This window comes from Dreissena polymorpha, chromosome 14 (assembly GCF_020536995.1).
Source record: "Dreissena polymorpha isolate Duluth1 chromosome 14, UMN_Dpol_1.0, whole genome shotgun sequence".
NCBI lineage: Eukaryota > Metazoa > Mollusca > Bivalvia > Myida > Dreissenidae > Dreissena > Dreissena polymorpha.
Genome location: NC_068368.1, coordinates 13306116 through 13450294, shown reverse-complemented (window position 1 = coordinate 13450294; position 144179 = coordinate 13306116). Strand labels below are relative to the sequence as shown.

Sequence of the window (144179 nt, the reverse complement as noted above, 5' to 3'; positions counted from 1 at the left end):
ACGACTTATGTGCTCATTTGATTTACACATAGCGAGTGGTCAAGTGTTGGAAGTCCAGATATATCAGTTGCAGCAAAATATGGATGCGAATGTATGTTCTAACAAAATACATGTCTAGGCTAAGTGAGCAAGACATGGAAATAGTTTTACTACCCATATTATTATAGAATGTTCAAATATCTCTTTGCTAAACGTGCAAAAAAAAGAAATTGGTTTCACAGCCCGGTGGCCATTTTGTTATTTAAATTGTGCCATTCACTTATGGTACGTTATATACAAACATAAACCAACTCGTTAACAAGCAAGTAACCTTATTAATTGCAATTTATAATAATACAAGATTCAAACATCTCAAACTTTTGTCCAGAACTTACCGAGTTAGTCACCCATTATCAAAGATCTATGAGAAATTTTAAAATTGTAACGATTATTATGCAAATTCACACAATCTTATAGCTTGCTGTGTAATTGGATTTTGTTTTGTATGTTTTCTTTATTGTTGCTTGTGTTTGTTTAACTTCAAAAAATAATAACTAAATACATTTCCCAGAATCACGAGCATCTCTTTATAAACATGTGTAATTCATCTCTAGTTATGACTTAAGTGTTACATAAATACATAAAATAAATGAAAAAATCCATGAATTTCTAATCCAATACACGCGTTTGCAACAATTTGAAATACACGTGGGTGTCATCTTATTAAGAACAATGGTTGCCATGCACTAAATCCACTGTAAAAGGTTACATTATAGGGCTCTCTATGCAAATGCAGTGCTCAGTAAATCGAGTTACAATAAATTACAATTTATTACAAATAAACATCGCAGTATTCATAATTTTGGTTAAAGTAGTTATTGTACTAACAAAGTTTAGTGAATATGTTTCTGCCCGTTTTTGTTTTCACCTTTTCGCCTACACGTTGTAATTTACCGTTGTTTCCTATAAATGATCTAAATGATGTTACTTGTTTATATGTTACCTAAACTATTTTTGCTAATTATGTTCACATACTGTGAAAATAAGTATTTTGTACAAATACATGTAAACGAAACGAAACACAGAAGCGACACATGTGGACATAATTGCCCCAAGCACGATCAGATTTACTGGTTCCTATCCTAAAACGGTGCGTCGACTGGCACATGCGCAGAACGATCTCCGTGCGACGCCATCTGGCATCTGTCATCCCGTGATGTTACACGATATCCATTCAGCCGTATACTACCGTAAACCGTTCTATATCTCGCGGGAATTTTAATTTGCGTGCGTTTGTCTGAAAGATTTTACAAACTCCAAACATCCAGGTCTCTATTATAATACCGGCATGTTCAAATATATGCTTTTTGTTATTGTGTATTTTATAATATGTAATGTTGTGAAATGTAATGGTGATAATTAACTACCAGTTAGTTTTGTTATTCTGAATCTGGAAATTGGTGTGAGTGCTACCTAAATGAATGCTTGAAAAACATCGCTGTTTCGAAAATATGACTGTGTTGTTGGATGTAGTGTTTGAGAAATTCTGAATTCGTTATTTTATACCAAGGAAGAATACTATCTTTGTGTTTTTTTTAGTGTGTATTGATTTGTAAAACCATACGCGTTTGGTACTTCTTCAAAAACATTAATTATATTGGAAAGTTTCGCGGTTAAAATTTAAACATAAAGATGTGTTCCCTTTAAGTAATATAAATAAATAAAAGTGGCTACAAATACTATTTTAACACACAGCGAAATACACTTTCAACTAATTCCACTAATCCAGTATACTCGAAACAACAACACATATTTACCGAACCAAATACGCATGACAGCAAACTGTTGTTTTAAGCATGTTTATGAACTAAATCCATACCTCATTTGAAATTTTCATTAAAATTATAAGAACTCTTATAACTAAACACGTTTGTACTCATTCTTCTGTCTTTGAAAGTTACGTTAGCAAAATATCTGGAAACCCAAGTGTACGGTATCGTATAGTCACAATCGATCAGAAATGCAGTTTCTCATAGCGAAAAATTGCAATTTGTACTTTATTCTAGACGTTATCATTTTTTTAAACAAATGATATGTTAATGATACTTATTATATTAGAGAAGATTGCAAATATGCTCATCGTAATGACATTTCAAGTTGTGCTATTGTTGTAGGATACATTTCACTCACAGGTATGTATAGGGATCGCAATTAATTCGACAAAATTGTAAATACTTGTTATAACATCACATTCAGTGACAATTGCAGCTTTGCAAATCTTTCTTACTTGCTTCCCCACTTATTGTTTCACTCTTATTCACCCACACCCAATCACTCACCATACTCAATAACTCGACATATGCCACTCAAACTCAATCACTCTACAAAACAATCACTCTCACCCAATCACTCAACATAAGTTACTCAATCACTCAATAACTCAACAAAACTATCACTCTCACCCAATCACTCAACAAAAATTACTCAATCACTCAACAAAACAATCACTCTCACAAAATCACTCAACATAAGTTACTCAATCACTCAACAAAGCAATACCTATCACCCAATCACTCAACAAAAATTACTCAATCACTCAACAAAACAATCACTCTCACCAAATCACTCAACATAAGTTACTCAATCACTCAACAAAGCAATCACTATCACCCAATCATCAGTTACTTAAAGTCAAATACTCAACATAACAGTCAATCACACTAATTCCCTTAAAATAGCAGTCTCTCACGTGCCGAACACTAATTTAACTTCACACTCATTCATGCAATATCGTGCAATCAATCACTCAGTCTAATTTATTTACTCACTAATACAAATTTTTTAATATATATCACTCGCATATTCAACTATTATCTTATGTGTCCGTCTCCTCTCTCCCTGTGTGTCGGCACATTTGCTCGGGGTTGTGTAAGAAATGTGCAATCGCTCAATACGCCATTCATTCACTCATGCAGTGAAATCTATTTTAGCCTCGCTCTGTAATAACCGAGCTAAATGCATGTGCGTTAAGTAGCGTCCCAGATTAGCATGTGCACTCTGCACAGGCTAATCAGGGACATCACTTTCCGCTTAAATTAATGTTTCGTTTTCATCAATTCTCTTCTAAACGAAAATCCGGTCTAGGCGAAAAGCATCGTGAAACTTGAAACTTGCTAATTTGATGAAACGCCTATTTATATAATTATATTCTATAGCGTTGTACAAAACATATAAATATACATACAATTTATAGAAAATACGAGTAATTTATACTATTATACAGCATTAATTAAAGGAATAATAATCTAAAAATGTGTGATATAAATAAAAATGCTGTAAGAAACTTAAGCAATAAAACAATACAGGCTACGATATTAATACACAGGAAAAATAAGATATTATGTAATAAATTAATATAACTAGGGTTAAGACAATAATTATAATGATATTATGAGCAAAGTTTTTGCAACATAAAGACACTTTTTCATGAAATAAAAGGATACGTGAAAGGATATTTCTGCACTCTGGCTGTCGGATCCCACAGCTACCGGTCACCTGTCACCCTTACGGACACTTCTTTTGGGTTTTAACATTATTTGAACTATTGTGACTACAAGTCACAAATAGACTGACCAAGTGTGACTACAAGACACAACTTGAAGGTTAAAATTTCAGTGTGACTATAAGACACAACTAGAGGGGCTAAGCGTGACTAAAAGACCGCTTGATGATGTCATTCAATCATTGAGCAAAGAAGCCCTAATGATTTTTGGTTACCGGTCACTTGTACAAAAAATATCCATTTCGAGCAAAGAAGCCCGCACAATTCTTTAATTTCTTGGTCCTCCGAGTCATGGTTGTTGGACAAATAAGCCCGTACAACTGAGTCTCGATTTGTTTTGAAATCACAGGTATTAAAATTAAAATAGGTTGTAAAAGTCTCTGAAGAGGAAATGTTTTCAAATTCCTGTTGAAAAGGTCTATTGAGACAGAGGTCCGAATGCTTGATGGTAGGTCATTCCACAGTTTCGGGCCAACAACTCCGAAATTCATGTCCATGAATGTTTTTCTCTTTATGCGTTTCACATCATAACATCCGTCATACGAGACGGTAGATCGTAGGTTACGTGCTGGTACTTTTTCTTTTAAAAGTTCTGTGAGGTATTTTGGCGCGTGACCAACAGAACAATTATGCATGAAGGTCAGCAATTTGAATGTTATCCTAGCCTTTACTGGTAGCCAGTGTAGTTCATACAAAGCATCTTTTGAACTGTCATATTCCTGTCGGCCGAGTACCAATTTGGCACACATGTTTTGGATACGTTGCATTTTGTTTATTTCGCATTGAGCGGTTCCATACAAGATGAGATGACAATAATCCAGATGGGATATTGTCAAAGACAAAACGAGTATTTCTGTTGCTTCTTTTGTTAAGTATTTCCTTATGTTTTTGATTTTAATGTAGTTGTGCATGGCTGTACGGCACTTAATTTTGATGTGTTCTTTAACATTTAGTGTTTCGTCTAAATATGCACCCAGATACCGTTTGCATTTTTTCTTCTTTAACAGTGTCACCAGCAATATCTATTTCTTTAGATTGACATTTATTTAATTGGGGTCTACTACCGAACATGATGAACTCCGTTTTTGATGCGTTCATTTTCAGTTTATTCTCGTTCATCCAATTGTTAATAACGAATGCGCAACGTTCAAGTTCTTGAATGGAAGTTATTTCAACAGAAAAAGATGTAGGTTTGAATCGCTTGTTTGCGGTGTGGTCGTCTGCAAAACCGTAGACGGTGATGTAGGGAGGAACGACATCAAACAGTATTCCAGCGTACGTCAGGTAGAGCCATGGACCAAGACAACTACCCTGGGGGACACTACACTCCAAAGAACGTGCCGCCGATAAAGCTGAATTAACACTTATACGACAGCTTCTTGGATGAAGATAAGAGTATATAGAGTGTAGTGCCGTGCCACATGCACCGTATTGTTTTTGCAACACGTTTAGTAGAATGTCATGATCGATGGTATCGAAGGCAGCACTCAGATCAATGGCGATAAGTGCTGTAACCTCTTGTTCCTCCATACCTTCGAGTATATCATTGACTAGTCTAAGTAAAGCAGATTCACAAGAATGGAATTGTCTGTAGGCTGAGTGATTGTTTGGAAGGAGATTGTTTTCATTTACATGTATGTTGAGTATAAACAGAGCAACCTTTTCAATCACTGGTCTATAGTTGGCATAACTCAGGTTTTGTCAAATTTTCTTAAGAAGTGGTCTTACTATTGCCTGTTTAAATTTTGAAGGAAAAACTCCTTGACTCAGAGAGAGAGATTAACCAATTTTGTCACGAACGGTAGTAACTCGTTTAAAAATGATTTTAGTACTCCTGTTGGCAATGCATCTAGTTCGCATGATTTTGTTTGAAGATGATTGATGATCTTTTTCACTTCATCTTGGGTTAGCTCCTCGAACATACCGATACATGGTACTTCCTTGTGATCGGGTGTGAATTGTTCGAAACTTGCAAGGGCATCTCGAATTTTGTTAATTTTATCCAGGAAGTGATTGGCAAAATTTTCAGCTATCTCGGTATCGCTTTCACCTTCCGGCATAGGGTTATCAGTATTCTGTCCTGTTAATTCTGATACAAACTTGTAGAGTTTTTTTAGAATCTCCGTGAAAATCAATTACTTTTTGACTAAGCAATCGTTGCTTTTCTGCATTCAACTCGAAAGTGTATTTATTTCTTGCATTTTTGAAAAGTTCATATTGGTCTGGTTGTTTGTATTTTCTCCACATGCGTTCCAGTTTGCGTGTTTTGCGTTTTAGTTCAAGAATGTTTTCAATAAATCATGGTTTTGGTGCACCATATATGTTGTTTTTCTCAATGTATGGAGCGTGTTTATTAAGAATTCTACAGATTTCATCTTCAAATTGCTCTACAAAAGTATCTACTTTGTCTGCTGTAATTGACATTTTAATGAGGTCGTTAGTAAATGCTGAGTGGTCTATGTTTTTAACATTTCGATATTTTATTGTTTGACTCTTGATATTTTCTTTTTGTACTTTGGTAACGACTTAAACTACACAATGGTCCGAAAAGAAAGGGCCTGGTTCACACGAATTGATTTCAATACCATTTGTAGCCTCAGAGATTACAAGGTCGAGTGTATTTCCCTCTGTGTGTGTGCTGAAATTAACATGTTGTTTCAAACCCATTGCTACAAGAGAATTCTTAAATTCAGTCACAACACTGTTAGTTTTGTTGACATGCAAGTTGAAATCTCCAAGAATCATCAGATTTGAATAGTTGGGAACACTTTCCTCCATGAATTCGAAAAATTCTTTCAAAAATTGATGTTCAGTTCCTAATGATTGTGGTCTGTAAACGCCAATTACATTAATTGTTATGTTTTTGAGAATCAGTTGCCATAAACCATGTTCAAATGTCCGGGTATTACTACTTGACACTTTTCGTATAGTAACCCCAGTCCGACAAGTTAAAGCCACTCCGCCGCCTATTCTATTTGAACGATTTACAGTACTAATTGTGTAACCATTTTGATTTAAGTCTGAGGTATCTATTTGGTGTTGCTTTTCATCTGAGAAACAGGTTTCTGTGAATACGGCAAAGTCGATTTTTTCTTCTCTCAGATATTGACCAATCAAATTATCTTTGTTTCTGACAACAGAATGACAGTTCAATGTAAGGCAAGATATTTGTTCATTTAGACCATTTAGTGTATTGCATTTCTTGCGGTATGAGAGGTTGTTTAAAATTGCATCTGAAATGTTTTGTGTGCTGTGTCTTTTCAAAGATGTTACAGTTGGAATTTGTGATGGTAAACTTTGTAGATTATATAAATTTACTCCACTATTTGTGTCCCATACACGTAACTCTTGATTCCTACCGCCTCGGGCAACTCTATATTTCAAAAGATTGTATTGCTTTAAAATGGTTCACGTTCCTTTGTTTGGTATTGCATGATTTCTCGATACTGCAGATAAATCCAGTAATTGATCTATATTATATCTTATCAGACACATTGTGATTGCAAGTATGTTAATCCGTTTAGAAAGTGATCACCACAGGTAAAATATTAATCCGTTGAGTAAGTGTTCACCACAGGAAAAATATTAATCCGTTGATAAGTTATTCCCAAAGTATTTACACAGATCAAATTGTTTTTACTAATATTATTCTTTTAACATATCTTTTGTTTAAAGATAAATAAAGTATTGCATTCGTCAAACATTAATGAATATCATTGACAAAAATCACTGACTGATTAGTCTGTGCGCACTGCACATGCTAATCTGGGAGGACATTTCACGCACATGCATTTAGCCCAGTTTTCCAAGAACGAGGTTCATTAAATCACTCATTCACTGTTTCAGTTGCCGACGCATTCAGACGGGGTTGCAGAAAGATGGGTTTAGTTTTGGGCATGTTCAAGCCAGAGTTATCGGAGTTTCAGAAGAAAAAACTACTCTACGAATTCTCGACTTTTTTTCGGTAATATGAATTCTTCCTTGTGCATTTGCATTTCATGTATAGCAGAAACAGTTAAATATATCTTGTCCGACTTAAGTGTTGCTAAAGGAAGATGTAGCATAATTTGCCAAGGGGTCCCCCCTAGCCATTTTTTAAATTTGCGGCTTTGATTATGGTGATGACGATGTGATAATGGTGGTGATGTGGGTGGCGATGATGATGATGATGGTGATGGTAATGGTGATGATGATGATGGTGATGATGATGATGATGATGATGATGATGATGATGATGATGATGATGATGATGATGATGATGATGATGATGATGATGATGATGATGATGATGATGATGATGATGATGATGATGATGATAATGGTGATGATTATGATGATGATGACGACGGCGATGATGATGATGGTGGTGATGATGATGATGATGATGATGTGCAGCACACGCGTACTTTTCTTACAATTTGCAATCAAGCCGCGCTTTGGGAAATGTGTCTTAATGCATGTGCGTACAGTGTCCGCCGATACTGGATTTTCGCCTAGAAGAGACTTTCTTAAAACGAAATATACCTTTAAAACGGAAGGTGTCGTCCCTGATTTACCACTTAACGCACATGCATTAAAACCCGTGTTCCATGAGCGAGGTTCAATTTTATGTATTACGTTGCTTTTCAGATTTGAATAAAGACGGTGCATTGGAATTGCACGATTTTGAGATGGCCCGACAGGTATGCGATAGATTTCCATTATTGTTATGATATTATGTTGTACGTGAGCCGCGCTCTGCGAAAACTGGACCTAATAACTATGCATTCACTTTCCGCGGTTATTATATTGTTGGTGTAAAGGAAGTATCCACTAAAGAAAATTCAGGCTTGGCAGAAAGTGTCGTCCCTGATTTCCCCGTGCAGAATGCACAGCCTAATCTGGGACGACACCTAACGCACGTGCATAAAGCCCCATTTTCCGAGAACGAGGCTAATATAATTTTCACAGAAAATCTGCGACATGAGCGGATGGCAGGTCGGCTCGCTCCGTTACCTACATACGCACGAGTTATTCAAAGAAATATGGCGGAAACTACAGGATGACAGAGATGAAAACTTCGACGGCAAAATCTCCAAGGAAGAATGGGTAAATACATGTAATGAAATGGCGGATTCTTGTTTTAAACACTTTCCTGTCATAAACTGCGTATTTTTAATTATATCATTTCCCTATTTGACTTTTAGTTTTTGCACAACGTTTTATACGGTTTATTGGATTATTGGATTACTTTTGGATTCAACTGGAGATGGTGGTGATGTATAGAGCTTATAATTGAGCCGTGCTCTGTGAAAAGGGGGTTTAATGCAAGTGCGTAAAGTGTCGTCGCAGATTAGCCTGTTCAGTCCGCACAGGCTAATCAGGGACGACACTTTACGCCTTAACTAGATTTTTGCTAAGAAGAGACTATCCTTAAACGAAAAATATCATAAAAGAGGAAAGTGTTGTCCATGATTAGTAGTTAACCTAAAAATCTGAGAAATGTGCCTAGAAAAAAGTTGGTTGGCATTTTTTAGGCATTGCTTCTTTTTCTATATACCCTGTGCTGAAAATCTAGAGGGGATGTCATCTTCTCAGGTGCTTTACATCCTTTTAATTAGGTCAAAGGTCAATCGGTACATTTTGATTTATAACCAAAATTGAAACGTTTAAGGCAGTAATATTGTCTGAAAATGAACCTGCTTGGATCTAATTAAAATTATATCTATTCTAATGTTCACTTATATAGGTCAAAAGGTCATTTAGTGCACTTTTATGCAAAAATAAACATGACAACTGGCATTGAAAATCAACCGAATAAAATATTATGTTCAAAAAGTATGTTTTAAGCAATTGAATAGTTTTTGCTGATTACTATTAACTCTATAAACATATTTGTAAAGTAAAATGATAAATTTAAAGGATCCATTATATATATATATAATGAAATACAACGTACGCTTAAAAATAGACTGAAACTCATTTGTGTATAAGAAATAAGTAGGCATGTTGGACAGAAATACACTGCTGACAAGCCATTATACAGCAAAGGCAAAAATAATTATGGGCAAAAAAAGAACGTAACAAGAATGTTATTTTTATGATGGGATGATTTCATGTATACTTCAATTTCCTTCGCGCGATCGGTCAACATATGGAATGTTCAGGATTGGAGGATTGGAGGACGTATTTCTTGAAGCAGGTGTATTTGGACCAAATGCTGTTACTAAGGTTATGGATGGGGAAGGCATATTATCGAGCGGTTAGGGGTCATATGCTTGCATAAGGGGCGATTTGGAGGTTAAAGTAAAGATATTTTAGTCAGTGGTTAGAATCTAAGGAAGAAGAAATCAAAGAACTTGAATATAAAGTAAGAGAGTTAGAGGTTACTTTTGAAATGAAAAGTCGCTTGAACCAAGATGATATTAGTGAAGCAAATGATAATTTTCTTGAAGCAGTCAAGGAGAAAATGATTGGTGAATTACTAGATAAATTCGACAAAGAGAAAAGTGAAGTGAAGAACTTTTCGTTCGGGAATTCCTACCTACATTTTGTTGACATACTTATGAAGTTCATTAAAGCCCAAAGGATAATCTATTGGCTGTTGCATATTGAAGCCTTTTCCGAGATGCTACCGTGGCTAATGGTGTACTACCACACAAACTATGCCCGTTTGGGGTCCTGTATATCTAGCATTAGAATATGCAGCATCTGAAGTGTTCAAAGAGTTTATTGAAGATCACTTTGTAGTCAGGCTGAAGGAAAAAGCATTCACCGGAGTACCTGTCGACCAAGCTACCGAGTGGATAAACAGAATGTGTAAAACGACAGGGGGTATAATTGGAATAACAAGGCAGGACCAGGCAATAGATAGTTTTTGTATTACGTGGTCAGTAAGATCTGAGGTTTCCAATAGTACCATGAAATTGTTCAAGCATTATGATGATGACGAAAATAATGAAATATTCAAGAATAGAGCAGATGGAACTCGTTCGAGAGTTTCTTCAGAGGAAGAGTGCATCAAGAAAATGATGCAGCTCTTTGGTTCATATGATATATTCGGAGTGCATGAAGAGGAGAACAGACTGTTCTCTGTAGCATCTAAGGACGTTGCAACTTATGATATCAGAGATGATTCATTGATCTGTGAAAGTCGAGTTGAAACATTATTCAAGGAATTTGTAGAGAAAAGGCTGAAAGAGCAGAATATTGAATTTTATGCTCCAATTCAAAAGGTACAGTCTAAAACATGTGCATATCTCTATAAGGATATATTCAGTGAAAAGCAGAAAGTGACACAGATTTTAAAGGCTGACAGAAAGCTAATGCAGAGACTTTTCAACGCAGCTAATTCAGGGAGAGCCGTAGAAACAGCATCTGTACTAGAACATGAACATTCTGATGTGCCATTATCATTTGCAAAGACTAGTGGGAAAATGCATGAAACCTAGAAAACAAACTACTCCAAGTGCTTACAAAGCACAATGATATAGTGACGCCTTAAGTTGTTCCGACAACGACTGATTGCAACATGTGCAATAATTGATTGACACGCGCTAATACAGAGTTTATGTAGGCCCAAGGACTGTCAAATATTTGGACAATATGCAACTGTTTTTGTAACATCTGTTTTAAGTCATTTCAGCGCAAACACTACCCAAGTTGATGCGACTTTTGATCGATACTTTGGAAGAAAATCTATCAAAAAAGCAACGAGAGTTAAGAGGAAAAGAAAGCGTCGACCAATTAGGAAGCTATTAACAAGTCCAAACGTTCCTCTTCCGCAAATATGAGAACAGTATATCACACATGATGACAATTAAGCAGACTTGGCTGAATTTCTCTCAAACGAATTGCTAAAACAATCAGAAAATCTTCCATTAGGATCAACTATAGTTGTAGGAGCTGGATTTCCAGGTGATGTTGATTCAAAGTCGAGTACTTTTGATGCGACAAACCTATGTGTAAATCATGGGGAGGCAGATACGCGGATGATATTGCACTCCAGGGACGGTATTGATAGCGGCTACAAGCGTTCTGCTCTTGTTAATATACCACATTGGAGCTGACGCTGAGGTATATATTATATCTGGTACAGGCAAACAACGAATATGTTATCCTGTGCACACAATATTTGAAAAACTAGTCGGCTTTGTCAGAAAAAACATTTTTGGGTTTTACGCATTGACAGGATGCGACACCACGTCTGCTCTAAATGGAATAAGTAAGAAAACCGCCTGAGTGAAGTATATCGCAAAACCTGATACATTGGAGGGTGTTGGTAGAGATGGTGTTGCTCTAGCAGTTTCTTAATTTCTATGTGTGCTGTATGGCTGCTGTCAGGACCACCCACCAAACATTGACACATGTAGGTATCGGTGATTTTGGAAAGCCAGGAAGTATTTGGATTTGTTACCCCCTACAAATGATGCGCTTGAACTTCACATTAAAAGGGCAAATTATCAGGCAAAGATATGGCTAAATGCCACATACCGGTATATGAATTTTCAGCCTGATTATCATCTTGATACTGGCGCATGGAAACTTGCAGAAAATTCACTCAAACCGGTATGAATAAGGAAACCAAAGATCCCTGCAGCATGTGTCCAGTTAGTATCACGTGGCTGTCAACCCAAGTGTAGAACAGCACGATGTAAGTGCTATCGATCTGACCAAGGATGCTTGTTTGAATGCGCATGTGAAGCGAATGGCTGTTTAAACCTTAGATAATTGTTGTAAACGATAAAAGATAAGGAGATACATATACTGCCATAGTAATTCGTGTTTTGGAACAAAACTGTAAATTTATGTAACGTATGTTATGTAACGTATGTAAAATAAATTATCACACAAGACCGACATTATCTTCAGCATGATGATACAGTAGGTCATAATAGTGCACTGAAGTCAGATGAACATTTGTTTTATTTTATAAATGGTACTTCAAGATTTTGAAATATGTTACTAAATAGATCACTGTTTGGGTAAAAAATAATTTCTGTTTTACATTATTCATATTACAATTAATACTAATTTTGTGAAGTAAAAATAACTTATATTGCATAATTATGACATTATAGAACGTACAGTATTAAGAACTTCATTAGAGTATACTATTTGAGCTGAAATCTTTTATTTAAAATAGTATTTAGCATAATATGCATATAAAACAATATATATATTTAGACTGTAACGTAGATCACACATGTTTACTTGTAACTATACTTTCATTGTTTAATGTCTCGTAATTGTATTGATAGGATAATGCAGAAATAGTGTTGGTTCTTATTATAAAAAGTTGTTATATTATAAAACGCAATAAGTATTAAAAGTCTTAAAATGAACATTGTTTTCTTATAATTTAGGTAACTTAATTTACAAAGTTAGGAAAATTCACTTAAGATACAACAGAGACATACTCTTTTCATCACCAAAGTATCCATCTCTCATTGAAAAGTTACTTACAAATATATAATACATGAATCCTTGGTTGGTTTCAACATACACTGCAATTTACGTCCTATAATGGTTATAAAAGTGCACGTGATGACCTTTGACCTACTTATGAAAAGCCAAAATCAGTTAAAAAATGAGAAAACCCTTCAAGTATCAAATTTAAATCAGTTCAGGAGTAAAATCAGTAATAATATCTGATTTTTCACAATTTTGGCAATGTTACCTCAATTTTAAAGCAAAATGCACTCATTGACCTTTTGACCTACTAACAGGGTCGTCAAACATCCCAGAGGGTGACATCCCCTCCAGATTAAAAAAAAAAGTTATTTGCAATCATTATAACATAAAAGGAAGCCATGCCTAAGAAATGCCATCAGATGTCAGATTTCAGGACATTTTAGGCCAATTATAGCCTGTGCGGACTGAACAGGCTAATCTGGGACGACACTTTATGCACATGCATTAAACCCCTTTTCACATATAACGGCCAATTGTTGTTTAGTTCCCATTGCTATTATCACTTGATTGCTTGCATGTTGTATGGTAATTAAAAACTGATACTCGTACCTCCGTTGAGAATCGTCAAATAAACAGCAATGTAATACTGACGCTCAGTTATTTAACAATGAATGCATATATATTTAATGCCTACGTGACATTACAACCGGGAAAATTCTTCTTTATCGATGAAGTCGATCATCCATTGCATATCAAAATGTGGCAGACGTTTCACAAGCAAAATCTCGAACAGTTGAAGAAGCGGAAAGATGACGTCACAACCGAACCATCCCTTCCGGTGTGGCTTGAAAAGTACATCGAGTACAAGTTTAATCTCTTCGACAGAACTGGTAACGCTGTTTCTCTAAAGTCGTGAAAATAGTGTCGCCATCAAGTATTTTGCCTTTTTCAGAGAACTAATCAAAGTAAATGAGCATTTACTGTGATGCCATTATTAAATCGCATTTTAAGTCACTTAAAATAGTCTGTCGACTTAATGTTTAAACAAAGTCAAACTAAAATAGCTTTTATGGTGCATGATTTTTTTATTTCTGCCTCAAAGAGGTCGACAAAAACAATATAGTCATATTGGCACCCCTTTTGTCGTTCTGCGCCCCTTTTGTCGTTCGGCGCCCTTTTTTCGTTCTGGCGGGTACATTTGTCGCTCGTTCGTGTTGGTGTTTTGGTGAAGGTGAACCTTTTCAAACCCGCCTACATGCCAAAACTATAGGCAGATATCAGCCGAATAGACACATTGCGCACATGCATTTAACCCCGTTATCCCAGATCACGGCCCGTTTTTGTCCAAGTTGTAGCAGTATATTATTTAAGGGTCTATCGACCGTATTTAGTCGATGTTTGCGTTATTTACTTGTATTCAAGTAGTTTTTGGAAAATTTCAGGGAATTAAATTTACTGATAATGAAAGTGGAAATGATCACTATGGTAATTTTTATTGTTTTACTCTGGTTTTCGGTCAAATTTACCTAACAAAATCAACAAATCATCGGCGCCTCAACCAAACATGTGATTTTAAAACACGTTGTCTGAAAACGTATTTTTGCGACCATATTAAATTAAACAAAAAATGAAATCGATCGAAAACGGAACAAAAAAAACACCAAATTAGCACTTAATGTCTATTACAAGCTTGCCAATGACCGAATTCCTTTGTTGTGTGTCCTTAGATTTTCAAAGAAAAAACATCTTTTTATTTTCTTTAAAAAGAACTGAAATACCGATGGTGGTAAATTATTGCCAACAGTCAATTTTCATACCTGAACGAACAAATTTGTGAGAAAAAACACACAAACATCAACAAATAAGCAGCGCTCTGTGAAAAAGGGGCATGACGAAAGCGCGTTAGGTGTCGTCCCAGATTAGCCTGTGTAGTTCGCCGACACTTTCCGCCTAAACTGGATTTTCGCTATGAAGATATTTCTTTAAAACAAACAAAACCATAAAAGGTTTAATTGTAGCCCCTTAGTAGCTTGTACCGTCCCTGCCTGTGACGACATTTGAGACACATGCATTAAGCCCCGTTTTCCCAGAGCGGGGGTCAAATATTTTCCTTGTTTTGTATTTGAAGGCAAAGGATTCGTGGATGTTGAGGTATATGAATACGTGATGTCGGAATTCGGAATACCTCTCAAACAAGCGAGGAACGCTTTCACATTGTTCAGTGTGGTAGGTTATCTCCCTTTGAGTGCAGTGAGAATCATAAAATAATTGAATAATTGAATTAATAAATACATGAATTCATTAATTAATTAATGAATCAAAGAATGAATAGTGAATATATGTTTGATTTTACTTATGAATGAATAAGTGAATGAATGAATTAATTATAATGATGGTGATGATGATGATGATGATGATGATGATGATGATGATGATGATGATGATGATGATGATGATGATTATGATGATGATGATAATGATGATGATGATGATCGTCGCCGTCGTCACCATCATCATCATAATCACCACCACCACCACCATAATCATCATTATCATCATCATCATCATCACCATCATCATCCCCACCACCACCACCATCATCATCAATGCAATTATTATTTCATTGCTCCATGTTTTGTTGTTTTCTTACAGAATAATGATAAGAAGGTAGATTATGGAGTATTTCCGTCATCTCTGTACCGAGTACTACCGAAGCGACGACCCGAGCTCACTTGGGAATGTCATCTACGGAAAACTGGACTTTACCGACTGATTAAGAATAACATCCCTTATAGTTTATACACTTTGCTTAGCGGATTAATGATGTTTAATCAAAGTAAAGTTTTTTAAGCGCTAATAATTGATTATGAATAACGCCTGTTTTTATAACTGGCATTTTGTGTTTGGTTAAAGGGGCCTTTTCGCATTTGGGAAAATTGACAAAATTGAAAAAAGTTGTTTCTGATTCGCAAATTTTCGTTTGAGTTATGATATTTGTGAGGAAACACCAATACTTACATTTAACATACTCTAAAATGGCCATTAAATGCATATTTTGACAATTTAAAAACCTGAAAATTATAAAGCGTTGCAACGCAAAACGAATGAATAATTTGGAGAGTTCTGTTGTTGTCGTTATATTTTGTGAAACTACGAGGATAGCTTACACAGAGTAAAAAATAAATCCGTTCTTGTATCAGGAAGAATGGCCGAGTGGTCTAAATGGCAGACTTTTTACTCCAGGACTTTAGGGGTCAGTGGTTCGAGCCCTGCTGAGTGTTACTTTTTTTCTTTCTTTATTGTGTTCTTGATTTTTTACTGAAGTTTTCTAGATCCAATGTTTACATTTATCAATATAAAGAATTTAATGACAAACTTCAAAACATGCCAGAATCTGTGAAAAGGTCCCTTTAATAATTGAATGAACGCATACGCAGTGTTCGACACTGACGGAAGTCCGGTGGTCCCAGACTCCTGCAAATGAGACTCGGACTGTCAAGGAAGTCCGTCGGACTCCTTCAAAATCATCGTTGAGTTATAAAAAAAATCCCTCGTTTCTCATATTCAGAATGTCTGTACAAAAGAATACCATCTTACGCAGAATAGTCATTGTCGAACACTGTCTATACAAACTTTAAGTTGCATTTGTTTATTGTAACATTAAAATTATAATAATTTAATATTCACCCTCTACATACTGCAGAAGGAAGTTTTTAATACAAAGTCATAAACGCACTCTTAAACCACTGCTTGAGAACTGTAAATGTTCTTCTTAACAAGGAAGATTATAGACAGCTGGTCGATTGATAGCGAGAAGTGATCAATCAAAACTAAGTGATGTCGGAAGCATATCCAAAACCCTAACAACACCATCATTTGGACTATGCACTTGAATAAGTATTTTTCTTTTATTCCACGAAAACCCTTGTCTGGTCTACAAGTTTGTTTTCAGAAGATGCATTGTGTATACTTATTATTGTATTATAATGATGAAAATACTTTTGTGAATTGTATAGTGTATGTAAGCAAAAAAAAAATAATTCTTTTACCAGTTTTAGTGAAACGACTTGGAAGGCGAAGTACCCAGTCTGTTAACAAAATCGTTGAATTAAAACCCTGTTCATAGTGCTCTGTCATATCTTACACAGATGTACCTAGCAAGGGTCATTTTTAGATCTAATGAGCACAACTTGCTTACAGTGAGCTTTGTGATTACATTTTGTACATTGTTAATCATCGTTTCTACATGGTCCGTTATCAATTTGTACATTTTATTAAGATTATATTCATTTCCAATATTCACGAAACTTTGTACGAAGATTGGTCTAAATGACAATTGGGTAAATTACAAAATTACGTTCAAAAACTATGTTGCTATGTCAAATTAAATGAAAAGTTTTTTAACATTCCAGAAGTAACATGTTTACCCAGTCCTCATGAAACTTGCTAAGAACGCCTTTTAAATGGTATATCTGCCGATTTTGAAAACGGTTTAGGTGTACTGAAAAATATGAGTGCCATCGGGCTTAGACGTTTTCCTTATGCGGGTGAAACTAGGTGAACAATCTACATGTAGAAGTAAAATGTTTTTTTCAAATCAACATGAAACAATATGAACAATTGTACTCATGATATTTCAACTGATTCAGAATTCGAAACTGATTCTATCCGTTCCAAAAGACGACTTAAGGTGAAAGAAGTTTAGGTAGGGATATTTAGATGTCACTATTGTTGATCGTTCGGTTAGTCCAAAGTTGTAAAATGTTTTTTTTTTAATAATACCCTGGGGTGAAAAGTTGCCCTCTTTGAGGGTTATTTGCTTTATATGTAATTTTATGTATGGGGCAAACACTTAAAAATGTATTCTCTGAAACCGCAAGGCCATGACGTTTGTTTTTTAGCATGTATCATTTTATTGTGGTCCTCTACCAAGTTTTTTTTTAAATATCGTTCCTCTGGTAAATACTGGTCACGCCAAATGATGAAGACATGTTTCAAGACTTACATATTTAAAACAAAATTCTCTCAAAACGTTAGTGCAGGGATTTTTGTTTTGTTTAACATCATATACTGGTCCTGTAACAACTTTGTTAAAATCGTCCGTCTTGGGTTAAAATTGACCCAGCCCTATGGGCTACTTGTTTAATTTTATGTGTTAGTGAAAACTTTGAAAATCTTCTTTTCTGAAGCAGCAGGGCCCAGAGTCTTGTTATTTTGCACGTAACGTATTATAGTAGCCCACTGCTACAGTTGTTCAAATCATTCCCCTCCTTCCCTCCCTTTGGGGTCAAAACATGCTACAGCCCGGGACTCAAATTACTTATAAAGACTCGCATAGTAAACATCTTCTTTGAAACCGCAAGGGTCAGGGGTTTGATATTTGTTGTGTAATTTAAAATAATTTTCCTCTTTTTTTCTTATAAGTTTTTCTCAATTCATGTGTCTGGTGTCAAAACTAACAACAACGGAATCATCTTTGAATGATGAAAAACTCCCGTTTCGCGAGATCAGAATGTCCGCACTTTTTAACATCCTTAAAATAAGCCACTCATAATTCTGCTTAAACACATCGACAAAACAATCTGAAATTATTGTTGTTGGTTCCTTGTCGCAGTGCTTGCGAGAAGTAATCATGGAAACTCTCGAACTCTGAATCAATCCGATCTTGGTCGTATTTTTACTAATATATTTTCGCTTATAAAACTAGCTTTCGTTGAACAGTCTCTAATCACTTTAAAAATCATCACAATACTCGTAATTGTTACAACACAAAGCCCGTTTTACGGTCCCAAGGCACTGAAGATGGAAACGACTGTGAATCAGTTGTGCGTAAATAACCCCATGCCACTATCAATTAATAATTTCAGGGCCTTTGTGGCAGTTTGTTGGCTTTGTTATATTATGTTAAATATTATGGGGAAAATGTATAAAGTAATGGGCAGTTACAGCCAATCCCGAAGCTCAACAAGAAAGCATATATAAATCCATTACAGAAAATGTTATTTTTATAACTTACAATATTTAACTGACATTTGTAAAATAATTTTTCTATCTGCGATAACAATTGACAACACATTTTGAACAACATTCACTTGAACTTCGATCTGAAACCAAACATGAAAGAGGATTTAACAATTTATGGTTAACATGTGTCATAAACCGAAAAATACGGTATATAAAAGTGTCATAATTTTTGGACTACCTGAATTCTGTTCGGACTCCAAAATTTCAGAAAAAGGGAATCAAAGGAACTCCTTACTCAGAATAGTTAGTGTCGAACACTGCATACGTCAACACCCTGTTTTAGTCATGAAAAGTTTGACTGTAATAACTGCTTTCAAATAGCTACCAATATTTCAAATACTTAAATAATTGAGTGAATTGTAAAGTCAATGACCTGTTTAGTCAATAGAAGGACTGTGTATTCCATTAACTCAAAACTGTCCTTCTGGAATCAGAGGTAGTGGAGATTTAGAACAGCTACCATTTAAGAACGGACATTTTGGTTAATATTAATTGAATGGACAGTGAAGCCAATCGGCTGTTATAGTCAATATACAATTTGCTTTAATGACTACTAGTATTAAGAATACCGATCACTATTGAATGAACGGGAATTAAAGTGCACAGTCCACACAGACTGATGGCGCACAAAAACTCTCGACTTACACTGAATTTTCGTTTAGAGCAGACTTCGTTTAAGCAGAAAATTCCATTTGAGTGGAAAGTGTCATTTCTGATTGCACATGCTAATCTGGGAGGTCACTTTACGCACATGCATTAAGCCCGGTTTCCCCAGAAATAGGCTCGTTTGTTCAAGCAATTTAAAGGTGGACTGTAATGACTGATTTAGACTAAAGATCTGAATTTCCTTTTGGTTATCATAAACTGAATAAGAAAAAAAAAACGAAAAATACATGAAATGTATATATTGATTAATATTATTCCTTTAATATTTTAATGAGTCGTTCCGGATTAGCTTGTGTTGACTGCACAGGCTAATCTAGAACGACACTTCACACACAAAACATTACGCCCAGTTTTTACATAACGAGACACGTATTATAAACAGTGACTTAATGTGTTTCATCAACGGGAAGTCAGACTGTGAAGCCCGAATCTAGCATAACGGAATTGCGACTTAGTGAATTCCTTGCGCGGACATTGTTTTATGCGTGCAATTAAAAAAAGTATAATGATAATACATGTCCATAATTATATGGGCTTTCATTACATTGTTATTTTCAAATCAAATACCATAGGAATGGATAGCTTAAAGGTTTGTTATCAATGCATTTTCATTGTTGTGAATCAAGTTGTTTTCTGCATAAAATAGGTTTAATGTTATTTTCTATGTTTGGATTGCCTTAAAGTATGTTTCCATTTTTTGTATTCCTATGCCATGAAGAAATGCATGTTACCAATAAATTGTCTTATTCTAAAAGTTAAAACTTTTATTTAAAAAACAACGGACGAATTGTCAATAATATTTTCATTTATGGATATTTATGGAACTAAATATTGTTCAATATTTGCGATGACAATACAAGTTATATTTTTTTAAATCCCAGCAGAATAGTGCAGGATTCAAATCTTCTATCATTTGGTCAACTGTTTTGATGTTATCAGAGTTGGTGTTTTTTCGTCGATAACATGAACTTGTATAACTGTTTCAGAGTTTGGACGCATTATATAATTGTTGAAATGAAAATAAAGTAGTCTGTTGGCTGGATTTTTCCCCTATCAACACTATTTCAGGCATATCATCGCGGTCAGTTAACCAATTCCCATAATTGTTGTGTTAGCTCGTTTACCAATACTACGTGAACACACGTATTCCATTAACTCACGACTGCCCTTCTTGACTCAGAGGAAATGGAAGAATAGCCGTAGGAAGGATAACATGACCGACCTTCAATTAAAGCCCCTTAAATTAACATGCATACTCAAAATCAACGAACATTTCGTAAAATATTTCGTTACATACAGTTTACCCATACAAAATTCAGTGTTCCTTATAGCAATAGCCAAAATGTCAACGCTAAATGTGGTATAATAACATAAGATTAACGAGATAAAAATGCTCGTTTTTAATGTTGGTGACAATATATTGTCCATGTATTCCATGTAAAATTCACGCCTCGATATCCGAATATTTACGAGCGAACGCGCGGCACTAATAGAAAGCACAGGCAAGTGCGCTCCAAATTAACGATTGAAGATCAATTTACACAGTTATGTATTGTACCGCATACACTTCATTTGTGCAAGCTCTCTATTTTATTTAACAAACTGAGAGGTTTTGATTACCCTTACAGAAATCTAAGGCCTAAGGGGTTCCGCTGTCGATCGCAATTGGCGCCAAATGGCGCTATTTTTTTTTAAGTGGCTCCAATTTTTTTAAAGTGGCGAATTTCAAAAAATCGGTAAAATCCTATCGGAAAATGTACTGCGAGTCGAAAAGCACGCGACCGAGCATAAGCGGCCAGCGTTTGTCGGTTGTAAATATTGATTTACGACGATGTAAGCGACCTACAGTGTAGAGGTTACACATGCCCAATCAATTTCCTTCTTTGTTATATATAGAATTCGCAATCTTTGATCTCAAATTTCACTATGACCGAGCGATAAGCCAATATATAACTATACATGACTGGAAAGGTAGTTTCATAAGCTTATAAAAAAACTGCATTTGAAAAATTATATACGGCGTAACTCAAAATAATTACCTTAGAACATATGAACCGGTTTTGACAGCTACCGGCACTGCCATTTGAAGGCAAAAACCATGCCCTACTATTGAGGCTGGCAACCACTAACATACAAAGAAATGCACAAATCAGGCCTTTTGCCCTTTGACTTACACATGTACCTTTAAACTGATACCTAAACTCTTCATTTCAAATACATTTTTAAAAACTTATGCACCAGGACCTGAATCATATGTACTTAGTAGCAAACTGACTGCATGTAACCCCCCAAATTCCACTTCCGTTTAGGATTATGTAACCTAGAGTGCACTGAAATCACGGAAGCGTGAACGTGTTACAGTCGGTGTTTTTACTGCTATTGTCAAGTTTTATGGGGGTTATTATCGGATTAACGGTTCTTTTATGATAAAGAACACTCAATTATGTAACACTTAGGGCAAACTGGCACAAAGATCAATGATTATAACGATATATAAGGCGGCTACTCTTTAATCAATACCATGGTAAGTGTATTGTTATTTACACATTAGTTAAAGATTGTTCATATGTTTCACAGTTTATGTTGATGGCTTTCGTATATAAAGACACATATATGATTACATATTCACAAGCAATCATGGCTTTTTATGACTTCTTTAATCCTCGAAAGCGTGCTTTAGAAATTGAAACAAATGAAAGCAATGAAAATCCTTCACAATTGCAAAAGCAGAACATCATCAAGACATGCCTGAGAAGTAAGTTGTCAGTTTCGACCCTTGACAATTTAATGAGGATATCTCTAGATAGAAGAGCAGCTCAGGACTCCCCTCTTGACCAGGCATTTAAGAAATGGAATGGGGAAAAAACAGAAGAATTTTAAATCATTGAGTGTTCAAAATCTTTAACCATGTGTGAAAATGTGTGTACAAATAACTGTTAATTTAAATTGAGACGTTTGTCGTTCAGATGTGTATCATTTTTTTCCCTTTCAGTTTATGTGCATCATATTAGCCAAATGACCAAATGTTACTGTAAAACAATTAAATTTAGATGTTTTATTTTCTGAAATGTAACTGTTAAACAATTAAATTGAGAAGCTTTATTTACTGATGTTTGAATTTTTTCCCTTCCAGATGATGTACATTTGTGTGATTGTATGTTTAAATAATTTCTTATAAAAAATGTATGCAGCATACTGTGCCATTGATGTTAACATTATTAGATAAGTTTGGTTATATGTGATTGTTTATCATGTGCAAACCAATGTTTTTATGTATAAATAAAGCTTATTAAGACTTATGAAGTTACTTATTATTATTTATGTATTTACATACTTTTAAAAGTAATAATATAGCCAATGACATTGATGTTGTATGGTTTCTTAGACGATTGTCATAATTAATAAGGTCGGAATAACTGACAGTTTCGCGCCGCGAAAAAGTGGCGACAACTTTTTTGGGCCAGTGGAACCCCTGGCCTCTGGCTACCTATAGCGGCTACCTAGCTGCAACCTAGCGGCTACTCAGCTGCTACCTGTAGCGGCTGAGTAGCGGCTAAGTAGTATTTCGTATGCAAATTAGTTTTCCGGCTACTTAGTAGCGGCTATGTAGCGGCTACCTTTTCTGGCTTCCTTTCGGCTACCTGTTCTGGCTACGTAGCGGCTACCTTTTCTGGCTACCTAGTAGCGGCTATGTAGCGGCTACCTTCCTGCTACCTAGTAGCGGCTACATTTTTTGTCTATAAATAGAACTACCTAGAGTACATGGTAACAATAATAGCAACTGGGGTAATTCAAAATTGTTAAAAGATTTTTCAAATTAAACAAATATTTTATTCCAACTCTAAGGCAAAAATGGTACAACACAGCCTCATCGATAGAAATAAGTGTTCCAGCAAATGCTTAAATTCAAACATCAAAACAAGGGCTTTTGTAAAACATGCATGCCCCCATATGGGCTGTCAGTTGTAGTGGCAGCCATTGTGTGAATACGTTTTAGTTACTGTGACCTTGACCTTTTACCTAGTGACCTGAAAATCAATAAGGGTCATCTGCCACTCATGATCAATGTACCTATGAAGTTTCATGATCCTAGGCCTAATTATTTTTGAGTTATCATCAGGAAACCATTTTACTGTTTCGAGTCACTGTGGCTTTGACCTTTGACCTAGTGACCTAAAAATCAATAGGGATCATCTTCCAGTCATGATCTATGATCCTATGAAGTTTCATGATCCTAGGCGTTAGCATTCTTGAGATATCATCCGGAAACCATTTTACTGTTTAGAGTCACTGTTACCTTGACCTTTGACCTTGTGATCTGAAAGTCAATAAGGGTCATTTGCCAGTCATGATCAATGTAGCTATGAAGTTTCATGATCCTAGGCATAAGCACTCTTGAGTTATCACACGGAAACCATTTTACTATTTCGAGTCACTGAGACCTTGGCCTTTGACCTAGTGACCTGAAAATCAATAGGGGTCATCTGCCAGTCATGATCAATGTACCTATGAAGTTTCATGATCAATACACAATTGATTATTCTGCCACTAGAATGGTTTAAAACTGATTTTAAAGCACTTAAAAGTATGTATTTCTGATGTGTCAAAATCAGAAAAAAATAAAACTGCGATCCTGAATGAAACATCTGAAGTGGTTGAATCCTGGTCTAATGTTTGCTAGCACTATAACAATGTCAACAGCTGTTTCAAGAACACGACCCGCTCCTTTACACCAACTCTCTGCAGACTCGACTTGTCAACGAACCCGTTGGGCGCCATTTGTAACTCTACGTGTTTTCCAAACAACGACGACAGTTCAGGTTTTAACGGGGGTTCTTTTATGTTGAGTTACATTAGTATGACCAACTCCAAAAAACAATCTGTGTGATGGATAGCCTTTATAGGTATCTGAAATAAACAAAATTAATATTCTAATACAAAATCTAAATCACATAAACTCTGAAATAAGAGAATACATATTAAACACATTTACAACACTAAATGCACAATAGTTTCAATTGACATTCTAGGGGCGAACATTTATAATTTACCTAACAAAGCATAACAAAGTAATACAAACATATAAAACAAGGTAAGACATACACAATGGAATTGCATGAACATTGTTCACATACAATACATAAGCTAAAGAAACTTCAGCGTACAGTTAATATTGTATTGACATACCTGTACGCTGACGCCAACCCTGTATCGAAAGTCAACCAGAGTCGTTACATATTTATGTCACGCTATGAATCAAAAAAAGCTCATTTTCTTGGATACATTTCTACATATATTGGTGAATGAATATAAATTACTGCATTGGGGAATATTTTAAGGTTCAAATGTTCCGAATGCATCTTACAATAGATGAAAACTCTCATCAGTCTGAAATTCACAATTTTGACACCATTGTTGCGTTGTCGCGTGAACAGTTTTCATTTTGATACTTTCGAACCGACCTTTACATTTTTTGCTGAAATTGTACACATTACTTCCGTTTTCTGAAATATATTATTTGTGGTTAACAACTTACGTCTGGTAGATTATGAGACTGATTTCAGTGTGAATCAGGTAGTTAAAAATAATATTTACTTCGAGTTTGTATTTACACTACAATTTATTTACAAAGCAAGCCAGAATAATCTAAAATACCGGGATATGTCATTCTGAATTTGAAAACACTTGAGCACATGGTACGTTACTAAAAATAGAAATAATGTCATTTGACCGTGAAATCTCGGGAGATTCGGATTTCAAGAAAGTCTGACACATCGCTGTTTTTCTCGATATGTAAGAGCAGAATTGATAAATTAAAAATGTTTAAGAGGAATTGTGTGAAAGAATATATCAGTTAAATGTGAAAAATGTCAATTTTTCCGATTAAGTGGTTGATTTGGGCCAATAACTGCATTTAAAAGCTGTTTTGGAACGGTCTTTGTTAACTTTCAACTTTTCGGGAACTTCTGGTTTACTTTCCTAATGGGGTTGGTCCATATAAAGTCGCGCCAGTCAAAAGTCATAAAAAGCGACATTTAAAGTTATGGTAGCCAGAACTAATAATACATAATACATTACAGATTTAGGGAATCGAACACCTCTTCCTTCAATCCTCTCACTTACACATCTACATGTGCGGCTGCTGTAAATTAATTACGTGAAACATAAGTTAGTTCCATTTAGTTCAACTGGTTTAAAAATAAAGATAAGAAGTAAGAACCATTGAGCCGCTATTTCTGCAGTCGCGAAAACATGTTATCTAAATTAGAAACGCGTGAAATCATTCCAGAAATACAAAACAATGTGAATGCAGTTCACTACAAACATCAAAAGACAAAGAACGACAATGTATACCTTATAATCAACGCATCTTATTTCAAACCAATGTCATGAAATAACGACAAAACAAAGACTGAAAACGTCTTTAAACATTCAAACTTGTCTTGTAACTGACATGACGCCTTATCTATGATCGCTCCACCATCTAGAATTGATCCACCAATCAGCGATCGATTAATTGGGCGCACTCGTTAGCAACGACCTGTCCGCCATTTTCTAGACAAGCTACATGTTTAGGCTCACTTTTATTCCAACGAGTTTCTTTTGTTTTGCTCTTTAAAAAAACGATAAAAAATGGTTAAACGGTGTCAATGGGGATTATGTAATTCGGACAATCGATATCCTGAAAGATTAGTTGGTGACATTTAATTTATATCGTTTCCAAAGCCGAAAAGAGATCTTGAGAAGTGTAAGAGATGTATAAATACATGCGGTCGTCACCACGAACAACTGAACGTCAACACTGTCAAAGACAATTATAATATATTTTTATCGGATTTACTATCAGATTTAAATAGTTTATGTTATCGATCTGATTATCACTTAATATTTCACTTTTTAAAAATAGTTTTATCAGTTACTATGTCAGAAGCGTGGTTCGTCTGCATTACTTAGAGAGAAATAAAACCCAGCATGAAGCCTAATTCATGCTGTGTTTTATTACTCTGATAGTAATGCACTTAATTGACATCATACATGTTATTTGAAGGTGACATGTGATATATTATCTTATTAACGGTATCTACACATTTGCACTCATGTGGTGTCACCAATAAACGCTTTTAATCCACACTAGGAGCTCGAATGCCTAGATCTCATTTTTTAAACGAGTTTCGTTTATTTTGTTCGGATTAAAAAACGGAAATGAAATATGGCAACAACGGTGTAAAAAGGGTTAATGCAACTCTGACATTTGGTATCCAGAAAGATAAGTTAGATGAATTAAATATATACCATTTCCAACGCGGCAATGCGGTCTTGACAAGAGCGAGTGGAAGCTTCAAGAATTGCCGAGATCCCCTTTATAGAACATTAATTTATTTCACAAACTTGAAATGTCATTTAAGCAATAACTAAGCAATATTAATTATGTATTATGTCACGTGTGCATGTAAAATAATTTAGAATTTTGGTACCCAATTCGTGTAACTTTACGAAATCCCCGTTAAAAATCGCATTTCTGTGTGTGTCAGAAACAAGTGAAAACCATTTTGTTATTATTTTAATAAAGACGTATCGATAAATGCTATTGTAAAAGAGTTATTATTACTGATATTAGTTAACCAATAAATTCGGTAACTTCGGGGAAGTCGGTACCTGCGCGAGCGTCTTATATTGGTAGCCTTATTAATTTATAATAGCCTGACCGTATTCCATTTCGTACAACGCTAATTTTATATCAGACAATGTCCAAACTTACTGTGTTGTTTTTGCGCTTTTAATTAAAGTGATTGATTAATGTCCCATAAGCATTGTTTAATATGATTAATATCACTTTTATACGCAATACCATGTGGGATTGAGGTACCCACCCGGTGTCAGAAAGCGCGTAAAACTTTACCGAATTCCCAGTTATACAGCGTTATTTCGTGTCAAATACACGGGTAGGGGGGAATGTTTCGGTAATCATTTTGTAAATAACACGGGTAAATACCGGTGAAGTGTTAATTTATTGCAAATACCACCATTACACGTAATAACGGGTTCGATTTCGGTAAGCGCGCAAGCGTTTGAGAGCGTGTTTAATGTACCGATTTACCCGTTATAAATAGCTGATGTTCTCTTTAATCGTATATTTTTTGCATTTGCAGAATAACTAAATGGCATGAACCCCATTTACAAGTGTAATATGGTGTTAAACAAGTCCATAAAATCATCCGGAATATCGCGTAAATCTATATGCAGTCTATAGGCAAAGAAGCCATTTTGGTGTTAGCTTTTCTAGGTTTTCTTCCCGCTGAGCCACGTGATTAAGTGGGCGGAGCGATCACTGATAAGGCGTCATGTCAACTGACCACCTGATCAAGTCATGTGACACCATAAAGTAAAATAAAGAACAAGAGAAAGGTTACAACTCACTATTAAAAAACGTAAAATATTGACGGGGCTACATATGTCCCTTGACATATTGCTTTCATATTTTGCATTCTTCTTTACCAATATGACCACAATCTTTAAACAAGAGCAGACAACTGTAACAAGCATTATGTAAGAATTATGGCCCCTTTTCACTTAGAATATGCATATTATTGATAAATCTATGTTAAAGTTTGCGTACCACCTCAAATATTTTCTATGTCCCTAGACATTACTTTATATTTTGCATACTTCTTTACCAATATGACCCCAATCTATACACACGAGCAGACAACTGTAACAAGCATTTTGTAAGAATTATGGCCCTTTTTCCACTTACAATATGCATATTATTGGTAGATCTATGTTAAAGTTTGCGTACCACCTCAAATATTTTCTATGTACCTTGTCATATTGCTGTTATATTTTGCATACGTCTTAACCAACATGACCCCAATCTATAAACAAGAGCAGACAACTGTATCAAGCATTTTTTTAGTATTATGGCCCTTTTTTTCACTTAGAATATGCATATTATTGATAAATCTATGTTAAAATTTGCGTACCACCTCAAATCTTTTCTATGCCCCTTGACATATTGCTTTATATTTTGCATACTTCTTTACCAATATGACCCCAATCTATAAACAAGAACAGACAACTGTAACAAGCATTTGTAAGAATTATGGCCTTTTTTCCACTTACAATATGCATATTATTGGTAGATCTATGTTAAAGTTTGCGTACCACCTCGAATATTTTCTATCAACCTTGTCATATTGCATATATATTTTGCATACTTCTTTAACAACATGACCCAATCTATAAACAAGAGCAGACAACTGTAACAAGCGTTTTGAAAGAATTATGTTGCCTTTTAATACTTAATTAATTGAAAATTTGGTTAAGTTTTGTGTCTAGGTCTACTTTATTCCTAAAGTATCAAAGCTATTGCTTTCATTCTTGCAACACTTAGTAACTATCATAAGGGTACTATGCAGTCAAAGTTATGTAACTATGACTGGCATTTTGACAGAATTATGGCCACTTTAATACTTTACAACTTCTTTAAAACATAAGCCATCAATATGTTCCAATTATGATCCTATCCCACTTAGAATATGCCTATATTACATTGACCTTATTGAATATGAACAATTTCCCCATGATGGCTTACGTTATACTATCAAGCACTCGAATAGTCGAGCGCGCTGTCCTCTGACAGCTCTTGTTTTGTTCGGTCCACAACTCCTTCATTCATCAAGGGATTTTGAATTTTTTTGGAACAAATTCCACCATAATGAGAGAACATGCCATGCAAAACACCAGACCCATATCCTTCAGGTCAAGGTCACATTTGGATGGCAGATATAAATCGCACTGTGCTGCTACTTTTTAACTACAGTTGCCACCAGTGTCTGACACTTTGTTCATATAAGTGATTTTACACAAGTTTGATTTTCGGCTACTTTTGGCTACAGTTTCCGTTAGCGGCTGACAATTTGTTCATTTAATATAGGTTATTGTACCAACATTTTGTTTTTGGCTACTTTTTTGGCTACAGTTGCCGCTAGCGGCTGACAATTTGTCAAATTAATGGAAATATTTCGCAGTGTTCTGTTTCTAGCTACCTTTTGGCTAAAGTAGCCGCTAGCGGCTATGGTAGCCGCTAGCGGCTATAGGTTTTGTCTACTCAGCCGCAACCTAGCCGCTACTGGCTGACTTTCGCTACCTCCAGGATACCCGTTTCGGCTACCTTTTTAGGAAGCGGCTAAGTAGCCGCTACCTAGCGGCTAGTCAGCCACTACCTTTTCATTTCTGTAAGGGTAAATTGTTTATTGGCCTAGTGTTGTCAGTTTTAATTTTATATAAAGTGTGTGTTAAGCGACCACGAACACTCCGACCGAATGTCCATCATTTTACATTTTAATGACAACATTTTTAGTTGATTGTGATTGAGACACTTCGTCTAATTAAATTGTTGCAACCCCGCTTTAAAGGGACGCATTCATGGTCCCTATCCGAAATATAAATACGTATTTAAAGAGCGTAAAGAGCGCCTATACCCACTTCACTCTCTCCCCCACATACATGTATGAATGCGAGATGCGAACTCGCGCCTTAAAAAATCGCGCGCTTTTTTAAGTCACATAAAGTGATCTAAGCAGTTTTTTTCCGGACGTGTCATTATATTCGTTTTTATTCATAACTTTTTTATGCCCCCGGTAGGGTGGCATATAGCAGCTGAACTGTCCGTCAGTCAGTATGTTAGTCCGTCCGTCCGTCCGTCCGAAAACTTTAGCATTGGCCATAACTTTTGCAATATTTAAGATAGCAACTTGATATTTGGCATGCATGTGTATCTCATAGCGCTGCACATTTTGAGTGGTTAAATTTCAAGGTCAAGATAATCCTTCAAGGTCTAGGGTCGCAAATACAAATCCAAGGGAAGTAATGAGCTTTAATGGAGATAATTATATGACCTGCCAAATTATATATATTTTTTAAATATGTGAATAGTCTTTCAAGAACGGTACTGTCGCCTGAGGACATGAAATGCAGTTCGCATGTGCCACACAATGCCAAATTAATGCCAAGGCAGTGTTAGACGTTCATCACGATGTCTGTTTCACATTTATTTAAACAGAAGAAGTAGGACAGCGTTGTTAAAGTTGCTGCGATATGGAATAAAGATAACGGTATTGCTTTGTTGCAATAATTACGTTGTTGTTTTACTTAATATTTCTATTAAAAAATTGTCGACTCTACATGAATTTCCATACTTATAAAAAGTAAAGTTATACACAATGACGTCATTTGTTCAGATGTTAAAGGGACCTTTTCATAGATTTTGGCTGGTATTAAAGTTTGTCATTAAATGATTTATATATTTATAAATGTTAACATTGGATCTAAAAAGCTTCAGTAAAAAACAAGAATTAATTAACGAAAAAGGTAACCGTAAACTGGGCTCGAACCACTGACTCCTGGAGTAAAAGTCTAACGCTTAGACAACTCTGCCATTCGTGCTCATACAATGAGTGATGTTTTTTGTTACTTTATATAAGCAATCTTCGTAGTTGCAAAGCTTTATAATTCTTTGGTTTTTAAATCGTTAAAAGATGCTAATAATGGATATTTTTAGAGCATAGTAAATGTTCAGTATTACTGTTTCCTCACTAATATCATAACTACAACAAAATTTTGCGAATCTGAACTTTTTTTTGTGTCAATTTACCAAAACGTGGAAAGGTCCCGTTAATAACAAACGGAAAATACTACGGTCAACGTGAAAAATACAGTGTTTTGCGCACCCCATCCACTGCCTCTTTTGCTGCGCAGGAACCGTAGAGGTCACCGTCCAGAGCAAGTGGCATTTGTTTACATTCCCTTACAACCAAAAAGCTCAGGAAGTTAATTGTACAAACAACTGCCGCGGCCACATAGATTTTTTTTACATTATCGGACCATGTGACGATGATTTACGTATGATATCAAATCGGTTGGTACGTTAGTTTTATTGACACTTGAACTTCCCGTTTTACAATAAATCTGATATTGGCCTAATTTGGCAAAGCCGTGAAAAGTCTCGGCCAACGCTTTAGTGAAACATGGAAGTCGCCATGATTCTTCGAGTGATGATAATTGTTCAAGTGATATATTTTGGTCAGTAAAGCGCGTTCTATCTATCTGTGTGTGTGCGGGTGTGCGTGTGGCGTGTGTGTTCGTGCGTGTGTGCGCGTGTGTGTGTGCGTGTGTGTATTTGTGACAGAGAGTGTGAATCCGCCTGAGTGCATTCATTTTTGTTTGCCTTTCATATAAAATGATTTATGCTGACAATTTATGTTGTACGTGTGATCTTTTATGAATGACTGCACTTTGTTGTTTTACTTATGTAAATCTAAAAACACTTCTGAATGAGTCTGCAATATATGTTATATGTTATATTACCGATGTGTTATGTATGAAAATGTAAAGGTTGTCTATGTTTATGTCAAACATGGTAAAATAGATGATAACAAACGGTCCTTTTGGTGGCTCTCGACATATATTGCAATGCTGTCTTTTTAAAGAAAAATTCGCGAATTCGTTTCTGAGAGATAAAATTATTTCACGAGATCTTGTCTGAATCGAATAACCACATCCAAAAGGTGCAGCACACGCGTTAGAATAGTGTTACCGTGTGCAATACATCCATAATATTATAACCAATCTTTGGACAAGTCCTCAAGCATGAATAGGACCGCAACAAAAGTATCAGCGTTTAATCACAGGCCAATAAATCAATTTCCCTGAAACATTCCAAGCACATTTTTCTCAAAACGTGTACCAAAATAAACCAACGCTTACTTAATATAGCAAATAAGTTCTTTTTCAAGGACAAATGACGCCCTAAATGTATATTCTCATCATTGTTGAGAAAGCAGACTGGATGACTACGAACCGGTATTTGCGAGCCTTGATAACCTAGGCAACTATAAGGTCGGCGTCATGGATAGGCTAACTGATGGCCGCAAACAGCTGCAGTGGGAATGGATGAACGGAATTATTGTTAACATTCACACATCTGTTGTTTTACTGTTAGCTATTTATGGCATTTACACTCATACAATTATAATATATGCTAACATATTTTTAATATATTCATCAGCAAAAATGTTTGGTGATGAACGCAACATCCTGAAATGTTTTAAAAACAACTACGGATCATGAACTTTGTCACTTGAAATGCTCAGCATAAGTTGTGTTTAATGTCTTTAACTAACACGAATTACGAATGTTTTAGGTAACCATCGTCAGGTAACGATAACTGGCTAATGGGTGCGTGGATTACCACGTGCTTATGCATGACGGGGAATGTCATTTGTGACCAAAAGTCTTTGAATACATTTTGATCAGTTCAGGAAGTAAAATACTTATGGCAGAATCGAAGCTTTCCTTAGTTTATGCTTCAAAATATTTGCTAATTGGTGTTTTGAACCGTAACATTCAGTGACAACAGGGTGTTTATTTTTGCGTCTAGTGTTCTTTATTTATTTGTCACGCGAGTTAACGCTTACTTGTAAGCAAAACAAAAAAATGAAGTTGTCGGAATTTCTTACCGAACACAGGGAGTAAAAAGAGTATGATGCAGACACAACGTATTTATGCGGGTTCAAGTTTGTCAACGAATCAGAATTCTCAATGTTTATCGTAGTTCATGTACGCGCCATTAAACTAGTTATGACCCAGTCCGGAAGTAAATGAAGAAATAAAGAAGTAACTTACACGTGTTGTCTCTTGGTTATAAGATGCCTTAAAGGGGCATTTTCACGTTTTAGGTTATTGACACAATTGTAAAACAATGTTTCAGATTCGAACATTTTTGTTTTAGTTAAGATATTTGTGAGGAAACAGTACTACTGAACATTAACCATGCTCTAAAATATATTATATGCATCTTTTAACGATTTAAAAACCTGAAAATTATAAAGCTTAACAACGCGAAACGATTGAGAGTTCTGTTGTTGTCTTTATATTATGCGACACTACCAGGATCGCGTATATAAAGTATAAAATACCTCAGTCATGGTTTGAGGACGGATGGTTGTGTGGTCTAAGCGTTAGACTTTTACTCCAGGGGTCAATGTTTATACTCCAGGAGTCAGTGGTTCACGCCCAGATAATGGTTACTTTGCTTTATTTCTTCAATTGTATTCGTGTTAGTTTTATTGGAGCTCTTTTAGATCTAATGTTTACATTTATCAATATAAACTTCAATACATGCATAATTCCGTGAAAAGGTCCCTTTAACTGTAAGTGAGTGAGGCAACATTTTCTGTTGGTGTTTAAGTAAACATTCAGCGAATAACTTCTCGCTGAATCATACGCATTGCGTGTTTACACTACAGACAAACGAGTTTTTTTTAACATCATTCATATATATTTGAGGATCAGGATGGATCATCGTCTGCTGATGTTATTGCTTAGCCTGTGCCTTCTACCGACTGTGGTTGTTGGTAAAGTATTTCTATTTCTTTTTTTAATAATGGAAGTTGTAAGTTCGCGTAGGAAATATCTGAAATGTCTATTCATGTGTTTCTAACATATGTAAATTTATTTACACATTAAATGATGATTTCTCATAAAGAAATATAGCAGCATTGTTCTTAAAGCACTCTTCTTATTTTTAAAGGAGGTATACATAAATTACAGTCATTTCGTTAATACTTAATTGTTATTTCCTTTGTGGATGCGTTGCAAGATGCAAACTTATCTAACAATGTTAAAACTTATAATGTGTCAAGAAGCATACGTTAGTAGTAAGTACGAACATTGTAGGACAAGTGTTAACATAAAATTGTCTTTTCTAACTTAATTATAATATTTAGAGCAATGCACTTATGAAATTCTTCTTACTCTATGTAATGCGTACCATTATTTAACAGTTTTGTATATGCACATACCATGCAGCTTGTAAGTTAACAATTACATGCGATTTTATGTGATGTAGTTTTTGTAAAATAATCACGCTATAATATTCATGTTGTTACTGATGTTTAGAATTTTTATCATGTGAAATAACAATACACTTGCTTTTCATAATCTCATGTTCATGTATCTTGCAGGGCTACAGTGTCCGTCTTGCACTTACGCGGCCATCCCTACGAATATTAAAAGCTACATAAGAACAGTCAACGAGAGTATTCTTAGCTTGTTCCAGGATGAACCATGTTCCCATCCAATTAATGGACCCACTACAGGGGTAGATAATTTCTTTCTATGATGTGCTTCCACTATCCCGTATTTAATAACCTGTGTTCCCAAGCAATTTAGAATATATATTAAAAAAACACTCGATTGTAAGTATGATATATAAATCTTAAAATATACTTAAACAAAAGTTGTGTAAAATCACGGAGACCTAAGCTGTTGTCATTTTGCAGATAAATGAGGTGGCATGCGCCCCACCAGAGGGAAAGATCGCTCGGTGCAGCTTCCACAATGGGTCAATAGAAGTGGAGGCGTTTTCTGGGAGTAATTGGCCATTCGAGTCTTACAAAATTGTAGCTTAAGTAACTAACAGGCTTTATTGTGCTTAAAAGTCAGAAAATATAACAAGCGACTTTTAAACTTATGGTTGCAACCACAGGTAAAGTTGTGTAAATATTAAAACGAATGCTAGCATAGCGTCAGCTTGACTTTCTCATTTAGTAATAATTCATAGAAAGGCTTAAACCTACAATAAGCGTTTCTATTACGAGAAAAACATATTGATTCAGACGATAACAGGTATCTGCGATTGACGTGTTTACATGTACATTTACCAATATATCTTGAAGATACATTTCATTTCTTGATTATTATACTAATTTCCTTATTCCTCCCTCGACCGTCCCTTTCAGACTTGTATATATAGCGTTATAACGTTTTTTACATTGATTTTAACGTTTCTTTGTGCAGCAAGTCTTCACGCTGCTTTTAATTTTCCCACCCCACTAACGAATTGGACTGTTTTTACAGAGATATCCCTGCGAATCGTAAGTCGCGGAGGTTACTATTCCTTCCCCGAAAACGCCCAATTTTATTGGTTTCGACAATCTTTCACATACTGCGTATTAAACAATTACAGTATATTAACTAGTCTTATTACAGAAATAGAACCCCTTCAGATCTACCATCGCGGCTGTTACTATTCCCTCACCGCGGACGTCCCGTCCGATGGCTGCCACAACCGAAGCGAGGTTAACGAAGACAAGTCTATTCTTCAGCAGATCATACCTCGAGATTTAAACGCCGTTCATGTCGTCTACTTCAAAGGAGAAATATGTTTGTGCAGCGACACCTATTGCCAAACTTCCGGCCCGACTACCGACCAAACTACCTGTCAAACTACCGGCTTAATTTCCGGTTCCTCGTCTGTATTCGGTTCCGCCAGCTTCGTTTTGAGCGTGATTTCTGTACTGTTTATGTAGACCATGCTGTCGATCTTATGCTTGGAACTGTACATATAGTTTCACATCTGTATACATGAGAAACATTTATCCCATTATTCAATATGTTACGAACATATTGAAGTGCTTTCGTATTTTCTTTACTACTAATTATTAAAACGAGACTGTTCTTAGTTCAATATCTGATGAGATGAGGATGTGTATGTATTCATGAATCTATGTATGTTTTGTTTTTCAACAGAAGGAGGCAAAACCGTTGTTTCGTCAAGTAATGTTATTGTGTATTGAAAATACTGTATAGTTTATATACAGCAGTAATTTAATAGTGTTTTTTAATACTAAATGGGATATCTATTATATCTGATGAAATTTTAGAATGTTATCCTTCCGAACCTGGCATGTATCATATTCAGAAGGTAATGTGTTAACTGTTCCATAAAATTTACTCAATATTGTAACGTTATGACTTTTATTGAACATCATCTAAAATGATGAATATACTTTTTAAATTTCAGAAATTAATAATAAATTGCTAATTATAAAGAATATAATTTTGTAATCAAATAATATAAGTCCATTGTAAATTATTAAGTATAAATAAATTAATTTTGGAAATTATAAAAACATATTTTATCATAATGTAACGTGGTAAATATTATTGTTAATTACTATATATAAATAATAAATCATCAACAAATAACTACCGACAATTAATAGAATACTTGAATATTAGGAACTATTTGTGTAAGAAGATGTTCAATAAAAGTCATTTCGTTAAAGTATTAAATAATGGAAGTAGACACATAGTGACGGATGTAAATACAATTGTTCTGTTTCGCTTTTCACCATATTAATTTAGGACCGACATCGGAGGGTTCGAATGTTTTAACTTGAAAGTTTGAGGCGCCATCGATAAGATACAGCAGTGCTTGAAATCAGGCAAATCTAAGTCAAACAATTATTTAAAAGGCAGGAAATACCATAGTTTCGACATATTTATTTTTTCAAATTTGTATTTATGTTATTGTATCTGTAATGTGTTGAAGATGGTGTGGTTACAGGATAGCATTAAATTGCATCAGTAGAACATACGACAGTAGAGAGTAAGAGCACTCTTTGTTGAGCGGAAGGATTTGTACCGTTTACGTACAATAAAAATATCTTTAAAAAACGGCGTCTGTAATAATTACAATGCACAAAAGGAAAGGTTAATAAAGTAAAGATGTACTTCTCTTGCTTCAACGAGTGTTAATTGCTGAGCATCGGACTAATAACAATTTACATGTTAGTCAAGTTTTCAAACAATCATGTCAATCCAAAACCAGGAAAATATTAATTGTTTTCTACATTACTCTAAAGCTGTATGGACAGCATTTGAAGATAATCGTTCGTTCATGAACTTGAAAAGCATACCAAAAAGCTAGCGGCGTTTCTTTTTCGACCCCAGAGGGCCTGTCTTGATGTCCTCACGCATTGAGTAACGGGTACCAAGTTGTATCTATATATTTCGGTAATGATGCTTCGATTTCGTTACATCTATAAGCAGAAATACAGGCCCGGTGCAATATGTTGATCGAAATAAACGTGTTTTTTTGCAATGGCATTCGTTAAGAAATATTTGCTTTGATCACATATAATTCACACTTGTTTGTGACAAAAATATAACTCTTGTCACAGCGCCCGAAATATTTTTGCCGAATTTTTGTTACCCATACACCTTAATTGGCGTGATAAAATACGATTACTTTTTAATGTGAATGTAATGTCATTTAAGGCACAAACTGAGGAAAAGCTTCTGTTCACTTGAACAACAGGCCCTTTTGATAATTCTCGACATATATTGCCATGCTGTTCAAGAAAACATTCACAACTGCGTTTCACGATATCGTTCTTGAATCGAAACACCACATCCAAAAGGTGGAACAAATCCACAATAGTATAAAAAATCTTTGGACAAGTCCAACATTGAAATCAAGATATCAAATATAGCAAACTGGTAAATTATGGGAGCCTATTCAAGCGTTCAGGATCGATTTCCAGACGTGCTGGTCGAGTTTGGCAAACTTTGTTGGTTAGATTATTCAACGATTTCCCTTGTATTGTGATACTTTACTATTTCGGTATTTTTTTTTACTCATCTTAATGTCAAAACTACGTTTATCTATAGTCAATCATGTCGTCCCCTAACGATTTAGTGACCGAGTACAGACCCTTAAATTCTTTGAGATGGATTTTAATTCGTAATTGTAACTAGGCCACAATTGTGTCTTTGTGTCGTTTGAACATGCAGAAAGAAGTATTCCTTACACTGAATACCCTTTACGATGTGCACAGACGCTGCACTTTTGAGGCCAAAGTTCAAAGAATTTCGCTCGAATCAGCCGATGAAAAATTCGAATGTTTTCATTCGTGTCTGCTTGCGTTATGTTAATGTCATTCCAGGTGAAAAGCTGGGTAACACAGCTACGCCGAAAATGCGCGTTATTGTTCTATACCCATGTTAAGGTAACAGACTGGTTGACACAGTGTGACGTTCTAGGGTAACACCTAATGCATCAACAACAAAGTACGGAACAACAGCGCTTTCTTTATGATAACCTAATTCGTGATGAAAAAGTATTGCTCGCAGATTTAAGTTTATTTTCATCAATATACGTATTGTATATTTTGAATTTGTATATGGTGTCAAAAAAATCAAAAACTGTGTTAAGGGAATCTGCATCACGAAATTATATTTTTAGTGTTATAGGTATTCGATATTCCAACAATGTTCATTTAGTATGATGGTGATTGTAAATTTTATTTCATATTAAATGGTTCTCATTATAACATGTTCATATTTTCTATGCCTTCAGAACATCAGAAAGAGGGACATTGTTGTTAATGAGTCCAAGTTATGGGTTGTGTTCAGTTCAAACTTGCGATCTAAAAAGCTATAACCAAATTTTGACAAATGAGTTGCGTCTAAGATCATGCAATAGCGAACAACTTCTGGGACTGCATCGCTTTGATTTCAAATGAAAAGGCTTGATGGATACACCAGTTATAAACTCATAACTCGACATAAATACAGTTGTGGGTGTCCCTTTCTATTGATAAGATTGTCAGCGCCAGAGGGTTTGTGCTTATAGGCAATATTTTTATTACTATAATAACTACTACTACTACTACTACTACTATTACTACTGCTACTACTACTACTACTACTACTACTACTACTACTACTACTACTACTACTACTACTACTACTACTACTACTACTACTACTACTACTACTACTACTACTACTACTACTACTACTACTACTTCTACTACTACTACTACTACTACTACTACTACTTCTACTACTACTACTACTACTACTACTACTACTACTACCACCACCACTACCTACCTACCACTACCACTACCACTACTACTACTACAACAACTCATTTTACTACTACTACTACAACTACTACGATTACCACTTCGACGCCGACCACGACGGACGACCAACGGACGACCGACGGACGATGGACGACGACCGACGGACGACCGAGGGACGACTACTACTACTACTACTACTGTAACTACTACTATTACTACTACTGCTACTACTACTACTACTACTTCTACTACTACTACTACTACTACTACTACTACTACTTCTACTACTACTACTACTACTACTACTACTACTACTTACTACTACTACTACTTACTACTACGACTACTACTACTACTACTACTACTACTACTACTACTAGTACTACTACTACTTTACTACTACTACTACTACTACTACTACTACTACTACTACTACTACTACTACTACTACTACTACTACTACTACTACTACTACTACTTCTACCATCACAGCTACTTCCATCACCACAACCACTATTTCTACCACCACCACCACTACCACCACTACCACAACTACACTACACGCCACTACCTCCACCACCACTTCCACCACTACCGCCACCACCACTACCACTACCGCCACCACCACCACCACTACCAATAACACCACCACCACCACCACTACCACTAACACCACCACTACAACTAACACCACCACCACTACCACTATCACCACTACTACCACTAACACCACCACCACCACTAACACCACCACCACTTCCGCCACCACTACCACCACCACTACCACAGCCATCACTACTACAACTACTTCTAACTCCCATTCTCATTTTAATGTTACTGCTCATTTAACGAATATAACGTATATTAAGTTGGTTCAAATTAATCATCATTTATTAGGGAATAAAATAATTGTAAAGCAAAATGTTTATCTCGGTCAATACTTCTTATACGCATGAAACTACACGTGTAAAAGACAATAACAGTTTGGTGTTACTTAATTCTAAATCGTTGATATTTTGTTATTTTTACATTTTGCTCCTATAATGAAATCATTCGATATTTCATAATTATAATAACTTATATCCAAAATACTCTCGACATTTTCTCTCATATAAATACATAGTTTCTGATAGCAAAGACAAACGTATACTTGAAGCGCTGATTCATCAATGTCAAAATTAGACTATGTTTATAGTATAAATTAAAGTGTGCCTTTAATATCATGCACATTGAACTCAAGATTCGCTTAGAAAAGAGAATTCCGCGACAATAAGAAAAATACCCTAATATAGAGTAGTTGCCCTACTGTAGTTAGACTCGATATAGATTATAAGAGGGTGGAGCTAAAATTTGCCACTGAGTTTGTCTCGGGGTGCACATTAAATTAAAACTACTCTTTCAAACGAGACTTACTCGATCATATAAACCACCTTAATTTATAGTGGATACCAAAATACAGTTAGGATTGTTACATATTATCAGATATTGGCAAATTGCTCGACAGAAAAACTGTCAGGACAACACCACTACGTTTTTCTTGGGATTGGACCAATCCAGCCTTTACATTGAATCAAAATAAAGATTATGTAGTAAAGATTAGTACTTGCAGTCAAGTGCTTAAAAGTGGAATGCATGTTTGTTTTAACCGCAAACGGAATCAAATAAAACAATATGTTGTGTGTGTATGAAAGCGATATCACCCCAACGTTGGAGTTGGTATACAGTTTATTTCTTATTTGCTGTAGACCCGACATTCTCCTATTTGATAATACGATGGAACCCGTCTTCATAAATATTAAACCTCACATACATTTTGAATCTCTATGATCGGTTTGTGTCCGTAAATACGATAGAGGAATCAAAAGTATATGGACCGGTCTCTAGTTGTATATGGACCACGCGTGTCAAATATTGATGTGAACGCCCGGTTTACACACAACCAGGTTTAATTGTAACGTTGTATTGTAGTTTGATCCACTGTTGATTATTAAAAAAAAGAAATACATTTATTTTATTTGTTAACAAATATGAAAACTATTTCAATGTGTGCATTTGTTTTGGATTAAATCTTACTCTGGGAGCTATGTTTTTTGTCAACGAGTTTGCTGTTAAAATTGTTCATTATGCACTCATTAATGAACACGACGACAACGTTCAGTATAATATTAGAAATAATATTGGTAGTAAATGTAAAGCATATTTATATATGCATTTCACAGGTATATGAAGATTAATGAAAATTACGTCTGATATATACATAAACGCTGTCGGCGTTTTAAGCAAGTTATGCATTATTTTTCCGACACATCATACACCGATAAAGTAAAATGCTTTTCAGTTCTTAAAATTAGTGTTTATTACTTTTCAATAATATATGTAAAGGATAAGTGTGCCCAGTATATATAACATAACTAGTGTAGTCGTATGTTTCTTTGTATAAACTCATTTGCAGCCCTTTGAAAAGGGGATATATTCCTTGCGTCCTCGATCTTTGCACAGGTCTGCAAAATAACAATATATACACCTAAACACAGTCTATCATGGTATAATGTCTTACGACAAATTAAAGTTGCGATGTTTTTTTGGAATAACTATATAGCAAAGAAGTATATACTTGCTAAGCGAAGAAGTAAATAATTGCTATGCACCAACACATATGATTAAAGGTGCGGTTTATAGTCTTCTTCGATATACATCTTCAGCCGACTTTAACATTAACCCCCCGATCACTGGGATCTAAGTAGTCGGTTTACATATGGCGCACCAGGCAGACACGGCACATTGACATTTTTCCCTTACATGTACCCATTTATACATCTGGGTGGAGAGGAGCAAGCGTGGGATTAATATTTTGCTCAGCAAAATCCAGTGCCCTGGGCGGGATTCGAACCAGGGACCTTCCGATCCCTGGACCAGCATCATACCACTAGACCACTGTCCCCACAAATTACGTGATTACGTGATTTCGCTAATTATGTGTATATCTTTTCCTTATTAAACACGCCCTTCATTTATTGATCCTAAATGCTTTTTTTGTTCAGGGCAGAAAATCCAGTCGTATATTGCATAATTCGTGAGGTCTTTGATATTAAAGGACCAAGGCCCTTACAAGAAGGGGATTATCCATTTGACAAAATTATGTAGAATTTCCAATTGAATACCTTTTATAGATATTGAATAGTAAGACCATTAACTTACAATTACGTTTCAAAGAGGAAATATTTCAGTAAAAAAGCAATTTGTTTTGAGAGTGAATTTATTGATGCTTCTCTTGGAATTGTGGCAACTTTCCTACATTCCTCCTATCGCAACATACGCAATACGTATAACGGTAGGTCTATTTGATGGTTTTACAAGAATGCCCAGTTGTTTATACGTGTTATATCCGTCGAATGTTTAAAAGAATTACTTCTTAGATAGGATATTACAAATTGTGTTTAGTGGCGAGCTCCACTTGAACATCTACAAAACATTCGACATTTCCTCCCTTAAGTATTTATGGAATTGTTTTGTGGAAAAACTTGAGTGCATACATCTTGAGCTGAACCATGTCCGTTAAACACTTCTGAGTATATTAATTGTTTGACATACATGCAGCAAGAAATTCTAAATGCGAAGTAGATGTAAGAGTTTACATAGCGATCGTGTTTTCCACGTAAATCCGGCGGGGAATTACATTGTCCAGAATGGCGAAAATACAATAATAATCATTTGTAAACATTTGGTGGAATATCGTTTTTGATTCACTCGTGATCATAACAAAAATATATTTTCACCCGTGGAAAATATAATTTAATGTGATCATTCGTGAATTAAAATCGATATTCCACCAAATCGAACAAATATACTCAATATCTTTCTGGTAAGCTGGTTTAACGATGGCATAAAAACAATTGGACATGTATATAATAAAAAATACATACGTTTAGTGAATTGCAACGCTTATATAACATAAATCCACAGGAATGTTTAAATTATTATTCACTATTGTATGCGATTCCAAACGAATATAAAACATTAATGCACACACAAGGGATTAACACATGAACAATGTCGGAAGAACCTTTTGGTAATGTGATAGAGAATACCAAACAAATAAACAAAACACTTTATAGCATCAAAGTAATATAGAGATAATGTAGAGTAATATTGGGATTGGCGCAGTTTACATCGAAAACAACAGACTCGTATGTGTGTCTTACGTTCACAATGGACGGCGACTCAAAATTTACACTTCTCAAAACGCTGAATAATGTGTTTATGTGATATAAATAGAATCACTATCTAACTCTAACAGTTCATAAGCAATTGAGGGAATAGATTTTAGCATTTCTCTTTCGCCCCTAGAATATTTGCCTATTTTGGTATGTGATGTTTCTTACATACGTGTACTATGTATAATTGTCTTGTGTTATAGTTTGGTGTTATTTCCAGATAATAATATGCTACAATGTATTTGCTGAGTATGATGATTTTTAGGTGCTTGTTTAGAGAATTCACTATTATTTATGAAGTTCATATATGTTTCTAAGTACGTTTAAACGAGCTGGTTAGGTAATGTTTAAGTATATCTCGAATATTTTCGTGCCTAGTGTATTGTAAAGTTTGTAAATAATAACGTTATTTTACATGTTTTGAAATCTGTTTGTTTCTTTATGTATATGGAGGTTATACAAATTATAGTTATACATCACCTTTTTTTCTGTTTGCAATAAGATAAAAGAAGAAATATCTTAAAGTGTTGGGTGTCAAGTACATTGACTTACACAATACGTTGACACATACATTCATACAGTTATTTCAATGTTCATTCACGTATACATAAGTTGACAATTGTAAAGTGCCATGTACATTGGGCGTATAAGATGGCATGTATATATTGCGTCATACAATTATTGGCACGTAAAAGTAACCATGTACCTTGAATTACACATAAGCTGACACATTGACATTTAGGTATTTAACTGTTGTATCCCCTAAGCATTAACATGCATTAGATACAATAGTTTAATGTTCAACAGTGGACGTGTAAAAGGGTTGTAAATGAACTTGTTTATGCGCCTACACATTTACAATGTTCTTGTACTTTTGTGAAGAAAACATCCTTCTGACAAACAGCTTAGATAGTAGTGATTTCGTGAATATGGTATTAAAAGAAACTAGCTTTTCGTCGAAGTCAAAACCAATTTATTCAGGAAATTAATTGACTTTTATAATAATTGAAAAGAGTACTAAACGTACTCTAAGTGGATAAGACAACGGTCGAGGGGAAAATAGCAAAAAGACTGAGTTAATAAACACTCAAATGATAATTTTAGATCTTAGATGATACTTAAGTGTGTTTTCTTAGAATTTGAAACATCGGCATTATGAATAAAGACAGTATCTACGGAAGACTTGGAGTGACATTTTTTTGTTACATGTTACGAGTTTTTTGTTATTACTTATTAGCTATTACTGATTTGTTATGAGCTACTGTCTTACGCGGCAATCGGCCATTTTGATCATCGACACTCAAGACGTAGGACGTGAGTTTTCATTTATATTGTGAAGGTGGTTGTAAGTTAGTTGAGCTTAATTAAAATATAGTTTTTAGTTTAAGCATTTGGAATACGTGAGGAAAATGAAATTGGGAAAATGTTCGAAAGATAGCGAACAAATAACAATTTTGCTAGATCGAGCTTTGTAAACAGCTTGCTTCTGAAGTAGCCACCGTTTTTATCTTTTCATTTTAGTGTGACTCTGGTCCTTCTGTTTGTAGTTTATTTATCATCGGCTGGTAAAATTCTAGAACATGAGCCTCGGCAAGTTGCTGAACGAAAGCATTACAATTTACTGTATACATTAACTTACTCAAGTGTTGGATCATGGTTACTTGTATGCAGTTTCCAGGTACGCTCAGGTGTTTAAAATGAGCAGATGTTTAAATGTGATGCATGTTTATTTTCAGAGATTATCACATAGTTGAGTGCAAGCGTATCCAAGAGGCTGAGAAACTGTTCATTGCTGCTTAAAACTAAAAGCTTGGCTACATTCATCAAGTTGTTGCTATATACATCTACAGTTTTATGCGTAGAGGGCGTAGTTCTGTCCAATATTCCACATTCTGGAAATGGTCTTACCAGAAATGAACTAATTAAAATATACTTAATGCAAGGACTAAAATACATGGAAATATTCCTGTTTTTGTTCTGCCACCACAACATTAAAATAAGTGTTCGTCATTTAAAGCGCATCTTACGAAGTTTAAAACTTCAGAGACGCCCTACTCATGACTCATCGGTGCACGATGCAATAAATATAGTAAAACCGGAGATGAAGGTTAGTGGAGGGTGTATAGGTTATAGGACCATGTGGAAAAGACTCACAAAGGATCATTGATTGTCCGTAAAAAGAACTGAAATCATGCAAAAAATAGGCATCTAAGCCCACATGCTACGGAAGAACGAAAATCACATAGGTTACAACGAAGGATATATACGGTCAAGGGGCCTAATTATTTGTGGCATGTTGACGGGTATGATAAGCTAAAGGCGTTTGACTTCTGTATCCATGGATGCATCGACGGTTACAGTCGCAGGATAATGTGGCTTGAAGAAGCATCTAGCAATCACAATCCAGCAGTTGTCGCAAAATAATACCTAGACTGTTTAAAACATTTTAAACTTGCCTCGCGAATTTTAAGGGCAGATAACGGAACAGAGAACAGTAGGCTGAGTTTTCTCCAACCACTCTTTAGATATAATTCGACTGACAGTTTGGCCGGCATTAAGAGTTTTATTTCTGGAAAGAACACGGCAAACCAGAGAATAGAAGCATGGTGGGGGACACTTCGGAAGCTTGGAATTCATTGGTGAATCATTTTTTTCAAAGACATAAGGAAGTCAGGACTGTTTCATATCCAGTGATACAGTGATACAAGAATGTTTGAGACTTTGTTTCATGGATGCTTTACAAACGGATTTGGATAGAATTGCTCACAATTGGAATTCTCCCGGTATCCGGTGCCAGAAACGGTACGCTGAACTGCCTTCGGGAAGACCAGATGTCATGTATTTTGTTCCCTAGCTGACAAATGGGTATGACTTTAAGACATGTGTGAATCCTGAAGATAACAAATGTGCATTCAGTTGTATGGCAAAGAACAAGAAGCTTGCAGCAAAGAATTTAAAGAGATAGTCAACATTATAAAACCTGGTGTTCGAATTCCTGTCCATTCCTATGAAGCATTGCGATTATTCATTCAGCTAAACAATATTCTTGAAGGCTATGCATTTTAGAAAATTGATTAAAATTAGTTAATTTGTTAGTACCGTTACGTTTGGATTACATATATGTTTTTGCTTTGTTCACGATGCTATGTTGTTGTGTTGATATAAATTAGTAGTACCGTCATACAAAACGTTGAATTTCATTTAAAAAAATTCGGGTTTACAGATATTTCTATACCCAACCCAATTTCATACACTTGGAACATCGTCCATGGGTAGTGTTTAATAATCATACGAAAAGAACGCAACCAGTTTGCAAATGTTATGATTGTTTTTTTTTTAAAGAATTTTATCTCTCTTCAGTGAAAAATAGGAAACTGTTGTTGTACGGGAAAATTGCGTGATTAGTTTCTCCTCTAAATTGACAACACTGCAGAAGAAATATTGAAAATGCCGACTTATTGTGAAAGCGCCCGTTTTTAACTATACAGTTTACGACTGCCGTATTATCTAGCCCTGGGATAATATAAAATCACTTATTATAACAAAGGAAAAATAAAGAAATATTGTATTTGTCTAAAAGTTAGTTTTTCATCAAGTACGTACAAACTTTAAAAGCATATGACTACGCTTACTTGCCAAGTTTAAAATAACATTCAACCCACTACTTGCGGGCCTAATGTACGAATGCCTGACGAGGGAATGTTGTATTTTACATTATGTGGCATTATTTATGCATTAGTTATATGAATAATTATGAGTGTGAATTAAGACAACATATATATTGTTATAAATCTTTATTGAGATAGTTTAAGGAAGTTGTCAATAAGCATAAGTCAATGATCAAATAAGGATAAAACGTGTTCACCTCAATTCTGAAAACAGCAGCGCCTTTTTCTCCATTTGTTGCTTTTTTATTTTTTTGAACAAATCCTTTTACAAACAATATTATTTATTAGCTGTACGCGCGGTATGATTGAAAGTAAATCAAAAGAAGCTATTTTGTTTGATAATCAATTGAAACTAGTAAACAAATGAAATTATTTGTCAGCACCGGCGAGAATACGAAAAATAATTTATCTTTATAACTGGTTTATTTATCACGTACGACCAGTCAGTCCCCATTGAACAGTCTAGGACTACGGCATTTCTGCTAGACTGCTTAATAAAAATAAGCAAAGAAATTGCCTTCCTTGGTATTATCGACAAAAAAGAATACAATCATGTTCTGAATTCTATACTAATTATAATGAAAACTTTTATTGTTAACATGAAAATAACGAAATGCATTCCAAATTTCAATATTGTTCTAAACTGTCTCCAGATAAAAGTACACACATAAGCATCAAACGAAGTGGATCCACTTCATACAATATTTTTCAACCAACAGCACTTCTCTTTAAGAACGTATTAAATTTTATATAAGTGCCCATGCTCTCAACCATTAGAACTCGTTTATGTTTAAAATGTCAACCGCAAAGTACTAACAATTACATAATTAAAAATATTTTACTATGTATTGTAAATGCTTTTAAATTGCTAGATATTTTTCTTGAACCATTGAAACAAAATGTGTATTGTTTGTATATATGTGAGTGCGTATGTGCATGCGTGCGTGAGTGTGTTTTTTGTGTGTGACAACGAGTGTGAATCCGCCTGAGTGCATGCTTTTTTGTTTGCCTCTCATATAAAATCATTTATACTGAAAATATATTTGGTATGTGTGTAAACTATTATGAATACATGCAATGTATTGTTTACTCTTTTGAAAATATAAATACAATTCTGAACGAGTGATCCATATATGTTATATTGCATTACCAATGTGTTATGCATGAACTTGTAAATGAAGTCTATGTTAATGTAAAACATTGTAAAATAAATGAAACAAAGTAGATTTATGAAAAAAACAGATTTGTCATACTGATAGCATGTTCAGCTCAGTAAAATGTGTGCAATTATCAACCGACCAAGTAATTGTTTATTGAAAAAAGGCATATTTTAGCTGAAGCAGTTTATTTCCCAAACGACCTTGTCGCCTGACAGGTCATGAAAAAAAACTATTTGGAGAGCATGAGGTCTACCACCATTACTGTAGCTCCGTCCCTTATCTAAGATCCTGTAGATTTTACTCTCAACGTTTTTAGAGTCAGTATCTGCCAATGAGGCAAGTAACTCTAAAGCATCTGGTTTTGCCTTCAGTTTCATTCTACTCATTATGTACTGCATTGGATCATCAGAGCTGTTCCAGACGAGCATTTCAGTAAATACTTCCACGAAAGTACATGCAAGGCTCCTAATGTATGTCATTTCATTTAGACTTTTTCTTTAAAGAAGGATCTTCGGTGCCTGATATGCAGGAATTCCAGGCTGTAAACAAATCCCAGTCAAAGTTGTCATAATAGTGTTTGCTGTCTTTAGTTTACTGAGACCCATATCATATTTAAAACTGCCTAGCGACAAATCCATGTCCTAAAAGTTACCTAACTGACTCTCGTCTAGGAAATATTTCTTTACACTTCTTTCAATAATTGTTTCCACAGTTAGATCTTTATCTGTATTGTAATCCATTATTTGAACACCTCCTCCTTTTGTCTTAGTGACGACTCTGTACTTTTTATTTGAAAAGTGTTGCCATCCAATATATATTTTGTATATAGTGTGTTTTCCCCTTCCACTTTTGCCTTGACCAATAGCTTGTTTCTTCTGAAAAAAAGACAACACGAGTCAAGATATCAGAAAATGACAAGAGCTCCACGGTCGGAGGCTGATGCCCCCCCCCCAAACAGGACCTTGATACAGGATTTTTTGCAACAAAACTAACATCAAGAGTTTATCTTATGTGACTTTCTCACTGAAATAGGGATCATCTATTGTCCAAAGCAATGCACATGGAAAATTATTGTAAGGCCAATCAGTCAATTCGCAGACAAGTAATTGACAGGAATCAATTTTCACGTTTAATGTGACAGTGACCTTTGACCGAGTGACCCAATTTCAATAGGGGTCATCTACTGTCCAAGGTCAATGCATATGGGGAGTAAAAGACAATCGGTCAATTATTGACAACAATTATTGACAAGTAATTGATCGGAAACCATTTTCACATTTAGTGGGACAGTAACCTTGACCGTTGACCTAGTGACCCCAATTTAAATAGGGGTCATAAACTGTCCAAGTCCAATGCACATGGGAAGTATCAATTCAATTCGTCGATTGGTTGAAAAATTATAGATCGGAAACGATCTTCACACTTAGTTTGATAGTGACCTTGACCTTTGACCTAGTGATACGAATGGCATAAAAAATAAACAAGGAAGGACACTATGCACAACACTATCGGTAAACGAACACTGAACTTGTTTCTTTCTCACTATCTTCCTACAGTGAGATTGAGCCACTCCTTACATAATAACTTTGAAGTAAATGGAGCTCTCTTTAACGCAATAAATGGCTGCAGAATGAATAGTACATCAATTCCGACATTTAATATTCACATATCTATTTACATGTTTATTCACAGAACGTGTCACATGTTTCAACTTTGACAGCTCATGTGTATCAGTTTATCAATTTATGAATAAATCAAATAAATAAGTCAATAATATACCGTAGAATCGACGTCACTAGAGCTGTCCTCCATCTACATGTTTCTGATTTTTCGCGCGTATAAAACTCGTAGCTATTAAGTCATAGCTAATAACTAATAAGCAATAACAAATAACTAATAACACATAACTCATAACAAGTAACAAAAATGTCCCTCCAGGGCTTCCGTACCAGTATCCGCTTGACCCTCTTAATAATACATTTCTGAAGTCACTCACGTGCGCCATCTATCGAGCCTCACAAGCAATTGACATATCATTGTTATAATCTTGTAAGACTGCTAGCAACGTTCTACCAGAATGATCAAGTGTACAATTCACTAAAATAGAATGTTGACGTGTATTAAGATTTTGGTTGATAAATAGACATTTATTTGTAATTAACGCCAGGACAGAATCTCAGAATGTATACACTTCAAACGACTACTTTGTTTTTATTCGGATTTTTTCTGCATTCATGCAAAGGCGCAGGTATGATTTCAACATTCAGGATTGTTGTTCGAACTTGTGATGTTTGTATGATGATGATATTAACAATAATAATTATTGATATTATTACAGTATATATTATTTATTGTATAAATTATTTTATTTTATGCTTTCCGGTGGTTTATAGAGAAATATCAGTGAATTAAAACTGTTAAAATTAACAGTGAAACTATCTATTGCTGTTATACCGTGACATGACGTAGGTTTCCGACGTTATGGCGTCATTATTTCAGCAAAATACAAAAAAAATATCAGTTGTGAGCATAAAATAAAAAGAAAATGTGTTGGATTTGGTGGAGTATCGATTTTAATCCAATCGTGATCATAAAACATTTTTAATGTATATATTTTGTTCTACGATCACTCGTGAATTAATTCCACCAAATCCAAAAAATATCCTTTGTGTTGTATTTCAGAACTATTTTAAAAACAATGCAGAGGCAATTTTATATGTGGCTACGAAATCAAATTTTGAACGCGAAAGTTATTCGAAAAAGGTTCACTGTCTATGTTATATTAGGTTACGAAATCACATTTTTGAATATTTATTGTATGAGCATGTATTGTATTCGACAATAATACAGAGTCAATGTTATATCTTGTTACGAAATCAAATGTTTGAACATGTATGGTATTCAGAAACAGTTCAGAAATAATAATAATACCGATTACACAAGCATATGTGTTCAGATATGTTTTCGTCCCTGCGTTCATATGAATGATACTGAATTATTTAAATAAAAAGGTTTAGTACTATTATGCCGAGGCTCTTTATGCAAACTTTATAAAGTACGCGGAGGCCTATGTGATAAGGAGCAGTCTAGCGATCAGTAAGGGTCAAGTTCGATCCCTACATATTGAGGGTTCTCAAGATCTTAGCTAATCTGCAACCAGTACTGGTTCTCCCCAAGAACGGACCTTGATAGTAACTTAATAAGCCTCTGGATTTCGATGCAAACTAAATTTAAACAAATGCTAGAATATGAAATATATCTGGATGTTCTCCCCAAAAGACCAAAATTTTATTTTTGTAGACTGCGCATGTCGGCAAATCCATTACGTATCCAATCAGGTAGATATGCAAGAAAATAATAGACTGAGATAAGAACGATACTGTTTAATTTGTAACACAAACGACATAAAAGGTGAATATCATTTTGTAGGTGTGTGCTCAAGATACCAAACCGTAAGAAAAATGTATATCAAACTTAAATACTATATAAGGCCATCAGTATATAACTATTTAGAATATATCAAATCCAGTAACAGAGCATAACTTAATAAACTATCCATTTTTTATATAAAAAAATCACTCACTATGCGGTCTGAACATTTTAATAATCGTGACATATATTATACAAACTTATGTTTGTCGATTTAATAAGATATCAATACAAATGGAACAATGATTAGAATTTATCAATTGCACAAAATGTTAATGGATTGTTTTTTTTAAATTGTTAGCTGTGTAAAAATACAAATAATCATTGTATGTATTTGAAAAAATTATTAAACACGTCTGTATACATATGTTTTGCAAATTCAAATACATATTCAATATTTGTAAATCTCCACAACATAAATTGTATTGTCAAACAACTTTTTCCAAACGTTTTTTGTTTGTTGTTTTTGTTTGTTTGAACAACTTCACAAATACGCAAATATGAATGCCTTATCATAATGACATATTATTTGTAAATGAATATGTTTAGACGTATGTGTCTATGTGTCTTAATGGTAATTGTCGCACTAATTAATTCGCATCTTGATTGACGCAACTGCATCGTTGTCACATCACTGAATGTTACTGATTAAATACAGTCGTGTCAGGTAATCTCGGCGTCCGGTAATATTGCGCACTTTACAGTATGTCATGTTTGTACAATGCGTCTTATTTACTTACATAAACTTTTGTTATTCAATGTATCGACCGATGTTGTGATCAAATTTCATCATGGACGAAATTGTTTTTATGCAAGTATTTCTTTTTGTTATCAGAATCTCCAAGAATTATTCACTTCTTTTTTCAATAGTGCGTAAAATAATAGCATATATTTGATAATAATTGTATTATTTCCTGACACAGTTGTGTAATCGATTTGATTTGAGTTGTTAACAGAGAACGACGTTTGCTTCCAAAGTTTTACATTTTACCATAAAGTCCAATTAATTATAAATGCCCGGCATACGTAATGATCGAATGTTTTTATCTAAGATAGGTCTGATATTCAAAAACATATATAATGGCTAAACATATTTCTTTGAGTATGTTTGTCTCAAACACTTTTATTAGCTAATTGAGGTATTATAATAAAACAAAAGTTTACCGACCATCGTCAAAAAATCGAAAGCATATTCATTTTGAGATAAAAGAAGTATGCTGTGATGCAAACATTGGCAAAAGGATAACTTATACTATTTAATACTTAAAATATTTATTGCGTAAGCTTACGATACATTGGACTTGTTTGAAAATGAAGTGTTTTATCATTTTAGTTTGAATTCGGACAGCCCTTTATTGAATATTGGCGATATGTTTGTATTTATAAAAGTCGATTAGAATTATACATGCTCAGTAAAGCATTACATTAATATGTGATTTCGATCCAATGTATATAAGCCAATGAAGTGCACAAGAATACCAAACAACATTGTACACTTGTATCACATTCGACACTTTTATGTTCGAAAATCAGATTTTTTTTAGACTATTGTTTAATATTTACGAAAATGGCTCAGAAAGCGACATCAGTACTAGCCCTGCACATATTCGTTACATCATCGCAGTTCGCGGGATCCATTGACTGCGATAACGATATAACTATACCGGTCATTAATGAAGTTATATATGCATAAGCATAGTTTTGCCGTCTCAAACACGTATTTACCTACCTTTTTATTGTTTCGTCAAGTGTTATATCAATATGTTTAAAATTGTTCATATCAGGTATTATTATATGTTAGTATTTAAAATGCGTGTTATTTAATTTTTGAAATCTGACACGCATTTCCAATGTTTGTTAATGCGATGTGAGAACATATTACCTTCAAATAAACAGTTCAAGATAATTCCATGTGAATACTTTGTCCCGATTAAAAGCTTGCGAACATTAGGCTTCATATGCAATGTCGCATCATCTTCGCGAACAGCGTGGGCTTTAATACTTGATTACTGAATAAACAAGTTATTGACGCAGAGAACGTTAAAGTCTTTACTTTTTGTTGCACAATGTGAAGTGCATTTTTATAAAATATGAAAATCCTTTTCATTTAATTAAAACCAATCTTGTATGCTGTCTATATTGCTACAATTGTTGAGATTGGTCAGTTTTGATCTGTAAAATTTCGGGCTTTGTATACATCTCCATAAGAAATGCTAGTATTCAGCTGCTAGCCTGATGATAAGCTGATAAGATTATGAAGCAGGCTATATTGACAGATAGCATCATGTCTAAGTCGAAGATGATGTTGTCATTCAACTGCGGGCGGGGGCAGAGTTAGATTTGTTCCTCTGTTGGACTGGCACAGGGGCTGTTAGAACTAAGTGAGCTAAGTGTACATTTAATTGTCATATATTGATATGTTTTTATTTAATAAGTTTAGCTCGGCTGTTTTCGGAGAAAACCTGCGGTATTGTCATAGCCAGCTCGTCGTGTCGTGTACCAAACCTTAACATTTTGTTAACCTTTTGAATATTGACTCTCAAATCAAAGCGCTTTAACCTACAACTATGAAACTTCATATGTAGATGCACCTTGATGATTTCTACACAAAACAATCATTTTTGGGTCACTAGGTCAAAGGTAAAGGTCACTGTGACATCTTGTATAAAACTTTAACATAGGCTCTAAAATCAAAGTGCTTCCATATACAGCTTTGAAACTTCATATGTAGATGCACCTTGATAAGTTATACACGCCACATTCATTTTTGGATCACTAGGTCAAAGTCAAGGTCAGTGTTACCTCTTATATAAAACTTTAACATAAACCTTAACTTTGGTTCTGAAATCAAAGTGCTTCCATCTACAACTTTGAAACTTCATATGTAGATGCACCTTGACACGTTCTACACGAAACACCCAATTTTGGGTAACTAGATCAAAGGTCAAGGTCACTGTGCCTCTAATATAAAACTTTAACATAGGCTATAAAATCAAAGTGCTTCCACCTACAACTTTGAAACTTCATATGTAGATGCACCTTGAGAAGTTCTACACACCACATTCATTTTTCGGTCACTAGGTCAAAGGTCAAGGTCACTGTTACCTCTTATATAAACCTTTAACATAGGCTCTAAATCAAAGTGCTTCCACCTACAACTTTGCAACTTCATATGTAGATGCACCTGGATGAGTCACTGGGTCAAAGGTCAAGGTCACTGTTACCTCTAATACAAAACTATAACATTGTTGGGTCACTTGGTCAAAGGTCAAGGTAATTTTGACCCTAAAAAGTGGGTGCTCTTGTTTTATGACGGGGTAAGCAATTTGCTATTTCAATAAATACTGTTTACATTTTATCACGCGTTTTATAAGCGCCGATAAACAAGGGTTACTTAAATATAAATCAGACATACAGTATTAAAGTTTATTTTGAAAACTATTATGTTTGAAGAAGACATTTTACTGAATTCAGTGAATTTAAAGAACATAATATATACTTTTTAATTGCATTTTACTTTGAACATTACTTTAAATATTCAAAATGCTCATTCAATTTTATTTCAGCATTGTATATCATTTGTCTCTTCAGAGTGTGGCGGGGTCCTGACAGATCCATTCGGCGTCATCACGAGCCCCAACTTCCCGTCATATTACAGCAGCAAAACTCAATGTACCTGGGTCATCAAGGCACCAGAGGGAAGCCGGATCAATGTGCATACCTGATTCTTCAATTATTGTTCAATCAACCAACAAAATTTGTACTTTTCTTTTAATCTTTGTGTGGCATTAAATACAGAAATTGGATCATATTCTTAATGCATTTGACATTTAAAATAATCACATATTATTCATTTTTATTACAGTGTTAAACTAACAGGTAATAATGTCATCCAAGCTGAAATATGTTTTATGTGCATAAACGTTCCACCACAAAGAATTCTTATTTAATTACCTGCCGCTTGTGTTTTCAGGTAAACGTTACAGACTTTGAAATGGAGCACAACCCAAAGTGCAGTTTTGACTACCTGGAGCTATTCAACGGACCTAACGCCTCCTCTCCGCCAATCGGAAAGTATTGCGGGACAGCGCCACCTAAGGGATTCGAGTCGCAGTCGAACTCGGTCGGTATTGTCTTCATCACAGACCACAGCAAAAGTGCGATGGGTTTCCGGATGACTTACACATTCACACAGGGTAGGAATCGTTATAAGAATGCTCTCTATTTGTGTGACTTAAAAAAAACTCACTTTCTACATGTTCTAAATCAAAATCTACACTACTTCTGATCAATGAAATCACACCACTTTCTTTCATTTGATTAATGTTTCGTATATTAATTTCGTAACAGTCATATGCACAAAACCGTTACATCGCGGTTCGTGGGATCCACGGATCGCGATTACGATATAATTTGTCAGTTTTTTTATGTAGTTATAAATGCATACGAACTTTTTGGCCATCTCAAACATGTATTAACCTGCCTTTTTTGTTGCATCAAGTTTTATATCCATATTTTAGAATTGTTCATTTAAGATATTATTCCATGTCAGTTTTTTTCAAATGCGTCATATTCCATTATTGAACTCCGAAAAGCATTTACGAATTTGTTTATATGATGTTAACAAAGTCTACCTACAAATAAACAGTTCTCCAGAATTTGACGTAAATAGGTTGTGATGATTAAAAGCGGGCGAAATTTATCTTCATGCACAATGTCTCATTATCCTCGCAAACAGCGAGAGCTTTGCAACTCGATTGCTGAATAAATACTCCGCGGCATAGAGAACGTTGGATTTTTAATTTTAAAAACACAATTGAAGTGCTATTTTAAACCAAATATGGCAAACCTTTTCTCTAAATTAAAACGAATAGTTTATGTTGCTTTGACATTGCTACAATGGTTGATATAGTATGTATTGATCTGTGACAAGGACAGTGAGTGTATATATCTCCATGTGGAAAGCGTGTATTTGACTGCCTGAGTGATGATTAGCTAATAAGATTATGGAACAGAATAGATTTACAGCTATCATTATGTCAAATTCAAAGACAGGAGTCAGGGGTGGCTCTCGCACTTATGTATAACCGTTAATGTTTAATGTTGGGAACGTATGGTTATTGTTTGTAACACAACACAAGGGTGATACATTTACGTACTATGAAATCATGAATACATACCACGTTTTGTTTTCAGAACAGAACAACAATTCTATATATCTCTCGGGTATACATCGATACAATATGGGGAACATATAATATACATGTGCAAAATACAACTGTGTACTTTTGTTGTCAGACTGCCCACATGAACGTAACAGCGTAAACTGTTCCAATCAATGTCATTGCCTTGTGGGCCTATGCGACGGTGTTACGGGTGCATGTGGAAATGGGGTCTGTAAAGACGGATGGAAAGGAACAGCGTGTAATGAAAGTAAGTTATCAAAGGATATTATTGAACAAACAACACAAACATGAAACACAAACATGAAACACATATCTCAAATATCTAAATAAGATAAGTAACGTCCGAATACTCTAGAAATCTAACAACACATCGGCAATTTGTATTCTTACATGTGAAATGATATATATGAACACATAAAGAGATTGATTTGGATTAATTATCTGAGCATTTTAATGGGTTGCCATTAGACATTGTTAATTTCTATGACCTTAGATCACATGAAAGACAAAACTTACAAAGACCCGCGTGCTTAATTAATATAATGTTAAAGGAAAAACGATTTGAAGATGCGTTCAACTGATAATTTTTAAATACTATTATATTGTAAAAAGAAATACATTTCACTCCGAATGTCAGGTTAAAATTGTAAAGTGTTGGTTTTCAGCATGCCCACAAGGAAGTTACAGCATTAACTGTTCCAATCATTGCCATTGTCGTGTGGGCCCATGCGACGGTGTTACTGGTGCATGTGGGAATGGTGGCTGTAAAGACGGATGGACAGGAATAGCGTGTAATGAAAGTAAGTTCGCAATTGCTATTAAATTAAAAAGCAAACACACAAACATGAAACATATATCTCATTTATGTAAATAGCATAAGTTTTAACGGCATATACTAATATAGAAAACTGACGACAGATTGACTCTTAAGACTCGTATATGTGCAAAGATATGTTTGAACACATATATTATGTACAGTGATTTCGGGATTGATTCGGATTAAGCATTTAAGAGGATAAATAGAAATCTCATAAACTCATAAATCTCTTTTTTATTCTAAAACGACATACGTTTAACACAGGTTACAAACGTTTTCGAAGCATTTTTCTAATACTATATTATATAAATATGCATAATAATATTTGTTTAAATGGCTACAGCATGCGATCCATCCATATTTGGGGCTAGCTTACCATATATATATATATCATCGACTATATAATATGCTATCAACTTGAGGATAACTATCGCGATCATCAATGTGCACCTTGATGTACGCAATTGCACCGTTGTTACGTCACTTTATGTTACTGATTGATTGGTAATCTTGCGCACTTCACATTTTGGAATGTTTGTACACTGCGTATCATTTACTTACATTTACTTATGTCAATCCTTTTATCAACCGATGTGATGATTACATTTTAGTATTCGATTTCTCAATAGTTAGTAAAATAATAACATTGATAATAATTGTAGTATAATTGACACATTTGTGTAATCGACTTGATCTCAGTTATAAAAAGAGAACGTACGCTATCAAAGTTGGACCTTTTGCCATAAAATCCAAGTACAGTTTTCAGTGTTCGTCATACGCAAAGATAGCATATTTTTATTTACGAAAAGTCTGATATACCAAAAATATGATAATTGCTAAACATATTTCTTTGAGTATGTATGTGTGTGTATTACCTTATTGAGGTGTTATAATTAAAAAAAAGATTACCGACCATCGCCAAAAAATCCAAAGCATATGTACTTTGAGATAAAAGAAATATTTCGTGATGCAAAAATGAACAATATGATTACTTATAATATTAAATATTTCAAATATGCAAGTTTATTTAATTAAACGTATTCGACACCATTCAAGTATATGTTTAACTGAATTTTGTCAGAAGTTTGTAAGCTTATAAGACAGTGGAATTGTTTTAAAATGACGTTTTTATCGCTTTATTTTGCATTAGAACAGCTCTTGATTTTATATTTGAGGTATTTTTTTATGTATAAAAGTCAATTAGAATTATATTTGCTCAGTAAAGCATTACATTATTAAGTTATTTCGATCCAATGTATATAAGCCTATTGACTTCACACGAACACCAGACAACATCGTACATTGGTATCACAGTCGACACTACCATGTTCGCAAATCAGATTTATTAAGCCTTATTTTCAATATTTACCTAAATTGCTCAAATGGCGTTATCAGCGCGAGCCCTGCACATATCCGTTAAATCGTGTTTCGTGGGATCCAAGGATCGCAATTACGATATTACTTAACAAGTTATTCATGTAATTATATATGCATAAGCATAATTTGGCCGTCTCAAACACTTTTTTACCTGCCTTTTTGTTTTTGCATCAAGTGTTAAATCCATATGTTTTAAATTGATAAAATAAGATATTATTTTATGTACGTTTGTTCAATGCGTGTTATTCAAATTTTGAAATCCTAAACGTATTGCCGAATTTTGTAAATGTGCTGCTAACATATCATATCTACAAATAAACAGTTCTAGATAATTTCATGTAAATAATTGGTCCTGATTTAAAGCAGGCGAACATTATGCTTTATGTGCAACGTCGCAACATCCTCGCGAAAAGAATGATCGGCAATATTTGATTACTGAATAGAAAATTCTTGCCGTAGAGAACGTTGAAGTCTTTACTTTTTGTGTCACAATGTGTAGTGTATGTTTTATTAGATTTGACAAACCTTATTCTAAATTCACACAAGTATTTTTTGCTGTCTACAGTGCTACAATTATTGATATAGGCCAGTATCGATTTGTGATAAGTTAAGGGAGTGTATACCACTTACCTGTGAAAGGCGTAAATGTTTCTGCATGAGCGCTGATTAGATGATAAAATTATGGGGAAGAATAGATTGACAGCTAGCATCATGTCCAATTCAAAGCCAGGATTTAATCAAGTGTGGCGCAATAATGTTAAACTGTTAATGTTTAATGTTGGGAAAGTATGGTTATTGCATGATGCACAACACAAGCAAAATACATTTACGAACTTTCAAATCATGAATACAGTATACGTTGTTGGTGTCAGACTTCCCAATCGGAAGTTTCATCGTAACCTTTGACAGATCCGTTACATCGCGGTTCGCGTGATCCATAGATAGCGATTACGATATAACGTGTCAGGTCTTTCATGTAGTTATCAATGCATAAGCTTTCCAGTCTACCAGAGGCACCTAGACCGCTGCTTCCGTTGCAGTCTTGCCTTTATGATTACCTGTTAAAATCGCTATGCAACTAAATCATATCCCTCCGTAACTGTTTATGTATGATAACGAACTGAGATATTTAAATTACCTAGTATTTAGCTATCGCGTTGTCTTTGACGAAGGTAAGGGTCAGCTGAAACGTCAAAGACTGTGTCAGAGATGAAAATAAGAAATCATACATAGAACATAGCCAATACTAACGGAAATCTTTGATCAGAATTAAGGTATACGAAATTATTGCCTACGAATCAGGAACTGGTAAAAAGTTTGTTCCTGATTCGGAAGCGTTTATTACAAACGATCACTTTCGATTATTTATTTTCGATGCTATGTGTGATATTTCAGCTTGATCATGTCATATAACTGTGTTCTGTCACATTCATCAGTGTATAGTTTATTTGACGATCAACACTAAACAAATGTATTACGAAGACGATAATAAATTACTGGCATTTTCTTACTAAATATAAATTATAATTAACCAAAGAATATTACATATACATGAAAATCATGTTATGTGTATGTTGGAAATTAGACATATTTATTGCCATACGGTTCTATAGTTGGCCTAAAATTTCCTGAAATCTTACATCGGATGGCATTTCTTAGGCATGGCTTCCTATTATGTTATAATGAATGCAAATACATTTTTTAAACTTCTGGAGGGGACGTCACCCTCTGGGATGCTTGACGACCCTGTAATTAGGTCAAGAGGTCAATGAGTGCAATTTGCTTTAAAAAATGAGGTAGCATTGCCAAATTGTGAAATATCAGATACTATTACTGATGTTACTCATGAACTGACTTATATTTGATATTTGAAGGGTTATCTCATTTTTTTAACTGATTTTGGCTTTTCATAAGTAGGTCAAAGGTCATCAAGTGCACTTTTATAACTCGTATGGAACGCAAATTCCAGTGTATGTTGAAACCAACCAAAGATCCATGTATTATATATTTGTAAGTAACTTTTCAATGAGGGATGGTTACTTTAATAATGAAGATAGTATTTCTCTGTTGTTTCTTAAGTGAATGTTATTTACTTTGTAAATATCGTCCACAAATTAAAAGAAAACAATTTTCATATTTAGACTTTAAATACTTATTGCGTTTTATAATTTAAAAAACTTTTTATAATAAGAACCAATATTATTTCAGCATTATCTTATCAATACAATAACGAGACTTTAAACAATGAAAGTATAGTTACAAGTAAACATGTGTGATCTACGGTACAGTCTAAATATATATATATTGAATAAAAGATTCAGCTCAAATAGTAAACTCTAATGAAGTTCTAAATACTGTATGTTCTATAATGTCATATTCTTGAAAGATAAGCTATTTTGACTTCACAAAATTAGTATTAATTGTAATAGATATGAATAATGTAAAACGGAAATTATTTTACCAAAAACAGTGATCTATTTAGTTATATATTTTAAAATCTTGAAGTACCATTTATAATATAAACAAATGTTCATCTAACTACAATGTGCACTATTATGAACTACTGTATCATCATGCTGACGTTACACAAATTCACAGTTTTGTTCCAAAACACGACTTACTTTGCAGTATATGTATCTTCTTATCGTTTATCGTTTGCAACAATTATCTAGGGTTTAAACAGCCATTCGCTTCACATGCGCATTCAAACAAGCATCCTTGGTCAGATCGATAGCACTAACATCGTGCTGTATTACACTTGGTTTGACACCCACATGATACTAACTGGACACCTGCTGCAGGGACCTTTGGTGCCCTCATCCATACCGGTTTCAATGAATTTTCTTCAAGTTTCCATTCGCCAGTATCAAGAGGATCATCAGGTTGAAAATCCTTATCTGTGGCATTAAGCCATATGTTTCCCTTTTAATGTGAAGTTTAAGCGCATCATTTGTAGGGGGTAACAAATCCAAACTCTTTCTGGCTTTCAAAAATAACCGATACCTGCATGTGTCAATGTTTTGTGGGTTGTCCTGACAGCAGCCATACAACACACATAGAAATCTAGAAACTGCTAGAGCATCACCATCTCTACCAAGACCCTCCAATCTATCAGGTTATGCGATTTATTTCACCCAGGCGGTTTTCTTACTTATTCCATTTAAAGCAGACGTGGTGTCGCATCCTGTCAATGCGTGAAACCGAAAATGTTCATACTGACATTGTCACCAAGTTTTTCAGATATTGTGTGCACAGGATAACATTTTCTGTGTTTGCCTGTACCAGATATCATATATACCTTGGCGTCAGCTCCAAGATGGTATAATAAAAAGAGCAGAGCGTCAGTGTCTCTACAATACAATTCTAAACGCCTGTAGCCTCTATCAAAAGCGTCCCTGGAGTGCAATATCATCCGCGTATCTGCCTCCTCATGTTTTACACATAGGTCTGTCACATCAAAAGTACTCGACTTTGAATCAACATCACCTGGAAATCCACATCCTACAACTATAGTTGATCCTTCTGGAAGATTTTCTGTTTTGGCAATTTGTTTGAGAGAAATTCAGCCAAGTCTGCTTTATTGTCATCGTGTGTGATATACTGTTCCCAAATTGGCGGAAGAGGAACGTTTGGACTTGTTATGAGCTTTCTAATAGGCCGACACTTTCCTTTCCTCTTAACTCTTGTTGCTTCTTTGATATATTTACTTTTTAAGTATTGATCAAAAGTCACATAAACTCGGGCAGTGTTTGCGCTGAAATGCCTCGAAACAGATGTTACAAAAACAGTTGCATATTGTCCAAATAATTGAAAGTCCTTAGGCTTACCTAAACTCTGTATTAGCGCGTGTCCATTATTTATTGCACATGTTGCATCAGTCGTTGTCGGAACAACTTGAGGCGTCACTATATCATTGTCCTTTGTAAGCACTTGGAGTATGTTTGATTTCCGGGTTTCATGCGTTTTCCCACTAGCATTTGCAAATGATAATGAGACATCAGAAAGTTGATGTTCTAGTGCAGATGCTGTTTCTACGGCTTTCCCTGAATTAGCTGCGTTAAAAAGTCACTGCATAAGCTTTCTGTCAGCCTTTAAAATCTTTGTCACTTTCTGCTTTCCACTGAATGTATCCTTATAGAGATATGCTAATGTGTTGGTCTTTACCTTTTGAATAGGAGCATAAAATTCAATATTCTGCTCTTTCAGCCTTTTTCTCTGCAAATTCCTTGAGTAATGTTTTACCTCGACTTTCACAGGTTAATACATCATCTGGAATATTGTTAGTTGCAATGTCCTTAGATGCTATTAAGAACAGTCTGTTCTCCTCTTCATTCACTCCGAATATATCATATGGACCAAAGAGCTACATAATTATCTGGATGCACTCTCCCTCTGAAAAAACTCTCGAACGAGTTCCATCTGCTCTATTCTTGAATATTCCATTATTTTCGTCATCATCATAATGATTATACAATTTCATGGTACTATTGGAAACCTCAGATCTTACTTACCACGTAATACAAAAACTATCTATTGCCTGGTCCTGCCTTGTTATTCCAATTATACCCCCTGTCGTTTTACACAGTCTGTTTATCGACTCAGTAGCTTGGTCGACATGTACTCCGTTGAATGCTTTTCCTTCAGCCTGACTACAAAGTGACCTTCAATAAACTCTTTGAACACTTCAGGTGCTGCATATTCTAATGCTTTTATGTCTGCTAGATATGCAGGACCCTAACGGGCATAGTTTGTAAGGGCCTACACCATTAGCCACGGTATCGTCTCGGAAAAGGCTTCAATATGCAACAGCCAATCGCCTATTTTTCGGGCTTTAATGAACTCCATAAGGATTTCAACCAAATGTAGGTAGGAATTCCAGATAGAAAATTTTTTCACTTCTCTTTCTTTTTTGTCGAAATTATCTAGTAATTCACCTGGGATTTGATCAGCAGTATAAGATATATGTAGTTTAATCAGGGTGAAGAATGTACACTTAAAAACAATGTAATATAAGACACTGAAATACACAAAAGAGTTTCAGTCTTTTTTTAAGCGTACGGTGTACTTCATTATATATATAATGGATCCTTTTAATTTTTCTTTTCACTTTACAAATATGTTTATAGAGTTAACAAATATAGTAAAAACTATTACATTGTTTAAAAAATACTTTTTGAACTTATATTTTATATAACCTTTAGACCTATATAAGTGAAGACTAGAAAAGACAAAATTTTAATTAGATCAAAGCAGGTTGATTTTCAGACAATATTACTGCCTTAAACTTTTCACTTTTGGTTATAAATCACAATGAGATGTATTTCATCTCCTTAGCAACTGAAAACTGTACCCATTGACCTTTGACCTAATTAAAAGGATGTCAAGCACCTGAGAAGGTGACATCCCCTCTAGATTTTCAGCAAAGGTTATGTAGATACCATAAAAACACCAAAAGAAGCCATGCCTAAAACATGCCAACCAACTTTTTTTCCAGGCACATTTCTCAGATTTTTAGGTTAACTACTACTCATGTTTTATTAAAGAGAATTTGCTCAATTGTTCTTATACAACCGCGTAAATAGATAGAACTTCCCAGCATACGAGAAACATATAAGTCGGTGCTTCCGGCGCAGCCTTGTCTGTATGGTTGCGTTAGTGACGTCGCATTGACGTCAACGCTGTCCGAAATGTTGTCATTCGGTACGAACAACGAGCGCAACAATTACGCTAAAATCGAATCAGGACCCTTTACCATCGAGGTCATCGACGTTTTGTAGATCTTCACGGTCCCTATTAATATGCCTAGGTTGAAGGTCGCCGTATGTACCGTTGGCCTGCATGAACGAAAAAACGCTTAGTCGCACTTACAGAATCAATGAAAAAGACACGCTTTAAAAGCTAGTATGAAACTGCCATTCTATAGAGGCTCATGGACCGCTGCTTCCGGTGCGGTGTTTCCTTAATGGTAACGTGTTGTAATCGCTTTGCATTTAATCATATCCCTTCGTAACTGTTTACTTATGAAAACGGAATGACATATACAAAACAGCTCTAGTATTCAGCTATCGCATTGGTCAAAGGTAAGGGTCAGATAAAAGTATATGATTCCAATTTAAGTATCCGCAATGTCGCCAAGGTTCCTCTAGTACACTGGAAAGTTGTATCGAATTGCCTCTGTATTTTAATTTATTTTTAAATGAAAAAACCTGTGCTCAAACGCACTCGAATATTTTGTTTTCTTCATGTATTGTATAGTCCGAAAACGCGTTTTCTATTTCGTTTCGGAACATGACTTATGCGGCGACATTGAACCTTGAATTATCATAAGGGCCGTTATAAACTTCAAAAAGTCACTGGTCTCGATGGTTATCAGCCCTACGCCAAAGTTAGCCAAACATGAAAAAATCACAGTTACATTTATCGTTATACCTAAATTGAATATATTCGAGTTGCTTGACAATCCCATTAATTTGTCAATATGTCATATCCATTTGGTAACATTTGATGACTTTGTTACATACAAACATTTGCTAAATCGGTTCGGATAAGAAACTGGTTCCTTATTCCTTATTCGTAAATTAATTCATGAATAAAACAAGGTTTTGCTTTGTTTTGATTTTTTAAAGTATTCTTAGAAGTAGGAATAAGGAATAAGGAACAAGGAAAAAGAAACAAACTTACTCTCTCTCTATATATATATATATATATATGACATGGTAATTTATTTCTTGAAAACACACGCATAAACATTGCCATAAAGTATGAATGGAAAATACGTGTCATTATACATAGAACTGTGAAAAATGGAGTATAACAAGTATACTCGTTAATGTCCGGAACCAATGCCCCTTTCTATCTCAAGTCATCCTTCTACTCTCTTAACACTCACTGATACACATAAAGCATAATATAAGCCTTTAAACAAAACATAGCATTAACAAATAAACAAGAGTTCCGCGGTCGGAGATGACCGCATTGAAGCCGGATTTTTGATTTAAATGACAGGAAAGTACCTTTCGTGTTTTTGTCAATGCAATACTTAAATTACTGAAATATTGTTCAAAGGTCAAAATGAAATGTAAGTACTTTTCAAGGCATGAGCAAACCTTGTGTTATGTTTTGAATGCATGCATATACATGAACAACAATAACATTTAAGGTCACAAATATGAACTTGAATTGACAATTAGGAAAGTTTGATCTCAATTTTTTTATTAGCAAATTAGTAACATATTGTTTGAAGTTTCCATCAATTTCATTATCAAATGTAAGAAAATAAACTTAGATGAAATAATACTATTTATTGTTTTGCTTTCACATACCTACACAGAAATCCAGACATTTTTACATTCAAGGTCACAGTGACCTTGACCTTAGAATGAATGACCTTGAAATGACCAGTGGTCATCTAAGTGTGCTTGCAAACCTTCATGTCAAGTTTGAAGACTCTATGTCCAAGCATACCAAAGTTATAACAATTTTAACATTTTAACATTTAAGGTCACAGTGACCTTGACCTTCAAATGAATGACATTGAAATGACCAGTGGTCATCTTCTAGTACTGGCCAATCTTTATTTCAAGTTTGAAGACTCTAGGTACAAGCATACCAAAGTTATAACATGAAATAAGAACTTTAACATTTTTACATTCAAGGTCACAGTGACCTTGACCTTCAAATGAATGACCTTGAAATGTCCAGTGGTTACTTACTAGTTCTGGCCAACCTTCATGTCAAGTTTCAAGACTCTAGGTCCAAGCATACCAAAGTTATAACAACTTTAACATTTTTACATTCAAGGTCACAGTGACCTTGACCTTCAAATGAATGACCTTGAAATGTCCAGTGGTTACTTACTAGTTCTGGCCAACCTTCATGTCAAGTTTCAAGACTCTAGGTCCAAGCATACCAAAGTTATAACAACTTTAACATTTTTATATTGAAGGTCACAGTGACCTTCACCTTCAAATGAATGACCTTGAAATGACCAGTGGTCATCTGTTAATCCTGGCCAACCTTCATGTCAAGTTTGAAGACTCTAGGTCCAAGCATACCAAAGTTATACCATGAAATAAGAACTTTAACATTTTTACATTCAAGGTCACAGTGACCTTGACCTTCAAATGAATGACCTTGAAATGACCAGTGGTTACTAACTAGTTATGGCCAACCTTCATGTCAAGTTTCAAGACTCTAGGTCCAAGCATACCAAAGTTATAACAACTTTAACATTTTTTATATTGAAGGTCACAGTGACCTTGACCTTCAAATGAATGACCTTGAAATGACCAGTGGTCATCTGTTAATCCTGGCCAACCTTCATGTCAAGTTTGAAGACTCTAGGTCCAAGCATACCAAAGTTATACCATGAAATAAGAACTTTAACATTTTCGAGCACGCCGCCCGCCCGCCCGAGCCCCCCGCCCGCCCCCCCCCCCCCCCCCCGCCCCCCCGCCCGCCCGACAACATCAATCTATAAGCCGAGATTTTTTCGAAAAAAATCCGGCTAAAAATAGAATAAAAAAGATTTAAAGCACGTCAACGCTCTATCCTGCTTGCCTGTCGAATGAACAAACCTACAAATCTATGCACGAGGAAATCTTGATTTCCGCATCATTGAACATGCGCACCTTCAAAACCTGTATAACAACATTATTCAATCATACACCGATAATAAATACATAATTATATGACTATCAATTCACATAGCGTTTATTAACTTTTAACATGAATAATATCTATTCAAATTAAAACGCTTATTGATTATTTAGGCATTAAGCATATTTACTTACACAAGCAACTCCGAGATGGTTAAATTAGTAATTTGATATTGAAACATATTTTATGTTTATTCTTATTTTATTATCTGCGTATGTACTTGCACTGTGGGGTTTTTGTCTTGCACATTCTGCCAAAACAAAATAATATTTACTTTAACAAGTTGTCATAGTGATTATCTTCTCACGATATTCGCAATTTGGTTTTTTCAGCTTTTTACCTGATCATTCTACTTCTGATGTGTGAACTGTCATATTGCATTGAACATAATAATTTGGCGCTTACCAATCAAATTTATTGTTCTGCTATAAATCAATAATAGTGGGCTTATTATAATGTAGTTTCCCAATAAAATCACTTTTTTGTTTAACGATTGGTTTGCAAATAAGTTTAAAGCTCCGCCCAATTTCTTGAATAAAGGCATAAACACACGGATGTTAGTTTCTTTCTGATTTACTAATAAAAACGTCAAAAATGCAACACGATTTTTGAGCTTAAAAACCTATAATGATACGTCAACAGAAAGCTCTGAGTGTTTTTTTTACGAATTTGTAATTTAAAAAATGCGATTCAACAAAACCGTACCGCGATACATTATATTTTGTATATATTTTGTATATATAATATATTTGAATGTACCGCGGTATACCAATATACCGGTTTATTGTTGCAAACCAAATATAAACACCAATGAACTTGTGATGTACATACAAACACATTGAATGTAAACTTCTTTAGTAAAATCATGACAAAATAGATATCCAAGTTATATACACTACACATAAAAAACTTTTATGTTCCGTAGTCTCTGTGATACAAATAATTCTTCTAAGAACGTCATGTAACAAAACTGAATGAGCATTGCAGATTTATTAATAAGTCTAGTCAGCATATACTTGAGGCTCTCGATCCGTATCCATAGAGCATTTAACTGCGGGGGGAGCATAAGATATATTTGATATGTGTTGCTATTTAATAATTGTGCTGTTATCATAAGGAAGTTAAAGTGATATTAGGGGCATCTAACAGTTAATAGGGTTTTATCGCAACCGTTGTTTATTTTTGAATTTTTCACTTCATATACACTTATATTTGTTAATGCAGCATCAACATAATGAAACAATATCCCGGAAAGAGAAAAATAATGCATTTGAATATCAACCGTAATTTCGTTTGACAACTGGTCATGCATGTACGATGTGAACCTCAATTTAGTTTATACGACACAAAGACACAATTTTGTTCTACGGATCATTGAATTATCAATATCCACGTCAAACATGTTTTTTTAATGTCCTTAAAATAAATAATTTAATGAATCTATTAACAGTATTAATTTGTATGACGTTATTGCAAAGGAAATACATAACGTACAACACACGCTTGCATTATTAATACAATGCTATTGTAAAAACGATTTAAATATTAATTTAACGTAAGTTATTGAACTTTATGAAACAAATTATGACGGGGTCAGCAATTGCATTTTCAATAAATAATAATCACATTTTCTCACGCTTTTAATAAGCGCCGATAAACAAGGGTTATTTAAATAAATAAATCAGACCAACGGTATTAATGTTTATTTTGAACACTATTATGATTGCACAATATATTTAACTGAATTAAATTAAAAGTGAATTAAAAGACAGTAATATAGACTACTTTTGAACTGCATTTTAATTTGAATCTTCAAAATGCTCACTCAATTTTATTTCAGCATTGTTTATCACTTGCTTTTACAGAGTGTGGCGGGGTCCTGACAGATCCATTTGGCGTCATCACGAGCCCCAACTACCCGTCGAATTACAGCAACAAAGTTCAATGTATCTGGCTCATCAACGCACCAGAGGACAGCCGGATCAATGTGCATACTTAGCATTTTAATTATTGTTCAATCAACCAACAACAACGATATTTTTTTAATCTTTGATAAGCATTTATTAAAGAAAGTGGATCATATGCTCATAACATTTGACATTTAAAATTAATCATTTTTTATTCATTTTTATTTCAATGTTACATTTACAGGTAATAAATACAAATATGTAATCCAAGCTACAATATGCTTTACGTGCACAAAGTTTCACCACAATACATTCACACTTAGTTACTTGTCTTTTGTGTTTTCAGGTGAACTTTACAGTCCTTGAAATGGAGCCCCACCCAAAGTGCAATTTTGACTACCTGGAGCTCTTCAACGGACCTAACGCCTCCTCTCCATCATTCGGGAAATTCTGCGTGACAGTGCCACCTATGGTATTCAAGTCGCGATCGAACTCTGCCCGTATTGTCTTCTCCTCAGACTCCACCGTTAGTTCGAGGGGTTTCAATCTGACTTACACATTCTCCGTACAAGGTAGACTCATTGTTAGAATGCTCCTTTTTGAGTGTCGATTAAAAAAAATGTTCTAAATAAAATTCTTCACTATTTTTAGATCTATTAAACCACCATTTTTAGTTGTTTGCAAGAACAACAAAGGTTAATAGTGGTGTTTTGAAAATCGGTGTGCAGGGTACTACTGTTCACCAACTTACTCAAACCGCATCATCGTCGAGAAATAGTTCGCGGCGCGGAAGAGTATACTTTACATTGCTTTTTTGTATAATGAAAAATGTACGCTTCGTGTTACGGTAAAATCGCGTAATACCGCTTTCCTTAAAGGTCACAGGGGCAAGTCAGCCAATAGATGCTTTCGAGAAGACGCAGCGGGACCTATAATGAACTCTAAAATACACACATACACGCGCGCAGCACAGCAGCTGAGACTATTAAAAGCAACCTTACTAACAGCCGATTCCTTATCAGTTCAACGGGAGAGAAACGGAAAACCCAAAATACCAACTTTCTAAGTGATCAAAAGAACCATTATTTCATAAAGTAAATCAAAAACTCAATATTAAAAGAAATAAGTTTTCTTTGTATGCATATAAATTCCATTTCATTATTGCTTCAAAATGATAAGTAATACGCTGCTAATTTAGAACAATCGTGACAATCGGAAATACCGTAATTTATCCATATTCGCTTAAACTCAACAGAAAATAATAAAGAGTTATGTTTTGGTCAACTTCGCATTTTAACTCGGTACTCGGTCACCAAATCGTCCAGGGAAGACATAGTGGACTATCGATAAACGTTGGTAACACAGTTTTGCTTTCAAGATGAGAAAACAAAAACTACCAAAATCGTATAGTGTCATGATAAGACGAAAATCGTTTATCTAACCACAAATATTTGCCGTGCTCGGTCAGTCGGTATGAACATCGTTCTTAAAAGACTGAATAGAATACCCAAAATTGCCAGTTTTGTATAAATGACACAGTTTGATTTCAATTTATCGAAAAGTATTGTGCTTAGATGTTCCATTTATAAGAAACAGAGAGATGTTGAAATATCTGCGTCATGCGAAAATGGATCTTATGCCATATGCGCCTTGCGTAGCTATAGCCCAGCCTGCGCATCCCACAACCTGATCTAGAGATATCTAATGGGACCACGAAACCTTGCGTGATTTATAGCAGACAGCGCATCTTCTGACCAGACTGCACAATTGCGCAGACTGCGCAAACTGGGCTTGACCTACGCCATAAGACCCATTTTCGCATGCCGCGGCTCTTAAAGGGATTTAAATGTGTCGAAAAAAAATTGCGTTTTAATCATATCTTAAAACATCATATATTCGATGGTGAAAAATAAACTCATAATAAGCTATGTGAGGTGGACACATATGATGTGATCACCCGTGTATAATTTTTATTTACGAACATGTACGTGTGGTTTGAATATACGTGCACTTAAAAACACATATTTCATACGGTGAATATGCGACTAACAAGTGACAAAAAACCACAACAATGTAAACTTTTGTTTTTAATTAAATTATTTAAAAACGTAATTTTTCTTACTTAATTTCAAAGTCAGAATAGACGTCGAGTATCTATACAAAATATAAATATTTCTTGTTTTAACTTAGTCTCATGTTTGTAACCATACGTGGAGTTTGTGTGAATCCTGTATAAAATTAAGAGAGTTTGTAAATCAATGCTATTGTCCTCGTTAATGTTTTTGCAAAATCTCACCACTTTATACAATTAAAAGTAAATTGCATTGGTTTTGCACTTTCCGTGGCCATTCTATTGGCCTACGTTAAAAAGTCGAACTTCATGTCCTGTGACTGTAATATTAAATGCATTCAAAGAGCGAACAGCTGCAGTACATTCAGCGCTTTGATTCTGATATGTATTCATATGCACACATCGGTTACATCGCTGTTCGTGGGATCCACGGATTGCGATTTCAATACCACTTGTCAGCTTCTTCAAGTAATTAAATATGCAAAAGCGTGGTTCGACCACCTCAAACCTTTACCTTTACCTACCTTTTTGTTGCATCAAGTGTTTTATCCATATGTTTAAAAATTTTCATATAAGATACTATTTCATGTAAGTAATTTCTGAACTTGGTGATGTTTATCTGCAATACAAATTAATCCGGAATTGCATGCAAATAATTTTTCCTGATAAAAAGCAGGCGAAAAATATGTTTCAGGTACAACGTCTCATCATCCTCGCCAAAAGCATGGGCTTTAATACTTGATTACTGAATTAAAACTATACTTTGCAGTGCAGTTATATAAAAATTATAACACCTTTATTATTCTTTCTATATTGCTACCATGGTATAACTACAGAATTTCGTTCAAAGTGTGTTACAATTATTCCTTATTGCGATTAAACATATTCTACAATTGATTATCATTGCTAAACAACGATGTGTTGGCAGACTATTTTTGTTATGTTGCATTTAAAATTTCGTAAACGTTCGTTTGCAATTTTATGAAAATAATTAGTGTTGAAATTAACAACCCCTTGTTTTATTTTTATTTTTCATTTAGATTTATTGCAACAGTTCAGTGTGAGCATCCAATTTGTATGTTATTTGTACTTGATGTATATAATTATGCCATGTCTTCATTTATCAAAGTAAATACGTTCTTATTTTCTACCATATACAGAGCTTCAAAGTTATGTAATGCAATTTCCAAAATAACATTACCGTAACAATATGTGTGTCGTTAGCACATGGACTTTCAGCTGTTAAACTTAGCCATCGTTTTGACGTATAGTAATGTTTAACAGGTCCTTTTTTCAAAACAATGGTCCATTGTGAGGATATTTTTATATAAATAACACAACTGATTTAAATCTCCTTTATTTATATTTATATGGCCAATGTCTTTGATACTTGAAGGTGAGCTTGACTACCACGTAACATGACATGAGTGCCCTATCACAATATTTACTAAACAACGATCCGAAACTTTATATTATTTGATTATTCCTAGCTATTAAAATAGGAAATACACATTATTAATCTCGTCCATTTCTACTTAAACCATTAAAACTACATTTGTATTTATCATTCAGAATTGTAACCGTGTCTTATGTACTTAGTAACACTTGTTCATGCTCTGTTACTTACCCAATGCAAAGCTCTATTGTCCTGGGCATCGATTGGTGTATTAAAATTCGTGAATTCGCCCATACACTATCACATTTATTTACGAATCATCCACATTAGAAACATAACCGGAATAATCGGAATCATTGAAATGCACATGCTTAATTGGTCTATTACTGTCTATTTTTAAAACGTTTGACTATTCACTTTGTGCATATGTGGCAAAGAGTTTGTTTAAATGCAACGAAAAGTAATGAAGGTTTTTAAAAATGATGGTCTCGCCCGAAAAGTATGCGGTACAACGTACAATGAATAATACATAAAATTCAGTAAATAAATGTTCCATTGTTGATGACATGATATTGTCGATTTGGCTTTACATATATGAGTTCATTGATGAATTAAGGATAATTGAACATTCATTTACAGATATCTTTTACATGGGCTGTTATGAGGACAGCAAAAACCGAACCCTTGCAGATTATGATTACCATTCTAAGTCGAACTCACCAACCGAATGTTCAAACAACTGCAGCCACTACAAGTTTTACGGAGTGGAGGTTGGTTGTAGATTTAACGTAGCACTCGTATAGCGTAGACATTGAAAAGGTATAAAAATAAAAATAAATCCTTTAGCTTTAAAAATTAAATATATTATCATTTATCCCAATTTGTTCCCTATTTAAGGTACAATTGCGTTTAACATTTTTTATTATCGTTGTGAATGTATAAAGAATTACATGCTCGTATTTCACCTTGATAATGTCTTCAATTTTCAGATTGGCAGAAATATGTCATCTAAGCATGCATAAATTCAGAAAACAAAAACTGAAAAACTTATGATCCCTTTTAACAGTACAATGTTAAGGCATTTTATATTGCTTATTCGTTAACAGCGGCCGTGCTATCAATATTGTTCATTCTAATTGCACTTAGGGGACGACTCATTGCCTCTGTGGTAATGCGCTTCATTCTACAACCAAAAAGCCAGAGTCAGAGTGTTCCTTTATTTGTCCGGGCGACAGAAGCCAGATATGTGGCGCTGATTGGAGGATTAACATATACAGTCATGGGGGTAAATGTACATTTTTTCCCCAAGATGTATTAGTACACAATACGTGTTTAATTACGTGAAGCAATACGCATCGTTAAACGCTTGTCGAAACAATAAGTCATATAACGTTATGAATATAACATGTAAAACGTGTATTTCTTATTTAGACAATTATCATTGTTAAACACTTGTTCTATTTGGGATGCTTAACAGTTTACATGTCTAAAAGGCGTGTTTGAAACGTTAAATTGCAAATAATTCTACATATATCAAAAATATTTTTACTTTTTACAACTAAATACACTATGCTTAAACCGGCCGTGAAAGTCTTTTACAGGCTCTTGAAAGGTGTTTTATATTATCAGTATCAATTCAATTGGCAAACATTGATGAATCAGTATTTAAAAACAATGGAATAGTGTTAATTTGCAAATTATTGAACACTGATTCACCATAGTATATTTGATTTACTGTATGTGGAAATCAATGAATCCTCAGGTACAAACAACATTTATGTCGCATGAATATTCGCGTACTGACAAAAAGTGTCAATTATTTAGAAAGAAAAAATAAATTGTCCATTTGATGTCTTTTTTTTTAAATCTCAATTAACTAGCAGAAACATAGTTTCATTAAGGTCAAACACATTTATTGGTGTTTAAATTTTATTTCGATTGCCTTTATTTCAAATTGCTGCTTTTTCAATGGGCCTTAGGGTAGAATCGCGTCACAATGAACAATTAAATTCAAACTTGACTATTGCGGAGAAAAGGACAACTCCATCCCAAACAATATAGTTTGTAAGGGTTACGGGGACAACCAATATCTACCTTTTGGTATTTTGTGAAATAATGATATTCCGACAAGCAAAGAACGTACTTAAGCTTTGGTTTATTGCACGTTTCCAAAGAATAACATCGCATTTTATGGACATGTAATTAATCCGGTGATTTCATTAAACAAGCGCGTTTTAAAAATTTTGACATAATTATTCGTGTCCATTATCATGCTGTCCAGTCTGATTACGTTGACAACTATTATACATACACGCAAAACAGGGAAGAGTATTGATTTATGTAATACTGGTTACTCAACCACTGCCAAATTTAAACGTATTAACTGTTGATTATTAAAGAAACTAAAAAAATCATCATAAAGAATCAACGAAAAAATACTAAATTTCTTTATTCCAATAATGTAAATTCATGTATTTGAAACCTTAAACAAACATGGAAATAATTGACACATATTGACTCATTTTCGTGGTAAAATGTAAATGTGTTGCAAAATCGCTCCTCGTGTATCCTACATTGAAGTATAAAGTTAATAAGTAGTGATCATTTAAAAACAAATTGGATTTCACTGTTTTTGATTTAATATATTTTGTAAATGTGCAAATATTTCGTTTGTTTTATATGCGTATCCTTCAATAATGGCCGTTCAAGTAAATAGACGTATTTAAAATCCATTTTACAGTATTTGTAACATAAGAAGACACTATTTGCATGTATTTACTATCAAATCATGAACATACCACACGTTTTCGTTGTCAGATTGCCCACTCGGAAGTACCGGCGTTAACTGTTCCAAGCAATGCAATTGCCGTGTGAACCCATGCGACAATGTTACGGGTGCATGTGGAAACGATGGCTGCAAAGACGGATGGACAGGAATAGCGTGTAATGAAAGTAAGATGTCAAATGATATTGACAAAAACAATCAAACATCAAACAAATATCACAAATATGTAATTAAGATAGGTATATATATATATAAACATATACATAATGTACAGCATTGTCGGTATAGTTTTGGGAAAAAAAATTAGCTGTCAAAGTTATGAACATACATAGTGTTTATTTCTATTAATTAATAGAACATGAAAGACAAAACGACATGAAAGAGACGCTTGCTTAATTTATACTATATTCGAAAGACGATTTGGAATTTACGCAAACATAATTATTGTTTATTCTTGTTGTTAAAGAAACACAAGTAAAGCAGGTTACCAGAATTTTCACATGTTTGTTATTTCAGGCTGCACACTCGGAAGTTACAGCAATAACTGTTCAAAGCAATGTCATTGCCGTGTGGGCCCATGCGACGGTTTTACGGGTGCATGTGGGAATGATGGCTGTATAGACGGATGGACAGGAATAGCGTGTAATGAAAGTAAGATGTCATATGATATTGACAAAAAAAATTAAAACATCAAACAAATATCACAAATATGTAATAAAGATAGGTAGCGTCCGCATATAACACTTTAGAAATCTAACAACATATCGACCTTTTTGGGATTTAAACATGTGCACATATATCTATGCACATATATAATGTACAACGATTTCGGTTTGGAATACTAAGTATGCGTTAACAGATGGAATTCACGTAAACACCTACTACTACTACTACTACGAGTACGACGACGACGACGGCAACGACGACGACGACGACGACGACGACGACGACGACGGCGACGACGACGACGACGACGGCGACGACGACGGCGACGACGAAGACGACGACGACGACGACGACGACACTACGACGACGACGACGACGACGACGACGACGACGACGACGACGACGACGACGACGACTACGACGACGACGACGACGACGACGACGACGACGACGACGACGACGACGACGACGACGACGACGACGACGACGACGACGACGACGACGACGACGACGACGACGACGACGACGACGACGACGACGACGGAGACGACGACGACGACGACGACGACGACGACGACGACGACGACTACGACGACGACGACGACGACGACGACGACGACGACGACGACGACGACGACGACGACGACGACGACGACGACGACGACGACGACGACGACGACGACGACGACGACGACGACGACGACGACGACGACGACGCTACGACGACGACGACGACGACTACGACTACGACGACGACGACGACGACGACGACGACTACGACGACGACGACGACGACGACGACGACGACGACGACGACGACGACGACGACGACGACGACGACGACGACTAGGACGACGACGACGACTACGACGACGACGACTACGACGACGACGACTACGACGACTACTACGACGACTACTACTACTACTACGACTACTACTACGACTACTACTACTCGACTAAGACTACTTCTACTACTACTACGACTACTACTACTACTACTACTACTACTACGACTACTACTACTACTACTACTACATACTACTACTACTACTACTTAATACTACTATTCTACTACTACTACTTCTACTACTACTACTACTACACTACTACTACTACTACTACATAATACTTCTAACTACTACTACTACTACTACTACTACTACTAAACTACTGACTACTACTACTACTACTACTACTACTACTACTACTACTACTCTACTACTACTACTACTACTACTACTACTACCACTACTACTACTACTAATACTACTAATACTACTACTACTATGCTACGCAAAAATTATTATTCAGCCCCCTTATTGAAGGTAATAGACCCTTACTTTTGCATTCAAATGTATACTTTTTAATTTATAGGTTAAGACTATTAATACCAGTCATGCTAATGCTTTTACAGCCAAATAACATTGTTTGACAGGAAATCTCAGTACAGTTTTGAACATAATGTGATCTTAAAAATTCCAAAACATAATTTACAATCTCTCTTTGTGAAAATGCAGTCTCAGAATATATGTAAAAGGGTTTCTTCATTTTCATTACAGAAGGAACATTAATTGTCATGAACAATGTTCATTTTAAATAACAAAATTTGGTTCTTAAGATTCTGTGAACAATTTTTGTCTGAAACCACGGTTTGTGTGTGTCTCTAGATATAATAAAAACGCATGCATGCACTTTTGTCCATTCAACGTTATTAAAAAGTGTTTTCCATTTTGAATGACAAGTGGGTATATCTGTATTATAGCTAAAACATTTACAAGTTTGTTTTGATTATACACATATTCTATGTTATTCGAGTAAAATGATATAAATGTACATTCTATATTTGTCTTTTTTATTAATGAAAGTCCTGATAATCTGATAAATGCCTTCATATTTCTTATTAAACCTTCATAAACATTGGAAGTTAATTTTAACTCCAATAAGATTTTCTAATACAGATTTTTTAAATAAATTTTCCAGAAGTGCACAATATATCTCTTACATATCCATTTCCCCAATCATACATATTTTATTATGTATATCAGAGTCATACCTATCTTAAAATTGTGGTTATAAAATATAGGCACATCAAGGATATCTTCACACTTACTGACATTTTGTTTATTAATATACTCAATGTAACATGTAAAAACATCTCTAAAAACTAATTTTTAAACTTATCATAATTTTTTCTATGTACTGTTTTCCTAAATTTCAAAATTTTCCTAACATCAAACATAAAATGTACCAGTTGGAAACATTTTCCATTATTAGTTTGTTTGAAAAGCATATATATCAGTCATGGCAACTCCCTCGTCATCATCATATGATTGAATAGCAATAGTTGTTTCTAACATGCCATTTTTACAACACCTCTATTCATACTACCACCACAAACACCACTACCACTACCACAACCACTACCCCTACTGCCACAACTACTACGACTTTTTCTACTTCTACTTCCACTTCCACTACTACTACTACTACTACTACTCCTACTACTACTACTACTACTACTACTACTACTACTACTACTACTACTACTACTACTACTACTACTACGACGACGACGACGACGACGACGACGACGACTACTACGACAAGTTTTAATACTACTGCTAATACTACTACTACCACTGCTTCTACTACTTCTACTACTACAACTACTACTACTACGGCTACTACTACTGCTGCTACTATTACTACTATTACTACTACTACTAATACTACTTCTACTACTACTTCTACATCTACTACTACTACTACTACTACTACTACTACTACTACTACTACTACTACTACTACTTCTACTAAAACTGCTACTACTACTACTACTACTTCTACCATGCTACGCAAAGATTATTATTCAGCCCCCTTATTGATGTTCATAGACCCTTACTCTTGCATGATGTGATCTTAAAAATTTCGCAACATAATTTACAATTCTCTTTGTGAAAATGCAGTTTCAGAATATATGTAAAAGAGTTTCCTCATTTTTATTACAAAAGGAACATAAATTTTCATGAACAATGATCATTTTAAATAACAAAGATTTGGTTTCCAAGATTCTGTGAACAATTCTTGTCTGCAACCCCTAAGTGTATGTGGCTCTAGACATAATAAAAACGCGCGCATTCACTTTTGTCCATTCAACGTTATTAAAAAGTGTATTCCATATTGAATGACAAGTGGGTATATCTGTATTTTAGCTAATACATGTATAAACAAGTTTGTTTTGATTATACCCATATACTATGTTATTCGAGTAAAATGATATAAATGTACATTGTATATTTGGCGTTTTTATTAATGGAAGTCCTGATAATCTGATAAATGCCTTCCTAGTTCTTATTAAGCCTTCATAAAACTGGAAGTTAATTTTAACTCCAATAAAATTTTCTAATACAGATTTTTTTTAATTCTCCAGAAGTGCACACTATATCTCTTACATATCTAATTCCCCTATCATACATATTTTTATTATATATATATATATATATATATATATATATATATATATATATATATATATATATATATATATATATATATATATATATATATATATATATATATATCATATTCATACCTATCTTAAAATTGTGGTAATAAAATAAAGGCATTTCAAGGATATCTTCACACTGACATTTTGTTTATTAATATACTCACTGTAACATGTAAGGACATCTCTAAAAACTATTTTTTTAACATATCATATTTTTTTCTCTGTACATTTTTCCTAAATTTAAACATTTTTCTAACATCACACATAAAATTTACCAGTTGGAAACATTTTCCATTATTAGTTTTTTTGAAAAGCATATATATCAGTCATGGCAACTCCTCCATCATCATCATATGATTGAATAGCAATAGTTTTTTGTTTTGTTTGCTGGTCCATCCCATACAAAATTTGAAAAAGGGCTATTTATTTGTTTTAAAACCTTTTCTCCTGGACCAGGAAAAGCTATAAGTAGGTATATATATGAAATGATTGTTATTGTGTAAAGTACGCTGTTGCCCGTTTAAATTAACTTTTAAGTAAAAAGAATAGTGATTCCTTATTCGGTTTGAATAAGCAATAAGGAACCTTCTTCGATCGCGAAAAAATGAATGGTGTTATCATTAAATAAAACTTTAGAAAAGGTTATGCAATTTTAAATAAAAAAACAACAACATGAACACCATTTATCGCACTACATACATTGAATGTTTTCGAATTGCTTGACATTCACTTTAATTTGTCAATAAGATGACTATTTCCTTTTAATTGGGTACCATTATATGATTTAGTAACAAAGCAACATTTGCTAATTCGGTTTGAATTAGGAACAAGAAACGGGTGTCTCATTCCTTATTCTTAAATTAATTAATGAATCAAACAACGTCGGTTTTGTTTTGATTTTCAAAAACATTGTTAGTATTATTTATCACTAAAAGTTTTCATCAAATATGTTTAGCTTGAATAAGGAATAAGGAAGTAGGAAAACGGAACCAACTTACTCTCTTTGTATATGCATGGCATTTCACTGAAACCGAATTGTCATATATTGCAGTTTTAACTTTTTCTGAAAAGAAGGGTCTAGATGGAATATAATATTGCATATTAATATCAGTTCACGTTGCTTATATCAACTTTGAACATGTATAATATAAATTCAAATAAGAAGGCTTTTTAATTATTTATTATTTATGCATATTAAAACACACATCCAACTTCGAGATGGTTTAATGGGTAATTAAATATCGAAACATACTTTTGGTTTATTCTTATTTCATTATCTGCTTCTGTGCTTTCATTGTGAGTTTCTTTTTTCACATTCTGGCAAAAATAATAAGATTTATTTCAGCAAGATGTCATAGTGGTTATCTTTAATATTATTGTGGCGTGCATAGAAACATTGTTTCCATTTATGAGCAGTAGCAAAACAGCGAGATGTAACAACAAGAACAAATAGTTTATTTCACTTAAGCATATTACAGCTCATCGTGATCAATCAGAATAATACATGCATTCGTTATCAATAAATAATCAGAGCACAGATAAATATCAACATATTTGTATGATACAATACAAAGTATATCAAAATGTTTAACTAATTATCTGCTGTGTGTGTGTTTGTGTGTGTGCGCGCGCGCGTGTGTGTGTGTGTGTGTGTGTGTGTGTGTGTGTGTGTGTGTGTGTGTGTGTGTGTGTGTGTGTGTGTGTGTGTGTGTGTGTGTGTGTGTGTGTGTTGTGTGTGTGTATGTGTGTGTGTGTGTGTGTGTGTGTGTGTGTGTGTGTGTGTGTGTGTGTGTGTGTGTGTGTGTGTGTGTGTGTGTGTGTGTGTGTGTGGTGTGTTTGTGTTGTGTGTGTGTGTGTGTGTGTGTGTGTGTGTGTGTGTGTGTGTGTGTGTGTGTGTGTGTGTGTGTGTGTGTGTGTGTGTGTGTGTGTGTGTGTGTGTGTGTGTGTGTGTGTGTGTGTGTGTGTGTGTGTGTGTGTGTGTGTGTGTGTGTGTGTGTGTGTGTGTGTGTGTGTGTGTGTGTGTGTGTGTGTGTGTGTGTGTGTGTGTGTGTGTGTGTGTGTGTGTGTGTGTGTGTGTGTGTGTGTGTGTGTGTGTGTGTGTGTGTGTGTGTGTGTGTGTGTGTGTGTGTGTGTGTGTGTGTGTGTGTGTGTGTGTGTTGTAGTGTTTATGCCGGTTAGCTCTTCGTGCATTTCGTCTCCAACAACAGCAACTACTAGAATCGACACTAACTAATACACTCACCGGGTCATTGACGGGAAACCTTGTCAGGATGGCACAAATCGTCCTCGGCAGTACACACTACGAGGAAAACACTCGTCTGATATCGTCGGCTACACGCCACTAATCCTCCTGCAGTGGGAAGACTTACCTCACGCACAGGCTAATACTCCAGGACAACACACACAGCCACATGCTAATACCTACACGTCAGGCTCACATACACAGGCTAATCCTACATGCTCCGGGTCACAGGCTCACATACACAGGCTTATAGTCACAGGCTAATCCTCCTGGAAATACTCACCTCAGGGCAACGTTCACACCTATCCTCCTGGAAATACTTACCTCAGGGAAAGCACATGCACTCACGTTCGCATCCAGTGCAAGAGCGAGCGTCATAACGCGCATTCCAATCCAGCTACACGATGGTTCCCTATCACACGACACGTGCGTGTTTTACGGGCTGGGCACCGGCACAACACTCACCCCACTTCTCTCCTTTTGGGATCACGCCCCACTTGGAGGGAGTCGTGTCACCGCAGACGTACATCGACCAGTGTCCCTTGCGTAAGCACGGGACGTACTCTTAGACCACTGCATCCAAGCCGTCCCGCCGCACCCGAGGAAGTACATACCACCTTCTCTCGGACCAATGCCTCTTTCGTAAGCACGGGGGCGCCATCGCCATGCGACATACTCATGGACCGCAGCGATCTAGCGGTTACTGTGACCTTCACTTGACTACCCAAAGTCAGGTCTGTATTTCGGCTGACTTTCGTCCGACCACCTTAAATATAAATCTGCATGCCCACCACAACTTAAGTTAATTCCTCTCCATTGCATGTCAGTGACCCCTTGGTCTGTAATATAATTTTTAAAGCAATACACGAGAACAGATGTTTAATCTTCATGACCATCTTTCCTGTAAAAAGCACGGAAGTTTATAACCAACACAAAAAGCACCCACAAACAAAAATAATGCATCATCAACTCAGGTGTCTCAATATGCCTCTAAACTCGAGTGTCTTAATAAATTTCTCAACTCAGATATCACAATACAATTCTAGACACGATTGTCTGTATAAGCCTCTAGACTCAATATTCTCAATATTCTCAAACCTCGCGTCTAAATACGCGTTTTAAACTCAAGTGCCTCATCATGCATCTAGACTCGATATGTTCAATATTCTAAAAAACAAGGTCAGGTAACTCCTGCCCCTTGCTTGTCAACACAATAAACGGACGGGAGCACCCACCTTACAGCAATTGACACGCACCTGCTTCGCAGCCCACATGAGAGGCCTATGCTCTCTGCGTGGGACTGTGAACTTCATTGTCCTCTGTAAATCAATACTAAATTGATAGCACATGCAACTATGAACATCCTCGTCATACTCGGCATATTCAGATTATTTCTGAAAGCAAATTAAATTAGCCAGGTGCCTTATGGTCTATTTTTGATGTTGCTAAACACATATAACAACTTGAACAATTTGACATTAAACATATAACAAAACAGTGAGCCCATTAGCCGGACCTACATATATCCAATAACCCAGTGGTTATTTAATCTACAAAATACATCCCGGACTTGGCGCTGGCTAAATAAACACATCTGTTCTATCAACAGTGTTGTTCAACATTTAAATTTATAACAACTTCACACTTCATAGACATTAGATGGATGGAAACAAAACTAAAATAAAACAGAAAAACTAGTGATCGCACCCCCACCCTATACCAATTGAGGCGGTACAACATCTGGGCGTTTGTCACTCTGGCCTCCAACACATCACTCTTGCTCTTACCTTTATCGCTGAGATATTTCTCTAGTTTTCACCGCTGGGACCGCTACCAACGGCGAAAACTAGAGGGTCGCCACCCTTCAGAACCACGCCTGAAAGGTCTTCGAGGTCCATCCTCCGAGCTCTCCCGGCGTACACCCGCGGCGACTCCCTATCTGGTCGCACACTTCCGGCGGTCCCCTGGGACGACTTGGTTACTTCACGCATTGTTCGATTGTGACACCAGTCGGATCCACATGTCCGGCGGTCGGTTTGACATTATCTCCAGTGGCTGGTCTGGCCATTTCTTTTACTTCCGCCCCGGACAATGACAGCGGCATCACCTCATTGCGGTCCACAGACTTTGTGATTTCAAAACAAACACGCCGGAAATATCCCAAAGCACCATTGTTTAAAAACGATGTGTACCACCTCGATACTTTAGGATACTCGCCCCAATTGGAACCGTATCTGCCTCGCTTCGATCCCTCATGGTAGAAACTCGAACTTCGGTATCCACTGTTTCACATGTTCCCGGCGCTCCCATCGTAAGCTTTCGGGCCGGATTCACTTGCGTAGACATGTGGGTTCCGATGCCCACTTGGACCGCCGCCACCAGCACCCTCGGGATACCTAACCTGGCGTTTGCCGTTGTACCCCCGGTTCTGGGTGCCTCCTTCAGTGCTATCGTCGTTGCACACACCAATGTCACGGACGACATCTTGCACTGTCGGCAGCGCCGACGGAACTGCATCACCGATGCCGCCAGTCTCACGGCTGCCTCCTTCAGTGCTCTCGTCGGTGCACATACCAATGTCACGGACGACTTCTTCTAGCCACCTTATCCGGAGCTCCACCCAGTGAGCCATGATATCCGCCTCCAAGACGGATATCTGTACGGCCAGCCCGGCCTTTACCCGGTCCTGAGAATTTGGTCCTAAGTGAGGTATGTGGGCTTACATATACATACTCACCTTCACTGTCACTGGCTAGGGCCTCATTCAATAGCCTCGGATTCTCAGAAAAATCCAGGAAATCCATTTCGCTGTTACTCAACGGCCGTTTAATCACTACCTCTAGGGTTCTAATGTCCAGATTCCCCACGCTCTCCCTGAGCTGGACAATAAAGCGCGCCTATTTCGGTCCTACACCATAGGACTCTAGAGTTAGCGTCATAACGCGCGTTCCAATCCAGCTACAAGTTGGTTCCCTATCACACGACACGTGCGTGTTTTACGGGCTGGGCATCGGCACAACAGTGTGTGTGTGTGTGTGTGTGTGTGTGTGTTAGTGTGTGTGTGTGTGTTAGTGTGTGTTAGAGTTAGTGTGTGTGTGTGTGTGTGTGTGTGTGTGTGTGTGTGTGTGTGTGTGTGTGTGTGTGTGTGTGTGTGTGTGTGTGTGTGTGTGTGTGTGTGTGTGTGTGTGTGTGTGTGTGTGTGTGTGTGTGTGTGTGTGTGTGTGTGTGTGTGTGTGTGTGTGTGTGTGTGTGTGTGTGTGTGTGTGTGTGTGTGTGTGTGTGTGTGTGTGTGTGTGTGTGTGTGTGTGTGTGTGTGTGTGTGTGTGTGTGTGTGTGTGTGTGTGTGTGTGTGTGTGTGTGTGTGTGTGTGTGTGTGTGTGTGTGTGTGTGTGTGTGTGTGTGTGTGTGTGTGCGTGTGTGCGCGCGCGTGTGTGTGTGTGTGCGTGTGTGTGTGTGTGCGTGTATGTGTTTGCGCGCGCGCGTGTGTTTGTGATGTTTGTGTGTGTGAGCGGGTGTGTGTGCGTGTGTAAGATACGGGAGATAATGTATGCGTGAGAGTGTTTTGTGTTAATATTAACACTGCACTTAGTTTGGCATATAAACAACATGTGTACCAAAAACAGTGGTAACATGCAAACCACATATGTATTCAGTTCGTAATCAAATGTACATTAATGAAATAAGAGACGTTCAGTCAGCAAATAATACAATTATCTCTTTTTTTAAAGATATCAAACAGTAAATATATAACTTCCAAAGCGTTCCTTTATTATTACTATTCAAAAGTGTCAAACATGTGTGCATACTTGGCCTTACTGAGAAGTATGATGATATATATTTGGTTCTTTCTTCTACATAAAACAGACATTTATTTATAAAGTGATATTCATCTTCTTAATCGTTAAAATTGCATAAAGCGCACTTTCTTTCGTTCCTGCTAATGCTATAATGTCTGTTTCAATCAACAAATTATGTGATGATTATGAGACGTATTTTAGCAATGATGTTTCTATGTTTTTAGTGTCAATGACATCTTAATACAAAGACCTTTCCAATACAGGTGTAAGTCCATTATAAAGTTATAATGAAGTTGATGAATCAACATTAACTCTCCACTCAGATACATACTGATCTCTGAGTCTAGTCTTTATCAAAGGAATGAAGCTTTCAATTATAAATGACTCCGGAAACAACCATACATCTGTAAATCCTGTTTGGTTTAACATTTGGCGAACTTTGGAGGACTAATTAACAGCGTTATTTTGTGTTTCAATTTCTAATCTTTGCATATTAATTACAGTAGTAAGAATAAAATTTCCTTGTTTCTTTTGATGCAGTTTTAACAAATAGTTAATAATTCTTAGGTATCGACCAATGTATAAAGGAAATCGACCAACTTCAGCATAAAGTGACATCGAATTCGTTGACAGTTTTACATTTTACGGTCTTTTACAGAACTTTCTGTGAATACGTTCGACTTCGCAATTATTATTAAGGATTGACAAGGCATATGCATTAAACGACTTGAACATAACATTTATTGGCACTTCCATATCTTTCGTAATACAGAAAGGGAATTCGTCGCCCTTTTAGCTTTGCCATTTAGTGTATTCGTGGCAGGTATAAATGAGCCCCCACTTGACATAACAATACCTAGGTAATTAAAATTGCTAACTATTTCAATATTTTTTGTTTTTTAGGTCCATTTGCATTTTTGTTTAGCGCGGCCCCTTTTCGGAAAACCATAATTTTTGTTTTGTCAATATTAACAGTTAAATTTCATTTATCACAATATCATGCTAGATTATTCAATGATTCTTGGAGCCCTTCTATAGTTTCTGAAAAAATGACAGCATCATCCGCAAATAGGAGGAGATAAATAGACAATTGATGTAACGTTATTCCGGCGTTTATTCCGTTTTGTAAATTAAAATCGATATCATTATTTTATAACGAAAACATGATCGGCGATGTTATTTGTCCTTGTAATAAGCCAACATTGCTATTAAAAAGGTCCGAAAGTGAGCCTATGTGTTTTCCTTGAAGTTTGACCTCGCTATACATAGAGCGGATAAGTGATATTAGCTTGCCGTCGATTCACGATAAAATTATTTTATGCCATAGCTGTCCGCGATTTATAAGGTCGTAGGCCTCCGGTAATCGACATAGAAGCAGAAGTGTTTCTTTTTATTATGTATTTGCTTTTCTATTAAATGACTTAGAATGAAAACTGCATCGATAGTACTGCAGTTGGGTTTGAACCCGAATTCAGCATTCTGCCCAAGATTTTAAGCGTTCGTTTATCACACCTGTAAATAATTTCGCAAAGCAGCTTATCAACGTGATGCTTCTAAAATTATTTTGGTCGGAACTATCGCCCCGTGTATATACTGGAATAATAACACCCGTTTACCAGCTCTTTGGAAATTGTTTTGTATCTAAGATATAATTAATAATATTTCTAATGGTTTGACTATAATATGCACTGTATCTTTAAGGAATTCATAAATTATCTTCGTAAAATTCTTGCAGCGGTATATAATCCGCTTTCGGTGATACCGTGTTTTGTTTCAATAATTTCCAGAATTCGCGAGGCTTTTTGCGAATCATATTATTTAATTTCATATCCTGTTCTCTGTTAAACTTTGATTTCGTTTTCCGTCATAAATATTTATATTCTTTCCTTGCAGCTAGCATTGTTGTTCGTGTATGTATATTATAATTTAAATTATACTGGTACAATGTTTGAATATATTCTGTCCGTTTTCGTTTGCATTCTTCGTTAAACCAGCGTTGTTTATCGGTGTCAACAGACGCGAATCTATTATGATTGTTGATAACATTATTCCTAAGCACACTTTTAAAATATTGTTCTACTCGTTTATTTAGGAAATCAGTAAACTCCGAGAATAATAAATCCGGATCGCATCGCGAGTGAACACCTAATTGTAAATTGTGTTCTTGTTCTTGAGCACCGTTTAATATGTCGTGCACGAGATTTTTCCTGTAGTCTGGTTTCCATTTCACGTATACGCGCTGATAATTTTTACCGTTAGTAACCGGGTTGTTCGTGCTCATAGCAAATGCCACTGGGGCATGATTTGAGAATTCCGTGAAATCGTGCACTTTAAAATCGGTTAAATCATGATAGTTTTTGACTGATGTTAACAAATAGTCTACTTTCCCCATTATGGGTAAAACAAGTTTATTTGCCAACTCCTTTATCGTGAAATAGTCTACCGTTTACAATTCTTATATTATAGATTTACATTCGTCTAACATATAATCACCAAATCTATGTGCACCAATTCACTGGTTGCCCTCTGAAGTGGACTATCTATTTCAAATAAATCAAAATCACCTAAGCTTCTGTCATTATCAATAAAATCAGCTTTATGGCCGGTTCTAGCATTTGCGTCTCCTGTGATAAATGCTTTTCCTTTATTATTTAAAAAGTTAATATCATATTCTAAGAGTTGAAACATGTTTACGTCTTACATGCATTGGTGAGACTTTTAGGTGGAATATAAATAACAGCTATATAAATATCATATTCAATATTGAAATGTGTTTTGTCTATTTTAAGCCATAGTAAACAGTCTATGTTATTTCTTAATAGAGAAACTCCTTTGCGTATACTGCCTCTAATATATGCAATGAAACCGCCGCTCCAACGCCTTGCTCGACGGTGTTGGAAGTGTGTATACGAGTGTATGGGGTTGCTGAAACCTTTAAAATCATTATAGAATTCTTTTTAGTCCATGTCTCAATTAAACAGATAATGTCATGTTCGACCAAAAATGACGAAAGTTTGCTGTCACCACGCTTTGTAGAAGATAGCCCTTCAATATTCCAAGAGACTGATGATCACGATGTTCGCAATTTAGTTTTTGACAGCCCTGTACCTGATCATTCTCACTGCGGGGAATCACGTGATCGCAAAAGTACATCGTACGCACACAATGGCGGAAAAAGATTCTACTTCTGATGATATAGTGCGAGATACATAATAATTTGACGCTTACCAATCAAATATATCGTTCTGCAATAATTCAATCAACCAATGTAATTATTGTAAGGTAGTTACCCAATAAATTAACTGTGTTTGTGTGTTTGCTGATCTGTATGTTCGCAAATAAGTTTAAAGCGACGTCAGATTAATTGAATAAATGAACAAACAAATGTAAGCTAGTTTTCTTGCTGCTTTACTTATAAAAATGCAAAATCTATTGCAACACGATTTCTGTGCATTTAACCCTATAGTGCTAGGTCAAATGAAAGCTCAGAGCGGATTTGTACGAAGCCCTAAATACAAAATGCGATTCAACAATATATATTATATATATTTATATTCAAAATATTTGCATGTACCGCGGTATACAAATATACCGGTATGGTGTTACAAACCTAATATAAACACCCACGAACTTGTGATATACATTCACAGAAATTGCATTTAAATTTCTTTAGTAAAATCATTACATAATAGATAATACAAGTTATAAACAACACATATTACATAATTATATGTTCCATAATATCTATGATACAAATAGCGCGTCCTGTAACAATATTAAATGAGCCTTGCAGATTTAATAATAAGTCAGCATGCACTGGGGCCCTCGCTCCGGATCCATAGAACATTTAAACTGCGGGAGGGGAGCATACATTTTTTTCAATTGTTGAACTGGGGAGGGGCTGTAAGAACTCAGTGATCAATGAATGGTCATATATTAATATGTTGCTATTCAATGATATTTCGTTCAACGTAATTTAACGCTGTGTATAAAATATGTTTAATCTTTCTGTTTAATGTTTATGTTAAAGGTTATTGGCATTAATAGTCCAACAAGTAATAAAAACAAACAAGAGCTGCGTTTGTGAAACACAGTCAGTGTTCCCCTACTGCACTTTAAAGTCACACAGCAGCTATATCTCTATAAATCCCAAGATATGCCAAGTGAAAACATCATGACGAAGTTAGAGTCCATTAACATTTTACAAAGTTACTGGTCTTGGACATTATCAGAAAGCGTTTTGGAAAGAAATCCGGGAAACGGTTATTACAGAGAAATTCTCTTAGTCCAACCCAGAACTTCGTCAAAAATCAATGGACCGGAACGACACGCAAACTTGATCTGCAAGTCATGTAGGTAGAACTTACATACCAAAAATCAGCTAAATATTATGTGAAAGCGTTTTGTAAAAAATCTCCTTAAAACGGTTATTATAGAGAACATTTCCAAGACGTCTAAGGATCATAACTTCGCCAAAAATCAATGTACTTGAATGAAAACCACACTTCATCTTCAAGTCATGTAGGTAGACTCGCATACCAAAACTCATCTGAAAGCATTTTGCAAATTACTTTTTGAAAATGGAATGCCGGACGGTTCGACGGAAAAAAAATCTACATACAAGGCCCATAACTTTCTCAAAAATCATTTGAACTGAACGAAACTCACACTTCGTCTGTAAGTCGTGTAGGTAGACTTACACACCACATATGCGATCAATATGAGAAAGCGTTTAGGAAAAAAGTCCGGACAATAGACTGCCGGACCGAAAGACGTACCAACGGACAGACGGACGGACAATCCGACTGCTAAATACCACTCTACCGGGGGCATACACAATCACACTATTCACGTTTGTTTTCTCACATACGCAAGGCTGTTACATTAGATTGTGTTAATCGGGTATGGTTAGAATTTGAACAATTTGTTTGACAAGTTATTCTTCCGTAAGTTAAGTTTTCAAATGTATTATCAAACATGTTTTTTGAAATGTCTATCACGCAATTGCAAATGAAATACAAAACGTACAAAACACGCTCGCTTAATTAATAGAATGTTATTGTAACACACATTTACATATTTAGTTAACGTAATTTATTGATCTTATAAACAATTGTATGACGGTGTCAGCAATCGCATTTCCTAATAATTCATGTAAACATTTTCTCACGCCTCTTATAAGCGCCGATAAAGAATGGTTATTTAAATATAAGTCAAACCTACGGTATTAATGTTTATTTTGAAAACTATTATATTTGCACAATATATTTTACCGAATTCAGTGCACACAAAGAAAATAATATAGGCTATCTGTTAACTGCATTTTACTTTGAATCTTCACATTGCTCATTCAATTTTATTTCACTATTGTTTATCACTTTCCTTTACAGAGTGTGGCGGGGTCCTGACAGAGTCATTTGGCGTCATCACGAGCCCCAACTACCCGTCGGACTACAGCAGAAAAGTTCAATGTACCTGGGTCATCAACGCACCCGAGGACTACCGGATCAATGTTCATACTTTACATTTTAATTATTGTTCAATCAACCAAGAACAATCATAATTTTAATTTGTGTGTGACATTTAATAAAGCAATTGATCATATTCGCATAGCATTTGAAACTAAAAACAAATCCATTATAACTACAAAATGTTTTACAGGTATAAAGTTCCACCACAATAAATTCACACTAAATTACTTGTCTTTTGTGTTTTCAGGTGGACTTTAGAGACTTTGCTCTGGAGTACCACTCCGATTGCAATCATGACTACCTGGAGCTCTTCAACGGACCTAACGCCTCCTCTCCGTCATTCGGGAAGTTCTGCTGGACAGCGCCGCCTAAGGGATTTACGTCGCAGTCGAACTCGGCCCGTATTGTCTTTTCCACAGACTCCAGCGATAGTGCGAGGGGTTTCAATCTGACGTACACATTCTACGCAGGTAGGAATCATTACAAGAATGCTCCCTTTTGAGTGTCGATAAAAAAAAATTATAAATCAAAATCTGCACTTATTCAGATTTATTAAACTACTCGACTTTCTATTACTACCTTTATTTTATTTTTTTTATTTCTGAAAATTCATATGCACCGATCGAGGTTCGCGGGAATCACTGATCGCGATTACAATATCACGTGTCAGGCCATTCATGTAGTTAAATATTCATAAGCATAGTTTGGCCATCTCAAACATGTATTTACCTACCTTTTTCTTGCATTAAGTGTTATATCAATATGTTTAAAATTGTTCAAATTAGAAATTATTCCATAATAGTATTTTCAAAAGCGTGTAATTCAATTTTTGAAATCCGAAACGCATTTCCGAATTTGGTTAATGTGATGTTAACAAAGTCTACAAATAAACAGTTTTCCAGAATCTCATGTTAATAATTTGTCCTGAATAAAAGCAGCCGAACATTTACAACGTCTCATCATCCTCACAAAAAGCGAGGGCTTTTATGCTTGATTACCGAATAAAAACTACACTGTGCAGTGTGTTCTTTTTTAAATATTGCAAACCTTTTATGTAAATAAAAACAAATCTTGTATGCTGTCCGCATTGCTACAATGGTTGAGATAATAATTTGGTCTCAATAAATAATTACCGTATTTTGTTCAAAGTGTTCTACAATTTCTACTTATTGCGATTTAACATATTGTAAAATTGATTGCCAGTGCTAAACAACGATCACATGTTCGCAGACTATTTTTGTTATTTGGCATTTACTATTTCGTAAACGTTCTTTAGTTAGTTTATACAAATAATTAGAGTTATTAACAACCCCTTGTTCATTTTTTTAATTTAGTTTAGTTGCAACAGTTGAGTGTTAAACTCCAAGGTGTAGGCTATATGTACTTGATGTATATCATTATGCCGTGTATTCATTTATAAATGTTAACATGTTCTTATTTTATACAATATACAGCTTAAAAGTCATTAATGGCTCATGCATGTATCAATAGCATTAGCATTTGACCTTGCTTGCTTCCTATGCGAGACGACCATATAAGAAGCACAACGGCTCTGATCACATTACAATATTTAATAAAACTGATAATATAACACGGTGTCTGTAGATAAACAAACACACAACATGGTCAAAACGTCATGTAGTATGCCATACAAAATAAATAAATAAAAATACATCAATTCTGAGTTAAATAGTTAAATCTTAATTAATTGCTGTAATACAATGCAATACAATTCTTATAATACAGCAGTAATGTCGCAATAGTATTTAGGTAAAGGCACGATACTGTAACAATGCCTTAAATAAAAAAAAATGCTGACAATTGATAAAAACAACAACAACAATAACAAACAAACATTCAAATACAGTTTTTACGCTTAATTTAAAGCGACCGTTTAACACATTGTTTATATCCCTTTCTAAAAATGATATGTATATGTCAGAGTATAGTTTGTGCAGCAACGTTTTTTTTTCAGTTGTAAGTAATTCAATAAACTTATGCATGTTAGGTCGGTGTCTGTAATAAAATCTTATATACTGAGATCTTAATTCTGAATACATTCTACATTCTAAAACAAAGAGAAATTAATCTTCTAATATATAACACGCATTACCCTTTCTTTCGAATAACCTCGCATTTTATGGACATATAACTGCTCTGGTGGTTTCATATAACAAACGGGTATTCACATTATGTTGACATAAATATTCGCATTTAGTACCATTCTATCCTGTCTGATTACGTTGGGAACTATTATTCATACAACAAACGAAACAGTTGTTTCAGGAAAAAAAAATGTTCATGTATTATTGGTTACTCAAACACTGAGAAATTTAGACGTATATACTGTTGTTTGCAAAAGAAACATACATCCTCTAAGAATAAATGAAAACAATACAACATTTCTTAATTCAAATAATATAAAAATCATGTATTGCAAAACTTAAACCAACATGGAAATAATTGACACATATTGACTCTTTTTCGTGGTAAAATGTAAATGTGTAAATGTAAATGTGTTGCAAAATCGCTGAGTTGAACTCATCGTGTATCCTACATTGAAGTATAAAGTTAATAAAGAGTTTTATACACTTATCTTCAATAATGTCCTTTCAAGTAAATAGACGTATTTGAAATCTATATAACAGTAATTGTAACTAAAGACAAGAATATATAATTAACTTACTTACAAATCATGAACATGCCACACGTGTTTGTTGTCAGATTGCCCACTCGGAAGTTACAGCTTCAACTGTTCCAAGCAATGTCATTGTCTTGTGGGCCCATGCGACAGTGTTACGGGTGCATGTGAAAATGATGGCTGTAAAGACGGATGGACAGGAATAGCGTGTAATGAAAGTAAGTTCTCCATTGCATTTGAACAAAAAACAAACGAACATAAACAATATCACATATATTTAAATAGCATAAGGTAACCTTTGCATATGACACTAGAGTAAACGGACGACAGATCTTTAAATTCGTTTATGTGCAAGGATATGAATGACACATATATTATGCAGAGATTTCAGGATTGTTTTGGTTTAAGTATTTAAGCGGATAAATGTTAAGCTCATGCACATTGTTAATTGTTAAAGGTTATTGCAGAGTACAAATTGCACACTTACAAAGACACGATTGCTTAATTAATACAAAGTCCATTGAAACATCGATTTTCAAATTACGCAAAACTAGAAACTTTAAAAGTATTTTGTATTGCAAAACGACATAAATTTAATACAGGTTACAAAACGAAGCATTGGTCTAATAAGATTATGTATAAATATGCAAACGAAGCGTTCACATATGCATAAGAATATGTGTTAAATCGTAACGGCATGCAATCCATGCACATCTAGCGCTAGCTGCCCCTCTATATGTCATTTCCTCGACTATACAATCTGCTACCTTCTGTAAAAGCGCTGAAACGCAACAAAGCTTATGGATGTGATAACTTGTTAAACGCGTTTTGTATTGAAACGATTGATATTTTATCAGGCCGTTGGGTGTGAGCTATTTAGCACAATCATTGATTCGGGCTTTTTCGCCGAGAAGTGGACAAAGTTAATTAATATCTCATTTACATTCAACTGTTGACGTTAATAATAACAGGGGCATAACTGGTGGAAGTTGTTTATTTAAAATGTTTACTACAGTTCTAAATAAACGTATCGAACATGTACAATGTTTGTGAACAAAATAATATTATTTCTGACGCCCAATTTGGATTTCTAAAGGCGCTCTACAGTTGACGCAATATTTATTCCTTTGTCACTTATTCAGAATTATTTGTTTGAAAATAAAAGACTTTATGTTATATTTGTTGATATCATGAAATGTTTTATTTCAATATATAGAAATGGTATGTGGCTAAAATGGTATAAATCTGGAATACAGGGCAAAATTGTAAGAATTGTTAAGGATTTTTATTGTAATGTAAAAGCATGTGTTAAATCATGCTCTCACTACTCTGAATATTGTAATTATATCTTTGGTTTCCGTCAAGGGGTAGTAATGTCCCCGTTATTGTTTTTCCTATTTGTTGAAGATTTAGAACTGTTCCTACAACCAGATGTTCAGTCATCTTTGCCTATTGATGACATTGTTTTAATACTTTTGCCTTTTGCCGATGATATGGCCATTATGGGCAAAACACCTGAAGTTCAGAATCTTTTAAATAAGCTCTATGAATACTGTGATTCATGGGGTTTAAAGGTTAATATTGATAAAACGAAAATTATGCTTTTTTCGGAAACGTGGACGTGTATTTGAATCTGAACATTGGCGTTATAATGGGCATCAAATTGAAGTAGTTAATGCTTTTAAGTACTTAGGGAATGTCTTTAAATATATTGGCAATTTCAACCTGAATCAAGAGCATTTAGTCGTTAAGGCCCTAAACGACATGAATGTTTTACTAAGTAAGTGTAAAAATTTGATTTCAAACCTAGAATTTATTGCCAATTATTCGATGCCTTTGTTGGATCTACGTTAAATTATGCAGCAGAAACGTGGGGATATTCAAAAGCGAAAGAAATCGAACGAATACACTTAAAATTATGTAAACAAATACTTAATGTTAAACCTAATACTTGTAATGCCACTGTTTACGTTGAATTGGGTAGATACCCACTATTTGTAAATAGGTACATCCGTATGTTCAATTATTGGTTTAAGCTTGTATCTACAGATAATATTATTTTTTTTAATGTTAACGAACAATCATTTGATAACTGTTTTAAAAGCCACCGTATATACTATTAAGCTGATGGAAACTCATGGTTTTGCGGATTTGTTTAATAACGTTCACAATATTAACCCTTAAATAATGTGTACATATTTGTATACAACGAAGAATTGACACCTTCAAACAAGAATGGTTTGGTACCCTAGAAAAGAGCTCTGTTTTAGAAATCTATAGGCAATTGAAACAATTGCTAGAGTACGAAATGTATCTGGATCTTCTCCCCAAAAATCTAGTGATTTTATTTGTGTAGACTGCGCATGTCGGCAAATCCATTACGTATCCAGTCAGGTAGATATGCAAGAAATAATACACCGAGACAAGAACGATACTGTTTAATTTGTAACACACACGACATAGAAGATGAATATCATTTTGTAGGTGTATGCTCAAGATACCAAATCGTACGAATAATGTATATCAAACTTAAATACTATGTAAGGTCATCATTATATAAATATTTAGAATATCTTAAGTCAAGTAACAGAGAATAACTTAGTAAACTATCCATTTTTATAAAAGAATCACTCACTATGCGGTCTGAACATTTAAATAATCGTGATATATCTTATACAACCTTTTGTTTGTCGATTTAATAAAGTATTAATACATATGGAACAATGATTAGCATTTATTTTATCAATTGCAGAAAATGTTAATGGAATTTTTTTCTAAACTGTTAGCTGTGTAAAAATACAAATAATCATTGTATGTATTTAAAAAAAATGTTTAACGCGTCTGTATGCATATGTTTTGCAAATTCAAATACATATTCAATATTTGCAAATCTCCACAACAGAAATTGTATTGTCATAATGTAAACAACTTTTTCCTAACTTTGTGTGTGTTTTTTTTGTTTGTTTGAACAACTTCACAATATGAAGCAAATATGAATGCCTTATCATGTTGACATATTATTTGTATGTGTTTAGACGTATGTATCTATCTGTCTTGATGGTATTTGTCGCACTAATCAATTCGCATCTTGATGGACGCAACTGCATCGTTGTCACGTCTCTGTATGTTACTGATTAAATACTGTCGTGTCCGGTAATCTTGGCGTCCGGTAATATTGCGCACTTCACAGTTTGTCATGTTTGTACAATGCGTGTTATTTACTTACATAAACTTTTGTTATTCATTGTATCGACCGATGTTGTGATTAAATTTCATTATGGACGACATTGTTATTATGCAAGTATTTCTTTTTGTTATCAGAATCTCCAAGAATTATTCACTTCTTTTTTCAATAGTGGGTAAAAAAATAGCATACATTTTATAATAATTGTATTATTTCCTGACACAGTTGTGTAATCGATATTATCTGAGTTGTAAGCAGAGAACGACGTATGCTTCCAATGTTTTACATTTTACCATAACATACTGTTTAATATTTAAAATACGTATTGCGTAAGCTTTCGAGACAATGGAATTATTTGAAAATTAAGTGTTTTATCATTTTAATTTGCATTCGGACAGCCCTTTATTGATTACTGGCGATATGTTTGTATTTATAAAAGTCGATAAGAATTATACATGATCAGTAAAGCATTACATTAATATGTGATTCTGATCCAATGTATATAAGCCAATTGAGTGCACAAGAATACCAAACAACATCGTACATTTGTATCACATTCGACACTATCATTTCCGCAAATCAGTTTTTTGTTATACTAGTTTTTTTTTATTTACTAAAATGGCTCAGATGGCGACATCAGCGCTAGCCCTGCACATATTCGTTACATCATCGCAGTTCGCGGGATCCATTGATTGCGATTACGATAGAACAATACAGGTCATTAATGTAATTATATATGCATAAGCATAGTTTGGTCGTCTCAACAACACGTATTTACCTACCTTTTTGTTGGTTCATCAAGTGTTATATCCATATGTTTAAAATTGTTCAAATCAGATATTATTTCATGTTAGTATTTCATATGCGTGTTATTCAATTTTTGAAATCCGACACGCATGTCCGAAGTTTGTTAATGTGATGTTAACAAATATTACCTTTAAATAAACAGTTCAAAATAATTACATGTGAATATTTGTCATGATTAAAATCTGGCGAAAATTAGGCTTCATGTACATGTACAACGTCGCATCATCTTCGCGAAAAGCGTGGGCTTTAATACTTGATTACTGCATCAAATAAGTTCTTGGCGCAGAGAATCTTAAGTCTTTACTTTTTGTTACACAATGTGAAGTGCATTTTTATAAAATATAAAAATCCTTTTCTCTTAATTAAAACAAATCTTGTAGGCTGTCTATATTGCTACAATTGTTGAGATTGGTCAGTATAGATCTGTAAAAAGTTTTGGCTTTGTTTACATCTCCATGTGAAATGCTAGTATTCAGCTGCTAGCCTGATGATTAGCTGATACGATTATGAAGCAGGCTAGATTGACAGCTAGCATCATGTCTAAGTCCAAGATGATGTTGTCATTCAACTGCGGGCGGGTGGGGCAGAGTTAGATTTGTTCCACTGTTGGACTGGGGCGGGGGCTGTAAGAACTAAGTGAACTAAGTGTACATTTAATTGTCATATATTGATATGTTTTTATTTAATAATGGTGCCTTCAACATTAAGAAGTTAAATAAAACGCTGTGTATAAAATGTGTTTATTCTTTCTGTTAAATGTTTATTAAAATTGTTATTGACATTCAACAGTTCAACAAGTAATAAATACAAAAAAAACACAATATTCATGTTTTTTTTCACCTAAGCAAGGCTTTTACATTCGATTGTGCTAATCGTGTATGTTAAGAATTTGAACAATTTTAATAAGTAATTCTTTCTAACGTTTAATTTTCGAATGTATTATCAATATCCATGTCAAACATGGTTTTTGGTATGTCTTAATTTTATTTTTAATGAAGCAATTATCAGTAATAGTGTGTATTAACGTATTGCAAATGAAATACAAAACTTACAAACACACGCTTGCTTAATTAATACAGTGTTATTGTAACAACAATTTACAAATTAATTTAACTTTAGTTATTGAAATAGATTTTTTTATGACGGGGTAAGAAATTGAATTTTCAATAAATACTGTTTACAGTTTAGCTCGCGTTTTATTAGCGCCGATAAACAAGGGTTATTCAAATATAAATCAGACCTACAGTATTAAAGTTTAGTTTGAAAACTTTTATGTTTCCACAAGGCATTTAACTGAATTCATTGAATTTGAAGAACATAATATATTTTTTTTTAATTACATTTTACTTTGAATATTCAAAATGCTCCTTCAATTTTATTTCATCATTGTACATCATTTGTCTTTACAGAGTGTGGCGGGGTCCTGACAGATCCATTTGGCGTCATCACGAGCCCCAACTACCCGTCATATTACAGCAACAAATTTCAATGTACCTGGGTCATCAAGGCACCATTCGGAAGTCGGATCAATGTGCATACCTGATATTTCAATTATTGTTCAATCAACCAACACAAAATTATACTTTTCTTTTAATCTTTGTGTGGAATTTAATACAGAAAGTGGATCATTTTCTTATTACATTTGACATTTTAAATTAATCTCTGATTATTCATTTTTATTACAGTGTTAAACTTACAGGTAATATTGTAATCCAAGCTAACATATGTTTTACATGCATAAACGTTCCACCACAAAGAATTCTTACTTATTTACATGCCTCTTGTGTTTTCAGGTGAACTTTACAGACTTTGAAATGGAGCCCCACCCAAAGTGCAATTTTGACTACCTGGAGCTATTCAATGGACCTAACGCCTCCTCTCCGCCAATCGGAAAGTACTGCGGGGCAGCGCCACCTAAGGGATTCCAGTCGCAGTCGAACTCTGTCGGTATTGTCTTCATCACAGACCACAGCAAAAGTGCGATGGGTTTCCGGGTGACTTACACGTTCACACAGGGTAGGAATCGTTATAAGAATGCTCCCGTTTTCGTGTGAATCAAAACAAGCACTTTCTACATGTTCTAAATCAAACCCTGCACTACTTCTGATCAATGAAACCACACCACTTTCTTTCATTGTATTAATGTTTCTTATATTAATTACTTAAAATTTATATGCACAGAACCGTTACATTGCGGTTCGCGGAATCCACGGATCACGATTACGATATAATTTGTCAGGTTATTATCTCGGCTGTTTTCGGAGAAAACCCGATGTATTGTCATAGCCAGCTCGTCGTCCGCAATCCGACGTCCGACATCCGACATCCGACGTTCGCCGTCCGCCGTCAGCCGTCCGCCGTAGGCGTCGTGCTAAAACCTTAACATTGGCTCTAAAATCAAAGTGCTTCCACCTACAGCTTTAAAACTTCAAATGTAGATGCACCTTGATGAGTTCTACACGCCACACCCATTTTTGGGTCACTGGGTCAAAGGTCAAGGTCACTGTGACCTCTAATATAAAACTTTAACATAGGCTCTTAAATCAAAGTGCTTCCACCTACAGTTTTGAAACTTCATATGTAGATGCACCTTGATGAGTTATACACGCCACACCCATTTTTGGGTCACTAGGTCAAAGTTCAAGGTCACTGTGACCTCTAATATAAAACTTTAACATACACCTTTACATTCGCTCTAAAATCAAAGTGCTTCCACGTACAACTTTGAAACTTCATATGTACATGCACCTTGATGAGTTCTACACGCCACACCCATATTTGGATCACTAGGTCAAAGGTCAAGGTCGCTGTGACCTCTAATATAAAACTTTAACATAGCCTTTACAATAAAAGTGCTTCCACCTACAACTTTTAAACTTCATATGTGCATTCACCTTCCTCATTTCTACACGCCACACCCATTTTTAGCTTGGCTGTTTTCAGGGATAACCCGAGGTATTGTCATAGCCAGCTCGTCGTTCGCGGTCCGCCGTCAGCCGTCAGCCGTAGGCGTCGTGCACAAACCTTAACATTGGCTCTAAAATCAAAGTGCTTCCACCTTCAACTTTTAAACTTCATAAGTAGATGCACCTTGATGAGTTATACACGCCACACCCAATTTTGGGTCACTAGATCAACGGTCAAGGTCACCGTGACCTCTAAAAAAAATCTGACAAGCTTTCGCAGCCGAGCGTTGGCACCCGTTATGCGGTGCTCTTGGTTTATGTAGTTATAAATGCATACCAACAGTTTGGCCATCTCAAAGATGTATTAACCTGCCTTTTTGTTGCATCATGTTTTATATCCATATTTTAGAATTGTTCATTTAAGATAATACTCCATGTCAATATTTTCAAATGCGTCTTATTCAATTATTGAACTCCTAAAATTGTTTATATGATGTTAACAAAGTCTACCTTCAAATAGACAGTTCTCCAGAATTAGACGTAAATAGGTTGTCATGATTAAAAGCAGACGATATTTATCTTCATGCACAATGTCTCATTATCCTCGCGAACAGCGAGAGCTTTGCAACTCGATCGCTGAATAAATACTTCGCGGCATAGAGAACGTTGAATTTTTAATTTTGGAAACACAATTGAAGTGCTTAATTTACCAAATATGGCAAAACTTTTCTCGAAATTAAAACGAATAGTTTGTGTTGCTTCGACATTGCTACAGTGGTTAAGATAGGTCTGTATTGATCTGTGACAAGGACAGTGATTGTATATATCTCCATGTCGAAAGCGTGTATTTGACTGCCTTAGTGCTGATTAGCTGATAAGATTATGGAGCAGAATAAATTTACAGCTATCATTATGTCAAATTCAAAGAAAGGAGTTTGCCAGGGTTGGCTTGCGCACTTATGTATAACTGTTAATGTTTGATGTTGGGCACTTATGGTTATTGTTTGTAAGACAACACAAGAGTGATACATTTACGTACTATGAAAGCATGAATACATAACACCTTGTAGCTTTAATTGTTTCTTCCGTAAATAACTGTCACGTTCGTCGTTGTTTGCGTTAACCTCAGATTCGAAAGCTAAAGTATTGAAATATTCGTAAAATTCGTGCAGCGAGATATAATCCGCTTTCGGTGATACCGTTTTTTGTTTTAATAATTTCCAGAATTCGCGAGGCTTTTTTGCGACTCATATTATTTAATTTCATATCCTGTTCTCTGTTAAACTTAGATTTCATTTTTCGTCATAAATATTTATATTCTTTCCTTGCAGCTAGCATTGTTGTTCGTGTATGTATATTATAATTTAAATTATAATGGTACAATGTTTATATATATTGTGTCCGTTTTCGTTTGCATTCTTCGTTAAACCAGCGTTGTTTATCGGTGTCAAGAGACGCGAATCTATTATGATTGTTAATAACATTATTCCTAAGCACACTTTTAAAATATTTTTCTACTCGTTTATTTAGGAAATCAGTAAACTCCGAGAATAATAAATCCGGATCGCATCGCGAGTGAACACCTAATTGTAAATTGTGTTCTAGTTCTTGAGCACCGTTTAATATGTCGTGCACGAAATTATCCCAGTACTCTGGTTTCCATTTTACGTATACGCGCTGATAATTTTTACCGTTAGTAACCGCGTTGTTCGTGCTCAGAGCAAATGTCACTGGGGCATGAATTGAGAATTCCGTGAAATCGTGCACTTTAAAATAGGTTAAATCATGCAAGGTTTTGACTGATGTTAACAAATAGTCTACTTTCCCCATTATGGGTAAACAAGTTTATTTGCCAACTCCTTTATCGTGAAATAGTCTACCGTTTACAATTCTTATATTTTAAATTTACATTCGTCTAACAAATAATCACCAAATCTGTGTGCACCAATTCACTAGTTGCCCTTTGAAGTAGACTATCTATTTCAAATAAATCAAAATCACCTAATCTTCTGGCATTATCAATAAAATCAGCTTTATGACCGGTTCTAGCATTTGCGTCTCCTGTGATAAATACTTTTTCTTTATTATTTAAAAAGTTCATATCATATTCTAACAGTTGAAAAATGTTTACGTCTTACATGCATCGGTGAGTTTTTAGGTGGAATATAAATAACAGCTATATAAATGTCATATTCAATATTGAAGTGTGTTTTATCTATTTTAAGCCATAGTAAACAGTCTATTTTATTTCTTAATAGAGAAACTCCTTTGCGTATACTGCCTCTAATATATGCAATGAAACCGCCGCTCCAACGCCTTGCTCGACGGTGTTGGAAGTGTGTATTCAAGCGTATGGGGTTGCTGTAACCTTTAAAATCAATTATAGAATTCTTTTTAGTCCATGTCTCAATTAAACAGATAATGTCATGTTCGACCAAAAATGACGACAGTTTGCTGTCACCACGCTTTGTAGAAGATAGCCCTTCAATATTCCAAGAAACTGATGATCACGATGTTCGCAATTTAGTTTTTGACAGCCCTGTACCTGATCATTCTCACTGCGAGGAATCACGTGATCACAAAAGTACATCGTACGCACACAGTGGCGGAAAAAGATTCTACTTCTGATGATATAGTGCGAGATACATAATAATTTGACGCTTACCAATCAAATATATCGTTCTGCAATAATTCAATCAATAAATGTATTTATTGTAAGGTAGTTACCCAATAAATTAACTGTGTTTGTTTGTTTGCTGATCGGTATGTTCGCAAATAAGTTTAAAGCGACGTCAGATTAATTGAATAAATGAAGAAACAAATGTAAGCTAGTTTTCTTGCTGCTTTACTTACAAAAATGCAAAAACGATTGCAACACGATTTCTGGGCATTTAACCCTATAGTGCTAGGTCAAATGAAAGCTCAGAGCGGATTTGTACGAAGCCCTAAATACAAAATTCGATTCAACAATATATATTATATATATTTATATTCAAAATATATATTCATATACCGCAGTATACAAATATACCGGTATAGTGTTACAAACCTAATATAAACACCCACGAACTTGTGATATACACTCACAGAAATTGCATTTAAATTTCTTTAGTAAAATCATAACGTAATAGATAATACAAGTTATAAACAACACATATTACATAATTATATGTTCCGTAATATCTATGAAACAAATAGCACGTCTTGTAACAATATTGAATGAGCCTTGCAGATTTATTAATAAGTCAGCATGCACTGAGGGCCCTCGCTCCGGATCCATAGAACATTTAACTGCGGGAGGGGAGCAAACATTTTTTTTTCAATTGTTGAACTGGGGAGGGGCTGTAAGAACTCAGTGATCAATGAATGGTCATATATTAATATGTTGCTATTCAATGATATTTCGTTCAACATAATTTAACGCTGTGTATTAAATATGTTTAATCTTTCTGTTTAATGTTTATTTTAAAGGTTATTGACATTAAATAGTCCAACAAGAAATAAAAACAAACAAGAGCTGCGTTTGTGAAACACAGTGCTCCCCTACTGCACTTTAAAGCCACACAGCAGCTATATCCCAATAAATCCCAATATATGCCAAGTGAAAACATCATGACGAAGTTAGACATTGGGCATTATTTGAAAGCGTTTAAAGAGAAATTCCCTTAGTCCAACCCAGAACTTCGTCAAAAATCAATGGACCGAAACGACACGCAAACTTGATCTGCAATTCATTTGGGTAGGACTTACATACCAAAACTCTGCTAAATATATTTATGTGAAATTTTTTTGTAATTAAACCCTCCGTAAAACGGTTATTATAGAGAACATCTCTAAGAAGTCTAAGGATCAAAACGGAAAACATTTTTAAGTACAAGGCCCATAACTTCGTCAAAAATCATTTGAACTGAGCGAAACTCACACTTCATCTGTAAGTCATGTATGTCGACTAACATACCACATATGAGATCAATATGAGAAAGCGTTTAGGAAAAAAATCCGGACAATAAAATGCTGGACGGACAGACGTACCAACGAACAGACGGACGGACAGTCAGACTTCTATATGCCGCTTTATCGGGGGCATACACAATCACAATATTCATGTTTCTTTTCTCACATACGCAAGGCTGCTACATTCGATTGTATTAATCGGGCATGGTTAGAATTTGAACAATTTGCTTGACAAGTTATTCTTCCGTAAATTAACTTTTCAAATGTATTATCAATATATGTCAAACATGGTTTTTGAAATGTCTTAAAAAACTAAACTTCAATGAATCTATTAACAGTATTAATGCATATGACGTAATTGCAAATGAAACACAAAACGTACAAAACACGCTCGCTTAATTAATCGAATGTTATAGTAACACACATTTACATATTAAGTTGACGAAAGTTATTGATCTTAATAAACAAATGTATGACGGTGTTAGCAATCGCATTTCCTAATAATGAATGTTCAAATTTTCTCACGCCATGTATACGCGCCGATAAACAAGGGTTATTTAAATATAAAAGGAGACCTACAGTATTAACGTTTATTTTGAAAACGGTTATGTTTGCACAATACATTTTACCGAATTCAGTGCACACAAAGAAAATAATATAGGCTATCTGTTAACTGCATTTTACTTTGAATCTTCACAATGCTCATTCAATTTTATTTCAGCATTGTTTATCACTTTCCTTTACAGAGTGTGGCGGGGTCCTGACAGATGCATTTGGCGTCATTACGAGCCCCAACTACCCGTCGAATTACAACAGACAAGTTCAATGTACCTGGGACATCAACGCACCCGAGGACTACCGGATAAATGTTCATACTTGACATTTTAATTATTGTTCAATCAACCGACAACAATCATACTATTTTATTTTTTGGTGTGGCATTTAATAAAACAAGTGGATCATATTATATTAACATTTGAAACTAAAAACAAATCGATTATTACTACAAAATGTTGTACAGATACAAAGTTCCACCACAATAAATTCACACTAAATTACTTGTCTTTTGTGTTTTCAGGTGAACTTTAGAGATTTTGCTCTGGAGCACCACTCCAATTGCAATCATGACTACCTGGAGCTCTTCAACGGACCTAACGCCTCCTATCCGTCATTCGGAAAGTTCTGCGGAACAGCGCAACCCAGTGGATTTCAGTCGCAATCGAACTCGGTCCGTATTGTATTTTCCACAGACTCCAGCGATAGTGCGAGAGGTTTCAATCTGACGTACACATTCTCTTTACAAGGTAGGAATCATTATAAGAATGCTTCCATTTGCGTGTCGATTAAACATAAATGTGTTCTAAATCAAAATCTACACCCTTTCAGATCTATTAAACCACTCTACTTTTTTATTACCTTTATTTGTTCTTATATTTATTTCTGAAAATTCATATGCACAGAACCGTTACATCGCGGTTTGCGGGATCCACGGATCGCGATTTTAATATAACTTGTCAGGCCATTCATGTAGTTACATATTCATAAGCATAGTTTGGTCATCTCCAATACGTATTTACCTACCTTGTTGTTGCATCAAGTGTTATATCCATATCTTTAAAATTAATCAAATATGATATTATACCATGAATGTATTTTCAAATGCGTGTTATTCATGTTTTTAATTCTGATATGATTTTCCAAAGTCAGTTAAATTGATGTTAAAACAGTATATATACAAATAAACAGTTCACCAGAATTTCATGTAAATTATTTGTCCTGGTTAAAAGTGGGCTAAAATGATGCTTCGTGTAAAATGTCACATCATCCTTGAGAAAAACGTGGACTTCAATACTTTATCACCGAATAACAACTACAATTTGCATTGTTGTAAAATTGATTGCCAGTGCTAAACAACGATCGCGTGTTTGCAGACATTTTTTGTTATTTGGCATTTAATATTTTTTAATCGTTTTTAAGTTAGTTCATTAAAATAATTAGAGTTGAATTAACAATCCCTTGTTAAATTTGTATTTTTATTTAATTAAATTTAAACAGTTGAGTGTAAAACTCCATGGTGTAGTTTATTTGTACTTGATGTATTTCATTATGTAGTTTTTTTTTCTTTTAACAATGTAAACATGTTTTTATTTTCAACAATATACTTTCTTTCGTCCCTGCTAATGCTATAATGTCTTCCTGTTTCATTCAACAAATTATGTGATGATAGGCGTATTTAAGCAATGCTGTTTCTATCTTTTTATTGTCAATGACATCTAAATACAAATACCTTTCAAATACAGGTGTAAGTCCTTTATAAAGTAGTAATGAAGTTCATGAATCAATATTAACTCTCCACTCAGATACATACTGATCTCTGAGTCTAGTCATTATCAAAGGAATGAAGCTTTCAATTATAAATGACTCAGGAAACAACCATACATATGTAAATCCTGTTTGGTTAAACATTTGGCGAACTTTGGAGGACCAATTAACAGCGTTATTTTGTGTTTCAATTTCTTATCTTTGCATATGACAGAAGTAAGAATACAATTTCCTTGTTTCTTTTGATGCAGTTTAAAAAAATATTTAATAATTGTTAGGTATTGACCAAATTATAGAGGAAATCGACCAACGCCAGCTTAAAGTGACATCCAATTTGTAGACAGTTTTTCATTTAACGGGCTTTTACACAACTTTCTGTGAATACGTTCGATATTAGTTGCCGCAGTAGATCCCCATATTTCGCAATTATTATTAAGGATTGACAAGACATATGCATCAAACAACTTGAACATAACATTTATTGGCACTTTCATATATTTCGTTATGCAAAAGGGAATTCATCGCCCTTGTAGCTTTGCCATATAGTGTATTTGTGGGAGGTATAATGAGCCCCCACTTGACATAACATATTCAATGATTCCTGGAGTCCTTCTATAGTTTCTGAAAAAATGACAGCATCATCCGCAAAAAGGAGATAAATAGTCTATTGATCTAACGTTATTCCGACGTTTATTCCGCTTTGTAAATTAAATTCTATATCATTAATTTATAACGAAAACATGATCGGCGATGTTATTTCTCCTTGTAAAAAGCCAACTGTAATACTTAAAAGGCCCGAAAGTGAGCCCATGTGTTTTACTTAAAGTTCGACCTCGCTATACATATACCGCAAAAGTGATATTAGCTTGCCGTCGATTCAGGATAAAATCATTTTATGCCATAGCTGTCCGCGATTTATAAGGTCGTAAGCCTTCCGGTAATCGACATAGCAGCAGAAGAGTTTCTTTTTATTATGTATTTGCTTTTCTATTAAATGATTTAGAATGCGAACTGCATCGGCAATACTGCAGTTGGGTTTAAACCCGAATTGAGCATTGTGCCTAAGATTTTAAGCGTTCGTTTATCACAGCTGTAAACAGCTTATCAACGTGATGCCTCTAAAATTATTTGGGTCGGAACCATCGCCCCGTTTATATACTGGAATTATAACACCCGTTGACCAGCTCTTTGGAAATTGTTTTGTATCTAAGATATAATTAAATAATATTTCTAATGGTTTGACTATAATATGCACTGTATCTTTAAAGAAGTCATAAATTATATTGTCGTGTGAGCCTGCCTTTTTTATTATTTAAACGCATTGTGGTTTTGATTATTTTTCTGCGGAAATGGGTTTGTCTAGATCCGGGTAAGAGCTGATTGGATTTTCTATAGTATCAAACTGCCGTAAATAACTCTCACGTTTGTCGTTGTTTGCTTTAACGTCAGCTTCGGAAGCTAAAGTATTGAAATATTCGTAAAATTCTTGCAGCGATATATAATCCGCTTTCAAAACTTGAAACTTGAAACGTGTTTATTTGCTTAAACGCCAATTACTATGAAAATACATATTCAATGACGTTTTACAATAATCTGAAAATAAAACAAGTTAAACAATATATAAATAATAAACCAATGATAAACCTGGTAAAAGTATTCAATGGCATTTAACAATAAGCTGAAAATAAAACGAGTTAAACAATATATAAATAATGAACAAATGATAAACCTGGTAAAAGTATTTAATTATGGCGTTTTACAATAAGCTGAAAATAAAGGAAATTAAACAATATATAAATAATAATCCAATGATAAAACTGGTTAAAGAGATTAATTCGGGGTTATAAAAAACATTGAACCACATACGGTATTTCGATTAAAATACATAATCTCAGAAAAATGCATAAAAATCACGAAAAAGGTAAGTTTTTAAATTCTTCTTAAAAGATTTTAAAGAATTCGATTGTCTAAGATCCTGAGGCAAGGAATTCCAAAGTCTCGGCCCAGCGGTACTGCAGCTCCTGTCACTGAATGTCTTGCGCTTATTGAACGGAACGTCATATGGGTCCATGATAGAGCCGCATGACCGCAGAGTTTAATTGCAACAGTTCAGTGTGGACATCCAAGGTGCATGTAATATGTACTTAATGTATATCATTATCATTATCATTATCAAAATAAACACGTTCTCATCTTCTACCATCTACAGAGCTTCATAGTTATGTTATGTAATTTTGAAAATAAAACTACAGTAACAATACGTGTGTCGTAAGCACATGGAATTTCAGCTTTTCAACTTAGTCATCGTTTTGACGTTTAGTAATGCTTTACATGTCCTTTTTTCCAAAACAATGGTCCATTGTGGGGATATTTTTTTATATAATAACACAACTGATTTAAATCTCCTTTATTTATATTTACATGCCGAATGACTTTGATACTTGAAGGTTAGCTTGACTACAACGTAACATGACATGAGGGCCCTATCACAATATTTACTAAACAACGCTCCGAAACTTTGTATTATTTGATTATTCCTAACTATTAAAATAGGAAATACACATTACTTACCTCGTCCATTTCTACTTAAACCATTAAAACTACATTTGTATTTATCATTCAGAATTGTAACCGTGTCTTATGTACTTAGTACCACTTGTTCATGTTCTGTTACTTACTAAATGCAAAGCTCTATTGTCCTGGGCATCGATTGGTGTATTAAAATTGGTGAATTCGCCCATACACTATCACATTTATCACCGAATCATCCACATTAGAAACATAACCGGAATCATTGTAATGCACATGTTTAATTGATCTATTACTTTCTAATTTTGAAAACGTTTATCTATTTACTTTGTGAATATGTGGCAAAGAGTTTGTTAAAATCGTGAGATACCTACCCTGGTGTAGGCCCATGCGAAGGTGTTACGGGTGCATGTGGAAATGATGGCTGTAAAGACGGATGGACAGGAATAGCCTGTAATGAAAGTAAGTTGCCAAAGGATATTATTGAAATAAAAAACAAACATAAAACAAATATCACATATATGTAAAAAAGATAGGTAGCATCCGCATATTACACTCTAGAAATCTGACAACATATCGACCATTTGAGATTTGCACATGTGCACATATATCTATGCACACATATAATGTACAACGATTTCGATTTAGATTTGGATTAATTATGAGTAAACTTATGTAATTCACGTAACAGTGTATACTGTCATTACGTAATCGCACAGTAAATTCAATGCAATACTTACAAAACACGCGTGCTTATTTAATACAATTTTATTTGAACATGGTTTTTATTTAAATAGTCAAAATACATGTTAGTAGTTGCATGTTAACGCATGCTTATTATATATATGAATCGATTGGAAAATATTACATAATATAATTGTTTAAATGGCTTTAACACGGTTTTGCAAACTCAATCATGTTGTGCCAAATTGCATATCAGACAAATTCTCGAGGGTACATATTTAACCCACCAGGCATTGAAGCATTAGGGCTGTGCATATTAATAAAACTGTTGTTTTTTTGGTAAATCAAGAACGTTTTAAATCCAATTAAATAACGTTAACAAATCGGAATAAACGAGAAGAAATCAATTAATGTCTGTCATTATTGATGCACAGAATACTGTACCATCGTACACCTAATTACATTCCAATGGGAATCTCATAGTGTGTTTGTGTTTCCTAGCATTCTACTCGTACTGCCGCGCACACTAACATGGTATCCTATCGGAATGAAATTGACGCTATGATTTTAGTTATGATCCATTGATCTTCCTGAAAACTCGTGATATCGAACAAATCGTGCTTCACACTCGTGATGCATAAGCATCAGTTATCCTAACCATTTGTATAAGGCAAAAATATTATGATATAAATATATATTTCTTAAAACACACAAGATGGTATTTAAGTTGTTAACAAAACGAAGGCTTTGGCTATAAATTTGTCCATTATTATACGGCTATACTTAAATTGTTAATTAATAGATTGTTAACAATTCAAGTATGGTACACACTATAATAACAACGAAGATATTTTAAATCAAGAAGAAATTTTCTATCAATCATTATATAAATCAAATGCATGTACAAACCCCGATTTAGAGTTTTACCTGTATTATATTACTCTTGACAAAACAATCACAGAAAAAGATGCTAATTTATGTGCAGTTCATATTTCTTTACAAGAACTGTCGAATGCTTTATCTTCAATGAAACATAATAAAAGTCCTGGCCTTGGCGGAATAACTGTAAAATTCTATCAAAAGTTTTGAGATATTTTATCACCCTTACTGCTGAATTGTTTTACACAATGTATTCACAAGGGAGAATTGACGCATACCCAAAACAGTGTATGTTTTAAAGAAAGGTGATCCTGAGAATTTAGAAACCTGGAGACCCATATCACTTCCAAACACAGATTACAAAATTTTAGCAAGAGTTGTAGCTCAGCGTTTACAACTTGCTATACCAAAAATCATTAGTCTTGATCAGCAGGGATTTATTAAAAACAAATTTATTGGTTCCAATATTCGACAAATACAGGATATAATCGAGTATTTAGAGCTGCTCAACATAGATGGCGCCCTTTTATTTGTTGATACTATAGAATGGAAGATGCTGTGTATCGTCTTATTTAAATTCGTTTTCAATAGCAACTTAATAAAGATGGTAAAAACATTATAAAATGATATCTGTTCATCTGTAACGAATAACGGTTGGCAATCAAATTTCTTTAAAATAAATAGATAAATAAGACAAGACTGTCCTCTTTCATCTCTTCTTTTTATTTAGACGAAATATTAGCAACAAAACTTCGTTCTTGTATTCAATATGAACGTATATCGATAAAATGCAACCAAAACGTTCAAAATATTAAAATAACACAACTTGCAGATGATACCACAATTTTCTTGAAAAAGACAATGCGTTCATGACCACTTGACAAGAGTATATAAAGAAAGAGTAATCTGGAAATCGGTATACGATTTATCAATAATGTTATTCATAACACTTAGTCAGACAACTTAGATATAAACTAATTCACAAAATTATTTCAACTAATGAAAACTTGTTAACCTGGAAAATAAAAGATTCGCCCATATGCCTTTGCTGTAGGAAATTAGAAACAATCGAACACCTACTATTAGACTGTCCTTATGTACGTCCATTCTTGTACATTATTAAAATAATTTTCCAGAAAATAGGATTTAGTTTTTCTCTTATTTCCCTTCGTAATATAATCGTCGATTATTAAATAAAAAGTAATACATATGATGATGTTACTATCATAATAAGCTATGTTCGTTACTCAATATATAAATGTTACATAATCAGCGAGAGGGGATCAAAATTATTGATATGAAAAATATGCTCATAAAAGATCTGCTGACTGTGATATAATATGATAGACAAAATACATGCCACAATACTATAAAAGTTTGTTAAACATTTGACTTTATAACCTTCACATTTTATTTAACTGTGAATGTATATCATAACATTTGATAATTGATTTGTATATTGTTATAAATGTATATCTTTGTGAATAAATACTTTGAAACAAACAAAAAACATTCAGGTTCAAGAAATCGACCGTACTAATTATAGAAATTACCATTTCATATAATACAATCTTAATTATTTGTTTTTCTTACGATGGATACATACTAGTGTACGGTTTGTGTCATTAAAACATAACATTAGCCGTATATTCTGAATACACGAGACACAATTAACTTATGAAGTGCTGTTGTGACAATTTGTCTTAAGTTGAACATATCAATTTGGAATGAGTAACATTTAATCACGATGGTTGATATTTTTTACATCAATTAATGTCGTCAATTTAACATTGAAACGAAACTCAGGCCGTACCTACATTCAAATGTAATTTTAGGTAAATGCCAATGAAATTCAAGCATGCAGAAAATAAATGGTCAGAGTATAGACAATGATGAATGGCGGATTAAAACAGTACAGTCGTTTTAATATGTGTCAAGAATCAAGGCTCTGATTGAAAATAGTAAAATTTCAATTGCGAAGTAAATAAAATGTTTTTAAAGATACAGACTTATACATGAGTCTCGTGCTTGTTTTCTGATTTACTCAAAGCTTGTTTTATGGTTATTCTGGGTGTCAAACCGGTTTAAAAAGTGGACTCTAAACGTCATGGTCCATAATTTTGTACAATTTGCTTGATAAATTCGACATAATGGAACATAAAACCAGCGCATTAAACATTTGAACATGTACATTACACCTCAATGCTTGTTGACCTCGAAGGAATATTTATTTTAGAACGCGTTTTTGTTACAACGAATTCTGAGAAACAGGCATGCAAATCAATAAAATGACTGAAAAACGTTTTCTTATTGGTAATAAACGACTACGCAATTTCTTTATGGCATAAACACGCAACAACAAAAGACTCGTCAATTCAATTGTTTAACATTAACAACTCTTTGATACCTATGATACCGAATACAATACAAAGAAGTAATTAAATAAGGATGAGTAATAATTAAAAACATACATCAATGGGAAATCGAAGTGTTACTTACAAAACCATCTAGCAATACAGACATAATGAAAGACCTAATACTCTTTATTCCATATTCATGTGTCTGAAAAATACAATATTGCCACAATATGCGCGAAGTTATAATAATAACAATGCATTTAATATTTTTATTTTTGTTCTTCCCCTTGTTCTTTAATCCATTTTATATTTATTTTTATTTCCTTCTCCCGGTGCCCAGTTTGAAAAAACATCCCGTTAACCTAAGAATTAAAAATTTCTGTTCTGAATACGTCAGTCATCATCATCATCATCATCACCACATCATCGTTATCATCATCATTATCATCATCATCATCATCAACATCATCTTCTTCATCATCATCATCATCATCATCATCGTCATCGTTTTCGTCATCGTCATGGTCGTCGTCATCACGATTATTATTATTCTTCTTCTTATTATTATTATTATTATTATCTTATATGGATGTTGCAGCAAATATATCTATTTCTACAACGGAGCGTCAACATGGCCATTCAGAAGATGGCAAGTCTGCAACGTTACCTTCGGTCCTCGGAGTCCTCGGAGTTGTGCTTGTTGCTGCTATACTATTTGCTGTGGTGTACATTAGACGACGACGTTGCCAGTATGTATTAAGATGGTTTATATATTAGCAATTTTGCCACGAAAATCAGTTTCATTCTTAGCAATTGAATTATAAGCATGACGAACCTACACTCAAATAAATACTTCTGTGTTATTTGCATGCATCAATCATCATACTTCTATAATAGCGATCTAAGTACCCAACTTTGAATAAATGATCGCACTTCATTTGTATAAGAATGCATATATATATATGCATATATATATATATATATATATATATATATATATATATATATATATATATATATATATATATATATATATATATATATATATATATATCGAAGATCTAATTATAAGAAAACACAAACTATTCTTTCATTAATATGTCCAATAGACTCTGATAATTTTCCGAGTTCAATTAGATTTTTTCACGAAGAGCAAATTTGTATATACTTCATGTTTTTTGTAAGTAATGAAACTATTCTGATACCAGGTCACGCTGGTTAATGTTATGGTAATTAATTTCACTGCAGTGCAATCCAAATGCTGCCAATATTTATGTTAAACAAACACATTTATCTTGAGTAATAATCAACACATTTTACGGTAAAGGCAGATATATCTTAACATTAAAGATCCGCTAGAGGGGCCTCTGATAATACAGACTTGTTAACATCCATGGAGCCTGGCAACTATGACTGCCATGAAATGCCATCCCGTGAGTACAACGCAATTCCGTTCCTTTTCTAGTATAAAGTGCTCCTACACTTATAGACAATTTTGTAACTATTGAAATAATCAAACTTTATAAACGTTAATATGACGTGTATAAGCAAATTGGTAAAAATAAAAAATAACAATATAAACAAATGGAGACTATAAGTAAGATATTTGTTTATAAATTGTAAAAGAGTTCGAAACCACGTATATGCATTTTTAGAAAGTACACAAAACACTACAACACAAACAAAATATATATATACGTATATATATATATACATACGAAAAATACAATAAAAAGTACCCCAAGTGCCTTTAAGCGTATTATACGTACCTGGGATACATTCTTGAATACTTTAGAGTACCCGGGGTACTTTAAAGTATTACATGAGCTGAAAAGGACAAATATATCATATAGAGAATACTAGTTAGCGTTGAATACAGAGAAGTTTATGTTGCGAGGCTTAGAACGCCGGGAGCACGAGCCTTGGCGATCGCATTCGGTGTTCGAGCCTAGCAACATAAACTTCTCTGTATTCAACGCTAATCCTAGTATTCTATTTATCCCATTTGAATTTTTTTTCAATGTGACATTTAACATAAATAGATCTAATAACCTTAACAATAATTTTTATTCATTCTTAAAAGCGCTTAAAATCTAACGAATGTAACCATGCGTAGTGATATAAATGTATTTGTTCTGGTACGCAAAATAGTCTTTAAAAAATTCACACACAAACTGTAAAACGATAAAAAATATCATTAAAAATATGCCTCGATTCAATTTTATGTAGCATGCGAATTGTAACACATTACGACCGCGAAAAAAAGATTTTACTTTACTATAATTCATTTTATTTTCGAAAGTAAATGATCAAAATCCAATATGGCGGCGATTGCTCCTGACAAAATGATGTCGATTTGTCAACATACGGGTACAAAGCACCATTGACGACCTTGACAATTTCGACGAGTAATCAGACAATTGCAGCGACTGACACTTTATTTGACTAAATATACAGGGCAATACGTTTTCCGACTTCGGACGACGAATTTAAGGACGCGCAGAACGTGTTTTATATAATGTTATGGGTATGCCGTGTGTGATCCGATGCATCAATGGCGCCCATGTTAAAATCATTTCCCCGAGGGAACGACAAAAGAACAAATAAAAACCAAAACACGTTCGAACTAGTATCTTACCTTTAATTATCCTTTAAAATCCATCTAATAATCCATTTAACTCAAAAATTGACGAGTTTGCATCTAGGGTATTTTATAATTATTTTAGCATAGTTAAATAAAGACCCTTATGCCATCCAATCACTATATTCAAATGAGTTTATGAACTCAATAAACTTTCTTCTTCGTCACACGCTACGTTATGTACTCTATGTACATTACTGCTGTTAAAATGAACCGGAGCAGTTTATCAAATAATAGCCGTTGGTAAACTCGGTTGCATTTGCAGATTTCTGCATACAAACATAATTATGTTTAAACTTGCACAATCTTTTATTTGTCTATGGTTAGTTCCCTTATTGTACAATAAAATAATGAAATAAATACACAAAGAATGGAAAACATTCCATTTGTGATTACACAACAGATAAATGAGTGGATAATACCCGTGTACAGAATGGGACGTTCCGAATTCCAGTGTGGTGCTATTTTTACCATCTTATACAACAAAGCTCTATGCCTAACGTGAATTAAATCGGAAAGAAAATATTGCTGATTATTTATGAATTGTGCGATATTTGTATGGCTTGTTGTACATTCTTAAATGTCAAAAGTATAATTATGCAGAAATTATAAACAATGCACATTACACGAAATAAGGAAAATGTGATAAATTGTCAATTCAAATATGTCGATATACAGTACATAAACATGTGACATAAGTCGCGTTTATAATAAATCGTCAAACAAATTGGGAAAAATGACGCAATAAGTATGTCATTTTATGACGCCATCAATCAGCTGATCATTATACAGATGGCGAAAAAATATGTCATATGACTAGATTTAAAGGTTGAAGCTCGTATAATTTTGAAGCTTAAGTTTTCTCGACTTTATTTCTTATGAAAAATCATTCAGTAGTAAAGTTAAAAGTAGTCCGTGCACGCGACAGGTATAACCCAAAAGGTTGAATACAGGCTAGTATATTTCATAAGGTGTTATACCGTCAATGTCGCGTTGAAAATGGGATAAAAGTAAGACATTTTATAGCCCACTGATTATATAAAAACATCTGTATAGTACCCTCAATGCCAAACATGGTTCAATCTGAAGGTATATTTCTATATTAAATATTAAAATAAAAATATTAAATATATAAAACACCAATACATCATAATGAGGTAATGTGAAATACTTATATGTTTGTTTTTTTCAGGTGGCCAACAGGAAAGCACATATTAGAATGCTGCAGATGGTTACGTCACTTTGACGAATTGACTTGGTGAATAAAATATACAAAATAAATTGTCCGCATCCAATGTATACTTTTGTATATAACATTGTACCAGATCCAGAAATTTGTACTATATACGACAAAAAATAACAAAACCACATGCGAGTTTCTTGACCGAGACACGTTATCGCTCTGAACAAACACCAAACAAAAATAAACGCATGTACATACATTAGTCTGATATTGAAACTACTACTGATTGTTCTACCAGCTTCTACATAGAGTCTCTTCTAACCAACCTTAACAACACCAGTCCCAGCACTTCATTAATGATGGCGCAGGTTACTTTGACATCAGCGGGTCAGGCAATATACTTAACCAACAAAACCTACCAACATCGTGTCATCCCCTGTTCGAGGGGACGGTAATGCAAAAAGATTTGTTGAACATTGACAATAGTAAATAATTTTATGTTTGAGAAATATGTGTAAATATTGTTTTGATCACCCATCTCTTTTCATCAACCATAGTTGACATATAAAGTTCATCAACATATATCAACGACTGCTCTTATTTATTTCTACTTGTATTTGATATTTTATATTTATCCAATTGTGTATTTAGGAGAATACTGTTTTACCAGTTTTCACGTTAGTATGCACAATGCTTCGCTATGCATAGTAATATCTTGATGTATAGCTCGAACTTCTTTGATCAAATCGATAAATAAACATAAAAAACAGCCTAACTCACCCCAATTAATAAATGTATATCTGTTTATATTCAATATCAATTGTTTGATCATTGCTTGTACTAAATACATGTTATGCAGAGTTATGCTTGAGTATTGATACCATTATAATATTCCTAATGCACATGTATACAAGTATTGTATATGAAATATATTATACGTTGTTTTTTTGTTTGTTTATAAAGTGCACAATAAAGACAACAAACGAATATTTATGTTTACAAGAAGATCTGCATGACTTTGTAATGGTCCGACATGTAGATGTAAATATATATGTATAAATTGCATAATTATTATATTATATGTTCATGTATATATTATAAATTACTGTTAATATTTTAACTCAATGTGTGACTGCATGCGTGGATGTTACGAATGAGTTTTTATAACATTGTAATATGCATTATGTTTACAATTATTGTGCATGAATTATATAATCAATTTCTTGTTAGTTTTTATAAAGTTCACAAAAACACAACAGAATAATATTTATGTTAACAAGGAGAACTGCATGACTATGTAATTTTCTGATATAAAGATGTAACCAGACATGTTTTAGTTACATAAGTATAACATTTTTTCTTTCAAGAGTATATTATGACTTCCTTTTATATATGTTTACTCCATGTGTGAGTGCATGCTTTGATGCTTAGGTGTGTGTGTGTGCTCTTGTACAAGCGGGACACTAAGGACTTCAGTGAGTATGCACACACACGAGTGGGCTCTCAGTGACAGAATGAGGACGTCCTTACTTGTCAAAATACTTCTATAAATACTTATATATATCCTTTATTATGCATATTTGATCATCAAAAAATAATAAACTAACCATATAATATTACCTGGTTTATGTTCTTCTGAATGTTGTCGTTTATAACTTTATTTCAAATAAAAATAAAGGGAAACTATCAGCAGATAACATTATTATAACATGTGGTCGTTTATTTATGGCTAGAATAAATTTCAAAACAGTGTGACACAGAACTACAGCACATAAACAATACACAACTACGCAAACGGAAACAAAAATTGATTCAAATGAAGTTCACCAGGCGTTATATAATTTGCATACACCGATAGAGGAAAGCCAACAACAATAGCACACATAATCGCTAGACCGGGGGCGTTAATATTAAGAATGCGCCATTAAATGATGATCCTTAACAATGTTAATATAAATGGTCATCACGACCCGATGTCACATTTATATTTATATAGCAAATTATGAAATATAGCAAAGTAGCTGCACACATTCTCTTATATGAAACTACAAGCTTTTAAGGCGTTATATGCGATGCATGCTATGAAACATTAGATGTTGTTTTCCAGTTTTTGGTGGAGTTCGACTTTATGTGCAATTAACTAAAAATACAAATATCTTCTTTCATACCACATGTAAATAATCAAGGGTCACCCTGATCCTTGTTTACTTTGTCATCATCAGGTGAACCTACCACGAATGGTAAACCACTTTAGGACATTAACTGTCCCTATGATACAAGCGGTTTTTATTGCTAAAGTGAGACAGTTACTTAGTTATGTTTTTACTGTGTTCAAGATGTGATTATTTACAACATATTATATTGCAATACATAGAACAAATACTGAATGCGACTGTGGTTTTCTTAGCTTTGTTTTGTAAAATATTAAATTAATGGAAAGCGTTACATAAAGAAAACCTCGTCGATGCATCGTTGCTTTAAAGCCACTTATTCGTAAGCCAAGGACTTGTTTATTGATCGATAAATAAATAAAGTTAATATTATTTTAATTTAAATATGACCTAAAAAAATGAGTGAGTCTTTAAATAATATCGTCATCACACCTGCATATCAAAATGAATAACTCTGCGTTAGATCTTCATTACAAGTTTACATCAGATTGGCACTATATATTCTTCAGATGTTGAGCTCATAATGTATCTCTATGCACAAATATGAATACATAAATTCGCGCGAAATCTGAATTTTTTACATTTAACTATGATGCGCTCAGACTAGGAAATATGGTTTGGGTTGTGCATTTTACAAAAGATAATAGATATGTTCTCCTTAAGAATATACAATCACAGACTAGTATTTGTTTATTTTTTACTGTCAAGCAAATAGATACCATGCATAGACCAACAGTTGGCAATGGGTTCGATCATTTTTTCTTAATTAAATGTGACCTATATTAATTTCTACATACCTTCAGAGCTAAAACAAGAACACACAGATGGTGTTTAGAAATTGACGTACATGTGTTTGCTTGAATAGAAAATTCAGCCACATGGGTACCCTTTTTGGAAATTAAGGCACAGTGGTGCTCATGAGTTGAAAATTCAGGTACAGTGGTGCCACTGTGATCACAGGACGTACTGCACTGGTAGCAACATGGTAAGCATAGGCTCCGACAGATACATTTTATCACCCGAGTACCACATCTGTACCCTAATGATAATGATAGGCTCCAACAGGTAGTCTTTAAAGCCTGGTTAGTTGACTGGTACCTAAATTGTTGGTATAAACTCCTACTGGTTTGTTTTCCCTAACCGGATACTGAAATGGTACCCACATGGTTAACGTAGGTTGTGATAGGTGCATCTAAATGTAAAAAATAAACGGAACGGAACGATGTTAAGAAAATGATTATGTTGTTATTTTACATGAAATATCAAACACTTTAAAAAATACTTAAATATAAGTTTTAAAACGTAACACTTCTCCTCCCGAAGGGACCGGTATCTTTCCCTAAATAAACAAAAAAGGATTTTCAAGGTACTGGGCAAGGATCCACATGGATAGAATAATCTCAAGTAGTCACATGTTAGCTGTCTAGGTTCGATACTGGTACCAAATGGAAAACGTAAGCTTGCTCAGTACCCGGGTAAAAGGGTACCAGCCGGACGTGTGTTTTTATTACTCATGTATTTAACTGCTGCCATATATTTAACACAGTGTCAGGCAGGTAACTTTGCACTAGTTAGATACTTGACTAGTACCCACATGCTAAGCATAGGCTCAGGGCAGGCTTTCCCCCAGAGCCTTTAACAACAGTGACATCCATGTGCTCGAATTTCAAAATTAGGGGTACCTTTGTGTCTAACTTTCCAAAAAAGGGTAACGCCTAGCCTGCATTGTAATGTTAGAACACTCTGTACCTCTAAATTCTCTGTGTGTGCTTGTTTGAGCCCTTAAGTTATGTAGCAATGTAAATAGGACACATTTAATAAAAACAAAAATTGAATCCATGGCAAACTGTGACCTTGTGCCTTCATTAAATCCAGGCAAAAGGCCTGGATGCTGGTATGTTTTCAATACCAGGATACTGGACTGGCACCCGTATGGTTAGCATAGGCTCACACAGGTATATTTTCACTACAGGAGTACTTTTTTCTTACAAGGATAATGTGCTTGTATCCTAATGGTCAACCAATGCTCAGACTGGTGAATGTTCCCTACCTAGATGATGGGCATGGTAAGCAAAGACTAAGAGAGGTACAAATTTATTTCCGGATAATGGTCTGGTAACAACATGGTAAACATATGCTTAGGTATGTGCGTTTTCACCACAGGGGTACTGGACTGGTATTCATCTTTTAACATAAGCTCCGGCTGAAACATACTCACTACCCAGATACTGGAATGGTCAGGTACTTTTCAATAAGTTCAAAGCCGCATTGAAACGAAAGGTCAAATATGGGGATGGTGCAACGTGTCTGGAAACAAACTCATTTCTCAGGCATCAAACGGACAATGTAATATTTGTAAGAATACAAACCGTGTGGACCCAGTGCGTCGCACACAATACCTAAACCTATATCAAAGTTTAAGGAAACATATAAAGATAATTGCTCGAAACATTATGGGCTTCTTAAAATGTTTACTTCGTCTTACATCAGACGATTTTTAAAAGGCTTGCCGATGTTTTTGCCTGTGTCTGGCTCAAAGTGAAGGTTATACCAAAAGGTTTCCATGTAATAAAAAAATGCATGCACTTATTGACAACTAGCGTGATATGTTGCAACAGTCATCTAGTTCCCATCAAGTTTTTACTAACTTCGTTTGCCTAACTACACGAGTACATGCCATTTACAGAAGAAAATGAGGGTATACTGGAATCAATATGTCTCTCAGTCCGTCTGTCTGTCTATCTTTTTTACTGTCCGTCTTTTCTTTCGTTCGTCCATCCGTCTGTCTGTCTATCCGTATGTCTGTCTGTCTGTTTTCGCTCTGGCGGTTGGTCTGTCGGTCGCTTGGTCGGCCGCTTTGTTCATCCGTCCGTTCTACCGTCCGTCTGCTAGCCTATCGGTGTGTATGTCTGCCAGGATGTATGTCTGTCTCTGTCCATTGGTCTGTAAGTTTGTCCGTCTGTCACAAAGATATCCAAATTCGTTCTAGTACACTTTTCAAAATATAATATTCAAGTTTTCAGGCTTTGTATGTTTTGATATGAAGTCGTTTTATGTCCCACACGGATTGAAAGGCATTAAGCATTACACGTTTTCGTTTTCCGTTTATCCCTTCATCCGTTAATACGTACGTACGCCAAGAAGCTTGTGTTTTGATCACCATTTAACAACTGGGTAGATCTCGGTCAAGCAAGGCAATTTGGCTTTAACCAGTTTTGAAAGAAGTATGGGTCTTTACCAGTTTTTCAATATATAATATATATAGTCTCCTGAAGGTCATGTGTTCAACTCCTCTTTAACAAGAAGGTTAAATATTCAATGTTCAAAAAATATAAATTTCAAAGTTTTGACATCCTCCTCGTTGACATGGTGGAACTTGATCAAACTTTCACAGTTGAATGACTTTTATGTGAATATGGTCGATTAGGCAGAATGATTGTTTTGGGGGTTTTTTTCCAATATAGAACATTTTGTCATGACAATTATGTTGTCAACATAGGAATGTTGTTGCTGTTTTTGTTGATGTTGTTGATGATTAGGATGATGATTAGGATGATGATTAGGATGATGATGATGATTAGGATGATATCCACATTTAAACTTGGCACATGGCACCATTCGTTTTCCTGCGCATGCGCTTTACACGGTTCATAAACTGGGGACTAATTTATGTGTATAGTATATAATAAGTAACGTTTGGTTCCGTGTAGTTACTGGACGCATTAAGCTGAAATTTTGCTGATCTCAATAAGCAGAATGCAACTTCAAGACAATGCTGTAATTTTAGAGTTACATGTAACTATAGCTTTTAATCGATATTCTAACTAAAATCTTTAATCAATCCTATAGTTTCTTACCATAAACGACAATAATAAAATCAACATTATAGATGCACGTATAGACATATATTACATAAAGCCAATCAAAACATCACAGACATCTGTCATTTAGTAAACAAGAGAAGTTTGTACAACATGTATGTCCCGACATGCGGCAAAGTGGACCTTCGCCTTAGATCTCTTTGAGTTCAAAACCATAAGGGATCAGCCTCCTTCGCGACTAACCAGCATTATGTATATGATACTAAGCTTTAGCTTGATATTGTTCGTAATCAAATTTAATAATGCAAGCCCCTGTGAGCTTGACCTTTGAACTAATGACCTAAATAATGGTCTTACATTTAACCCAATAAATCATGCTCTAATTTTCATTATCATATGTCAAAGCGTTGTAAGGTAATAGTGTTTTCCTGCCATACGCCCTTTCGGCCTTTGTATTTAGTTTAAACCTATTTATTTTAGCTCGATTGCATAGAAAGCCTAATGTTTATTTTAAACGCTTTCGAGTCCGTCTCCTGGGACTAGAACCAGTATTTGGTGTCTATGGGGAAATCTAAAGATTGCTCCCACAATGGGGATCGAACCCTTTACCTCCCGATCGCTAGGTTGACAACATATCCACTACACCACTGCCTTTTGTATTTGACCTCTTAACTTAACAAAAATATTGTGCGCATTTATTTTCTCCCGAGTAACCAGCATACCAACTAAGATCGCAAATTTAATCATTTTTCCGCTGTTTTTTTCGATATAAGGATAGTTCCGCCATTAGCGACTCAACTGTAATTTTAGTCCCTTGCTAAAAAGTTTGCTTTGTATTCATCACTCCACCACTGTACATAAATGGATTTATTTTAATTGCGTTCTTAATCGTAATTTTGTATCATTTAAATCTTGTTTGTGTATACCTGTTTGCGAGCATAATTATGCTTAACATTCCATAACTGTTTAAATATTGACCATTTATTTAGTTCTGGCATTATAGTCAGGAAGTATTTGATAAAGCCGTGTGTTCTTTTCGTTGTTCTTGTTTGTGTGATCTCTATAATATGATAAACTTTGAGTGATTGCTATAATTTGATAAACTTTGTGTGATTGCTATAATTTGATAAACTTTAAGTGATTGCTATAATTTGATAAACTTTGTTTGATTGCTATAATTTGATAAACTTTGTGTGATTGCTATAATTTGATTTACCAGGGACATTCAATAATAAGTGAAAGTATGCTTGAGAATTACATCTCACTGTCTTTCTCTGTACAAAGTCGGGAAAAATGCGTTTGATGCCGGTTGCATCCAACATTGATGCGCCTTATGTTGTGTCTAGAATATCAAGCCAATATTCACCATGATTGTATATCATGCTATTTACTGTACAGAAGTCACGTGCGCTTATACCAGAATATAAACAAGTATATACAAATCCAGTATATTTAAATGTATATATTAACATTATACGCAATAGTTTAAGTCATAAAATCGTCCATGTCGAGCAGGCTAAACACCAGAAATGACAAATATCTATTACGGTCTTGCAGTTTAATCGGATAAATGTTCAATATGAAATAGAAACAGATAAACAATTGTTCACGTGTGATGTTATAATAAATAGGCGAGTTAATAAATAGCTAATAAATAAAGTATAAATACATGTGTTTGAGGTTTCCCATTTTTGTGTCATCATATGTTTCTATCCAGTTCAGCGAGGGATCATACACATGGCAATCTGATAAAACTGCCACTGTAGGGATTTGATAAAAACGCGGTTTTATACTTCATTACAATTGTTTGTGTTTCAAATATTTTCCACAATCGCAGAACGATGTCACTTTTGTCAATATCGAGATAACCGTCTTTTTCAGAGCAATATATTTCAGGCACAGGTTTATGTAATTGTAATGTCTAGTTTCATAGCCCCAATCAAGACAAATAAAGATATGGACAAACTAACAACAGGTCTGCGAAGTTGAAGCAAGTGTATAGTTCATTTATGCACGTATAGTAATTGTTTCCATTCTAAACCATCTTTTTTACTGTTTATGAAGATGTTGACAAGGTTGGCACTCCATACTTGTACTAGATCACGCAATATACGTGAACTTTCACCCTCGCTTGCTGGATTGAAGAAAAAGAAATTGTACGGAAAGCTGTGGTGAAGAAAATCGTTTGTCTGAAAAACGAAAAGAAAATATATATAAATATTTTCGTTCGGTTAACTCGACAATTTACTTAAATTGAACATAATAAATACAACCGGTAATTATAGTAACATTTGAATATTTATTTATATATTTTAAGCATGGTCTCAACCCAATTGTAGCGACTATTGTAAAATTTAAGACAGTGTAAGAGATGTTAAAGAGTAAAGATTGTTCAACGTTACTATGGTAATTTTCTGACGCATGCGCTCTCAGTATGGTTTTCATAATATAACCCTAATAATGATTGCTACTTGTAAGAGAATTGTTTTCAGATCTTCTTAAAACAGACAACATACTGCAAGTCAATCATTTTTTTAATTCTTGTGTATTAAAAGTAAAAACGTTTAGGTCTATTTCATGTATTCATTTTACAGACGACATGGGTGTGTTATTATATTTAAAAACGAATATGAACAATGTTCGACTATTGAATATACAGCCTGAAATATTCACTTGGTATTTTAAACATCATACACACCCGTTAATCTGTCCGTCGTCGTCACACGGTCGAGTCACGTGGTTTACATTTCCTTAATGGCCACCTTCTTTCTCACATGCAAACAAACATCCAATTGTTTCAATACGTTTCTAAGTGGTAAAGGGTTAAATACGTATCTAAGTTGTAAAGGGTTAAATACCTATCTAAGATGTAAAGGGTTAGATACGTATCTAAGTTGTAAAGGGTTAAATACGTATCTAATTTGTAAATGGTTAAATACGTATCTAAGTTGTAAAGGGTTAAATACGTATCTAAGTTGTAAAGGGTTAAATACGTATCTAATTTGTAAATGGTTAAATACGTATCTAAGTTGTAAAGGGTTAGATACGTATCTAAGTTGTAAAGGGTTAAATACGTATCTAATTTGTAAAGGGTTAAATACGTATCTAAGTTGTAAAGGGTTAAATACGTATCTAAGTGGTAAAGGGTTAAATACGTATCTAAGTTGTAAAGGGTTAAATACGTATCTAAGTGGTAAAGAGTTAATATCAAGCAACTGAATGACGCTTCACTTTATGCAGCACGTTTGTGATACTCGCACATATTTCATTAATACAGGATAAAATAAAAATACCATCTCAGATGGCTTCTTTGTTATCTACATTGAGTGTATAATTGTTAACATTTTAAGTTACGAGATGAGATAATTTCTAAGAAATAAAGAGCGTTAAGTGGTTTTGACATGGTAAATTATTTATTATTAATTTACCTTGTCAAAACCACTATACGCTCTTTATTTCTTAGAAATACTCTCATCTCTATTAATTTACCATGTCAAAACCACTTAACGCTCTTTTTTTCTTAGAAATTATCTCATCTAATAACTTAAAATATTTATACATCAGAAATACCATAAATATACTACTGAAAGGCACTTACCACAGTGGTGCTGCTGCCAGTAGCGCGAGAGGCGGACTGGCTGCGCTGCGTGAGGCGGGCCTTTAGAAGTGAGTTCTCGGCGTAGTTTGCGCGATCCTGTGTGTTCTCAAGCTCGTCAGTGACCTTGCGGTACTTAGCAAGGTTAATGGCGGCCACCTCCTCCTGAAACCACAGTAACGCGGTTGATCTATGGTTTTAAAACAATCTGAACACACCTTGTCCATGCAGAAATCACATATTAATTATTTTGATTTAAGCAAGCACAATTTTGATGAAATCAAGCTGAATTATTGAAGTATATCATTTCCAAGGCTACTTACGGCTTCCTCTGCCATGCGCTTGTAGGTCTTGATCTTGTTCTGGAGTTTGTCGATCAGCTCCTGAAGGCGATCCTGGTTCTTCCTGTCCTCGTCAACCTGGAAGGCGAGCTCTTTCAGACGGCGATCGGCCTTACGGGCGTTCTTCTGAGTCTCAGCGTGGCGCCTCTGTTAGGCGTCCAGCTCGTTCTCAAGCTCGACGATTCTCGTCTCCAGCTTAGTGATAAAGGACTTGCCTCCCTTCAGACCCTTAGACTCGGCCTCGCTGAGGCGAAGTGTTACCTCACGGAGTTCGGTCTCAATGCTTCTGTGGATTTTCTCGAGCTGAGAAGAGTGTTCCTTCTCGGATCTCAGCTCATCAACCAGGCGGTTTGTGTCAATAGTCATCTTCTTGCAAGTATCATCGGCACGGCGAACCTCGCTGCTCATCTCCTCAAGGTCGGCGGACATGGCGCTGATGTCGGCTTCCAGCCTTTTCTTGGAGCTTGCAAGGCTCTGCATCTGCGAGTTCAACTCGTTGACACGGTCGCTGGTCTCAACCAACTCGCTTTCGGCGGCTTTGCGTGCCCTCTCGGCCGACTCTAGAGCAGAACGGATCTAGACGCACTCGTTCATGACAACGGTCACGCGGCGCTCAGCGGTGGAAACGTTCTCAAGAGCCTCGAAAATCTTGCGGCGTTCCTCGTCAATAGCAGACTGGAATTCGCGTGCCTGCTCTTGGACTCGTTTGGCGTTCTTCTCCATATCGGCCCGAGCACGGTTAGCCGCATCCAGAGCAGCCTCAAGCTCATTGATGTCAGACCCCAACTTCTTACGGGCCCTCTGGGCTTCGGCCATGCCCTTGCTTTCAGCCTCGAGTGTGGCCTGCATTTATTCAAGGGCGCGGGCGTTGTTGCGTCTGGAAAGACGTTTATGATTATTTATTAAAGTTATAATCAAATTTAGTAAAGTACAGTTTACATCATATAATAAAGAAATACTGATACACCGTTTGTACGATGTTTTGTTTTTAAATATTTGTTTACATTACGAAAAAGCAATAAAATAATGATTATAACAAACTTATTTCAATATTTGTTGTAAAAAGTCATAACAGTCGAAGTATAAATACATTTTAACAAATGCACACCTTGTGTGTTTCGAACTCTTCTTCCTTCTCAGCAATGCGTCTGTCGATCTCAGACCGGATGGAAGTGATTTCGAGTTGAGCACGGGCTACCTTGGCCTCTTCTTGCTCCAGAGTGGACTCGGCCACTTCCAACGCGGCCTGCAGTTCCTGTTTCTCCATCTCAAGACGGCGGCGGGTCTTGTCCACCTCATGCACGCTTCTGCCTCCCTCTGATAGCTGATCGGTGACGTCGGAAATTTCAGCTGGAAAGAGATTTTCTTTAATATAATCACTTGCTTCAAACTTCATGCTTTAGTGTTGGAATATGTCTTTTTCCATTGAACTGTTAAATCCTATTATTGCATACACAACGTGCTTATATTGTTTCTTTCAAAGGTGTACCTTGCAAATGTCTTAACCTCGCACTAAATAATGACTTAATAAGAATCGGAACGGTTTTCTAGGCCCGTATTTACTAACACAATCTTAAACTGAAGTTTGATTACAATAATTATTATAAATGAAAATAAGATTAAAGTCATCCAAAAAAGCTAACGTGACAGGTTACTGTTCTCTCTCCTGAGAGAGTCAACAGTAACGATGACCTCTTCGTACTGAGTCTTCACGCGAAACAGTTCAGCCGAGTAGCTGCGGGACTCTTTCTGTGCGTTCTCAAGCTCGGACTGCAGGGAGCGAACCTTGAGCTGCCAATCGGCGATGACCTTGTCAAAGCTGTGGTTTCTTTTCTCAAGAGCAGTAACAGCAGCGCCGGCCCTGTCCGAGTTCACTACAGCCTTCTCCAGCTCCATCTGGATACGGCTGCGATTCTTCTCAACCGCTGATCTTGTTGTTAGCCGCGTTGAGAGCGGACTCGGTTTCCTGGAGCTTGGCAGAAAGTTTGCGTCTGGTTTCTTCCAGTTCCTCAGCGCGAGCCATGCCTTCGCTCTCGTACTTGACGCGCCAGGCGTTTGCATCTGCGTTGGCGCGTGACAGCTGTCTCTAGAGGTCAGTCTTTGCATCGGATTCCTCTTCTAGCTGTTCACGAAGAGCGTCCATGTCGGCCAATGCGTTGCGCAGCTCACCAGCGAGTTTTTGGCGAGCCTGCGTTAATAAAATACTTAACTATTAAATGTTTTGTTATCACAACAGTGCGTCAGATAAATACCAATACCTCAGATATCTAATAGCCATTTGAAAATGTTCAAGGTTTGAGGGGAGCAATTGCATGTCAAGTATTTGTATTACTCGTACCCTTATCTCATCATCAACATTGCGCTTAGCTTCCTCCAGTAGAGAAAGCAGAGTGGAGCGCTCTCTGTTAAGGGCCTGGATGCGGCTCTCGGCCTCCTCGAGCAGGCGAACAATATCGGCATTGTCGGCCATGAGGCGGCTCTTGGTGGCGTTCAGTTCCTGGATATTGCGAGAGATTTCGTCGAGCTGGTTGTTCAGATCGGAGATCTGGGCCTCCACTTGTTTGCTCATCTTGTCAGACATACCCAATAAAAGAAATGTAAGCTAAAGATAATAATTCAATTGACGTCGAGAGTACATGTATATTGATACCATATTTTATCACGCTGAACGTTTTAATGCAATTTTATATCATTTGAAACGTTTTTTTCGGTTCAAAACCTCTAAATTATACTTACCCTTTCTTAGAGACGTTGACGGCCTGGTCTTGAAGATCAGCAATTTCAGATTTCAGCTGGGCCTTTTCTGTTTCGACCCTATAATCGATGAACCAACGCATTATATAAGCTTCATCATTTACTTCAAACACAACTGCAGTGATCCGTTTTCAGATCAATTAAATCTGCCATTCTGTACATCGGTTTAAGGTAACAAGCGCGAATTTGCGACAAGTTTACATCAAATTAGTATAATGAACAAATAATAGAACCGACAATATTGTTCTACATTATTAATGTACTACATTAGTAGCAATTCAGATGATCGTGCAATAAGTTCTAATATTTAGTAAGACCACTTGATTTACTTGGACTTGACCTTCTGCAGCTGGTCGATCTGGTCGGCCATCTTATTACTGGCGTCCTGAGCCTTCTTGCGGAGAGCGGCAATGGCGGACTCATACAGCAGCAAACAGACTCTGTTCCTCCAGATCGCAACGCAGCTTCTGCACCTCGGCTTCCCGCTTCTTATTGAGCTCAACCTGGGCGGCTGTCTGACCTCCTTGCTCATCAAGGGCCTCGGCCAATTCTTCCAGTTCCCTGGCAAGGTCGTTCTTCGCTTTCGCGCGCTGCCTTTGCCCTGGCCTGCCTTTCAGCCTCGAGCTCTTCCTTGAGTTCTTCAATTCGGGCCTGAAGATCCCTGATCTTTTTCTGGAGTTGAGCTACAAGGCCCTGCTCCTCTTCCAGTTTCTGGCTCAGGTTCTTAATCTCTGTCTCCTTTCTGGAGCACAAAATAATTATTGTTATTTCATGCTTTTTATTAATATAACATCATGTTTAAATAAAGCTGTGTATATATTTGATTTGCCAGAAATATACGAAAGTTCATTTTCATTTTATTAAGTTTGAAATTTAAAGTAACATAATCGTTGATTACATCGATAATGCTCTTCTTAGAAAATTGAACTGTATTGATCAAAAGGCGCTGCATATATCAATACATTTAGATAGAAGAGCAACAAAGGTAAAGAGTTCAATGGTCGTTTCGAAAGGCTTGTATAAAGAAATAAGTTCTTCTTGATGCTGCCCTCCTTCTCAGCCTTCAGAGCGTCCTGAGTCTTCTTGACGGTATTTTCAAGTGCCTTCTTCTCCTTCATTAGCTTACCAATCTGCTCGTCCTGCTGGGACATCTCTCCCTGCAATGTCTTGATCTGGTTGTCCTTCACCTGAAATTTTAAATCACAACAAAATACAATCAAATGAAAAGTTGTACTTTAAATTATGTATAGGCCAATCTTTAGCATGCATATAATTATTTTCCAATTTTAAAGTACTGGATAGGAGCAAAATACATTTAAATACATAAAAATATAAAAGCCGAAATAACTATCAAAACTTTTACAGATTATAATTAATTCATGTATTTTACTATTACGATCATTGTAATTCAAATTTAAAAGCTGTTTCGTTATAAAGTATTCCTTGATGGTTATACCTGACGGTCGTGCTCAGCGAATATTCAAGACCTGTTATATTCTCATTCCGCTCGGCAGCAAGGGCCTCCAGTTCTTGTTTCTGGGCACTGAGCTTTCCAGCGTTTCCTTCTTCCTCAGTCATCCTACTTTCCATTTCCTTTATCTGGGCCTCATACTCGAACTTCTGCTTGGTGAGATTCTCAATGGTTTCCTCCATATCACCGAGGGTATCGCCCTCAGCTGCAAGCTGAAGAACAGCATCCTCCTTTTCTCTCTGTAGCTTAACGCAGCGTTCTTCGAGTTCTTTCTTGATCTTCTCGACCTTGGCGAGCTCTTCTTTGGACTTGGCAAACTCTTCTTCCGCCTTCTTCACCTCGTCTTCAGCACGAGCAGCGTTGAGGAGAGACTTGACCTTGGTGTACAGTTTCCACCACTGCCAGTTCCTTAGCACCATCCATTTCCTGATGTTTCTCTGGATCATGGCCAGGGCGGTCCTCTGGTCTTTCAGTTTCTTGCACTGTTTTGGCCATGAGATAGCCTCTAATGTGGGCCTGTAAAAGTGAAACGATTCCGGATAGACGCGCATCGCGCATGTCTTCAATGTTACCCATGACACCGGCCTTGAAAAACACTTTGGTGCTTCCGATCTTGTACTCGTTAGGGTCGACCTAGATGGCGGTCAGGATCTTCTCGGTCACAACCTTGCCGTCTACGAACCCAGTAAGGATTGCGTTAGGAGCCAGAATGGAGTATCTAGAACAGATACCATATATGCATAAATCTTGTTCTCTCTCTGTAATCAGTAATAGCATGATTTGTAAATACAGGTACTGATTTAATGTACGTAATTGGTAACCTAAAATAATTGTAAGTGAAAGAAATCAATTAAAAATACCTCTGCTTGAACTCAGCGTAGAGGACCCTGCTGGGGAATCCCTTTCTGCAGATACGGATACCCGCAAGTACACCGTTGCACTGGAGTTGATTGAGAACAAGACCAGCATCAATCAATCCAGGAGTCTTTAACTCGTTGGGAATGATGCAACGCACGAAGTGAGGGTGAGTGTTGTACAAGTTCTTAATGAGCTTGTTCAATGATTCTCTGTTGAGGGCAGAGATTGTCCTGAAAGCGGTGGACTTGCCTTTCTTCTTGCCACCACCAGCTTCCTCTTCAATACGGAAAAGGACATGTATCAGTAGACTTCGATTATTGATATTGTTGTTATTATCAAGTATAATAGTTCTGAAGTAACTGGAAAACCCAATGCAGTGTCTCAGTAATGATGTTTATGATATATGACAAAACCCCAGACAATTGATATTATTATTACTACAGGGAAAAAAACAATAATAATACCGTGTTTCAGTAATTATTACTTCATGCTTATATCATTACATGTGAAAAAAAAATCTCATAAACAACTGAAACGTGAACAGAGATTGTCAAGTACATTAAAACATTAATTGTCAATGCATTAATGTCAAATGTTACCTTTAGGCTTCTCGAAGAGCACACCAACAATTGGTTCCTTTGAATCGCCGAGCAGAGCGACGACAGTCTTGTTCAGTGGATCCTTGTTCTTGTCGAGCCAGCCAGAGATGTTGTATGGTACCTAAAATATGTAAACAATGCCTCAGTATAGGATACTAAAACTAGATATAAATTGACAACTTGTAAACTTAGATGTCTATCGCTTGTCAATTGTAGTGGATTGTGCACTGTGTACCCACAATCACTTAAATATCAGACAATATGACTTAAATGTTGAAAGTGTTAAAGGTGTTGTATGCTCATTTTTTCATGTGATCTACGTCCCGAAATTGTTTGCGAAACAAATTATAATAATGCTTTTTCTAATACATGAATTTAAAATGATGTTAAATTTTGCTTAACTTCTCGATGAGTTCGATTCAGGCCTGCAGGTCCATACCGAAGTCAATGAATTCCCACTGGATGCCTTCCTTCTTGTACTCCTCCTGCTCGAGGACGATCATGTGATGGTTGAAGAATTGCTGTAGACGCTCGTTCGTGTAGTTGATACACAGCTTCTCAAAGCTGTTAAACTGTAAAGTAGAGAACCCTTCCTGTATTACTAACTAAATAATTGATTTTACATACATAAAGTATATATCTCGAATATACTAGTAGATAAAATCATAAATAATCCATAATCAGTATTACTGCAACGTACGAAAACTTGTTGTGGGGTTTGGGACAAGCAACTCAAAATGTCATAGCTTAAACAATAAAAAACAATTCTTTCAAGAGTAATCGTCCTTCCGTCGAAGATTTCGAAACCAGCAATGTCGAGCACACCCATGTAGTAGTTTCTCTTGGCATTTGTGTCTAGAGTCTGGTTGACTCGCTTTACTAGCCAGTTGAACATACGGTCGTATAGGACTTGGCCAGGGCGCAACGGAGTTGATGACCTGCTCCTTGTTACGGCCCTGGACGACGAACTCGGTACCGACCTTGATCTTGGGTTTCAGCAGACCCTTGAGCAGGTCACCGCTGTTTATGCCCAGAAGGAAGGCGACCTTCTCTGCCTCTGAACAAAGAAGAGATAAATTATGTAGCTAAAATGCATATTGTAACAACATTCTGTTTTAATATAATGCGTTTAATTTAAAGTTTGAATAATAATCCATTAAACTGAGTCTGTATTTTAAATGGCATGTGTAAAGAATGTTTATGAATCCACTTATCAGTGGTACCGTCGGCCTCGGCCTGTTCCTCTCTGGGGTTCTGTTTCCACTTCATCTCACCGAAGTGCAAGATGGCGGCGGTGCACTTGTACAGACTGTTCTTCTCATCCTGAGAGAAGCCGAGAACGTCGAAGGCTTCCTGCAACACACATTATGCAGCGCTTTTTTAGATGGCACGAAGTCCTTGAAACCACCATATCTTGTTTAAAATCTGAAAGACCAGTCAGCTGCCTATGTAGATGCCAAATATGACCGTTTTGTTTTCAGTAGACGTATCCATCTCTTTTACGAGTTATTTAAAAAACGAAAATCACTTTTCATTCAATGTGTGAAAAAATATAAAAGAAAAGTCGTCAGAAAGGAATATTTGTTTGTGTAAGACTAAGTTTTAAATAGCGAGATAAAGTGTTAATAAAAGGGAGAAATTCAGTGTTTAAAGATAAGTTTGTAAGTATTCGCACTGCAACGTTTGAACGTACGTCGGTCGCCTTCATTTCCACGGTGTCATCAATACCGTCCACCACCAGCACTACCTGGTCGATGAAGGAATACAGACCGGGGTCGGGTGTCACAAGGCAAAGTTCTGTGAGGAAAAAATATTGATAGATGAAAGTTTTTTTATTGATAGATGAAAGTTTCATTATTGATAGATGGAAGTTATCTTGAATACACTTACTCAATTAACACTCAACATCATTAGTTTGTTGTTTTTTGTAGAACAGAACAGTGAAGTTTGACATGATGTTTATTATTGTGGCGTGTTTTAATAATGTGTGGCGGTTTTTTTTTCTTAGTTGTTTCGTGACATTACGTAAGAAATAAAATATGTTAGGCAAAAAGAAAACCACATTAATAGAATGTAAGGTGTTTTATCGCACTGTAACTATATATACCGTGCATTTTGGGAAAGTGGGTGTCATTATCTGGTAGAAAATGTGGTAATTGCGTTCAGCTGGTTGCTGGTAGGTCACCCTAGACTTTTCCAGCAAGTCTTAAAACAAATGGGATTTACGTACAATACAAACAACACATCGCCGTAACGCCGTGTTAAAAGACATCGCCACGGGGGCTATTCTTTAGCGTGCAGACGGTACGAAGAACTCAGGACAAAACAGGAAGGTTTTTACCATGGTACTTGGGATACACATTGGTGAGCATCTGATAGAAAATGTGGTAGTTGTTCTCTGCCGACTGCTGGTAAGTCACACGTGACTTTTCTAGGAGGTCTGTAAAAGGTACACTGGTCTCGTAAGAAAGACATAAACAACAGAAATAAAATAGTATGAAGGTTTTGAATCAATGCAGTTTTTTTCTTGTGCATGGTTAGAACTTTTTTAAATGTTAGCATTATGACAATAGTACTTTCCAATTGCAAGTGTTACTTTTCTTAAACTTGTTTTAAATTAATCCGTCTATTAAATGGCATGAAGCACGTGAGCAAAAAAAAGACTCATTTAAGCTTTAAATCTCTCAACGTGCCTCTTCTTAAGCGCCAAAATTGACATTGAACTTATTGTTTTATTAGGGCCATTTATGCAATTACTAATCGTTCAAATCTTGTTCTGGCTGCCACTACGAATGCCATTCTAAAGGAAACCAAACAGTGTATATCTCATTTAATACAAACATTTTACAATAAATTACTAATAAGATTTTCAAAATGAACTCGCAATGCTCGATATCAGCATCGGCGATCTTTCCCGAAGGTCCGAAGTGGATACGGATGAATTTACCTTGGAGAATATTGAAGGTCAATTAGCGACATTAATTACGTGTATTTATGTAAATAATATTATAACTTTGTAATTTTCCAGTTCGAGAAAATAATAATTAGAAGAATTAATACAACAATTGAAACAACAACAAAGTAACTTGAATTATATTATTATTAATATTATTTCTTTCCTTTTTCTTCTTCTTATTCTTCTTCTTCTACTTCTCATTATTATTATTATTGCTATTATTATTATTATTATTATTATTATTATTATTATTATTATTATTATTATTATTATTATTATTATTATTGAAAGTCAGTATTGTTATTGTTATTATAGTAATTATTATTATCAATTAATTATTATTGTTAATATAAATATTCATAATAAACCATTCAAGTAATTTTACATTGAAAGCAGACGAATAAAGCTCATCTACAACACAAACGTTATGAACACATCTTTTGAACAGCTAACAACATCGTCACAACGTGTTACACCTGTACTTACGTGCCACGTGTGTACACTCACGAGCACCGAGAACACTAGCGATACGTGCAGCCTCGTGTGCGTTGCTAGGAATAGGAATGTATCGAATGTATTGGATTTCTCGCTTTGTAACCGCTATGCATTTCGCAAATCATAGCGATCAACAAGCGCACCAGTTAGAATTGTGAACTCATTCAATGAAATCTCTTCAACAAAACCTTAACTATTACCACACACAAAATGTTAATAAATTGAAATTTCACCTGGACGCATGAATCTTTTCAAATCACTGATATATGACATGGCATCTGTCTACAATATTGGTGCAATTCACGAAATGCAATACGTTTAGATGTGAAACTGTTGAAGGATGTACGAATGGCTGGACTAGGATAATAATGATAAAACGTACCTAAAAACACTTCAACGGAATGGGTGGAGTATAAACTTAGTCGATTACTTTTTTCGGAAGTTGTATTTTGAAAAATGGGCTTCAGTCTATAGTAGTAGGAATTTTAGGCGTTTAAACAGTCAAAATAGGGAGGGATGTAGTAGGTTATCATACCGGTACATATAGGGAGGGATGTAGTAGGTTATCATACCGGTACATATAGGGAGGGATGTAGTAGGTTATCATACCGGTACATAGTATACAATATATATACTTCACGAACACGCATGATATTAATAATATAAAATATATAAAAGAAATATTATCATGTCTCTGTAAAACATCAACATGATGCAGATAATATAATTGGTTTAATTCAGGTTCCCTCACAGTGTTCAAAAATATTAGCAAACCTGGAACTTTCATTTAAAAAACACATAATTTCGGCTTAAAATTACCAGATATTAATCTCGCGGCATGTTAAGTTATGTCCGTTTTGTTTATTTATCTAGGTTTATGTATATAGGTATAATGTTAGAGAGTGGTATGGGAAAGGGCCGATTTATATCAAGGTAACGCGTGACACTTACGAATCTCGAAGGAGTTGTTGTTACGGGTGGTCTTGGCGTTACCGTACGCCTCGAGGACAGGGTTGGCCTGCACAATTTGATCCTCCAGCGAGCCTTAGATCAGAACAGAAAACGGACATGTTCTAATAAAGGAATATCTCACATAGACATACGCCATTCCATGAAACTGTCATGGCGAACACGTAATTGAATGAATATCTCAAAGTAATTAAAGGCAATTAGAGGAATTAAGTTAAGGAATACAGTATAAGCTTGCAAAAAACGTAAAGCGCATCATGAAAAACCGTTCCTGTTGCTAATAGTGTTTTTAATTGATATTGTTGTTACCTAAGAGAGTGAGGAAACATATATTTCTGCGCAAATACAGTCATTAAAGGAATAGTTTGATGAGAACACGTACTTAAATGACAATCTCGATGCCATCACGTAAATGGATGAATATTGCACAGCAAACAGGCAATTAAAGATATTGAGCATAGTTCGTCGAACTTACAGAAATAGTGCATATCGATTACGTAATTAATTTAATATCTCATTTCAAACTCGTTTGTATGAGCAATTCATAACGAACATGTAATTAAAGGAATATCACGTAGCGATCATGTAAATAAAAGAGTTGCTCATAACAAAAATGATGCTGTTGTTGTTACCTTCTTGGAATCCGTGTGCTCCTCGCCGGATTGTTTCTGCTGGGCGGCGGCGACCTTGGCGGTGTACATGATGATCTTCTTGGTGTTCTCAGTCTTACCGGCACAAGACTCGCCACTGTCGGGTAATACATTCATAAGTGAGTGACAAACTAATAAATAATCATCATGTTTATGGGGAACAAACACGGTTGACATGACGCGTTCAGGACGGGGATGGCGTTTGGCAATTTGAATGACAATGGAGTCGCGTTCTGAGAAAACTGGGCTTAATGCATGTGCGTAAAGTGTCATCACAGATTAGCCAGTGCAGTCCGCAAAGGCTTATCAGGGACGACACTTTCCGCATAAAATGGATTTTTGCTAAGAAGAGACTTCATTTAAACGAAAAATGTCATCAAAGCAGAAAGTGTCGTCCCTGATTAGCCTGTGCGGACTGCACAGACTAATCTGGGACGACACATTACGCACATGCATTATCCCTAGTTTTCTCAGAACACGACTCAATTTATCAACAAAATTAGCCGTTGTTTGGTAGCGCACGTAATTCAACCGCGTTGTTAATATTTCTTAGTATAAAAAATCTTGACTCAAACTGTAATTCACCGAGAAAACGTAGATTTTCACGTTCGGTTTAATCTTTTTTTTAAAAGCATGAAAGATACTTACGTAATCAAACAGGACTGGTTTTCGCGGTCTTGAAAGAAAAAACAACAACATAAGTTTAATTTCGCCTAACTCAATATTATTTTATTAAAATCACATGTTGCTCTGAAATTGTTCAATTGCATTGACAAGGGTGATTTGCGTTGCATGTGATTATATAAATCAAGGGTACCGTACTTAGCAAATAAGGCAAAAAGTGTTTGGATGATTATTGATGTAAGGGATGATTATTGTTACATCACAAGGGCGTTCTTTACTACCACAAGATATCGCTGACACGTGGCGGTAATTAGCGTTAATGGCGTTGTAAGTTTGTATCATTGCTGAAAGGTCTACATCGCTCGTTCTAATTATTCTTATACTGCGGATCGTGAAGCGTGTTTGTTTGTGTGTGTTTTTCAAAGGAATAACTTTTGCTACATGTCTCATGAATGGCGATCAGAAGTGTGCCAAATGAGCGAGGAACTAATGACGTCATCCTGGCTCGCGCGCCGTGATCATATGCTAATGCTTAGCAACATCGATTAAGCTGAGACTGCATGTTTTATTTATTATATGAAATAAATGAATGCAAAAAGCTTCGTGTAAATAGAACATACGAAATATCAACTCAACTCAGTTTATTAAGTAAATAAAGGCCGTTGGCCCAAAATACACAGTATTTGATATAAAATATAACACATGTTTGTAGTTGCGAACACATCATCTTAATACTAAAATATGTCAACATATTACATAGTGTTAATGTTACATTAAAACTATATCAGCTTATTCAATTTTGTTCAAAAGATTATACACATCATCTTAATACTTAAATATGTCAACATATTACATTGTGTTTATGTTACTTTAAAAATATATCAGCTATTCAATATTGTTCAAAAGATGATACACATACAATCATAATTTCAATAGTGTGTCATTATCTGTTTTGCTCATCAGATTATAAAAGTCATGTACAGAATTTCCACCCATATACCAGTTATATAGAAATTCTCTACGGACAACGTCATATTAACTACATTGAAAAAAACGCATGGTATTCACAATCAATAATAAATAAATGTTTCTCGATAAAACAAACATAACAAATTCTCAAATTATATTCAAGATGCAACTGCCTACCAATTTCAATAATTAATTTGTGATTGGAGCATCTAAACTTGGCAAAGGCTATCTGATATTTTAGCGGAATTTCCAACTGCAAATATCTTTCGGTGTTAAGTAGAGATTTATAGTTCTTATAATTGTTACCTCTAGATGCATTGTTTATGTCACTGTGCCAATTTTGTGTGACGCAATCAACTATACGCTGACGAAAATTACGCACTAATAAGTCTACGTTGCCAATAACCTGAGAGATTCAGACGAATCCGAAACCATATCTAAATATTAAAGATTTTACATGTGATGTCCAGCAAGTACGCCCGGCGTTATCTATTGATATGAACATATTATAGCATTGTTTAGGAAATCTGTTATTAGGCATCATTAACAGTTTCCACCAATATTTAATGCAATTAACAAAATATGAAACAGATAAGGGTAGTCGGCCACATTCGCCAAGGGCGATACAAGTATTAGTATTTTTCCTTACATGCAAAATGCGTTTACAAAATAATTTTGGACAGTTTCAATGGCATTTACATATTCATATCCCCATATCTGTGAGCCATAACACAATATTGGCCTTATCCATGTTATCAAAAAGTAAAAAGAGTTCTTTAATAGGGAAGTTTCCAAAAGCCCCCTTATAACTATAAATTGAGAATATTGCTTTTTGAGCTTGTGAACTTAGTTTTTCTTGCGCCGCGTTCCACGATTATTTGGGTGTAAACAATAATCCCATGTATTTATAAGCGGAAGTTGTATTTAATTTCGTAACCCGATATGTCCAGGGCTTGTAATTTCTTATAAGTCCGCCATTTCTAATAACAATATTTTCAGTTTTATCTAAATTAATCTCCATTCCAGTATTAATGCAAAATTGATCAACAACGTTTAACTGTTGTTGAAGTTTAAAGGTCGTTTCCGCACAGCTAGCAATATCGTCTGCAAACATGAGACATAAAATGTCAGGTATTTCATTTGAAATAAAAATTCCTGACCCACATGTTTACGTAGCATAACTGATAATTCATCTATAAATAGAGCAAATATGGTAGAACTGGTCTTGTCACCCTGACGGGTGTCAATATTACATTGAAAAAAACTCTGATATAGTAATTTGACAATTGGTTCTATACTTCGCCGCAGAATTAGTGTCGGTTGTATTATGTACTTTAACGCAGGAAAAGAGAGACCTATACATATTTTTCAATACGTCAATGAATTTACCTTTAATTCCCTTTTTGGTAAGTGCTTGAAACATTACATTGTGGTTTATTTTATCGAATGCCTTTCTAAAGCCTATATATAAGCAATAGAATCTACCCCCCCCCTTTTTTTGACAAATATTTTTGAGCCATCGCTTGAAGGCAAAAAACCTTATCTATAGCTGAATAGCCGGCCCGAAAACTTGCTTGGGATTCATCAAATTTGTTGTTTCCTTCCGCCCATTCATATAATCGTTTATTTAATATACCGGCAAATATGGTGTACATTATATTAGTTAAAGAGATTCCACGGTAATTTCCAAGAATATGAGTAGGTCCAGATTTGTGTATTGGACATATTATACTCTGACCCCAAGTTTTAGGAAAATAACCAGAATCAAAAATTCGATTAAAAAGTAATACTAAGAAGGGTGTTATATTGTTTAATGAATTTTTATAAAACTCAGCTGGTATTCCATCGATGCCACTGCTTTTATTATTTATTGAATTACGGATTTGAAATTCGACTTCTGCGAGTGTAAAGGGCTCATTTAACGAAATCACATCATCGTTTATGACATCTGCGTTATTGTTTATAACAATGCACGGCGCTTGATCGCTGTATAATAAACTACGAAAATAGTCGTGCCATTCATTGGCCTCGATACTAGTAGTAATGTTTTGTTGCGGTTTAGCTTGCTTAATTCTTTTTCCACAAGAAATTCGGATTTTTTCGATTCTGGAGTAGTTCCGCTCTATTTTTTTTTGTAACTCAAACATTTTAGCATTGCAATAATTTTTAAATATATTTCTGCGATCCTTATACTCATTCAGATCAGATGGTAAATTTAAAGCTCGAAATTTTCGTAAATATGTGTATTTTTGTTTCTTAAGATTATCACATTGTTCATCCCACCAAAGTTGCTGTAATGATCGTTTGTAGTTTGGTAATAAAAGCATATTTTTGCCTGCCTCATAGTATACAGCGTTAATTTTGTCAATCGCCGCTTCAATATTTGTAGTAATGAGATTCATTATTATATAACAATTTTCATTTAAGAGCGTTTTTATATTAACGCGAAAGACATCAGCAAATCTTTCTTGCCAGTTGTATTTATTTACGCGCGAAACTTTTTATTATTACCAAAAACATTGCGGTTGTTATTTATGTGTTCCAAGTTTATTCGACAGTTAATTGGAAAATGATCAGATTCTGAGCGGTCAAGTACTTTGAAGTCAATAATTCTCGAAAATAACTCTGATGAAGCAATCATGTAATCTACAACACTTGCCCCTTCGTTTGAAACACATGTGAAATGGCCTTCCTTTTCGTTCGCGAATCTTCCATTTAGAATATGTACATCAAACACACAGCATAAATTGACTAACGAAATATCGAGATCACGGTAAATTAGTAATACTGTAAGAACGATTTGGTTCTGTAATCGCCAAAATGACTATATGATGCCCTTTTTCATAATTACTTATGGACTGTAGTGCCACAATAGTCAAATCGTTTTTTGAAAAAAAAAGTTATTTGAGAGAATATTAAAAAGTTATTTGTTTATTCGTGCAAATAATATATACCCAGTTAGAGAAAAATTCTAGTTTCCCTAAAAACCTAACATTAGGGTAAGTATATTTATGTATACATGTCGATCAATAGGGACGCATTTGTATATACATAGATCTACGTGTTTTATCGGAAGTCAATTTGAGGAAAGAAAATTAATCATTTGGTTGTGCCTAATGAAAACATAATTATATAAGAAAAATGATATGATAAGAAAAACGTACTCCATCATAATGAAACAAAATTTGATCGTTGTAACTAGCGTGTAATGGGAAACAACTGAGTCTTTCCTAAAAAAATACACCGTATCGAGTTACTTACCCTGCAACATGTTCTGGAAAGCGTTGTCGGCGACGGCGAACAAGTGTGGTGGCATCTCCATCTTCCTCTTGCCGCGGTACTTGGCAATGATTGAGTCAACCTAGATCGGCAGACGACGGTAGGGGTTCACCGCCACGCAGAACAGACCAGAGTACGACTGCAGGACAATCCATAGGCATAATTAATGGAAGACTCAAAGGTGAAATTTTCAAACAAATTAAAAGGATATTTGAGCCGTGATCTGTAAAAATGGGGTTTACTGCATGTGCGTAAAGTGTCGTCTCAGATTAGCCTGTGCAATCCGCACAGGCTTATCAGGGACGACACTTTCCGCTCTTATGGTACTTTCTATTCACAGAAAGTATCTTCGTAGCAAAAATCTAGATATGGCGGAAAGTGTTGTCCCTGATAAACCTGTGTGGACTGCACAAGCTAATCTGGGACGACACTTTACGCACATGAATTAAACCCATTTTCACAGAACACGGCTCATTTGTTTGTAATGGCGTGTATGGACAAATATGAAAGGCATTAAAATCTATTACCAACGCTCATTTTGTTACACAAATGGGTGATTTTGAATGTAGGATTACTATTGAGAAAGGCGACTTAAACTGAATTAATAGTACATTTAAAATGAACATGTCTGTTTCTAAGTTGTTTGCATTTTAAACATTTAGCCACTGTACGTTCAAGCATTTTATACCAATTTTCAAAGTATTGCGATTATTTTTAAAAACTAGCATCACTTACGTAGATGAAACCGTTGACGTAACGACCACGGAGATTGTTAAGCACAGAGGCCTCGTTCAGGTAGGTCATGTTGGCCATGTCGTCACACTGCTCGAACTTGGGCGGGTT

The 144179-nt window shown here is 35.1% G+C and overlaps 2 protein-coding genes and 2 pseudogenes across 9 annotated transcripts; 3 read left to right on the top strand and 1 right to left on the bottom strand.

Moving 5' to 3' along the window:
- The first annotated feature begins 7419 nt into the window (after positions 1-7419).
- On the top strand, positions 7420-15707 carry LOC127857623 (sarcoplasmic calcium-binding proteins I, III, and IV-like; annotated as a pseudogene).
- An 18163-nt stretch (positions 15708-33870) lies between these two features.
- On the top strand, positions 33871-37215 carry LOC127857893 (uncharacterized). Its single transcript, XM_052394619.1, has 4 exons — positions 33871-34038; positions 34648-34784; positions 34966-35056; positions 35675-37215. Exons 1-4 carry the CDS (start codon positions 33978-33980, stop codon positions 35992-35994), a joined length of 609 nt encoding a protein of 202 aa, XP_052250579.1. The 5' UTR covers positions 33871-33977; the 3' UTR covers positions 35995-37215.
- A 13197-nt stretch (positions 37216-50412) lies between these two features.
- LOC127858130 (deleted in malignant brain tumors 1 protein-like) lies at positions 50413-119400 on the top strand. Of its 8 annotated transcripts, XM_052395025.1 has the most exons (21): positions 50414-50632; positions 55405-55526; positions 55787-56009; positions 57112-57246; positions 57665-57799; positions 69717-69838; positions 70105-70330; positions 73865-73995; positions 74372-74510; positions 76043-76177; positions 76527-76661; positions 91617-91738; positions 91945-92167; positions 94422-94556; positions 99739-99860; positions 100123-100345; positions 105936-106057; positions 106268-106493; positions 114559-114709; positions 115311-115393; positions 117794-119400. In XM_052395025.1, the coding sequence occupies exons 1-21, from the start codon at positions 50566-50568 to the stop codon at positions 117817-117819; spliced, it is 3003 nt and encodes a 1000-aa protein (XP_052250985.1). In that variant the 5' UTR covers positions 50414-50565; the 3' UTR covers positions 117820-119400. The 8 variants fall into 8 exon arrangements, with proteins under 8 accessions (XP_052250987.1, XP_052250988.1, XP_052250989.1 ...); XM_052395027.1 differs by lacking the exon at positions 57112-57246 and having other exon boundaries at positions 50413-50632; XM_052395028.1 differs by lacking the exon at positions 76527-76661 and having other exon boundaries at positions 50413-50632.
- Positions 119401-125319: 5919 nt separating this feature from the next.
- LOC127857182 (myosin heavy chain, striated muscle-like) overlaps positions 125320-144179 on the bottom strand; it is a 19941-nt pseudogene continuing 1081 nt past the window's right edge.

What these genes read in the sequence shown, in the direction of transcription:
- LOC127857893 (XM_052394619.1), top strand. Translation starts at nt 33,978, where the DNA reads ATGGATCATCGTCTGCTGATGTTATTGCTTAGCCTGTGCCTTCTACCG. An exon ending in TCTACCGACTGTGGTTGTTG is followed by an intron (nt 34,039 to 34,647) that starts GTAAAGTATTTC and finishes TGTATCTTGCAG; the next exon opens with GGCTACAGTGTCCGTCTTGC. An exon ending in AGTGGAGGCGTTTTCTGGGA is followed by an intron (nt 35,057 to 35,674) that starts GTAATTGGCCAT and finishes GTCTTATTACAG; the next exon opens with AAATAGAACCCCTTCAGATC.
- LOC127858130 (XM_052395025.1), top strand. Translation starts at nt 50,566, where the DNA reads ATGTATACACTTCAAACGACTACTTTGTTTTTATTCGGATTTTTTCTG. An exon ending in GACTTACACATTCACACAGG is followed by an intron (nt 56,010 to 57,111) that starts GTAGGAATCGTT and finishes TTTTGTTGTCAG; the next exon opens with ACTGCCCACATGAACGTAAC. An exon ending in GACTTACACGTTCACACAGG is followed by an intron (nt 100,346 to 105,935) that starts GTAGGAATCGTT and finishes TTTCCTTTACAG; the next exon opens with AGTGTGGCGGGGTCCTGACA.